The following is a 144,179-nucleotide window of genomic DNA, read 5'->3' on the forward strand; positions in this document are numbered from 1 at the left end:
GTCAAAAAAAAATGGAGATTTTTTTTTCTTACCTCAAGGAAAACAAAATTCAGAATTCTAGGTACCTTTACCAGAAATTTTGATCTGCAGAAAATGAATGCAGGTGTCAGGCCTGCAGCCGGTTCCTTTTGGGATCTTTGGCCTGCCACACTAATATTCTAATATATTATGCTGTTTCATTAGTGGGGAATTGGGAGGGGGAATAGTAAGGAGTAGAATGTGATGTTGTCAAAATAAAATTCCTTTTTAGAATCCAAGCTCATCCTTTGTCTCTGCACCTCGGCACCTGACCAGAACTGGATGGGTGGAACTGCCAGCATGGCAGTGGACGATTGGACCATGTGATGGACTTGTGGGTGTGGGGCAGGATTTTGAACTTTCAACTGGGTGGGGAAAACCAGGAAGCTCAGATTTGGGTTTTCCCAGATGTGCCAACATGACGCTCTTAATAAATTGGAACTTTGAGGAATACTTTGCCTTGGACTCTGATTTAATTTTGGATGTTATTTGGAACCGTGACGTCACTTACAAGCACAATTGAGCCCAAAATTTCTGTTGCTAAGTGATAGAGTTGCTAAATGAGTTTTGCCCACTTTACACCCTTTTTTTGCCACAATGGTTAAATGACTCACTGCAGTTGTTAAATTAGTAATATGGTTGTCTGACTTCTCCATTGACTTTGCTTCTTAGAAGACTGCAAAAGGTGATCATATGACTCCGGGACACTGCAACCATTAGGAACACATGCCAGTTGTCAAGCATCCAAATTTTGTTCACACGACTATGAGGAAGCTACAAGAGTTGTAAGTGTGAAGAAATACTTACCGTAATAGTCACTTTTTCAATGCTATTGTAATTTTGACTAAACAAATGTCTGCAAATTGAGGATTACCTGTATACCAAACTTCCTGGCATTGGGTTCAATATCAAATGGTAACCTTACCAAAGAGATTAACCCACTGTTGAAAGCATAACTTTGCGATTGACCTGTAACTTTTATTCCAATAGCAATAGCACTTAGACTTATATACCGCTTCACAGGGCTTTATAGCCCTCTCTAAGTGGTTTCTAGAGTCAGCATATTGCCCCCCAACAATTTGGGTCCTCATTTTACTCACCTCAGAAGGATGGAAGGCTGAGTCAACCTTGAACCTGGTGAGATTCAAACTGACAAATTACAGGCAGCCAGCAGTCAGCAGAAGTAGCCTGCAGTACTGCACTCTAACCACGCCACCACCGTGGCTCTTCTAATAATAATAAATAACTGAAAGTTTGGAAATTTCAATTTTCATGTTGTCTTTCAAATGCTATGAAAGCAAGTTTTCTAAGAATTCACATATAAAGCTGAGGGGTGGGTTCCTGTACCATTCGGTACCACTTCACTCATGCATGCACCGGCCGCACATTCCTCGTGCATGCGCAGTTGACTAAAAATTGTTCTGCTTATATGCAGAAACATGCCGGCAATGGCAGAAGAGACCGGGGAACCGATTCGGGAGTGTGGCCAGCCTGGGTCGCTACCAGTTCTGCAACCCAGGCAAAAATACCAATACCAGTTCGGCCGAACCAGGCAACCCACCTCTGATAAAGCTAAAGTAGCATATGAAAGCATGTGTACAACACTTGAATGGAAGTTTGTCATATGACTAGTATGACCTCCAGTAATACTTGTCCATAACTTTACAGGAAGTCCTTCATCAAGATTAGCTTGTTAGTATGAGCCTCCTACAGGATAGTTATTCAGTATTTGGAGTTTCATGCATGCTTTTGGAAATTACCAAATCCTGATGTATCAGCAGAAGGGAATATTTGTAGCTCAAGAGTTGAACTGTGGGGTTCTCATTGCTGAACAAAGCACAGAGAGCACCAAGGACTCCACAAATTCTGATCCGCATAAATGTCTGTATCTTTCATCAGGAAGACGTTCAGTATATGCTGTGACTTTGTACCTGGATAAATCAGAGTGGACCTGCTGGATCTCACAAGCATTAGAGGTTCAGAAGCAGCTTTTTCAGATTTGATGTTGACAACCTATACAATGCTTGGCACCCTCATTGCAGAAAAACATCCCTATGACATACAGATGTTTCCATCTGGCACAGGAATAAGGTGTCCTGTAAGAGTCTTTGGTCCCATCTCACCTTTGATGCCATGGTCCCTAGTTCTGGCTTTCTTTTCTTCTTTTCCTTCCCCCCTCCATTCTCCACAATGGTCCCCAAAAGAGGGAGCATTATCTTCACAGAGCCCATGTGGTTTACACAGCCCAGAAGCCTATAATTAGCCCTAATTACCAGAATCACAGCTTCATTCCGGCAGCTCTGTGCCATGGAGCACTCAACAGACGGTGTCAAAAAATACCAATTATCTCTGTGGCGGTTGTTTGTGTGCTAAAGACAAAAAGAAAGATGAGAGATCAGATAGACAGACAAATGGACAATAAAGAAAATAAGAAGTAAAGGGAGCCAAGAAAATAAAATCCTTTGACTGAACTGTCTCTTCTGCCATGCTCCCCACCCCCAACTTCAATTCTGCTTTCTGCCACTTTAAAGTTACCTCTGTGAGCAGGTAACAGCATGTCTGTCCTCTTTCTGAAATTCTTTATTGCTCTGGAACATATAGCTAAATATTTGACTTGACAGAGGACAGGACTTCATTTGAAGGCATAACACACATCTGAATGTAGATAAATATAGAAAAGAATCACAATGTTTTAAACAGGCAGATTACACTCACCAGTCATGGTGGAACAGCTAGAATTAAGGGGTCTATGCAACCGGTTAGCCTGTTGTCAAGAATGTCCCTCTGTAAGGCTTGCAGCTTTTCCCCCTCTTCTTTGCCCCTTCAGAGCGAACAAGAGTGCTATTTTTTCTAGGACAAGGGCCACTTTGGCCTTTGAAGGATGCACCAAAAAGTGAACGTAAAAGGTAAAAAGGCAGTATGGTGGCTCAGCAGTTAAGACGCTGGGCTTGTTGGCTGGAAAGCTGGCAGCACAGGTTCAAGACCTGAGTGTCATGTGACATGAGATGAGCTCCTATCCTCACCCCAGCTCCTGCCCACTTAGCAGTTCCAAAGCATGCAAATGCGAGCAGATAAATAGTTACCACTTTGGTGGGAAGGTAATAGCATTCTGTGACATCATGCTGGCGACATGACCATGGAAATGTCTTCAGGCACTGCCTGCTCAATGGCCTTGAAATGGAGGTGAGTATCGCCCCCTAGAGTCGGCGCCTTTCTATCTGAATTCAGTTAAAATTAAATGTGGACAATTTGATAACTTCTCAGTCATGAATTAATTATTTTTTCCTTCTCTGACATTAACAGTTGCAATTTAAAAACAAGTTTTGTAGATTTCAGGGGCCATAGGAAAAGCTTTTGGGTCACATCTCTTGTGGATCTCTAAAACACACACAGAACCCTTTACATGTAGACCCATCATCTGTAAAACATGATAAGCTACCTCCTACCTCCTAAATATAGCAAATATATAACCAATATAACAATTCATTCACATATCTGCTCTATTGTAGTCGTGCAAGGTGACGTGAATACTTTATACCAGTGATGGTGAGCCTTTTTTGGCTCGCATGCCAAAAAGAAGGGAGCGCAGGGGGGGGGTCGCGGGCAGGCGTGGCACACCCATAATGCAATGTGCGACCCCAGTGCGCAGATGCACACAACCAGAGCTCCCCCCCCCATTTTTGCATGCTTTTTTCACCCTCCCCAGGCTCCAGAGGCTTTATAGGAGCCTGGGGAGGGCAAAAACAGACCCCCCCAGAGGCCCTCCGGAGGCTTCAGGAGCTTCCCTGAAGCCTCTGGAGCACAAAAAACCAGCCCTATGGGCTAACCAGAAGGCCGTTTTTAGTCCTCCGGAACCTTTAGGGACATTCAGGATGCTTCCCTGAAGGCTCCGGAAGATGAAAAACAACCCTATGAGCAAACCCGAAGGCCCCTGAAGTATCTGGAGGGCTAAAATTGGCCGGTTTGTTTGTGCACCGGAGGCTTCAGGGAAGCCTATAAAGCCTCTGGAGCCTGGGGAGGGCAAAAATGGCCTCAAAAAAAGGCTGAAGTCAGGTGGCCAGCTCGTGCATGCGTGCTGGCCATCTGACAGGGCAACGCCTCGCATGCCATGACAAATGGCTCCGTGTGCCACCTGTGGCACACATACCATAGGTTCGCCATCCTGGCCATATACCATATGTTGTTGCTTATCTGGATTCTTTCCTTCTCTTTCCCAAAGCCTAGCTGGTAAATCTAGGTCAGGGGTGTCCAAACTTGGGAACTTTAAGACTTGTGGACTTCAACTCCCAGAATTCACCCAGCCAGCCATGCTGGCTGGGGAATTCTGAGAGTTGAAGTCCACAAGTCTTAAAGTCCCCAAGTTTGGACACCCCTGATCTAGGTCTAGCTAAGTTAAAATCAAGAGGCAGCGATGATGATGTCACTCAAAGCAAGCTAAAGGCCAGCAACCAGGTCTCTCCCTCCCCATTTGCAAACTCTACTGCTCCCTTTGCATCCTTAGACCCATACCTGTATGCCTGCGATGATTCAGCTACTGAACTGGCCTGGCCTTCTGGCCAATATCCCAATCTCTTCCCTCTTGCTTTGTCAGCCAGAATCCAGAGCCTGGGAGAGAGAAGCAGGACAGAGCACTGAGGTGGAAAATTAAGTACAGAAGCCGCAATGAATTCTTAATGCCATCATTTCTGGCTAGACACATTTTGTTGTGTAGTATGGTTTTCTTCATATACACATGCACACACACACACACACACACTGATGTTCCTGATTCATTTCCTGAGGCGGTGCTGACCAGGCTGCATCACATTTCCCATCCATGTCTGCCTCTGGTTTCTGCAGCAACAGCATTTTTTAAGCCATAATGAAGAATGTTGCGTGCCCTTTGGAGCTAAGAGTGTCTTTTCTCTGAAGGCAGAACATCATGGAAATATGCTCTTTTTTTCCTCTAAGGAGGGATTGGAGACAGATTTCCCCCCCCCTTCCTGACTCATGGGGGGAAACCATCTATTGAGTAACTGAATTAATTAAAGGCCCTTCCAAACACATGAGCTATGGCACTCTATGATAGTTGCTGGGCCCTGTAACCTTACAATGCTGTCAGTCTTGAGCAGATCTTCAGCAAACGAGCTGGTTAACATCCAGTTCAGCTGCAACACTATAGAAAATGCTGCAAAGACAGAACCACTCCTTTGGAATTGTGGGGTGCCTGGTTCCCATTTCTACAAATGGGAACATTTGTAGAAATTGTCACTGCTTTCTGGCTTCACAAATCTCCCTCTCCCTCAAGAATGCTAGGCATGGCTCTACCATGCTATTCTTCCTGCATTTTGCCCAGTGGGTTCAAAATATAGCTTTTCTATTCTATGCACACTGCAAAACAATACTGATACGGCAACAGTGGTGATAGAGGAAGAAGGGCACTGTCTGAATGCTGTTTTTGCACTCTTGCTGGCTAGCTGAAACAAGGTAGACCGAAGTACTAGATTTTGATTGATTGCTTAGCTGCCATCAAGTTGTTTTGAAGCAACTGCATGGACACATTTCCTCCACTTGGGGGATGAAAAGAATGGCTCTGTATGAATAGATCATACCCTAGTAATGATTTGCACCATAAAATTAGTACTTTCCTAAAATATTGTTAGGCTTAGCAAAACAGTTTTGCTCCCTACAATCCATGAGGTCTCCAATTCATTCCTAATAGCTATTGTACTTTTTCCTTGCATTATCCTTACTGGCCCCAAATTTCAATGCCATCAATGTGGCAATATGATCTATTTCCAGTAAAGCTGTACCTAAACTAGAGGTACCAGGAAATACCAAGACTCCATTTTAAGGCTGGCTAGTTTGCTTACTCTATTCTGTGACAGGAAATTCCAGGGGTCAAGAAAATGACTTGACATGCCAACATGCTGCTTAAGATGTGCCTGAAGAATGAAGCTTCCAGGGGCATCTATAGGATATGGTACAAAAAATGAACACTGATTTATGTATATCACACATATTAAAAACAGCAGAGCTTGATACTGTTGTGGCTGCCATATTAACTTCTCCTATTCTATTCTATTCTATTCTATTCTATTCTTTGTCCATACATTGAAGACCTCCCTTGGCAGCCCTATAAGGTACACCATTCTAAGAAACCTATGATAATTAAATCAGAACTACTTTTATTGTAACAACTATTGTGACAGAAACTTGCAGGTCTGGATGTACTTCCCCCTTCCTTTCCTTTATCAGAGTGTGAAGCAGAGATGGACTTGCCTGAAATATTTACTCAAAATAGTATTTTGGAAAGGACTCCAGCTTTACTTCCCGATCATTGCATTGATAGTGACCCTTTCTCTCTTCTTCAAGACCATTCCCTCTTCCCTCTTCCTGTGTTTTCTTTTAAGGTATTTTGATCTGCATTGAGTGCTACTGTGACTGAGAAGTTGGGAAAGGATTTTTACATGTGTGGTAAAGCTCTGTATTTGAATGATGCTGTCTAGAAAATTACTTAAATTGGGAACTATTATGTCATGGAAAGAATATTATATAATCAGTGCCAGATTTCTTTCCCTACCAGACATTATTTAATTTGATTATGAAACAGAATTTGCTTAGTGAACTAAAAAAAAAGAGGCAAGAGAAAACAAGCTATTTTGGCTGAGATAGAAAAAAAAGGAGAATTAAAAAAAACTTCCAGGGAAAATAAAGATTTCTCAACAAATTAAACTTTTACAATGACAGTTATTTCTGTTAAAGAGAAATGGAAATAAAATGAAGTATTTAAAGCAAAAAAAAAAAATCCTACCCCTGAGTTTGCAAACAAACTAGGAAAGTAGTTGGCATATAAATTATGAAAAGAAAAGGGAAATAAAATGGTATTAAAAGCATAAGAGGGAGTCATTGTGTTACTGGATAGTGAACCATGCAAAAAAGATTTCAATATTATTATCAATATTATTCTAACTTATAGAAAGCAAGTGACATCTCTCTGGAGAAAATAGATGAATATTTAAAGAAACAAAATTTACCGAGCATTACAGAGGACAAACAGATTAATATGAATGGACCTATAACAATAAGGAAAGTTTCTGAAGCTACAAAATATTGAAGTAGGAAAAGTACCTGGATCAGATGGATTATTAGATTCTTATTATAAATGTTTTGATGATGAGCTTTTACAACCTTTACAAAACATAATGAACTCAATCTTACAGGAAGGAAAGTTGACAGAGAGCTGGAAAGAGGCCAATATAGCATTAATACCCAGAAAGGGACAAGATTTGATTTTAACAAGAAAGTATAGATAGATATCATTATTGGTAACTACGTTTATAACAATTCTGATTGACAAGATTGAAAATAATTTTGTGAGAATTTATTCATGAGGATTAATATCATTAATACGAGTCTTATAAGACACAAAGAAGTAGCAAGACAGAGATAGCCACTATCTCCTCTCTTCTTTATTTTGGTTCTTGAAATATTGAAGAGAAGAGAGTTGTGGGAATAAAGCTCAAAAAAGAAATTTAAAAGTTAAGGGCTTTTGCAGATGACTTGGTGTGAGTTCTGGAAGATCCCTTTAGAGGGAATTGAAACATTAATGGGAAAAGGAAAAGTAATTTAGTGCTTCTGCAGGTTTTAAAACCAACAAGTGGAAGATGAAGATGTTAACAAAAACACGGAAATAGAAGATCAAACAGAATTGATAAATAAAATGGGTCAAGACTGAGAAGAAAGTAAAATATCTGGGAATCATTAGGACAAATTGCACACAGACCAAACCAACAGTCATGTCGGCAGCAACCTGCCCCTGCATATTTTGTATGAAAAGATGATAGGGTGAACTGAAGCAAAGACTCAGAAACTCTTGATAACAACCTGCAGTCTTTGAGATAGGCATTCCATTGGCCATGATAGCTAAAGTTCAAGGAATGAAGTTCAACAATGTTTTCTTTAGTAATCCTGCACATACAATACAATACAATAGTAGAGTTGGAAGGGACCTTGGAGGTCTTCTAGTCCAACCCCCTGCCTAGGCAGGAAACCCTATACCGTTTCAGACAGATGGCTATCCAACATCTTCTTAAAGACTTCCAGTGTTGGGGCATTCACAACTTCTGGAGGCAAGCTGTTCCACTGATTAATTGTTCTAACTGTCAGGAAATTTCTCCTCAGTTCTAAGTTGCTTCTCTCCTTGATTAGTTTCCACCCATTGCTTCTTGTTCTACCCTCAGGTGCCTTGGAGAATAGCTTGACTCCCTCTTCTTTGTGGCAACCCCTGAGATATTGGAACACTGCTATCATGTCTCCCCTAGTCCTTCTTTCTCTTAAGCTAAACATGCCCAGTTCCTGCAACTGTTCTTCATATGTTTTAGTCTCCAGTCCCCTAATCATCTTTGTTGCTCTTCTCTGCACTCTTTCTAGAGTCTCCACATCTTTTCTACATCGTAGCGACCAGAACTGAATGCATAACTTTGGATGGAGCAGATGTTCTGACAGCAATACTGTATATCAGTTTCATGTGATAATTGACAGTTGGTTGATGCAACAACTGATTGTTTTCCTGACTCTGCCGCCTTTATGTCTCCAGCTTCAGGCTTCAGCTATGACTTCTCAGCCGTCTTTCTTATCCTTCTCTTATGCATGCATCTGTTTTCCCTCCTTCTTTGGGGAGCTGGTTTGGTCCAGAGCTGCTTTCTTTGACAGGCATTGCCTCATTTCCTCCTAAACAAGTGAGTCACTCTCACTTTACATTGGCATCAGCCCTCAACAGCTAATTTACTCACGACCTCAGGAAAAGTGGCAACAAAACATACAGAAACAGTTAGGAAGAAGGCAGATTAAGTAGGCTGTTATATCTAATACTTAGGCCAGAATTCTGCACAACATCCCCCATACACTAAGATAATAGGTTTTTTTTACTCAAACAATTTATTATCTGTCTTTCCAATATCGCAAGAGATGTGCAATCTGTATGGTACATATTTTATATTTGAATTGATTTAATTCTGTCCCATTCCAAATGACTCTGGGTAGCTCATGAAACACTAAATGGTATAAAAAATGTAATAGGAAGAAAAAAACTATAACACCAAACTAGAATATAAGAACAAGAAAGAGGAATAAGATGACAAATGTGGCTGACACCCCAAACATCTTTCTAATGTCCAACTTCCAATGGAAGGAGCTCAAGCCACCCTAATCAAAGACCAAGGAGAACAGGCAGCTCTTTATGATTCTCTGGAATGACAACAGTGTAGGATCCATTGGGACTTCATTCCAAAGAAATGGAATGGAATTGGCACTTTCTGGTCCCCAATAGATGACATAGTTTAATTAAAAGAAACTGGAGCATATCAAAGTGTCAGGTGGAGGCAGACACCACTCAAGATAGGAACTACCTCAAATAATCAGGTCTTATGCAATAATAGGCTATATGTTGCACATTATAATCATCATATAATAATCCCTAGAGGCAAACTGGTAACTAAAGCAGCTTGCAGAGCAGGGGTGTCACAGGCATATATAGATGCATGCCCATCACAGCCCACAGTCCTGGATAGTTATAGCTTTAATGTTCTTCAAGGGCTGCCCCATGTAGGAGTCTGTGCAATGCTTGAGCTGCGAGATAATGAGAGAATATATTTCATCTTATCTAAGAAAGGTTTCAACTAATACAACCAGAGGTGGGTTCCTACCAGTTCGGACTGGTTCAGCCTGGGTCCTGGAACCGGCAGCAACCCAGACCTGCCTTGCCCCTGAACTGGTTCTCCGGGTGCCGCCATAGGTGCTGCCATCTTGTTTTTTTCTTCTGTGCACTGCACATGAGCACAAAGCACGTGCGTGTGGCACGGCCACGAGCGAACCATCAGTAGTGACTGCCAGAAGCCACCCCTGGATACAACATACGAGAGGCCTTCTTGGCATGGCTGGCTGGGGAATTCTGGGAGTTGAAGTCCACAAGTCTTAAAGTTCCCAAGTTTGGACACCCCTGCAATAATACAAAGTAGGTGCCGTAGATATTGAGAGAAAGGCCTAAGGAGGAGATCATAATTGTGTTGGGAACATAAAAGAAGATGCATTTTCAGAGGCCTGTGAAACCTAGCTATGAAGACTTTACAAAGAAGCACCAGCAGTGTCAATTTCATCTGAAAACACTTTTCAGCCAGTGACCCGAGATATGATTGCAATACCTCACACAAGGTAGCATTTGGCTTTAACTGAGGCTTGAAGGCAAAAACTACGTACAACTGTTTTAATGGTTAAGTCTGTAAGGTTAGCTTTGCAAGCTCTGTTAAAAGGGGGGGGAGAAGGGGGATATCCTTTTCTGCAAGTAGATATACCAAAAAAAAGCCAACTTACTTATAAAAAAAGAAAGATAGATTTTGAAAAAGTAAAGACTTTGAATCACTTCTGATAGGAAGATTATAACTCTCATCACTCACTAGAATTCATTTTCTACAAGAAATGAGCTGACCTTACTAATATCCTCTAGGTATGAATTCATCTTCAGTTCGTGGAATTTTACTCTGAAACATTCCTTGGCATGATTCCATACTCTATTCTCAGAACCTTATAGATTATTTAGAGTAGTGAGGGTTTTTTTTAACCTATATCAAATCTGCACAATCCCCAGGTTTAGTTTGCTTGAGGGGGTACAGATTTCACACTGTTTTGGATCAGTTTAAGTGATGTTCTTTTCCTTTGGAACAACAGATTAAAATAGCAAGTCCTGCAATCCTTTTCTATTATTCTAAGCTGCAGTTATACGTGCAGAATTTGAGCCATTTATTTCTACATCTTGCATTGGCATCTCTGAACAACACGGCCAGGGTGAAAAATTAAATGTCAGCGGCTTTGGTTCAATGGTATTTAAAAGAGTGGGAAATTTGCTTGGCTTAAAAAAATTAACATGACAGCAAAATGCTTTGAAGAATCCTAGAATTAGTCACCATTTCTTAGGTCTGTTAACAAAAGTTTTTCCTACTGTATTTCCTTCATTTATCCTCATCTATACAAATTTAATGTGTGCAACTGTGAGCAGAAAGGCAAATAATTTAAATATTCGGCTTTAATTTTGCTTTTGGCATTCATATAGATGAGATGAATTTGTTAGGATACATACACACACACACACACACACACACACATATTTATCCCTTTTATTTGCTTCTGATTATCTTCCTTTAAAATAACATCAGTGTTCTTAGGATTTACACCATGTTTTGTTCATTAAGGAATCATTTAAATCAGTGTTTCTCAACATCAGAAATTTTAAGATGTGTAGATTTCATCTCCCAGAATTCGCCAGCCAGCCATGAAGACAGCATATGAAACCATCACCAACATCTTCAAAGGAAGAAGAAGGAGGAGGAGGAGGAGGAGGAGGAGGAGGAGGAGGAGGAGGAGGAGGAGGAAGAAGAAGAAGAAGAAGAAGAAGAAGAAGAAGAAGAAGAAGAAGAAGAAGAAGAAGAAGAAGAAGAAGAAGAAGAAAGCAACAACAGAGTACCCTTCCTGGGTATTATCTTAGCAGAGGCAAGGATAGAAACTTAGAAACACAAGACTATCATAAACCCCCCATATTAACCAAGTGCTACACTGCCAAAGTAACAACCCAACCACCCACAAGAGAAGCTGTATAACAACACTATTTAGAGGAGCACACACACATTGCAGCACCCCTGTATATCAGAAAAATGAAGCAGATCATCTAAAGTATCTTCCAATGAAAGGGATATCCACACAACATTATCAAAAAGTGCCTGAGCAATCAACTGTCTACAGCACAATCAACACAAGCTATGAAAATGATGTCAGTGCCATACATCAAAAACATCTCAGAAACAACCAACAAACTACTACAACCACATAGCATCATCAGAGCACGCAAATCAACTAAAGCTCTCCAAAACAACTTAAGTAAACCAAAAGATCCAATAGCTTCAGAAGAAGAAACAGTAGTCATTTACAACATAGAATATAAAAACTATGTAGGGCAAACATGCAGAAGACTAGTAGAGCACAGCCAGGAACACCAACTAGCAGTCAAAAGTTATGATATAAATTCCTTAATTTCCCAACAGATGGACAGACTGAACCATACTTTCAACTGGGAAACTGTGACCTTCCTGGACCAAGCCAAGTCCGAAAATGCTACAGAATTCCTAGACACTTGGCACTCAGACAAATCAGTCATTAACAGGCACAAAGACATAAATAACATCAACATACCATTCAAAAGAGACAATCAAAAATCTAAAAAGGAAAGAAAAACTTCAAAACACTTCGCCAGCAATCAACAGCCAGATAAGGAGGAAATAACACCAAGATTAAAGGTAGATTAACAGCCAAGTTGTAAAAAATTCCCCAATCAAGGAACTACCAGCTCCAACAACAGCCTAATCAAGGAACCACCCAGAACATTCCCACCAAACTGGCAGGGCAAACCACTTGTATGTAAACAGAGAGCAAACCACACTCCCTTCTAGCATTGATGAAGTTACCCGGTTGGGTAATGAAATGTTTGCAAACAAAAAACAAAAAACCAAAACACCCAAGTGCAGAGAGCACCAAGGACTCCACAATTCTGTGCTGCCTGTTTGCAAGTCTGATTTGCCATGCTGAAAGATACTTTGAAATATTGGAGAAGCAATGATTTATTCTTTAAAGAAGAGCTATGTAAGAATTCCACATCCTGTTAGCCCTAGCTAGAAAAGTATAACCAACCTATTCCAGCTTTAGGATAGAGTGGGAAGTAAAAAATAAACTTTTGATAGCAATGATATACCACTTCTATATTGCTGGTAAAAGCAACAACAATGGGGGCATGTCTATGGCATTCTAGCTCAGCTAGAGAGAATCCTTACAGTACCTTTTTATCATGCTAGAGTTGTTTGGTGGGAGCTAACCTGAATATTTGACTTTTTCTAAGAGAACTTTCGCTAATACCGGTTTTTCCCAGAAAGGGAGCACTCTGAATAATTCTGTTCTTCGCCAGAGACTAGGAGTTATATCCTTTATCGTAGACCTTGCTTTTAACAGAAGGTTGAACTAAATGACTTCCAAGAGTGATTCTAACCAAAATATCATATTCTTCTTTACTGTATTACCAGAATGAATTTGAAAGTTATAGTGTAATTCTGACACAGCAAGAAAAGTGTTGTATGTGTGTGAGGGGAGGGTCATATAATGATAGCTAATCTCACAGCATCTGAGATTGTGGGTTAAAGGAAACATAGTTAATATCACACTACCACTAAACCCAGAACCCATGGGTGCCTATGATGGGAGTCACTTCGGTCTAGTGCTTAAGGCATCAGGCTAAAAATTGAGATTCTATTTATTTATTTATTTTATTAGATTTATAAGCCGCTCCCTCTCCTCGAAGGGACTCGGGGCGGTGAGAATTCTAGTGAGTTCTAGTCCAACTTTAGCTACAAAGCCAACTGGATTACCTTGGACCAATCACTCTGTCTGTCAGCCCTAGAAAGGGGGTAAAGACAAACCACTTCAAACTCCACTCCTCCGCTCACAATAGAATCCCTTATGCCACCAGACTCAAAAATTTGGCCTTGGACAGTCTGGAACTACACCGCCTGTACACCTAAGCATAGTACACAAAATTGTCTGCTACAACATCCTACCTGTCAATGACTACTTCAGCTTCAACCGCAATAATACACAGGTGAACAATTGATACTCAAGGTAAACCGCTCCGAACTTGATGCAGAAAATATGACTTCAGCAACAGAGTGGTCAACGCCTGGAATGCTCTACCTGACTCCGTTATTACATCCTCTAACCCCCCCCCCCACAGCTTCAACCTTAAATTGTCTACTGTGGACCTCACCCCGTTTCTAAGAGGTCCATAAAGGGGGCATGCATAAGGGCACCAGTGTGCCTCCCATCCCTGTCCTACTGTCCCCATTTACTTGTATTCATTTCCTTTGTTCCTGTGCATGTTCATACTTATACCTGCTATCCTGTACATGTTTGACAAACTAATAATAAATAAATAAATAAATAAATAAATAAATAAATGAATGAATGAATGAATGAATGAATGAATGAATGAATGAATGAATAAATGAATGAATAAATAAAATTGTGGCTAGAGAAATGCAGGCAGTCACTGAGATCATCTAGATCAGTGATGGCTAACCTTTTTGCATCGCGTGCCAAAAGTGGGGGGAGCGCCGGGGGTGTCGTGTGCGCATGTGCCCACATACATAATTCTATGCGCCCTCCCCCATGCATGTGCACATGACACACACACACACACACATGCTCCCCCTGCTTTTGGCACATGATGGCACGTTGGACCTGTTTTTCGCCCTAACCAGGCTCCAGACTCTTTCTAGGAGCTGGGGAGAGTGAAACCCCCCCCCCAAGGCCCTCTGGAGGCTGAACACAACCCATTTTCCAACTTCCAGTCAGATCAGAAGATCCATTTTTTGCTCTCCCCAGGCTCCAGAGCCTTTCTAGGAGCCTGGGGAGGGTAAAAACACCTCCCCACCCCAGAGGCCCACCGGAGGCCAAAAACAACCTGTTTTCTGACTTCTGGTGAACCCAGAAGGCCAGAAAATCAGCTGGCCAGTGCGCACATGCGCATCAGAGCTGGGTTCTCATGCTCACTGATATGGCTCTGCGTGCCACCTCTGGCACATGTGCTATAGGTTCGCCATCTGAGGTCTTCTAGATATCTTGTACCATGTAAACGGAAGTCCCCAATACTTGTACTTGTCAACAATGATTTGTTACATTATATTAGCTGTAATAGTAGTACTGTGAAATGTTTTGAGAGTACGCTTTAATTTGATGAAGATTCATGCTTTATCTTCAAAACACCTAATTGAAGCACAACCTATTAAATGGTAAAAGGGCTCCTAGCATGTATTTTCAATGGAGAGAACTTCCCAATGGAACAAAATAGTTGGTCAAATAGTCTCATTTTAATTTATCGGGCTGATTTCATTTTTCTAGGCTGAGCTGCTATTTCACTATAACAATATGATTTAAAGCAACAATTCCAGTTGGAACAGAGTAATTTTGTATGAAACCTAAACTTAACAGGCCACCTCCTAATCATTATAGAGTTGTCAAATGCACTTAAAAATTAGAATTCCCCATGATCAAATTGCATGAAATGTAGCATCTGCCATTTTCGTCCTTTTTTTTTTTTTTTTTTGCAGTTGGTTGCAAAAAATGTAGAGGGGTAGATCAGCAGAGGAGAACGAAGAAGTTCAGGTTCCTCTGCCAATGTATCAAAACCCTAAACTGACAGCCTTGTTAGGGGCAACACTTAGCTGTAATTGGCCCTGGCTCATGAGAAAGTAGGGCAAAGGATAGGCTCCCAGTAGGCTATCAGCAAGCTCTCAGAGGTGCATTTGCTGAAGATGTTGAAGCAGAACTAAATTAACAGCTCTCAGATAGTAAATTCCCTAATGTAACAAAGGCAACTGAATGACAAATAATTTTACATTGACTTCACTCTGAGATCAGCAGGGCAGCGTCATCATATGCAAACAGCTCTCTAATTGTCAGCCTGGCATCTTATGGTGTGTTTGACTAGGCAGTATTTCAAATAGCCACTTAGGTGTTGCAAAGATTTGTTATGAAGATGCAATAACCTCCGCCCTCAACAAAATAGACATTTTGCTTAACTTCCCATATGCTATTACAGAATTGGCATATGTGGAAAGAAACATAATCCATGTCATAGTAATCAGGAAAAGTTTGACATGGTTTTCTGGGCATCTGCCTGGCTTGTGATTCAGATTAATAATGTAGAGGTGATGAGAGTTTATATCTTTAAATCTTCTTCCAGGTGAGGCATGACACCAGCGTATTCTAAGCCTCATCAGCAAGCAGTTTGGTCCAAGGGCATAAGATCAAATCTGAGACTTCATCACCAAGTTTTGGGCTGAGGCTTTCAAATCCAGCCTTGTTTTATTTAATTGGGCTTATAAAAGATCATAGCTTCAAATTCTGAAGTGGCAGTGCCTGTAAACACATACATTGCATGATATTTCCTGCACAAGACAGCCGCTCTTCTTTTCATAGTTGACATTTTGGAAACACATTGTAAGACTTGGCAGAAGTAGGGAAATATCAGGAGTCTGGACAGTTATTCTCAGTAAGAGAGGTAATTGATATAGCATTTGATGCAATAACTGAAGCTTCAAGAAAGCTGATATGTTTAGATTATTATTTTTAAAGTTCCATCCTAATTGCTCCTTACCGCATATGAACAAAATACTGGTAACCTAGCATATACTTTCTCTACATTATTAAGAAGCATTACATGAAACACTTAATTGACCAAAATAATGGTTGTTTGGTAGAGGCTGTTATTTATGGATCCACTTAGTGACAATAATATCTTATGGAGAATTACAAACTGTAATGTAAGAAGAATGCGTGTCAAAGAACATGAATTAACAAAAATGAAAGAAAATAAGTGTGTGGCTGTATGTATATAAAAGTAGGAATAGATTGGTATTAGTTGCTCATTATGCTCCAGTAAATGGTGATAATAAAAGAACCAGATACTAGTTTGAGAGAAAAATGTGCAATATTCTGAATGAATGTGATTTAGGAGGACAATAATTTTTCTACTAGATGATATGAAGAGATGGCTGGGAATAAGATGAGACACTACAGAAAACCCAATTGGGCCATTAGAATGAATGAAGGAATGAAAATGGTAGCTGGTGAATGTCTGCTTAGACAAAAGTCCATTTTTTCTCAGAAAAGTGGTTTAAATGTAAATATATTCACACATTCACATTGCAAAAGCATGAACATAAACCGTACAATATTAATGATTTAATTGTGATGAAAAACTGAGAGAATTAATGGACTTTGCAAAGAGAATGAGAGACTCTAATATGGAACAGATTGTTTTTCTGTAGAGTCAAGTGTGGATCTTGGGGGAAATGGATACGGAAGAAAAGAAAAGAAGTGAACGAATGAATGTAGAATTGTATATGAAATGAAATGTATACATCGTGTATGAAACATTTTTATAAGACAGATTATTCTCCCAACAGAATGGACAGAAAGTGGGTTCAAGAAACAGAATATTAAAGCTACTTGGAATAGAAAGAAAAAGAGTTATAGTACAGAGTGTTACTATGGTGTGTGTAATTATGCTAATATTAAGTATAAAAAGAAGCTTGGTGGGATGATGAAGTAAAAGTAGCTGTGGATGAGAAAAATGCATGAGAATACGTTATTACAAAATGGTGTTGTAATGATTATCATAATGTGTATAAAGACAAAATATAATCCTGAAAAGTATTAAGGCTGTAAATATAGATGTTACATTAAAAATGTTCAAATATAGATGTGTTTGCTTATGGTATGCTCATTCAACTTGCTTAACAAGTGTATGATGACTGTATTGCTACCTCATGATTGGAAGAATTGTTATTGTTTCCCTGTAAGAATGGAGAAATAGCAAGAATGAATGCAAAAACTGCAGTTAAATTGGTTGTTTAGCCTGGTAGGGGAGGTATTTGGCAAAACTGTGGCTGAAAAGATATGAGAAGCGACAGGCTTATATTGCAACCTTATGCCAAGCAGAGCCTATAGACCCAATTCTGTTCTTTAAAAAAAACCTGAAGAATGTGTGAAGGTAAACGAGAAAGTTGTTGTTATTAGGTTTGAATGAAATAGGCTTGAATTATGTAACAAGTTTGGTGGCAAGAGTGGCATAGAATGGAAGTCAAATATGCTTCAGACTAAACAGAATATTAAAGAGAAAACAGATGAAGCTTAAGCAGCAAGTAAGTTGGGAATGTGTGATGTCTCCTTGGTTTTCAATGTGCTTATAGATAAAAATATAATGAATGCTTGTAGTGACATTAGAAGTGCATTGCTCAAATATACCAATTACAGATGTGACTGTATTGGCATATTTGTATGCAGATTGTGCCATGTTGTTGCCTAAGAATCTGAATGATTTGCAGTGAATGTTAGATAAATTATGTGATGCAACAAGACATATGGATCTGAAAATTAGGGTATCAAAGTCCCAAGGTAGTTGTGCTTGACAGAAAAATGAATGGCTGCAAATTATACATAGCTGGAACAAGTAAATAACTTGTTGTGTCTCTCTCCAGAATGTTAACTAAACATGGAAAATTGATTGGGGAATTTTAAAATGTGCACACATTTGAGAGCTAGTGGCTTGCGTGTGGTCTGTTGCAAGGAATATTTTTTTTTAAAAAAAGAAGCAAAAATGGCTGTATATTAGGGTATTCTTCTCACTTGATCGTGAAGTGAGAATTGGGTATAAAAAGGAAATTGCAAGAAGGGATAGAATCAAGGGAAAGTGGGTGTTGAATGAACGTTGAATAAATACAAAAATAAGAGACCAGAATGAAAGAAGTGCTTTGAATGGCATGGCCATTACAGTGGGAATGAATGACGATCAAATTGCAAAACAAAAATATGAAGGAAGAGTAAGTGGATTGAGAAGATGAAGAGCAAAAAAACCATGGTGGAATAGAATTGGTGAGATTCTGATTCTGAAAAAAAAAGAAATGTAATTAATAAAAGTCAATGAATAACAGGATATATGGTTTTGGTGATATCCCAGGTTACAAAGATATGAAAAGGCACAGTAAATTATATTAGTCATTTCTTTTTCTTATTACACATGTTTAAATTCTTTGGCTTCTAATTTCTTACTTATTTCTGTGTTCTGCAATGTTTCCTGAAAGAAAAGAATATAATGTAGGTCTCTGGAGAGCCTTGTGTCTCTAAAAAAAACTACAGAGGCTCCAGAAAGTTCATTCTATAAGTTTAAAATATTTAATAATGGGAAAGGCAAATTTACTCAAACTGAGAAGGCACAAAGTCTCCTGTTGGAATATTGGTAACGCTGGGACCCCAAATAGGTATTTGTATGTCATAGATGGTAATAAGGTAAAGATAAAGGTTCCCCTCACACATATGTGCTGGTGGACGGTGCTCATTTCCATTTCAAAGCTGAAGAGCCAGCACTGTCCAAGGTCATGTGGCCAGCATGACTAAACATCAAAGGTGCACGGAACACTGTTACCTTCCCATCAAAGGTGGTCCCTATTTCTCTACTTGCATTTTTATGTGCTTTCGAACTGCTAGGTTGGCAGAAGCTGGGACAAGAAAAGGAAGCTCTCTCCGTTACGCGGTGCTAGGGATTCAAACCGCCAAACTGCTGACCTTTCTGATTGACAAGCTCAGTGTCTTAGCTACTAAGCCACCACATCCCTTTAGATGGTAATACCTCCACCTAATAACTCTTTAAGCCTATAGTCAGCAAACCTCTCTTGGCTTAGTACAATTGGTATTGGTGTCCCGCACAAATTGCAAATATGCATATGGTATATTATTATGGAACGGCTTACATAGAATGAGTATTTCATTTATTTACACATCTTATACAGATAGTCCTCAACTTATGACTGGTTGCTTAGTAACTTTACAAGCTCTGCCTACCTCGGAGGTACCTACAACCTGGATTTGAAATTCTGATGGTTCACTCCCCCCAGTCACATGACCATACTTTGATTTCTTGGCAATTGGGCTGCATTTACGACTGTTTGCAGTGTGTCAGAGTCATTTGACTGCATTTTACAACAGTTTTGTTGAAAACTGGAATTGACTTCTAGTTTTGGGAACATTACATAGTTTAGATTGTGAATTCGTCTAATGACTGTGGTGATTTGCTTAACAACCATCACAAGAAAGGTTGTTAAATTTGGTCAGTCATATGACCAACCCAGTTTGCAACTGTCGTGAGTTACTAGCATGATGGGCACGCTCCATTATGGTTGTAACTTGAGGACCAACTGCATAATGATCCCAGGCAGCCCACAGCAAGAGCGTGTTTGAGAAGATGTGAGGGTAGTTTTGTTACACTTTCTTGCCTGATATCACTAAACTATTATGATCTTTCTGGTGATTTTAGGATAAATGAATATCCTGTTGCTAGAAACATTATGGTTTCAATAACTGCTTTAAGATACCATCTGTCTCTTCTAATTATCCATAAATAAAGAGTAAAAGCAGCTTTTGAAAAGAAGGTAAATCTGGGGTTCAATGTATCTTTTTTCTTCTTCTAAAAAATACCTTCAGGGTGTATAGTAGACAAGGTTTAGCAATGTTCTTGAAAATACAAATAATGCTTAAGGTTAGTGCTTTGCTTTAGCACGCTAGATTTCCATTTAAAAAATAAAATAGGAAAAAAAATTAAAAATGAAACCATTTTGGGGATGGGTTATTAGAGTATTGGGGTGGGCCACAAGGGAAGTATGTTCAGGCACATAGGACTCCATGGGCATCAAGTTGGGATCCAGCCACTAAAGCAGGTTGGGTATTGTAGAAATGATTGACTCAGTTATTAGTGTTCACATTTCTCCCCAAATGGAAATGTGCTAATCACTAGACATTATAATCAAAGAATGGAAACAGATTGTCAAGTCACTCAGGCATCCTTCTTTCTTCCTGCTTCTTTCTGCAATATACAAAGCCAGTCATGTACTGTGGAACAAAAAGATACTTCAGACCTGATGAGATTATCTCCAAAACAGAGGCCTGTTTTACATTGAAATCTGAGAACTGAGCTACCTGAATCAATGCAACACTTACACTGAGGCGCTAAATGAAACTCACTCATATCATTTTTTGAAAGCTTGTGATCCCTCCCAACTATTCTCCAAAAGGGAGAAGGCAGGGAAGCTCAGGTTGGTATATTGCCTCTATATTACATAAAGCATAAAAAGTAGTTGTCCTGGCAGTAACATTCACTGTTGGGAAGGGCAGGGTATATTCTATGCGCTCATAGATATTTTATTGTTTTTTCATAAATGTGAGGAATGTTCCTTAGCAACACATTGTTGATACAAGATGGCATCCTTTTCAGCTGTGTTTCAAACAAAACTTGGTAATTCTGAATGTTGTTAGCATGGGAAGAAATCTTATAGGTCATTAATGAAAGGAATCAAGAGAGAACTGCCCAGCAGATGGCTGTCCAGTCTTCGTTTAAGAAATCTTCATTAAGAATAGCTTAAACAGTCCCCTCATTAATTGTCACACTGCTTCTAATTCAGGAAATATCCCCTAGTGTTTTAACTGCTATCCAACTTGTATAATTTATATTTATTTATGAGATTTAATCCTGTTCTGGAGTAGCAGAGAAGTAGGACAGTCTCTTTACAAAATGGGCAACAGAGAGGAAACAAATCAGCAAAAATGAGAATTAAAGAAATCACAGATTTGCATGTTCTTAGGAAGAATTACTATAATTTCCATGCATCACATCAATCCGTGGCAAAGATTGCGACTGGATAAGCAGTGTTGTACCTTCTATTTGCTGTCCAGGTCCTGAGAGATCAGGAGTAACTTAAAAGCTGGTGCTGCTTTCTCCCTTTATTTGCCTTTGAATCCAACTCTTCAAATAGATGACACAGAGACACAGATTAAAAATATTCTTTTTCTATGTGACACCTTCTCATATTTGAAAAAGAAATATTACAATGTGCTGCAGGGATGGGTGATTCTTCAGTTGTTCCCGAAGGCCTCACAATTCTTATATTTTTGACTGTGCGGGCTAAGGCTGATATTAGTTCAGGTCCCGGAATATTTGGGCAATGTTGGTTGAACAATGACATCTATTTTTGTCATAGCAGTCTTTCTTTGGACAGCAAGAATCTATGAATATAGATTCAGTTCAGTTGGTTCTTCTCCAGTCTCCACATACAAAGGTAACCTCAAGATCTTTTTATGCAAAACAGTGCAACGTAGGTGTGCTTTACATTCATTCTATGAGCTTAACTAATTATCTGTGTTTTAAGAATTAAAGCATAGCTAGTGTATAGTAAGCATTCTCCTCTCCCAAATTGGGAGCCACCCAGAGTTTGTTATAAGGTGTGCAGCTATGTAAATATTTTAAATCAAATAAATAAATATAGTTTAGTGTAAAGAAGCCAGGTGGTTGACTTGAGATTTTTCAACAGATGCTAAGTACCCACAATAATACAACCATGTGCCTCCCTTTTACCTCAAGTTAAACACTTAATCTTGATGTGAAGCCATTGCCAACTTTTTTCTCCATAAATCTAATCCTCTCTTTTAATGATGGCTATTTTTACATCTTACAATCGTAAATTTTATGCTTTAATTATACTTCCTTTTTGCCAGTCTTTAGTCTCTTACAAGTTATTCTACAAAAATTGTGGTCAGCTACAAATTCACTTTTTGACAAGTCATAAGAAGGAAAGCAACAAAAATCAAGCACCCACACTCTTAATCATTTATCTTTTTTTTTAAATAAGAAATTTATTGCAAATATAGAAATCGATTTTCTCCATACAGGAATCTCCGATTCAAGGGGGGGGGAAAGTCGTGCCATTCAGTTTAAAACATGGAGTGGCGAGAAACAAAAATATATATATCAAATCAAAATTCAACCCAAAATAAAGTCAAATTTCAAAAATAAATCCCCATACACAACCAAGGTTCACAGGATTGTAACAGGAGGAGGAAACCCAAGTGGCTGGTGAGGACCCAAACCGGCAGCTGCCTCGAATTGTGTATTACAATCAAGGGGAGCAGAAGAGGGACTCAAGAAATAAACTGGGGGAGGGGTTACCCCCCACTCTTGTACCCCAATTCTGTGCTTGTGGGTGGCAGGGCAAGGCTGAGATTCTACCCTTTTTATAATTGTCTCTTTTCTCACATATTGTGGCATAATAGACTGTCCCAAAGATGTTCAGGATGCCAACTCTCTGAATTCCCAACAACTGGGAATTGTAAGAATTGCAACCCAAGTTGGGACCAGGCTAGGGAAGGCTTTATTACATTAAGGGTCATGAATGGGAGAAATAGGGAATGGGAGAAATAAGGATCTATGACAGATGCTTCATCTTGGCAACTTTCAGATCTGTGAACCTCAACTCCCAGAATTCCATAGCCAACGTGCTGGCTGGTGAATTTTGAGAATTGAAATCCACACATCTTAAAAGTTGTCAGGGTTGAGAAACACTGATCTAGGGACGTTCATCCATCCAGATGTTGAAACAAGAATGTGTATTTGCATTTGAGAAGGACAAACATCCCACTTGTAGTCTCTTTTCAAGATAAGATTACTGCCCAGGAGCTTGTAAAGTTAAATCTTCATTGTGAATAAGATACGACAGGTAGATGCTGAATTTTCTCCCCATTTGCAATAGAAAGAGGACTATCCATGAAGATACTTCAAGATAGTTAAGATCCGTTTCATGGAATAAAACATCACAAAGTACCTAAAAGCAAAGGTTTTAAGAGCATAGTGGGGTGTGTGTGTGTGAATTTTTCCTCAAACGCTGGAAATATTCTCCCACAAAAGGAAGAAAAATAATAAAGTTCAGTACAAAATACTTCACAGTGAAATTCATTAAAGAACAACTTCCCAATGTGGTAGTTCATACACTGTGATTCTAGGGAGGCTGTTGTCCCTGACCCTGGAAGGATTGCACTTCTAGTTATGTGCAGCATCATGGCCTTTGATCAATGGATTGTGGCCTCCATATAAACATGGGACTTTCCACATGGAAAGATGAACTTACTGTACTATACACTACCTTTGCTACTCCTTTGCATGTTAGGCCAAGGAAACTGGAGCAGATGTATCAGGTCTTGATTTTCTTTCTTCTGTGGCTGATTCTTCTCAAGTAGCTTTGGCTGAATTAGTGGTGATTATCTCAGGGAAAGTTCCTCTTGCCATATTGTCTGAATAATGTACTGCATCATGTTATGCTTTTTCCTTCTAACGTATATAAACCTATATTTAAGGGGAGTGCCCACAATTGGCCAGTGTTTCAAGAACCCTCCAACTTGCTCTCACTCCTACTCATATCTGCTTCTTCATCCAGACTTCTCTTTCAGCAGTTTAATACATTATCTGTGCTAATCTTCTTATCAAAATATTTTTCACTGATAACTTGAAATCTAATCTGATCATTTTTTTTTTCAGATAAATTTTTCTCTCCCCCCCCCCAATATTTTTTCTTATCCCACCATAAACCATTCTTTCTTCTATTTTTTCATCTTGTCTTCTCTTTATTTATTATTATTCTGAATTCGATCTCAGGAATTAATCATTAGGACATATCAAAGAAGAGGTGAAAATCACAATTACTGCACTTTTGGTCTGTCCCAAGCTAAAACAAAGGCAGTGAAGATGGTTTTTTTATGCCTGTTTCACTCATCTCTGCAATCACCAAATGCTCACCCCATAATTCCCCATTATTCCACACGTCCCTGCATTTGCTTGGCCCTCCTTTCAATAGTACCAAGAGCAACAGCATTTTGTAAGGGGGGGGGGGTTACTGTTCCCTCTATTACCTTGATATGTGGATTAATAAGGTATTGGTATGAAAAGTCTCTTTTCTCTTGTTATCTACCACACTTGAAAGTAAGCAGGGGCAGAGGGGTGGGCAGGTGGCTGAGCCTTTGAGGACAGCATTTAAATTCCTAAAATTAGCTTGGGGAAATGATGCAAAAGGTACAGATGCTTTATATATAGGATGTGAGAATTTCTGAGTATCTAAGGCAGGGGTGTCAAACTTGTGGCCTGCGGGCCGGATGCATCATGCGGTGGCCACTGCTCACGCTCGGTTTATTGAAGGGGGGGGAAGTCACGATACGTCACGTGTGATGATGCAAGTTTGATCTAAGGGAATCATGAAAGAGCTTGAACTAGTAGTTAAGCTGCATCATTGAGGTTCTTTGCAACGACTGCTCTAGGGACATTAATTTTTTAAAAAAATTAATTTTATTATAACTCTTCAGGATCAAAATCTAATCACCGCCACTTCTGCTTTATCTTCCTAAGATGTTTTTTTCCTATATTTTCCAGTCAGAAATAAACAGGGATTAATACTGGCTTCTCAGGGACTGAAGTTTATTTACATGCAGCTTTCTCTATTGGTATAACAGCGTGTACTACTTTGTGCTCACGACTTCAGGCAAAACTGTTTAAATTCTGCTGTGTTTGTTATTTGGTCAGTGGCGGAGAAAGTAGAGTTAAAAAAGGTGAAATAGAGGGAAACAGAGAAGTGACTCCAGCAGACTCTAAGACATTTTCAATAGAAAGGTATATATGTAGCTCAGGGTTGAACCTCTACATAACTAGGAGATGAGACAACTGATATTTTTTCTTTGCAATAGTAGCGAATATCTGATATTTTTCTTTTTAGGGACACTTGAAAATCCTCAAACTGCACAGCCCTTGGTGTTCTCTTGGCTCCATTTCTTGCAGATATTTCATCACTCAACTAGGTAACATCACCACTAGGTTCTAAGAACTACCAAGGAGAAAACCACATTGCCACCAACACTGGAAAGGCAAGCTACTGTGAATACAAAGGGAACCAACTCCACCTTCTCTCACACTGATAACGTTACATGGTTGAGTTTTGAAATACTTCCCAGCAAATACCAAGTACAAAAAGCACCAAGGAGCCCACAGACATTTTCATAACGAAAGAATACTAGTCCACCAGTCAACTTGTATATTGGATGGTAAGTCTGCCTTAATTTTAGAAAAGCACACATCAATTTTGTTTTGTATCATTGTACCACTTTTTGTATCTGAAGCCAGTCTTGATAAATTATGGGTTCGTGACAGGAACCCAACATTATGTGGCTAAATAGCTGATGCCCACATCTTGATATATGAAAGTTTTATTCTAGTTCTGGAAAGCAGTGGGATTAACTCAGTGAGCAATATGAAGCAGCTTCACTTCTAGTTTTGCTCCTCTTATTGGTTAAAGACATATTTGATTTTACCTATACTTAGTAAACCCCTTTCCAAAACCCCTTTCTATGTTTCTTAGCCTTTGCTTCTTTTCTATTTCTGTTGTGTTCATTAGGCCAACCAATCTCCTTCTCTCCCACCATGTTCTCTCCCTTTTTGTGGAGCTTTCCCATGACCTCCTATCTGCTCCACGCTGCTGTCTTCGAGAACTCCCAGTAAAGATTTTGCAAGCACATCAGTGCTGCCTCAGCCAACATTCCTTTACATAAATTTTCAATTGCTAATAATGAATATTTCACACCCATCTCAAGAAGAATTATCTGGAAAATGAAGCTGGGAGAGCACTGCAATATTTACAAGAGTTAGGATCTAGTGTCTTCCAATTGGGTCAAAACTTCAGTAGCGTCCTTTTTGCAGGCCAAGATTCAGTATGGAAAGACCACTTCTTTGTTGTTCCCTTATTCTTCTCCAAATCGACCACAGGAAGACAGACTGCATCCAGAATCTGTTCCATGAAGCACACTTCCAAAATTCCATCTTTGACGTTTCTGTTCCAATGACGTAAGAGGTCCTAGCAAAGGGAGCAGAATCCAACTCTGGCTTCCCCTTTTTTTTCCATCAGAATAAACAAAATGTCTATTGCTCCATAACAGTTACATTATGGACAATGAAAGCAAGTTGGAAGCCCTCCAGAAGAAATATCAAGTTTCTTCTCCAGATTCCTCTAGGAGAAATGCTCTCCTCAGAGATGTTTTGGGACTTGTAAGGAAGAACTATACTAGTGGGAAACTAAATGGGAGGTGGGGTGTTCATTTAGTTCATATCTCCACTATAAAGGGCCTATCAAGAAGGTCATGTACACTACAGCATTGTTATTTCATAAACAAAACAAAAAGAATAGGAGGTGTAATCCACTGAGTCCAAGGGGACACAGTAGACATAATCTACTGTGTCCAAGGGGAGACTTTCCATGTAAACAAATTGCTTCAAATTCCCAAGGTGCCCTTAAAGAAGCCTTTTCATTTGCAAGACACCCTTAAAACTTGACTTTTTAATCTATTCCTGGACAGCAAATCCGCCTCTGCATCAGAAGAGCCAACTAATGTTTGGCCAAGGCCCAGGTGTGTTCTTCACCCAAAAGCCCTTGCTATACAAGCATTTCTAAAGGCTTATGAGAGTTAATTGTTACAGGATGAGCATGAATTAATGGATTGGGGCCACGCCTCTGAAAATTAACCAAGCTGAAACCAACTCAGAGAGTTTTGCAAAGGCAGGTGAATTACACTGGGAGGTGCTTTGTGTGTGTGTGTGTGGCACCAGGTTTGGGTTCTCTTTGGAGTCCATTCCCTCCCAAAGTTTTCAAATCACAATGGTGGTCAGGGGAATATGGGGAAGTTAGGGGTGAGGTAAAAGGAAAGAGCAAAGGAGCATGATTAGGTTTAGTCTTGACAAACCAGCACATACACAAAATATGTTTTTGCTCAGAAAAATACAATAAAATCATCATGCAGATATAATGCTTAAATCTCCTCTTCTCCAACTGTAGGTATACTTTGTAATTACTCCAAGTCTGAAAATAGTGGCAGAAAGGGGGTGGATATAAAAGCAAAGGGAAAATATATTGTTTCCCTGCTATCTCCCCTTTCTTCTCCTATCCCCTGCTGAAACGATCCCAACTTGTGCAAACTTTACCCCCAGACTAAGGCTTTCATTGTAGGGCATAAAAAGGGTATGGATCTTCTGGAAGATGCTGGGCTGTGGTCCCAATACCATTTTTTCTCCTGAATCTCAAATTCTATTCCTGGGCTTTCCCAGCCGCCACCCCAAGGGTCCCAAATCACCCCCACCCCTCTTGAATTATATTCCTTTTCAGAGGGGTATCAGCAAAACTGAAATCAGTTAAAAAAGAAAAAAGAAATCCTGATCTCTTACAAATATTGTTATGCCACAGTAGGGATTATAGGATGACAGACAGAGACTGGAGTGAAGCAGTATAAGTGGAAAAGAGGGTTTGTTTGCACCATTAATCCACCATCACCACTCTTTACCCTGATTCCGAGTCAAAAGGCAAATTATCTCACTGCCTAAGGATTGCAAAAATCTATCTGGGATGGCATTTATGTGTCTTTTAATAGAGGAAATGAAAGAATTTTTAATTGTTCCATTTCTAAGGTAAAAGCTTTCATTTGTGGGGGGAAAAAACTCAGGAATATTTTCTCAACCCACTCAAATACGAATAGCAACCTGGATTCTAAGATAGATTTGAACAATCCTATGGCACTGGGATGACCTAGGACTCATATTCTAACTCCACATAAGTCAGTATTCCTCAGCAACCCAGAAAATCCATCACACATCCTTTGCCACAGCTGAAATATTCTAAAAAAATGTCCTTCTGGACAACCTTACTTCCACTTCTCCATCTCCTATTCCCTCCAGTGCTTTTGGGGAGTCATAAACTGTGCTTGGTCCTGCTCTTATGTCTATCTAGGCTTAGGCAAGCATGGAAGAAATATGCAGCTGCAGGGAAGATATCCCACTTACTTTAGGATGGGACCATGTGATGTCCTACAGCCCTAGTGTGCTTCCCTACAACCAACCCATCCAACGTATTGAAAAGAATCCCCCTAGCCTGTGATCAATGTGTGACCAAACAGCACACAATACAGGAACATGCTGGCATGCAAAACGGCTGTGAAAAATGTCATCAATTTCTTAATAAATTCACTGAGACCAGGATGGATGTTAGTATCCTTCCAAATACTTGCCTCCTGAATTTCCAATGAATCCTAACATACTCTTTTTATTTAGGATTCAAAAGGTTTCTCTCACAGCTCATGTTTTTAGTATTTCCCCTCAAAGTATTCATGTGTGGGACCTCAAATAGACTTCAAAAAATATATTCCAGACATTGATCCTAGAATACTACAAAGGATTTACTTTTAGGATTCATCTTACTGACAGAAAGGACAGCTGGATCCCGTATAAGCCTCAGCTACTAGGATTTGTCTTTTTGGAGTCTATCGCTATGATCTACTTTCACTTCACAAAGCGTGTTTCTCAGGGTCCTTCTTTGGATTCCTCAAAATATCACAAGAATTCCTTTCTGGGATCACAATCCTCACTTGGTTTCATTACAAATGAATCCCTGAGATTTAATATAAACCAACAAAAGGCTGGCATTTCCATTTTTGAACTAAGTTTTCTGTCTTCACTGTTTGGGTAAAGAGAAGGGTCCTCTCCTATGGTTGCTGAAGCACAGTGTCTACAAGAAGTGAGGCTAGGATGAAGGAAAGGTATCTGCTCCCGACCACCCAGAAATAGAGGCTCTTCAACTTCTTGACTGTTTTCAGGAAGGAACTCTCCCAAGAAAGGATGTGAATCCCCTTTCCCATGTACACTACACTGTTAGCTTCTTGGTTTACTTCCCCAGATCACCCAGGATCACGTATTATTCCTACTATCTTTCTTCAGGGAACAGTTGGAGAGAGGAAATCTTGCAAGATAAAGACAGGCTAGTTCTGACTGCAAGGCACACATCCATGCTCAGTTTGAGTGTGCAATGTAGAGAAGCATAATATTTCTTTTCTTGCAATGAAAAAGAAGTGGATCAATTTGGAGTCTTGAATCTAGAATGCCTTCTTCTAAGAGGGCAATATTACCAACCGTAAATACTTTGAGAAGTGTTTTCTCCTATGAAAGTCCTTGCCCAGTGTGGTTAATCATTGAAAACCAATAGCTAATGGATTCCGTGGCTGTACAGTTTGTGCTTTGTTGGTGTGTTCTGAGATAGGCCAGCACCAGGGGAGAAAGATAATCTACTAGTGATGCATGTTGGTTGCACCTATGAATTCTTGTTGCAAGGCAGAGGTGTGAGCAGTGGAAAAAGGATATGCCATATCCGTTGTCATGGTAAAGTTTATCAAATCAGAGATAAAAGGCTATAGAAACATTTAGAAACATGACACCTCTTTTCTCTTCATACAAGAAAATATCATTTTGATACCATAGAAATCAATGGGATAAGTTAGCCATGATTTAAGTCCCCCGTGAATTCATTGGGAGCCAAGTGCAGCTTATCTAAACCGGATTTTACTCCAATCTATTCCTAGTAAAACACTTTATAATTTCAATTGTTATAATAAAGTAGAGCACCACAGAATGGCACTCTCTAGATAGGAACACAAATGCGTCAGAATGTATGCATACATCCACATCCACATTTACTTATCTGTGCCAACTCCTTAACTAATCAATCTTAACTATGGTGATGAAGTTCTCATGAGAACAACTGAATAACTCAACTCATCCCTTCACCACTGGTTTTGAACCATTTTTGCTGTATATTCTCCCAAGGATATAAGGAAATATAGTGGCCAGAACTTTAATACAGCAGCTGCAAAAAACAAACAACTAAGTCATGGAGAAGAAATGACATCAGCAAGATGGTAGGCAAATGGGCGAACCGGGTCTGACAACCAATGCAATCAATTGGTATCTATGCCTTCATTCCATCCATATGCTATTTGGATACTCTGTTGGCAAGTCTGCTAATCCACTATGCATTACCTTGTCTAGCTTAACCACTGCATGTTTTCTTGAAGAATTCCATTCTTTTTCTTTTTCCCAGGGCAACCCTTCATTTTTCTGTTGCAAGATCATCCCAAGCTGTCTCCTCCCAGCCCCTGCAGCATTCTATGGTTTCCCCCTCCTGTTACCAAATAGGTCCAATTCTAGCATTGAGGTGTAATGTTTTTCTCATGGAATGTCATGGATCACAGCCAGTTATTTTCAGGGAATGAGCCAAGATGGACCCAGTCCTGTAAGGGAGCACAGTATATCCTGGGAAGGAGTTGTGTGCTATTCCCCAGGTCCATAGACTGAAGCTTGTTTGGAGTTAGAACCCCTTGAGATTTTAAGAGGGGTTGCAGCTACTGCTCTCCTCTCAAGCTCTTATTTTGGCAACCACTCTTGGCCAGGGCCAGCACTGTATAATTCACTTTTCTTGGAAGACAACTGAAATTCTACTGAAATGTGGGGATACTCCTTGAGAACTAATATTCTCTCCCTTCCTGATAAACAATGAAGGGCGTAGAAAATACAGAGACTCTGTAATGTATCTGCTTCATCTCCTAATTCTTTCCCCAATGAAGGAAAAATTACATCCTGCATCAGCCTACAGTTAATTGACAATCCTGAGCATGTGAGGATAGGCAAAGAAAGCTTTAGATGTTGTTCTTGCTTTTGCATGCACAAATCTCAACAAAGACTGACGGAATAGGGAGCACAGAAGATCCTGAGTGAAACCTTAATGTGTGTTACATCTTTGACTTGACTTTGGGATCTTTTAAAGGTTGCCATAAGTGCACAAGCATCAGTGACTTGAATCCCAATATAGTCATGCTTCAAATATGTGCACTTGGTCTGCTCCATCATGACTAAGTCTGGATTCAACCTACTCCATGATCAGTGCTAATGCAGCTGAGGTAATATTTCAGTAGCCTATCCATGTTGAGAGTATGTAGACCTTTCCCCAGAGGTCAAGCATGCCTACTCACAGGAGAGGGCTGAATGCACATTTGCTACACAAATGCCCCCCAAACACAAAATTAGGTGACTGAAATGCTACTCCAGCTTTATGTGAACTCCCATGCACTAGGGCATTGTTTGAAAGAATCCTGGCAATCACAGGAAAGAAAGGGAAGTATATAGAACCAGAGTGATCACTCTCCCCTTCACTTTTATCAGGGAATGAGTAAAACCACTTCCTTTTTTTTGGAACAAAATAAAAGTAACCAAAAAATGATGGTTAGTGTCTTAGTCTACGCCTGGTAAGCATCCCTCCCCTCCTACCTCTGCTACCTACAAGTCCAATAGCTCCTCTAACAGTCTTCCCCTTCTCTTCACCACAGAATAAAAGGAAAAGTCTCCTCCCCACCATCTGAAGGAGTAACAGTGGTCTCTGTAACACAAGAGAGACCTTTCATTTCACTTGTTTTTTTTCCTGTTGGTTTTTTTTTTTTTGTAAACTTTAAGAAATGGTTTCAGTTTCTTTTGTCAGATTTTTTTTCCACAGTCAGGTGAGGGGAGGGTGTTAATTTGTTTGTATGGTCGATTTAATCTTCCTTTTAATGAGGGAGTCACAACTTTTGTTGAGCAGATACACCTTTCCAATAATCCAAGATATCATGCAGATCTTCATCCTTGGCAAACTGGACTTTCTTTCTCAGGGCATGACCAGCTGCCATATAGACCTCCTCCCGGGGGTGCTTCTTGTAAGGTCGGAAACGCTCCCAGATCTTATGGGTGCTCTCGGAAGAGTACTCTGGACTGGAGGAATAGCCCGAGAAGTAGTGTCTAGGTGAGAGCTGAGAATATGTAGAGTCCCGCTTGGAACGGGAGAGCGGCTTAAGAAAGGACACCCGTTGGCTTAAAGTGTCACCACTCTCTTCATAGTAGAGGGCTGGAAAGGAATGCCGGTGTTCACTGCAGTGGTAGGAAGGCTTCACTTCTAAATGGTGGATGGCACCTGGGGACACAAGGGGAAGACGATCCAAAGGACTGTTGAGTGGACTTCCTTTCTCGATGTACTTGGAATCTGCTTTGCTCAATGGAGGATGATCAGGTACATCAAGACTGAAAACCTTAGCACTTTTGATGGAGCCACTAGATGAGACACTGCAGGTTTTTCTTGTCACAGCAGCATCTGCACTAAGCTGGCGCTGCAGGGGATGGTGGGAACTCTCCTTATATGGTGGAGAGAGAAAACTTGATCGCTCCAACCCAGCAGAAGAACTGGCTGGTATGGATTGGCATTCAAAAGCCATGTCAGAATCAACACCACCCCCTCCTCCCAAGAAGGAAGCCGAGTCCAGCTTCAGGGCATCAATGCAATTGTTGATTATCTGATTCACTTTGTCTACTTCCTTGGCAATTGTTGAGATTTCAGCTGCTGAACCTTGGCCATTATCCAGTTCATGCAGATCATCATCCCGCTGTGACCTGTCCAGCCCATCCCCACCACCGGTCCTAACCTCAATGTAATTGCCTTTTGTGGTGACCTTGGGAGTTTCCATGCCTGTATCCATAGATTTGGATGAAGGCAACTTCTCTCCAATCATGGATGGAAGAGATGACATCCGCGAGACAGGAATGACTGGTGGTTCTCCCAATTTCTGTGATGGATGTACAATTGAACTGGTATCAATATCTGAACCATAGCGCATCTCCAAAATAGTTTTTTTGACATTGAGAGATTTTTGTTTTTCCTCTTGCATCCTACGCTTCCTCAAGCAATAATAGACAATGCCAAGAATAATAACCATCCCAAAAAGGCAGCCTAATATGGTCATGATATAGTGGGTAGTGGTGGAGGTACTGGGTATTGGCTCTTCCCTCCCTTTACTCCTTGTGGCAAATGAGAGGCAAGTGTGGTTATAACGTTTGGAGTTACGGATTGAAGCAACACAGAATGTATAATCTGTGTGAGCCTTCAAGTGGGTGAGAGTGACTGATTCCTTCTTTTTCTTTAGAGTCATTACATCAGATATATAGCTGTTATTGTACTGAACCAGAACATACATCTTGCTAAAAGGGAATGGAATGGTCACCACTAAAACAGCCGCGTTGATGGATACATGCTGGAGCTTTATGCTGGGGTTAGAGGAAGAATCAGTGGTGGAAGACGCTGGAGGTTCAACAGAGAGGAAATCCCCTGGGCTAATGCCTGAGTTTTCAGCATTGTCATCTGGATCCCTCTGAGGATCTGTTATGAACTGTGTAGGTCTGATCCTGGAGATGGGTGGAAAGGTTCCATCCCCACACATTGACTTGAAAATTGTGATGGCATTGCGGCTGTGGTGTGGCCGAGGCATCAGAAGCGGATAACCAGCAAACTCCCGGGGAGTCTCACACTGCAGGCGATCATAGTTTTTTGTGACATTGTTGAAGGCTACCAACCACATGAGGAAGCCATAGAGGTTGCAGTCACAGTTGAAGGGGTTCCCAGCTAGCTCACATACCATCAGGTTGTTCAGGCTGGTGAAGGTGCTTCCATCTAGCCGGCTGAGACGATTGGAAGATAGATCGATACTGATGAGGCTGGGGCATTCCATGAAAGCATTGGGGGTAACCACCTCAATCAGATTGTGCTGCACAAACAGGAACTGGAGACGGCCCATGCCACGCAGCATGCCCTCAGTCAGATTGGTGAGCTTATTGTAGCCCAGCTGCAGCACCTGCAAATTTGTCTGGCCCATGAAAGCTCCATCCTCAATGTAGGAAATCTCATTTTTTGTTAGATTCAGATCTGTCAAATTACCAAAGCGGTTCAGAGAGGAGTAGAGCACCACCTTAAGTTTGTTCTCATTCAGCCTCAGGTCATGCACAGTGCTGTTGATATGCTGGGGAATAGTTTCATAGGGTGGTTGATTCTGACTGCAGATAGCGAGCCACACATAACCTTTGTCTCCTTCGATCAGCCAGCAGTCACAGTGGACCATCCCAGGAGCAAAAATAAAGAGCAGGGTGGCCACCCCGAATCCCAGATGGAGCATGGTGGGCTTACAGTGCCCCCTGTAGGCAAAAAGGAGCAAACTCACAGCCAAAATTAAGACGGGGGGGAATCAAAACAAATGCCCTTGAAGTTCAACAATTGAAGGGCATGGACATCCCAGTTCTGTTTGATGCCACTGTCATCTTATATGTCTGGTTTCATAGACAGATGTCAATGAAACAGAATTGGCTCTTGAGGTCAATCAGGATAAATGCTGAACTCCAAGAGGGAAAATATATTTGTGGGCAAGTATATTCTCAAAGCCAAACAAAAGCCAAATGTTCAAGAACAAATCTTCTTTGTCTGATTCCTCTATACCCTCCTTTCAAAAACAGCATGATGTGATTAAATGTTCAAGGCAGAGCTGCCCTGGTGTCAGGAACGTTTCTGGCTGGATGCAGCTGCTTCCTCCACTTTCTCTCACAGTCCTCTTCAAAGGGCTTCAGAACTTCACATCAAATTTGTTAAAAAGAAAGTAAGGAAGAGAGGAGTAGAAAGTAGGGAGGGAAAGGGAGGGAGAGAGGGAGGGAGGGAGGGAGGGAGGTAGAGAGGGGAAGAAAAAGGGAGAAGGAAAGAGATAAATCCATCTGTCGCTGAAATCTGGAAAGGAAGCACACAAGAAATAAGGGTTATCAATTAAAGGGAAAGCTTTGAAACATCAAAAAAAAAAAAAAAGGCAACTAGATTTCTTAGCCCCAAGAGGCTAGGGAGAAATGGAGTGGAAAGCAATGCAGGCAGAAAAAGGGGGTAAATGGAATTAATATTGTCTACTGTGTTGATAAGCTTTAGCAAAAGGAATCCTGGTAACATAACTGTGCGTACCACCCGGTCCCAAGGTGTAATAGAGAGGCAATTCAGAGAGAACATGGACTGTGGAAACATGTGAGAAGACAAAAATGGGATCTAGAGTTATATTTTGAGTGCTTGGTTTGACAACTTCCTCTGACAAGGATTTTCAGCTGTCCCTGAAAAGAAACATCTCCGCTGCATCTCTCAGTTGTGTACTTGTGCACAGACACACACACACACACACACACACACACAATATATATAAATCAGGCTCCTATCTATTTTCCTCTTTGACGCACACTGATAAAACAATTCATTTGTTGTATAACTGCTCTTGTTCTAAAAATAATTATCTCACTTTAACAGACACCGGTGTGCATGTGTGTGTTGGGGTTGGGGGTGGGGAGATGTTGCTGGTTAGTGTAGACTAGAGAGAAGCAGGACCTTAATTGGTAGAGAGGAACGTATAGCTGTGATGGTCACAGCAGGACTGGATGCACACTGATGCTCAGAATAGATGTGTTAACATAGACAATTAGTTATCCTTCAGGCTAACCTTCCCCTTCAAAGGAAAGACTAACACTGTCATTAATGAGTGAATGCTTTATCCATGTGAAGTACAGAAGTGTTTCCGCACTCATTAGCTTCAGGCTGTGTGTACTTTCATCCTTTTATGTACGTTCATACTTTAGTGACAGTCAACGCACAGGCAGTGTAGAATGCTGGTGCTACATTTGACATATGGAAGGCCTGAAAATTTTGTTTTAATCAAACAGACAAACAACATTCTACAAGATGCAGAAACAAATTGGAATGTACACAGAAATGGTCATCCATGATGTTCGCAAGATATAGGTGGAGATGGGATGGATGGATAGAACCCTGATGTCCACCAACTGGAACATAGGGACTCACCATGGAAAATGGTGAATTGTAAAGGTATATAGGGATTTGTTTTTAATGGAGAAACTGAAGCTCCTAACACATTTTTTTTAACCAAAAAACTTTATTTTCTCTTTCTTGATTTCAATTGCCCTGTTTTATGAAGTTATGGTGAAACCTTTTAGCTATCGTAACACATTCCTGAGTCAGAGTTCCTTGCTGTGATATTACATATCCCCACAAACTAACCAGAAAACTCAATATATCTACTTCCATCTCTGGTTTAAGCACAGCATAGTAAGAGTTGGGAGAGAAATGCAGGATTTGAACATGATTCATTCATAGTTTTTGCTGCTTTGCTATTCCACATTTTTCATATCACAGAATTTAGGTTCATTTGCTTAAGAACTTTGATTTCTCTTTCCATCAGTATGGAGCACACACACCTGCCATGATATTTTTGTCTATAACTTCGTACCAGGCCTGTAACAAAAATGCTATCAATACAAAAACAATTGTAGACTAAACTTATTTTGGTGGGGCGGGGGCGGGAGAGGAGGTATCTTCTTCTTTTCAATTTGTAATATTTTTAAAGAAAATTCAGCTGTCATGTCTTTAAAATTCCATATTCCTTGAGTTTAATTTAAACATAGATGCAGGTAAATCCTTGACTTACAACCACAACTGGGCTCAACATTTATGTTTCCAAGTGAGACATTTGTTAAGGGAGCTTTCCCCCATTTTACAACCTTTCTTGCCACAGTTAAGTGATTCACTGTAGTTGTTAAGTAAGTAACATGGTTATTAAATGAATCTGGCTTCCCCATTGACTTTGCTTGTCAGAAGATCACAAAAGGGGATCATATAACTGTGGGGACACTGCAATGGTCATAAATATGAGTCAGATGACAAGCATATTAATTTTGATCACATGACTATGGGGATGTTGCAATGGTTGTAAGTGTAAAAAATGGTCATAAGTCACTTTTTTCAGGGCTGCTGTAACTTTGAATGGTCAGTAAATGAACTGTTGTGAGTCAAGGACTACCTGTACTTCTTCAAATATCTTTATGAGCTTTCAGAAAATTTCCTTTATCCCTCTTCCAGATCAAGATCCAATGCTGTTCTATTCTTTTCCAGCCTGGACTTTTAACTGGTTCCAGTCGAAACTTTCAGCAATTCTGCTCTTTCTTCACATTTTTTGTTATCTCCTCACCAAGTTTCTGTAGCAGTGCTTGAATTCTCATTCCATTCTTTTTTGACCTTCCCAAAGAGTGTGAATGTGTTCTGACCTAAGCTTCCTTAACAAACATGAAGCAGAGTCTTGGTCCCAACAAAACCTCTTTTATTTACGCGACTGGGAACTTCTTTCATTCACAGTCAGCAAGGCTTAGTGAACAGTCTTTCAGAAGAATATTTATCAACATGAACCTTATCTTACTTGGTGAGCTGCCGGATAACTAGTTTCCAAATGCAGGGCAAGGCAACACTTAGAGTCAGAAACAGAACTTTCCACTCTTGAAATGACTGAAGCAACAAATTGTTTCCTGCAAAAGCCCACTCCCTGTTTGCTCCTCTTTTGTTTCCTATGGGAGAGGCCAGTCACCTCCAAGGTGTGGCTTTACTCCCAAGTTGACCCTGCTTTCTTAGTTGTTCTTGTCTTCTGGCAGCTCTGCATATGCGCATACTGGGAACAGGCTCCAGCTATTCCTCTGCCTCACTGCTGTCTAGCTCCCTCTCTGCCTCTGACACAGAGCCCTTATCTGAACTTCCCTCAGCCCCCAGGACTCGTCCATGTTCCTCCCCAACCTCCTCACTGTCCGACTCTGCTGCCAGCTCTGCTGGCCACCGGTGGGCCACAATAGAAAGGTCATTAGACTTACTTCCCATTAAAAACACATATACACAAACACAGACATACAAAAGTTGGTTTTTAAAAATTGTAAACTTATTTTCAAATAGGATTAGACAACTAAGAAGCATATTCTTTCATTATAGACAGTGCACATGAGACACACTGCCTCAACAGAAGCATTCTGCCTGCATGAGAGGAAAGATAAATTCCCCTTTGAAGAAAGTGTAGTCTTCAACTGTTTTCTAAGTATTTGCATTTATGAAAATAACTTTTGGAAAATACTCTACTTTCTTAGTTAGAGACACCTTTTAGTTGATTACATTTAAAAAACAATTCATTGATCGAATATTTTTTTAATCATCATAAGATCTAGGACTATTGGATCAGATTTACAGAGTGCCTTAAAATGCATGAGGTTGTGATCATAACACAGGGGGAGGCCCAGCAGTCTTGAGGATAACTTGGTGAAAAGCAGTAAAATTCATCATCTGATGCGGGTCTGGTGAATATGAATAAATGAACAATGTTTACAAAGAAGAGAGATGAAAAGTGGGATTTCCCCAAGTTTCTTTATTGATATGGGAAGTCTTTAACTTGCTTATAAACATCAGGTGTTAAAGGTGATCAGCAAGGTGGCCAGGTTTGCTGAAGAAACTAAAACATTCAGTGCAATAAAGTAGATTTGTTCCATCAGTGGGGTGAACAGGCTAATTAAATATGACAAATATGGACTAATGTACAATGGATGTGTATAGGTCTGTCTGTCTGTGTATATGTACATGTGGACTCATGCCTTTGAGTCAACCTTGATTCCTGATGACTGCCTGAACAAGTTCCTGCAGTTTTGTGGACAAGATTTCAGATGTTTTCCATTGCCTGCTTCCTAGGATGCAGAGATTGACTGGCCCAAGTTCACCCAAGTTCGCCAAGATGGGACTAGAACTCATGATCACCCAGTTTCTAGCCTTCTGCCTTAGTCATTGCACTAAACTGATGCTGGCTCTCTTCCTCATTCTCTTTCTGGTCTCAATTGGTCATTACTAAAAATAAAAAAAGGAGAGAAATCCTGGAATTGTGGATAGTGTAATGCGCATGTCAACTCAATATGTAAGAGAAAAGAAACAAAGCAAATTTAGTGCTAGAAATACACCTTTACTACACAGTGCATTTTTAAACCATGGAATTCATTGCTACCAAAGATCTGATTAGCCAACTGTTTAAATTTAATAGTGAGTGTAGCTATCAAAGGCTTGATGAATATATAACACCTTCATGTTCATAGGCACCAAACTATTCGCTAAAAACAAGCGGAAGAGAGCCATTACCCTCTTGCCTTGTTTATGAGCTTTTTGGATGCTTTTGGTTGCCATTGTGTGAAACAGAATGTTGACCTTGATTTGTGTTGATCCAGCTGATTTTTTTCTGCTATTCTTCTTTAACTACCTATTCTAGGTCTTTGTTCTTAGAAAGTCATGAATCTAAACAAATATGGTGGCTTCCAGGTAAAGATAGATGGTGGGTTAAAGCATCCCTGTGAACAACTCTGCAAAGAGGTACAGCACTGGCCTGAACCAGCTTCCACAGTGATGAAAAGTCTGCAGAGATAAGAAGAGATGGCCTCTTGCACTCTGGAAGAGCTTCTTGCAAGGAGATCATGAGAAGTGAGATTCTTGTAGTCAATTGTCAGCTGAACAAATTGGGAACTGAGGGATTTATAACATGTCCTTAATTGCTGTGGACCTTAATGGACATTTGACCAGCTTTCTTAAACATCTTTGGACTTAATTACATTAGGAGAAATACAGTATTCTAAATGGTAGTGAAGATCAAAGATTGGATACCTTCTTTTTGAAATTAAGAAGAGGGGGGGAGATGCTATTTAAAGCCTTTTAATTTAAAAGCAAAAGGCTTAACAAGATTGTGATCCAAGAAAGTTTTAAATGGATTATGAAGACAGTGATTTTAAAAAAAACATTTTTTTCTGACAAAGTGCCTTTAAAAATAGCAAAATTAATTAGACTAACAGACCGGACCTTTGCAGGAATGCTGATTGTTTATTTTTAAGAACAGTAGTTAATTAGTGGATTTTACAAAACAAAAAGATAAGGATAATATGAGCTAAACTATGAGACCATAAGTATGCAGAGCTAATTGGGACTAAAGTGTTAAAGATAGAATGAAGCAAAATGGGGGGGGGGGGGAACAGAAGCCTACCTCTCACCAAAGTAATCAACATACTACCATTTTCTGACAATGCTCGCTACAAGAAAAGCTGCTAAATTAGGTGAAAGACGCAGGGTCTCACTAGAACAGTGGTTCTCAACCTTCCCAATGCCACGACCCTTTAATACAGTTCCTCATGTTGTGGTAACTCCCAACCATAAAATTGGTGTCTCGGTTCCTAAGACCATCGAAAATATGTGTCCCAACCCACAGGTTGAGAACCACTGCACTAGAACAATTACAAATGAGAGTATTTCACCAGATTTATTGCAGAAATGTTTGAAGATTTGCAAAAAGATGACCGAAGTGGCTAAAAGGATATAGAAGGAGAATTCGCAGGAATAAAAAACGAGCCAAAAAGTGTTAATCATCTATAGGACAACTGGTTGGAGATTTAAAGCAAATTAATGACAAAGTGGAAGTTTTGGAAAGTAAGACAGAAGTTATAAACAGAGGGATGGAGGGAAAAAATTAATATTATTGAAGCGGAGGAAAAAATAATTTTCTTAAGCTTTAAAGCAATTAGATACAACATGAAGAAGATATCAGAGAAAATATTGTAAAGTCTCTAATTTCATGGATTTGGAGGATGGATGACCCTGACACAGAGATTGATAACGTGTATAAGATTAATACACATTTTTCAAAATTAAAAATTGCCCAAGCACTTTGTCAGGAAGAAGACAAGACCTCAAGTAATTTATAATGATAGATAATATAGATGTAATTGTATTTAAAGAAATTTCAAATTGAATGCTATACAGAGTATTTTTTCTGACAGACAAAATTAAACAGAAAAAAATGACATTTAGATAAGTTGAAAGGGGGGACCTTTTACTCTTAAACCACAGAGATTTAGATTGAAAATTTAAAAAAAGAACTGACATGTTAAACAATATATTTAGTTATAATACACAGTTGGATGAATGGGAAAATATGTGATTAAAAGGGTTGAAATTTACATTGTATTATGTTCTTAAACAGAATTTTTAATAAAATAATGCATTGTTGGTATGTGACACCAGAAAAATTATCTAGAATGTGTAAAGATTCAGATGTATATTGGAAATGTAAACAATACAAAGGGACATTTTATCATGTTTGGTAGACATCTAAAAAGCTTAAAAATTGAATTAAAATAGTTTCATATAGAAGATTTTAGAAATTTCCTTTTAGACTAATGGATAAACAGTTAGAACAAAAGCCACGGAAAATTATTTCAATATATGATTACTGTAGCAACATTATTACATGAACAGAGATGGAAAGATTCAACACTGCCCATATTAGCAAAGGAGTAATGACTGATAAAATTGAGAGATCCTGCTGAGATGGATGATTTATCTTCTTTGATTAGATAAAAAACACTACCTGTATTAATTGGTGACTGGAAATCTCTTATGGACTTTTTGCCTAAAAGTTTTTTAAAAAACGAGTGTGTGATTTATGACTTTGATGACTAGATTGGATAGATTATAAAAGGAAGAGTATTATGATGAATTTTAGAGGGAAAAGTTAAAATATAATTGTACTTATACAATTGCTGTGAGAATATCAGAAGCCATTCCATTACAAAAATAATTGGTCGTGTTTTGGGATTACTTCTGGCATGGATGAGATGGGAGTATTCATACATCCTTGCCCTACTTCACCTCTTGGTGACTTTTGATACCATCATCCATGATATTCTTCTTGGATCAGCTCAGATGATAGGGGTGATGGTAGATTGGTTCTATGTTGGTTTCCTCTTTCCTTTGGGAATTATAGCAATAGCATATATACCACTTATATACCACTTCATAGTGCTTTACAGCCCTCTCTAAGCAGTTTAGAGAGTCAGCATACTCTCCCTTCCCATAATCTGTCCTCATTTTACCAAGCTCAGAAGGACGGAAGGCTGAGTCAACCTTGAAACAAACAGAATCAAACTGCTGGCAGTCGGCACTGAAGATGAACATGTAATTGGTAAAAAGTACATACTTTTGTTGAAATATGAAACAGAAGAAGCACAGATTAAAGAATGTATAATAAAGTGGGCTAAGAATTTTGGTTATAATATACAGATTGACAAATGGGAAACTGTGATTAAAAAGTTTGATATGTTATGATCGGAAATATAATTTTTATAAAATGATGCATTGTTGATATATGATGTCAGAGAAACTATCTAGAATAAATACAGGCACTTTGTATGTTGAAAATGTGAACAACATGAACATTTTATCATGCTTAAAAATATTACACACACATATATACATACATACATACATACATACATACATACACATACATACATATATACAGGTGAAACTTGAAAAATTAGAATATTGTGCAAAAGTTCATTTATTTCAGTAATGCAACTTAAAAGGTGAAACTAATATATGAGATAAGATTCATTACATGCAAAGCAAGATAGTTCAAGCTGTGATTTGTCATAATTGTGATGATTATGGCGTACAACTCATGAAAACCCCAAATCCACCATCTCAGAAAATTAGAATATTACATGCAATCAATAAAACAAGGATTGTACATAGAACAATATCGGACCTCTGAAAAGTGTAAGCATGCATATGTACTCAGTACTTGGTTTGGGCCCCTTTTGAGCAATTACTGCCTCAATGCAGTGTGGCATGGAAGCTATCAGCCTGTGGCACTGCTGAGGTGTTATGGAAGACCAGGATGCTTCAATAGCGGCCTTCAGCTCTTCTGCATTATTCAGTCTCATGTCTCTCATCTTTCTCTTGGCAATGCCCCATAGATTCTCTATGGGGTTCAGGTCAGTCGAGTTTGCTGGCGAATCAAGCACAGTAAACCCATGGTCACTTAACCAGGTTTTGGTGCTTTTGGCAGTGTGGGCAGCTGGAAAATGAAGACAGCATCCCCATAAAGCTCATCTGCGGAAGGAAGCATGAAGTGCTCCAAAATCTCCTGGTAGACAGCTGTGTTGACCCTGGTCTTAATGAAGCACAGTGGTCCAAAATCCTGTTGCTCAGTGGTCCAATGTCCTCTTTTCTGATGAGAGCAACTTTTGCATCTCATTTGGAAACCAAGGACCTAGAGTATGGAGGAAGAATGAAGAGGCCAATCAAGCACAGTAATCCCACGGTCATTGAACCAGGTTTTGGTGCTTTTGGCAAAGGTTGCTCTCATCAGAAAAGAGGACTTTGGACTCCCTTTTTTCATCCTTATTTTGTATTAGTTTTTAATCTCCTCTTTTAAAAGTTTCAATAAAAATAATATAAAAATGATATGAGGGCATTTACCACAATTTTGTTTCTGGAATAAGTCCATTCTTTATTGTTTCCCCTGGGTTTCCATGGACATCTCTATTGCTGCTAATTGTTAGATTTAAAAAATGTATTGCATCATCAACAATGTGTGAGCAGCAGAATCCACAAAGTAAGGATGCCCAAGGGCACAATCAAGTTACTCTCTAAAGTGTTTATAGTAGTCCTGTGTATTTGATTGAGAGTCACATGATCCAGGATAATGATACAGTGCTGGCATATTTTCTAAGGAACCGTTTGAATGATGCCTAGAGGGAATGTCATTTAAAATATTCCAGAGAGACTGCAAAACTGAATGAACATAAACAGAAAAGGGGAAATATTGTTTCAATCAAGTAAATGCATTACACAATGTGAATAATGCCGATTTTCCCTTGTTCATTCCACACTGTGAAATATTGCTGTAATTTGTAAAATGTATATGCAACATATTAATACAGAGATGTACATCCCATTTGTGAGCAGAACCATTGTGACCATTTGCCCTCAAAGAACCTTGCCTAACATATTTTATTTAAAATTGGTTAATGTTCTTAATTTAAAAAAGAAAAGGTAGGTTAAGAAACAAAGTTTAGGAACAGGAGAAGATGTAATGAACATTAGGCTGGAAAAGAATAAATTTAGAATACTGTTGTCTTGTCTTGTACAAATGCTGATTCTAGGAATATATCACTCATCTAAATTAGGAATATATCACTAATCTAAATTAGGGGAAATTTTAAGAATAAAATGAAGGTATTCATTAATAGCAATCGTATTACATTTGCAAAGGAATTCCTTTGCCTTCATTTATTCCATAGAAGCTTGTCCTAAACTTCTCATAAACAAAGAAACAAACAAACACCTCCTAGTATAATTGTTCAAAGGGTAAAAATAGGACAAAGAAAAAAGGGCTGAAAAAGAAGAATGCAAACCTTTCAGGAATTTGACTTAATCTGTGCACAGAGAGATCTGAGCCGATCTGGGTTGCTAAAATTTCTAGGGCATCTGGATTAAAGGATCACAGATCAAGCTGGAAAAAGAGGCAGTTGCATATTCAACAACCAGGAACAGAGATGTGGGGGAGGGGGGGGAGCAAAAGAAAACTGTAAAGGCAAACTGATAGCATTCTGTCACTTGCAATGGAAATGGAGAAGCAAATTTTTATAGACTCTGCATATGTTAATTTAGGGGCAGATATTCAAAATTGAAATAAGTACTTTAATTTCAACAGGCGTGTATTACAATTTAACCTCATGGAAAAGGTTATGACTAGATGTCTTCCATTCTTTATTATAATCTGCTGATCCAGCATTTGCTGTTGATGGGCAACTAGTGAACATTAAACTGCATCTGGATGGGACAATTTTTCAGACAGGGGGTTAGTGAGCTGATAGCGGTCTACAAAATGGTTTGAAGTCATGTGATTAATTGTCTGATTGATGATGAAGGATATGGAGGAGCTGGATCCAAACAGTACTTAATAGGCAGAGACAGAATAACTACAAGAAATGATAAATCTATTAAACAAATAATTCCGGAGTTCTAAGAATAATCACACTTAAAAACTTACTGGCTCTCTAAATTTGTTGATTTGTCCATGTAGTTCATCTCTCAAGTAATATTCTTTTTTGTTTTCATTTGGTTTTAGGTTTCTTTATTATATTTGCAGCTGTTTTCTATGAACCTTTTATTCATTATGTACTTTATCCAGTTTATAACCTTTCACGCTGATCTACGTTAAAAAAAGTAAAATACTTTATAACCTTTCACGCTGATCTACGTTAAAAAAAGTAAAATACTCTGGCAGGCTCCCTCTCATTAAAAATATTCATTTTATCTCCATGGATTTTGGGGTGGGTTTTTTTTTCATTAATAACTACCATTGTGTTGGAACTTTATGCAATTTTCCCCTTTATACTTTGCTTCTCAGTACATATTTCATAGTATACCTTGATAATGTCTAACCCTCGTTCCTTCGCATCGCAGTTAAGAGTTAGCCAAATTTCTCAGAGATATTCTATAGCTTACGAATGCAGTTGTCTGTGGTTTGAGATATACATGCTGCAAAGATTCCTGAATACTTTAAAGGTGGGTATGGTAGCTTGTTTTTTGTTCTTTTTTAAGATACATTTTTCCTGTAATCAGATAGGAGAAAATACAATTTTATTTCCACTAGAGCAGCAATGATTTCCATGCCTCAAATTGCATATTAAATTATATTCCATGTCTAGCATTCTTGCACAAAAGCAATTTGGGTGAAAATTGCACAGGAAAGGCTGCAAAAACAGTACCTGAGGTTCCTTATTATAAACCCACCTCTTTGCTATAGGAATTTTACTAATGAGTGAAATATGTAGGAGACAACTCCGATGTATTCATATAATTGTTCCCCTCAAAAGTTCCATTTAGAACTTTGGGTGTAGCCTTGTTTCTGTCATCCATCTCTTTGGCCGAATTTGTTCAGCATATTTATTTGGTTCTTGAACTGGCTGATTGTTTGAGGGGGTGATTGAATACAACTTTCAATCTACTCTGTCAGGCATATGATTAGTATTCCAGTTTCAAACAATAATGATACTCATGCAATCTCTATTTTTAACCACTGGAGCTCGGAGATTTTAGTCCTTGTGTTTAAATCTTCCAACTTTCTGCATCAGTTATAGCTCCCTGCACAGTCTGAAACACTACAGAACTTTGTTTTAAATAGAGCAATACATTTTGATTTATTCCCTGAAGTGCTGGATTCGTGGCTATAAAGAATGTTTAGACCAAATTCAAATTACTCAGTCTCTCCTTTCTGACTCCAGGATGGGAGTTTATCCCAAACCAAAGAGGTGTGTTCTCCAATTCTTCACTTCATTGGGAAATTTCTCATTCATTCAACCTTCGATTACAAAACCAGGAAGAAAAACTCATTACTTTTCAGTACCCATCTTGAACCTCCCCATCCTCTGTTCTATCCAGTAATTTTCATACATCTATCACCCAGCTCCAGAAATTATTCACCAAATGAGGCAGAGGAAAACAAGGTGAACAGTGGGTGTTTGGAAGGAAGGCGCTGCAATCCTTTCCTAACCAAAACAGCGGCACACTCATTGTAAAGCTTCCACGGTCTGGCAGAACAACAATAAAAACCAGCCCTATGCCCTTCGTACTGGCCAGGAAACATGCCAACCCCTGCTTTTGGCTCCATTCTTCTGCTGTCACTTCTTAGAAGCTAAAAATATAAAAAGAAAACACTTCAATGTCAGGAACCTGAAAACATGATGAGGCTTATTGTGGAGAAATAGGACCAAAGCTCTGCCCAGCTGGGAGGGTGGTCCTACCTCCCCAGACATCCCACCCCCCTCAATGCCCCATTGTCTTCATATAGATGCATTTCTAAAACAGAACTGTGGGAGAAGGCAGCCAAGGCCGAATATTAAATATGGCATAGTCTACTTTTCAACACAAGCAAACCAATTTTGTAGAAATTCTATCACTTTAAGTGATTGCTAAATGTAGACTCAGAGGGATGGAAGGTTTGACTCATGTATTTAAAGCTCAAGCCAGCAGGGGTTGTAGGCCATTTCTATTTGGCTTTGCCTCCATAGTTTATTGCAACCGCACATATAGTGGAGGGTGGCTTTCACTCCCAAAAAAACTTCTGGAGCAATTATTTTGTGAATATTCGGATGTTTCCCCTTTATTGTCTTATATAACAGTGAGATGGGTGATATACACATTTAACACATAAATAATAAATGAAATAATTATACCTTTCATAACGTCTTACAAAAATGATAGCCATGACGTTTGTAGCAGATTTGGGAGATCTTCCTAAACTATGTGGTATTATATGAAAGCAGGGGTGGCTTCAAAAAGTTCAGCAACAGGTTCTCTGCCTGGTGGACATGGGCAGGGTAGGCGTGGCCTAATCGGCCTCCTGCACCAAGGGGGGGATTTTTGTCTTCCCCAGGCTCCAGAGGCTTTCTTCGAGCCTCTGGGGAGGGCGAAAACTGCCTCCCCTGGGCTCTGCAGGCCTTTTTTTCTCCCTCCCCGAGCCTCCGTGTGAGCCCTTGCACTTACCCTGCATCCAAAACAGGCCACATGGAGACTCCTGGGAGGAGTGGGGTGGGAGGGGCGGGGTGGCTGAGGCCAGCCAGAGGTGGGATTTGGAGGTTCTCTGAACCAGCCATAACGTTAGCTACGGGTTCTCCCGAACCCGGGTGCACCCTGTGTGAAAGTATGACTAAATGTGTAGAGCCGAAAGATACACTGAAATTCATGTGGATAAGGATTTTTTTCTGTCTCTTTCTTAGTCTCTTCCTTTATATATTTGCATGCATATTCTAGAATACAAAAAAAAAAATCAAGAAAGTTTGCATAGCGCGAGGTTCTTTCTTTTCCAAGAATGGACACGCCACTAAGTGATTGATAGCTGCATAAAGTTGTGCCACTTACCTTCCCTAACAATAGGCTGCTGCCCTGGGTTCACTCTACCCTGCCAGGCCTTGCAAGTTAATGTAAGCTTCATAAATAAGTCTTTGATGGTATAACAAATAAATATTTTATAACAAATTAAGGTCTTAAAGTTTTTTAAGTGTCTTTGTCTCCCTCCAAAAGTTATTGGGCTTCTTTGGACTAGGTGCTGCCCCTCTGTGGCTGCTCCTCATCTGGTTGCCAGGCTCCAAACTCCAATCCAGGCCCCAGGCTGGAATCATACCACAATGGGATGCTTACGGTAGCTGGCGGTCCCAACAGATGACTGACAGCACCCTTGCTTGCTTGTAAGAGTTGTACATTTTCGTACATATTATTTCCCACTACCTACTTTCTCATCTTCCTGTTGTTTTGTCCTTTTCTCCTATACCCACCCCCCATTTTTGTAACCTAAGGCCCTGGATGAGGCAAGATTGCCTATGGATGATAGCACATTTCTAAGACTGCCAAGGTGTGGCTCAATTAGCCAGACACTTAGAATGCCAGCCTGGATATTTGTGAGTAAACTCAATGAATGAATGAATGAATGAATGAATGAATGAATGAATGAATGAATGAATGAGCCCATATTCCTTTAAGTTTCTGGGACTGTGAACTTTTACTGCCCTTTGGGGGGAAAGTATGTGGTTAGCCTTGGTGAACTGGGAGTGGAAATTGTTTCTGCCTGGCTGAAGCTACTTTTATTAAACACAGACACCAAGTCCAGTTTCATTCCCTCACACAGAGAGGTACCATTGTATATTGTCTGCACTGCCTGCCTAAGCCAATGTTCAAGTCTGATAAAGTTCCCTAAAAATGATCTGCTTCTCAGAGAAGCAAGAGGACTGTACATTTGCATGAAGTTTTCTTGCCCCGCAGAAAACATGTACATTAGAAAATAGGCATTTATTCTACCATTGCATAAATGGTGCTAAGAGCTTCTCCATTAGACTTTTATAGCTGATAAAAACTTCCCTAATCTCAACAGGGAGGTTGTAAGGCTCTGTCACATTCCCTACTGTTCCAAAGTCATCTCTGCTTCCATGTTAATGGGCAGGACAAATACCTACTTTGAGCAGGAATTGTCTGGAAATTCCAGGATTGTGACGAGAATTCCCATCCTTCAAAGATGGGAATGGACATTGTGAAAATTCTAGTTCAGTGCATCCGGAAGCCAGCAGGCCTTGATAGGCTGCAATGTGACAAGGATGAGTAGTGCCCATTTCTGTTTCTGGGAGAGTTTTACAACCATAGCAACTACGCTGATAGCCTTGCTTTGAAGAAATAGAATTCTGATCATCTAAAGCAGTGTTTTTCAACCTGGACGACTTTTAAGTCCTGTGGACTTCAACTTCCAGAATCCAGCTGTGCTGGCTGGGGGAATTCTGGGAGTTGAAGTCCACAGGACTTAAAAGTTGCCATGGTTGAGAAACACTGATCTAAAGAATGGTGCAAACTTATCTTTTTAAAAAAATACTTGAGTGCATAAAGCACCCTTTGCTGAGTCAGTGTTTGTGTCTTTCTGTTCATCACTGCACTTAACTCAAGTGCCAAAACCTATCCCCTATTGTCGTCTCTCAAAAAAGGACCTGGAGGAGAGACAAACACATTAGGCTAAACTAAAAAGGTCGACTCATCTATCAATCGCTCCCAGAGGATAACAATGGAAACCACTTGAATGTTGTGGCCAATGAGCCCCTGTAGCTCACAGAAGCCAAACTCAACTTGACGGAATCCTCTGTTTTATTCCTTCTGAAGAAGCAATTTGCCACTGAAGGACAGTGAAATGCATTTTTGAATTCCACTGATCTCAGTGCTGGAAGCTGCATCCTACTTACTGGTCTTTCTTTACTCAGTGGCCTCCAGATGTACTGAATGTCTACTCCCATTATCTCCTAGAGAGCCTCAGTGGCATAGTGGTTAGAGTGCAGTACTGCAGGCTACTTGTGCTGACTGCCAGCTGCTGCAATTTGGCAGTTCAAATCCCACAAGGCTCAAGGTTGACTCATCCTTCCATCCTTCCATCCTTCCAGGGTGGGTAAAATAAGGACCCAGATTGTTGGGGACAATATGCTGACTCTGTAAACAGCTTAGGGAGGGCTGTAAAGCACTATATAAATCTAGGTATTATTGCTAGATAGCATGGCTCAGATACAGTCATGGCTCGAAGTATCAAACTTCTCTGGATAGTCCAAATAGGGTTAAGTCACCAGGCTAGAAACAGGAAAACCATGAGTTCTAGTCCTGTCTTAGGCGTGTAAGCTGGGTGACCTTGGGGCAGTCACTCTCTTTCATCCCAACTCACCTCACAGGGTTGTTGTTGTGGGGGAAATAGGAGGAGAGAGTATTAAAATGTCACATTGGGTTGTTTATAAAATTAATAATGGTAGGATATAAATGCCATAAGTGGGGGAAGCGCCTGTAGTGCACGCATGGGCACTGGGGGGGTCGCGCATTGCCTTATGGGTGCGGCACACCCGCACACGACCCCCCTGCGCTCCCCCCCACTTATGGCACGCAAGCCAAAAAAGGTTCGCCATCGCTGGCCTACTACATCCATTTCTATCATGCAGTTTTCAGAGACATACATCATTAGCTAAAATGGCAGGTCAATGCTCTCTTTAATGGTGAGCCCCCCCCCCAAAAAAAAACCAGGAAAAGGCCTATAGTCGGCTCAGTTGGGAGTACTCAATCCTGCTAGATATAGTCTCTTATATTTTGGGATCAAACATGGCAGGAAATCCATGAAATGGTATGGCTGAGGTACATTATATGTTCACTCCTAGCATTAGAATTCATAGTGCATAAACCAGGTGCTGCAATGACTTTCACAACATTGTCACCTTGCTGCAAAGATAATCTTCGGAGCAGAAATGAATTTGAAGGGGGGAAAGAAACAAAAATAAAATGACATTCAAATCACTAACGTTTGCATGGTATAAGGTAAAAATATAAACCCAGCAAAATCCAGCTTCTGAATAAGCACTACATTACTTAGTACAAAACTCTAGTCCAGGGGTGTCCAAACTTTTTGCGAGGAGGGCCAGATTTGGTGAGGTGAAAATGTGTGGGGCCAATCATTCAGCCTGACATTGTTTGAACCCTTAACATTAAATGCGAATTAACTACCGTATTTTTCGGAGTATAAGACGCACCAAGATTTTGAAGAGGCAAATTAAAAAAAAAGTTTTTGCACTCTCCCACGAAAATGGGCCTATTTTTTAAAGGGCATGAATAGCCTTTAAGAGGCTTCTAGAGTGCTCCTGGGGGCTGGGGGGGGCAAAGTTGAGCAAAAAATGGCCCGTTTTTTGCTCATTTATGCCCTCCACAGCCCCCAGGAGCACTCTGAAAACCTCCTAAAGGCTATGCACAGCCATTTTGGTGAAGGGGGCAGAGTTTTGGGAGGCAAAAAATGCTGTATTCAGTGTATAAGATGCACCCAGATTTTTAGCCTCTTTTTTGAGGGGAAAAAGATGCATCTTTATACTTCGAAAAATACAGTATTTTATGAAAGACTAAACAAATAACTCCAGTGGGGAGAAGAGGCTGTGGGCCACTTGAAATTTGAAAAAGGGCCACATTTGGCCCCCGGGCCGCACTTTGGACATGCCTGCTCTAGTCCCTCTGGCATTGGGACAAAGAGTAGAAAATGGGATGGGAAGACCTTTTTCGTGGGGGTCACTTGAGGCAAAAAGCAGCTTTGCCCCTGGGGCTATACATCCCAGCAATATCACATGCCTCCTGAAACCTGCATTCAGTGAAAAAAGAATATTCTTAGAATTACCAAAACCTGGTTTCAGATTCTTCCTATCTGGGATTTCCTTTGGTCTTAAACTGCAGATTGCTAATTAAGAGTGTACTAGGATTCATTTTGAAATTTAAAAAAACCCACCTAATTAAAAATGTAGCAATGTAGACATACATACAAAGATCAGCTCTATCACTGCTATTCATTTAATTTCTCCTCTAAACTGTGCAAAATTTTTGTATACGTATTTGCCTTTACAACAATCTTTTTGTCCCATGTTAATAATTGGCATTAACCTGGAGTTTCCCCACCAAGGGACCCATATTCCGAATTAGGGTGAAGTTAGTTAAACTCCTTCTAGCCTACCTCAAAGGGTTATTCCAAGAGCAAACAAATTAGAGAGGCTAAAGCAAAGCAGACATTAAAAAGAAGCTCTAAATGAGCAACAGGAACAGGTGTGATAGATGTACTGATTGCTAAATTGGTACATTTTTAATTATTCTGAATTTTTACTCAGGATCTGATAACATTTTCCCTGTAATTAATGACTAGCAAAGTAAAGTTTTAAAAAATCACAGTTGAGGTGTACAGGTTTCACTCATCCCTACCCTCATTAGCAATAGCAATAGCACTTAGACTTATATACCACTTCACAGTGCTTTATAGCCCTCTCTAAGCAGAAATACTGCTTAGAGAGGGCTATAAATGCATAGCACCATGGGTCTTTATGCATTGCATTCCTAACCCATCTCATCTACAGTTCAAGGTGATGTGATTGTTTTCTTTCATCACATTCTTCTCTTCACAATCAACCTGTGGTTACGTAAAGAGGCACAGACTTGCCCCAAGTTATTCAGTGAGTTTCATGTTTAGTTAGTATTTGAACCTGGATCTTTCCGGTACCAATCCAGTGCTAGTATATACCATGTTGGTTCCCTATCATTTAGCAAGGGGCAAGGAATGGTCTCTGCTTGCAACCTGTTCTGACCTAGGCTTCCTTAAAAAGCATGAAGCAGAGACTTGGTCCCAGCAAAAACTCTTTTATATACATGACTGTGAATTCCTTTCATTTGCAGTCAGCAAGGCTTGGCAAACAGTCTTTCAGAGGAATATTTATCAACATGAACCTTATCTCGCTTGGAGAGCTGCCAGATTTCCAAATGCAGAGCAAGGCAACACTTGGCACAGAGTCTATTATAGTCACAAACAAAACTTTTCACTCTTGAAACGACTGAAGGAATGAATTGTTTCTTGCAAAAGCCCACTCCCCATTCACTACTCTTTTGTTTCCTATGGGAGGGGCCAATCACCTCCAAGCTGGGCCTTTACTCCCAAGTCGACCCTGCTTTCTTAATTCTTCTTGTGTTCTGGCAGCTCGGCACATGTGCATAATACTTCAGCTGTTCTTCTGTCTCACTGCTGTCTAGCTCCCTCTCTGCCTCCGATGCAGAACCCTCGTCTGAGTTTTCCTCAGCCCCCAGAACTGGCCCATGTTCCTCCCCAACCTCCTTACTGTCCGACTCCGTTGGTGGGGCACAACATAACCCAATGCGAGAGAGACAGAGACAGATAGGCAGACATACTCAGGTCCTATATCTATCTTTTAAACAGACTTCTCATCAAAAGAGTTGATGACTGAAGGATGACTTCTAATCTTTCTCGCATAATGTACATGCTCATGTGCATGCAGATTCAAGCACCTAGCTTTCCCTGAGGCATAACAAGAAATGCTCATTCCACCACTGAGCCCTAAGGAAATCTTTGTTAAGCCAGGACCTTTGAAGTGGAAAGTAACCGCACATAAAAATGACACAATCGTGTAAATAAGCTCCTTGCAGTGATTAGCTCCTGAATTCATTAGAAAACAAGCAAAAGAAGTGGGTACCCGTCTAAAGAAAGCAATGGAGGTAGAACAGGAGCTATGGAACAGAGGAGAAAGCTTTAGAAAGGCCAATCCTGTCCTGCTAGGCATGGGGAGGGGTCTTGATGGCAGGGTCAGAGGGAAAGCTCTTCTTTCATGTTCCGTCTCTTACATTCAGGAATAGGAAGGCCTCCTATTGTTTTAGAAAGCAATGGGGAAAATGCTTTAGTGTCATTATTAAAGATTAAAAGGGATTTATATTTGTCTTGATCCAGTCAGGGAGTCTGCAGAGACTACCAGCAGAGAATGGGATGACAGGGCAGGAGAACGGATGGAAAGGATCAGAAGGAATTACTAAATTCATCCAAAGAGTTATCAACAATAAATTGGCATCACTTCTTCCATGGAGGGAGCAATATATTCACAAGGAGCTACTGTCCTCATAGTAGCCCCCACCAAGACTGGTGAAAGGATTAGTAAACTGCGTGGACAAGAGACCCCTACCATGGATACCATGGACTCATGGATAAGTCTAAACTAATCCTCAAATTTTTAACCAAAATGCCATGAAAAATGTGCCACCCGCAGATAAGCTGAGCAGCAGTTTGTGTGATGTTTTGGTTAAAATACTGAGGATTAGCTTCTCCATGGATGGGCTTATCCACGAGTACCAATGAAGGAGAATATGTGTAGCTCAGGATTGAAATGAGGGGTCCCTGGTGCTCTCTAAACTTGCTTGTTTTCTTGCAGACATTTCTTTACCCTAACTAACTAGGTAACATCATCAGTGCTCTGAGCACTGTTGTTACCTAGTTAGAGTAATGAAACATCTGCAAGAAAACAAGCAAGCTCAGAGAGCACCAAGAACCCCTCATCTACAAGTATATGCAGGGAATAGGGGTACTTTCAAAAAGTATTACAGTATATACTTGCAGATGAGCCCATCCATGGATTAGCAGAACCTGACTCTGGGGATACTTTTTGGCACCTAAAATTCTCTGCCTATACATGTGTGTATATGGTAGAGATCAGAGTGCTGGTTTGGCGTAGCGATTAAGGCATCGGACTAGAAACTGGGAGACAGTATGCGTTGTAGTGTGTGTAAGCTTTCTAGACTCCTGATATCACATTTCAGTGCATCATTTGAAGTATAAAGGCAACATTTACCAAAGGAGTCATTCCCGTTGAACTTTTGAGAAATATGGTCCATTGTACCTATAGGGCTCCTCCATTTTCAAAGCTTCCAATGACAGTAGACATTTCAATCTATATGCATCAATGGATATACAATTGTGCTCCCCTTCCTAGTTAGAAGGGGAGACCTCAGTCATTCATAGGAGTGATGAAATTCAGGTAGGAAGGCAACAGAGAGCTTTAGACCCTAAATAAGTTTTATATTTTTTATTCGTTTATTTATTAAATTTATCTACTGCCATCTTTACCAACGTTTATCAGCAACAACAAATCAAACCTTTCTTGGTGGAAAACAACTTTAAGAAGCCTTGCAAGGAACAGGTATAAAAAGAAGTCAAAACAATGGCCATAGAAGGGCAGGATATTAACAAGCAAAATGGATTTATAACCCAAGACTAGATCAATCTCATCAAAGGAATCGCTAATTTCGAAGGTGTTTGGTTTTTATTTTGTTCAATAGTGTCTGATTCTCAGAAGTTTCCTGGAGAAGCTCCTTCAGTTTTCTTGGCAAGGTTTTTCACAAATAGTTTGTCATTGTTTTCTTTCTAAGACTGAGATAAAATGACTGGCTCAAGGTCACCAGCTGGCTTTGTGTCCAGGCAGTATTAGAACTCATGACCTCCCAGTTTCTAGCTTGATGCCTTAATTATTATAGGTGGTCCTCAGCTTGATGGAGTACCTTGATGACCTCTTGAGAAAGCTTACCTCTCCATTATGTACCGCGTTTCCCCAAAAATAAGACCCTGTCTTATATTTTCTTGCCACCAAAAAAGGCACCAGGCCTTATTTCTGGTGGGGGGAGAGATGTTGTCCACTGATGCACCTCACTTGCGCATGTTGCCCCCAGCTTCTTTTTGCTACCAGAGGCCTTCTTCATCTAGCAAGGCCAGCGAGACTTTCCTGAAGGCCTCTGCAGCTGATAACAGAGCTCCAGAAGAGGCTTCAGGAAAGTCTTGCTGACTGCAGCAAAATAAATGGGCCGAGGTATGCAAGGCCTGGCTGCAACTATCCAAAGATAAGTAGTAGGGCAGCTACACACACACACACACCCATCTCAACCCCAGCTTAATTTTTACCTGTGTACCCTTGAGTGGATAGGGTCTTAATTAGGGCTTATTTTGGAGATAGGACTTATATTGTGTGAACATGTGCACAAGCTAAGGCTTACGTTTTGAGTAGGTTGTATTTTCAGGGAAACACGGTAAGTAACTGAGTCATGGAGGAAGAAAGACCTGGTAAATACTGGAGTCACGAAAGTGCACCAGTAACATAGTAAAAATCATGCCCAGAGGCCGAGATAATGAAATGCAGCCCCCATGAAAATATACTTGAAATCTGCCTAGTGATGTTATTTAGAGACTTGCTTACTTGAATTAACCAAAATTAGCTCCAGTTGTATAAGTTCCTTGCCTGAAGCTATATAAATATGCTGTCAAATTGCAAATTGGAATGCCTGATTTGTGGCACCTGCCCCAAGCGGACCTCTTTCTTCTCTACAGAATGAAAAAGGATTTTGGTTTCCACTACTTGTGTGTGTTTGATTGGTTACTCTCTCACCAAATGAACAAACCCAGTGTTGGGCTGGTCCAACAGACTTACAACTGTTCATTTAACAATTGTTCCAAGTTACGACAGCCTTGGAAAGAGTGGTTTACGCTCCCTTACAACTGTTGCTCTGGGCCAGCAGTCACTTGATCACAATTCTGGCAACTGGCTTGCATTTACAACTGGTTGCAGCATCTCATGGTCATGTGATTGTGACTTGTGGAATGTCTGATAACACTCCTTGAGGAAGCTGGATTGCTTAATCCATGTGATTTGCTTAATGATCGCAATGATTTGCTTAACCACTGTCATAAAAATCTTCGTAAAATTGGGTCCCTACAACTTACAATGACTTACAACTTCAACGACTTATAACAGAAGTTCTGGCCCCAATTGTCATCGGTCGAAGTCTACCTGTTCACCAAACTGGTTCTCTCAAATGGTTTTATCCCCAGGTAAATAAGAATAAGATTGGTTCCTAAATCAATATACATATTTTGTCAGTTAAAGTTTCAAATGGGAAAGCTAAGTAAAATGTTGCGAAGCTTAGGTTGTCACCTACTATTTAATAAATGCACAGACTGCTTTCGTTTTTGGAATGATCATTCAGTATACTCAATAAAGGTAGTCCTCAACGTACGACCACAATTGAGCCCAAAAGGTAAGTTGCTAAGTGAGAAATTTGTTAAGTGAGTTTTGCCCCATTTTATGTTACATTTGTTAAATTAATAACACAGCTGTTAAGTGAATCTGGTTTCCCCATTTGACTTTGCTTGTCAGAAAAGAGGATCGCATGACTCTGGGACACTGCAGCTGCCATAAGTGTGGGTCAGTTGCCAAGCATCCGAATTTTGATCACGTGACCCTGGGAGATGCTGCAACAGTCGTAAGTGCTACGGTCATAAGTGTGAAAATGGTCCTAACTCACTTTTTTCAGTGCGTCGTAACTTCGAACAGTCGCTAAACGAACTGTTATAAATCAAGGACCCATAGCCACTCAATGCATCTTACAGTAAAAATAATAGCAACACAAAAATGAAATAAAAATAAGCACAATAAAATTGTAAAAGCCAAGCAGATGAAAACAAATGCTTGTGCAATATAAAGAATTGTAAATTAAATACAACGAACAGCATTTCTTAAAAAAAGGAAATCCAGGACTGATACTAAGATACCTGTGAGAGGTATGAAGAATGAGTCTAAAAGGCTTCATTCATGATTTTCTCCTGCCTCCTTCTTGTTCTCTTAGAGAGTCTTTTCAAATGACATGAATGTCTCCATGTCTCTTTTTTTCAAGGATTTTGTTCTCATTTTTGCATACAAGGGGAAAAAATCCAAGCAGAGAACTACATAAAGCATGACATTTAGAATCTTTTTTTCTCCATGGGAGGGGAAAAAAAGCAGTTGGGACTGGTTTCATTCTGAATGGATTAAAAAAAAAACTGGAAAGAACAATTCACTTCTGGCTCTCTGATCAAATTAAAGCCACCTACAGTTACTTGGCATTCTTTTAAAGCAGCCTGGGAGCCCTCCACCAGGACCAAAAAGTATAACCACTGCATGTGCATACAAGTGTACAGATTAACAGAGTTGGAAGAGACCTTGTAGGTCATCTAGTCCAACCCAAACAGGCCCTACACCATTTCTGACAGATGGCAGTCCAGTCTCTTCTTGAAAGCTTCCAGTGCTGAAGCTCCCATAACTCCTGAAGGCAAACTGTTCCACTGGTTGATTGCTCTCACTGTCAGAAAATCTCTCCTTATTTCCAGGTTGAATCTCTCCTTGTTCAGTTTACATCCATTGTTCCTTGTCCGGCCTTCAGGTGCTTTGGAAAAATAGCTTGACCCCTTCCTCTCTGTGGCAGCCCCTCAAATATTGGAACACTGTTATCATGTCTCCCCTGGTCTTTCTCTTCACTAGACTAGCTACTGAACCTTCTTTAAACTTAGGTAGAAAAGGGTTGGGTAAAGGAGAGGGACTGCGGAAGACATTGGAAGTCTTCTCTAATCATGTGTCTTTCCGGTCTCTTAGGCTTTGGCATCCAGCACAAATATCCACCGTGTGTCTACATGGTCTGGGAACAATGAAATTTTAGTCCACACTTCAGCTAGGTCCCTTGGATGGGGAAGTTTGTTTTTATGAACTGGTCCAGTTCTTTTGATCTGTAGTGAGGTCCTTTCAAAGTTGCCTTGCAGTCAACACCTTCTCCTTCTGGTTTGTAGGACAGAGCCTCATCCTCTTGTTTCCTGCTTATGGAACACACACCTTTTGGGTGAATTTTTTCAGCATTTGCAAAAAAGAAAAGAATATCTCTTTCAACAGACTTCAATTGATAAAAAGTTAAGATGTCAGTTTTAGTATGGATTTTAATTTATGTTTTTAACCTTTTTATACTCTTTGTTCTTCAAATTTTATTACCCTCCTGGAGTACTTACTAGAGTAGAAAGGTGGGGTGTAAAGTCATTGAGAGACATACCAGAAAGGATTAGAATCTGTGAGCCTGTTCTCAACTGCAGCATTCAGTCTGCCCTTGCAAGATATGAGTTGGCTTTTGCTCACCTGATTTATCTCAAATCACTTCTTCTGCACGAACTTTTCTGTGATATATTTGCAAACCAGTCAAAGTTTGGTCCAGGCAGGTAAAAAAAAAAAATCTGCTAGAATTACCTATTCTTTCAAATTTGATGTAAAAGGATTAAAACACTGGGCTAAACCCAAGAAGACAAATTGTTACACTAATATGCATTAAAGGATGACAGCGTAGATAATTCAAGGATGCACCAACGCTCTTTCTATTTAAGCAGATTCTTCAAATGCCTAATTTTTGGATCTCGCTTAAGAAATGGCAGAAAACCATACTTTTTAGCTTGAAATCCAGTTAGGGCAAACTTGGATGGAGGTCTAATTCTATCTTGCTTCCACAGATGAACCTCTTCTTGCCTCATTCACTTAAGGTTACTTACATTGATCTACACGTATTCATTGGTAAATATTAGATTCAATGGAGCTCGCTTCTAATACCTAAAAGATCATAACAGATGGTTATAAACTGGGAGAATCCTAAGGTCGTAATGCTCTTCATCTTCATTTAGCTGGCCCACATGTTACATCGATCCAAACTTCCATCTGTGCTCCACAATAATTCTGCTGATGTTTTTAGTCATAGCACATTTTCTTTCTGTTTTCCTTGCCATCTTCAACACCTGGATGACAAATACATATGAAACTTTCAAGGACTCCCCATCGTGCCCCCTCCCACCACCCACTGGCAAGTGAACACCTGACATATGCTTTGACATAGTCCTGCTTTCCCCCCACACACCTCAACTTGCTTTAAAGCCTGTTTTTTTTCCCCTTCTTTCCATTGCCAAAACACAATGACTGTTATAATTAACAGATTATCTCAGTGCGACAGCTGCAGTCCTTTGAAAATTAGGTTGAATAACAGGATCCTGGCATATGGTAATTTCTTTTCATCTCCTGAATATTTCACTCAACTAGCATGCTTTCTTTCTCCCTCTCTCTCTGTTTTTCCAGCCTCTTCCTAATTTCTCCATCTCTTCTTTCAGTTAGAGCTCTTTGCAGTTGCAAGGGCAATATGCGTCTTTCTATCTTTCCTGGCATCTTTAGTTCTGCTCTCTTCTTAAACAATTAAAATCTGACTGTTCCCGATGCAAAAGAGAGATAGTGAAGTAGTTTATTATAAGCAGAATGAAGCCAGCCAGGGTGATACGGCTAGAAGCATCTGAGGAAGCGCTTTTCCAGAGTGCACAACATCTATGGAAATCAATAAGGAGATCCCAGATTGAACTCCACAGATTACTTGGAGACATGATATTGTTTGTCCGGGAGAGAGACATCAATACCTGATCTGAACCTCACATTAGCAGAGACTCCTTCCATTAATCATTTCTGGGGTTTTTCCTCAGTTTACATGCCTCTGAATATATTCCGTATTTCTACTGATATAGTGCATCCTGCATACTGACAGGATATGCCACTTAATACCTTTCTTACTGAAGATCCATTTCTTACTCCTGCCTTCTCCAACTCTTTAAGGGATACACACACACACACACACACACACACACACCTTATGCAGGAGTGCCTATGGGAGGGGGGGTAGGAAGGCAAATGGCCTGCACAACCACGCAATGAAAGCTCTGCTCTTTTTTTACATGCAAAGGACACAGCTTTAATCACAAGATCGTGGCTGCCATGTTGATATTTTTTTATCCCCTCTCTGCAGACACACCTGTCTTAGGACAAACCTTTACAAGAGCACTTATGTTAAAGCAAGAATTAGCTGTTGACTTAACATATGCCAGCACATAGGTAGACCGTACAGCTCTATTGCCCACAAAACCAACCACAAGTAGCTACAACTTTCCAGGGCTGTTTTTTTTTTGCCACCACGTTGAAAAGCTGTGCATCCTCCTTCTTTTCTGCTAATTACATTCCAGCAAAACAGCTTCTTTCAGTCCATGCCTGCCTCGACCACCACGTAAGATTTGTTCTGCAAGTCATCAAAAGTCACTAAGCAAGCATCTTTTGTTGCAGAGACTTAAAGCTTTAAAAGAAAACCGTTCTGCATATTCCAGAACACATTTGCAGCAGCATTTGGACGCCCACCTACAGATCAGACAACATGACCTCTGCTTGTTAAAAAATGCAAAAGTGTTGTCATTGATACTTAATGACTACCCATAGCTTTTCCTAACTCTTCTTCTATCAAACAATTTGTCTCCCGGTTTTTCACTTCAGTGAAATATTTCAGATGCCTCATTATTCTATTTTAAGAAATTTCAATGGTTTTTTTTTCATAAGTTTTCTTCTTAGATTCATCACACACAGTTTGCGTCTATGTGTGTGTACACACATACACCCAGAGAGACACACATATTAAGCTTTGTCTCTCCTAGAATCAAATAATTCTAGGTTTTGATAATTTTAATGTAGGATTTGTTCACCTGTCTGAATGATAGAGCACATATGTAAACAACTATCTCACCTACCTGGGAGGAAAATATTAGTGAATTAAATATTGAACATCTACCAGGAAAAGCACTTGCACAAACACAAGAAGGTATTCTGGTAGGGAAAGCTAACAACCGGCTTGACAAAAGGCAGCCAACATTCTCTATTTTTCCTTGCCTGGCATCTAATGACACAAACAAGAAAAGACAATAAAATGTGGAGTGGTAAAGCCATAATGGTCATGGTCTGTTTTCTAGCTAATTTGACCTTTCAGGTGGTGACAGTAAGAAGACACTGTACACAAATTCCTGAGGTCAGGAATATAATGGCTATATTTCAGAAATTTTAATGATTACAATAGCAATAGCACTTAGACTTACAGTATATACCGCTTCATAGTGCTTTACAGATGGTCCTTTAAGCGGTTTACAGAGTCAGCATATTTCCCCCAACAATCTGGGTCCTCATTTTATCCACCTCGGAAGGATGGAAGGTTGAGTTAACCTTGAGCCTGATGAGATTCGATCTGCCAAATTGCAGGCAGCTGGTGATCAGCAGAAGTAGACTACAGTACTGCACTCTAACCACTGCACCACTGCGCCACCACAGCTCATCTATGATGCATGTGATCACATTATTTTAAAAGTAAAAGTGAAAAGGGCATTATCTAAATTTATTGGTTCCTAAATTTCTGCCAAAGATGAGATTAATTACCATGTTAAAAATATAGAAGAAGGAGCATAAAATAAAGTACTTGTGAGCCTGGTGCATGCTGTCCAAGAAGGAAAGCTCTGTTTCCTTCTTAACCATAGTTTGCGTCTTCCAGTTACATTTATTAATTCTTTGACATAGAAATATACCAATGATGTGACTGTATGAATTTGATGGCATCTTTTAACTATATGTCTTCAGTTACTCTTTTACTGTAGTCTGTATCTATTAAGAGAAACTGGACTGGAAGATGAGCATCAATTTAAAATTTAAAGAAGAAGCATCGATAGCCTGCATTATGCTGATGATATTACCTGGGTAGCTGAAAATGTAAAGCATCTGTATCTAGTAATAAATATCCAGGAGCATAGCGGAGGGAATAAAAGTAACATTAGATATAAAGAAAACCAAACCAATGACAACAGGTACTGCAACCTGCCTTAGAACTGAAGATATTGATATTGAAGTGATGGATGGTTTTGGCCTTTTAGGATCAATCATCAACAGAAGAGGAAAAGGCAGCCAAGAAAATATCACATTTTGAACACATTATGCAAAGATGTAGCTTTCTGGGCAAAGTTCTAATGTTAGGAAAAATGGAAGGAAGGAGGAGAGGCTGATCAGCAGCAAGGCTGATGGACTCATTTATAGTGGCAATAAGTCTTCAGATTAGAAGATCTGAAAGACCGAGTTAGGGATAAATCATCACGGAGAAAATCTATGTGGTCACTAAGAGTTGATAGTGACTTGATGGCACATAATCAATCAATCAGACCATTTAATTTGATGTATTCTATTTAGGCACTGCTCAACTCTGAACTAATTCTGAGAGATGCACAACAAAATAAAATGGAATGAAAATACTATACATTGAAGGAATTTAAAACAATGGAAAAAACATAAAACAACTGATGGAAGTTCTGGCTAACCCCCCCACACACACACACACAATCCGGCAAGGGCCCCAATCACCCTAATCCAAGACCTTGGAGAACAGCCGAGTCTTTAACTCTTTCCTGAATGCCAAAGAAGAACAGGGGGAATCTCGTTCCAGATCATAGTCATCACCTTGAATCACACTTAAAAGGATAGAAGTAACCCTTGCAGCTTGCTTTGCTTAGCTCCCATTTCTAGCCAGGTTTCTACAGAATCATCTTTTAATCTTTTCCATGATTCCAAGCACAGGTAAGTCCTCAACGTACGACCACAATTGAGCCCAGAATTTGCACTGCTAAGTGAGAAATGTGTTAATTGAGTTTTCCCCATTTTACGACTTTGTCACATTTGTTAAGTGAATCACTGCAGTTATCACGTGAATCTGGCTTCCCCATTGACTTTGCTTGTCAGGAAGTTGCAAAGGGGGATCATAAGACCCTGGGACACTGCGACCGTCATCATTGCGAACCAGTTGTTAAACATCCGAATGTAAATTATGTGCCCCCTGGGAATGCTGCAATGGTTGTAAGTGTGAAAAATGATAAGTCATTTTTTTCAGTGCTGCTGTAACTTTGAATGGTCACCAAGTAATCTGTTGTAAGTTGAGGACGACCTGTAAGGTAAAGGTAAAGGTTCCCCTTGCACATATGTGCTAGTCGTTTCTGACTCTAGGGGACAGTGCTCATCTCCGTTTCAAAGCCAAAGAGCCAGCGCTGTCCGAAAAGGTATCTGTGGTCATGTGGCCAGCATGACTAAACACCAAAGGCACATGGAATGCTGTTACCTTCCCACCAAAGGGGGTCCCTATTTTTCTGCTTGCATTTTTACATGCTCTTGAAGTGCTAGGTTGGCAGAAGCTGGGACACATAACAGGAGCTCACTCCATTATGCGGTGCTAAATATTCGAACCGCCAAACTGCCAACCTTTCTGATCGACAAGCTCAGCGTCTTAGCCACTGAGCCACCGCATCCCTTGGACTACCTGTATTTCTGGCTAATTAAATACAGTATATTACAGCAATGCCCTCAATTTCCCTTTTTCCTGCATTCAGCTGGGATACCAGTACAACATTGCTGCAAGAACAATGATCACACCCAATTTTGCAACAATAATTTTGCAGCAGCTTTTCTGTCAGATATCTCATCTCTTTGACCCATTTACATGCTGGATCCTCACTTGCCTGCTCCTTCAATTCTATGGTGTACTTGTAGCTGCAGGGAAAGCCTTGCTTGATTTGGCAAACTCAGTCCCACCAATCTGCTATGCCCAAAAGCCGGATACTTATCAGGGTATCTTGCTTTACCAGCTACAATGTTTCAAGCTTGTCCTTTTTTTCCTCTGTGTTATTTTGGACTCCTTCTCAACGAGAACTTAGTGTTGCTGTTGTTGTTTGTAGGTATTCACTCTGTCCCCGCTATTGCACAACTGCTTTAATTCAGAAATGTTCTCTATCCAGGGTTTTTTTGTTTTGCTATCCCTCGCATTCATCTTGTTAACGCTAATTTCCTCCAGAATGATTCATACAGTACACCCCTCTTCAGCCCTGGGAAGTTTCTTTTATTCACTGAAACATATGCTTATTCATTTCTTCCCCTTCCTTACAAGAAAGCTTCTCTAGCTGTTGGGCTGCAATACCTTCTGTAGGATTCTGACCTTATTCTTCTGATTCTCCAGGACAGAATGTTCTGTGAAGTAGAATACGCAAGACAACTGGGATACTGAGCATATGTTGAATATCTGAACACTCTTGGTCTATCTAACCCTTGCTCTGACTGATATAGCAGCACTTCAGGATTTCAAACAGAAGTTTCCAATTCCTACTCTGTTTCCCCGAAAATAAGATCTCCCCAGATAATAAGCCCAGTCGGGCTTTTGAGCACATACGCTAAAATAAGCCCTCCCCCAAAAATAAGACCTCCCTGAAAATATTGCAACACAGCAGCAGCCATGAGTTGACAATGCCCGCCACCTCCTGCACCTCAAAAATAATAAGACCTCCCCAAAAATAAAGCCAAGTGCTTATTTGGGGGATGAAAAGAAAATAAGACCTGTCTGTTTTATTTTTGGGGAAACACGGTAGTCTTGGGGTCTTTTAAACCAGGGATCCCAATGATTAAGCCCGAGATCTTTAATGCTCAAGAGATCTTCCATGACCAGCATTTGAAGTGATCAGTTCACTGGGAAAAGAAACCTGATCTTCTTTTCCTTGGCCATGAGAAAACAAAGCAAAAGATATTGGCGCAACAATGGAAAGAGGATGAGATGCCGTTTGATGGGAATATGATTAAGAAAATATTAGATTGCACAGAAATGGATAGATTAACACTTGCTATTAAGGATAAAGAAGAAACTGAATATTTTTTGATATGGGACATATTTTATCAATGCTTAAATAATAGAAGTTGGAAAGGAGGAGATACAAGTGGAGGAAATGGTAAAGAGGAGAGTTGTTAAAAAGATGATGTCAAATGTTAAATATTAATGTTATTATATTATTATGCTATTTTATTATTAATAGGATGGCAAGGAATTACCACAACAAAGATGTATAATATGATTATTTAAGCATAATTGTACCCAGAACACACACTGTTTGATGACAATTGGAAGTTATATAAATAAAACAAATAAAACATGAAAAAAAAGAAAACAAAACAAAAGAGAAGGGGGAAAAGTATGGATAATGATTTTTTAAATCAAACCCACCCACCGCCAACATTGACACAACAGCTGTCTATCAGAAGATGTAGATCTTAAATATAAACCACTGGCTGCTCTTGTTGTTAATAAAAAAAGAGCAACTGGTATCATCAGACTACCATTCTGAGAAGGGAAATCAACTTGTTTAGTTTATGTCACTCACTCTTCTCTAACCATATGCTTTGTTTTCCTGATAGATTTCCAAACTATGCAGTGATGCATATCTTAAGAGATTAGCTGTGAACACATCAAAAACCCAACCTTTTGGAGTGGAAATTGTGCATGTACCCAAACCAGTATAGGAAAGCTGCTTTTCTATAGAAAGATTGGCCTTATAATCATACTTTTATAATCCTAAAGCAGAACGCTGAGTAATTAATACCACATTGGAGAAGATCTTACAGCTTAGGCCATCTGAAATATTAGAAGTATGAAGGAGGATGGGTCCCAGATAGCTGCATTCCTAGATTTTTCCTTTGTAGTTGCTCTTTCACTATTGTTGTTATTGTGCTAGCTGGCTGTGCTCAGATTGATTCCTGAGGATATTTGTGCTGGGTTATTAATTTAGAGTAGGCTGCCATTTCTTACAGAATGCAAACACGACAATGTAATGGGAATGGCAGTTTCAACTTATTTGTAATGTAACAATAAATGAACAATGGGCAATAAATGAATAACAGTGCAACAATAAATGAAAAATAATGGAGACAGAATTAAATGTAACTGCAATAAAGCTGAAGCTTAACTTTCTTAAGTGTACTTCTATTCAGAAGACAAATATATGAAACATCAAACCCCATCAGATAGAGCTATTGATTGAACTTTTTGGTTTCTTTTAACTCATAATGCATATGTGCCTAATGTATGCTTTTACATAGAACACGACAATAAACCTCTCAACCCACAGCTTTTACTCCTCTTTTACTGACATGCTTTTCTTTAACCCCCAACCCCCACAAAAGCCATGCGGAAATTAATAGACATTGCTGTTAGATAAGGAAGAATAAACTTCTTCCTTCCATACAATATTTTCTATGATGTCCCCCATTAGTTACTTCTAACAAAGTGTCAGTAGGTATGTATATGTCTGAATGAGTGGATATGCTATATTTGAGAATGAAATTATGCCTTTTGTGCTTATATACATGAATTTGAGTGCTGAGTACACTCTTGTTCTGTGATCAATCTGTGGATGCAGCTATAGTGTTAGGCGTATGAACAAATATCTGAGGCTGCATACAAGCGATGCAAATTTTACTCCTCAGTTGTTTTTGCTAGGTATAATTACAGACTGTATACTTATAGAGACTAGGTTGATTTTGAACTTAATAATGGCAACAAGATTGCGGGAAGAAGGAAGAATTGCTTATCATTCAAGATTGGACGTTAAAGGTAGTAAATCTAGCAGAGATGGTGAAAATGTCAGTATATTGGAAAGACTGTCCAGAAGAGAAATACAAGTTGAAATGGAGAAGATGGACTGACTATATTTAAAATAAACATTGGACGAAGGAACTTTAATTAGTCTAGGAATGAATAAGGAATGTTAGTTTATCTAAATTTGGTTTAATAAAAGGGGAGTTAAAGTACAAGAGGGAGCAAAGATGTTATAGTTAGTTAGCCTATGTTAGTGTATGATTGTTAAAGGTTTATAGCCTGTATTTGCTTTGGGAAGTTGGGGGGAGGGAGGTTTGGAGGGGTGGTAGGGTTGGGGTGGACGGAGGGGAAGGGAAGGGGAAATATTTGTAAAAATGTATTAAAACTTCAATAACAAAAAGAGATGCAAATTTTACAGGAGTCAGACTGTTGTTCAAGGGTATGCTTGAGAGGTCAGAAATTCAAATGTATATTTGGGCTTGGCAAAATGATTCCATCTTATTTACTGTTAAATTAAGCTAACGTTTTAGAGGTTACAGAGGCAACTGTTGGAAGAGCTCCATAAGTCACATGCAAGGCTGATAGCCCTTCCAACAGGGAGTTGCTCAAGATCCCCACTTTAAGTCCTTGGTTGAAAATCACAGGCATTCATCTGAAGGTCCAATGGGAATACTGACAACCTCCATACAATGGGCTTGCAGATGAATTGTGGGTTTACATTTGCATCATTTGGAATTGGTTATAGTATAAATACAGTATTATATGCCATTCTGAAAGAGGGCCATACCTCAAACACAGACACTCGTGTACCCCTAAAGATTTAGGTAGAAATAGAATAGATGATTTCCGGTACTGGAAATTCCCCAGGAACATCTCTTGTGCTTTGGGATCTTTTATATTGTTTCATCCAAATCCAGATTCTCTTTCTGCACTGTTGCTCAGTCTAAACTGAGGAGGGAACTAGAGGCTTAACTATCCTGGACTTAATTCTTACCAATAGGGATGAACTGATAGAAAGAGTAGAAGTTATAAGAACCTTGGAGAAGAGTGATCATGTCATACTAGAATACAACACAATGCAGGCACATGTAATTGAACCAAGTCAAACTAGTGTTTTAGACATTAAGAGAACTGACTTCAACAAACTAAGGGAGAGACTAGGAAAGATTCCATGGATAGAAATCATAAAGGGAAAAACAATTCTAGATGCTTGGGAAACTCTGAAAGATCATAAAAGTCTGATCAAACACATCATGAGAAACAAATGACCCTTGATGAAACCAGCATGGCTGCATAAAGAACTATCTGACAAACTGAGAGAAAAAAGGACAAATATTTTAAAAAAAATGGAAAGAGGGATACATAACCAAAGCATAATACCAGCAAATAGTCTGGGAAAGCTAAGGTTCAGAATGGACTAAGACTTGTAGCAAATGCCAAAAATAACAACAAAAAGTTTCTTTCAATATATAAGGAACAAGGGAAAAAATATCAAAGAAACAATTGGTCCACTAATGGGAGAAGAGGGCAAGAATGGGCAGCAGGGAAAAAGTGGAACTGCTTAAGTCATTCTTGCCTGTGTCTTTACATGAAAGTGGAAAAAAATAGTCCAACCTACCAAAAGCAGCACTGTAGGAGACAGAACAGGAATGCAGGTCAAAATAGGTAAGATGTTGATAAGAAAACACCTATTCACTGCAGATAAGTTCAAATAGCCAAGACTAGATGTATTACATCCCAAGGTTCTTAAGGAACTGGCAAATGTGATCTCAGAACCATTGAGCAAAATCTTTCACAGCTCCTAGGGAACTATTACAGGACTGGAAAGGAGTTGATTTGTTTCCAATCTTCAAAAAATGAAAAAAAAGTGAAACTACAGACCAATCAGTATGTATTGACATCAATACCCAGGAAAATCCTGGAAAAGATAATCAAGTAGCAGATTTGTGAGCAACTAGAAATGAACAAAGTGGTTACCAGAAGCCAGCATGGGTTTGCTAAAAACAGATCTTGCCAGAAAACACCATTGCCTTCTTTGATAAAGTGAATAAATTAGTCGATCAGGGAAACAATATGGGTACAGTGTTTCCATGACCCCCTAATCTTAAGAATTCATTAAGGCATTTGACAAAGTAGACCACAGCCTACTTCTTGGTAAGATAGAGCAATGTGTAATAGACAATGCCACCATCATGTGGATTCACAGTTGGGTGACTAAATGCACAGGTATAGAATAGGCAGTATCTGGCTCATAGCTGTAACCTGAAAGGGATCTAGGTGTCCTAGTGGACTACCACTTAAGTATGAGCTAGCAGTGTGCTGCAGTTACCAAAAAGCCGATGCAGTCCTAGGCTGCATCAACAGTAATAGTTTTATACTTTATACTGCACTAGTGAGGCCACACTTGAATACTGCATCCAATTTTGGTCATCATAATAGAGAAAACATGCTAAGACCCTAGAAAGAGTGCAGAAAAGACCAAAATTAGGGGGAGGGGGGATTCTGTAGGATAAATAATCAGAGGAATTGTTAAGGGAACTAGTCATGTCTAGCCTAACAAAGAGAAGAATTAGGGGTGAAATGATAATTGTCTTCCAGTATATGAGGGGTTGCCACAGAGAGGTCAACTTATTCTCCAAAGCTCTGAGGGTAAGACATGAAGCAATGGATGAAAGCTTGTTAAAGAGTGATCGAACCTGGAACTAAGGAGAAACTTCCTGACCATGAGAACAATTAAGCAGTTTGCCTCCTGTATTTTGGGGTGCATCAACACTGGAGGTTTTCAAGAAAAGATTGAAAATCATTAGTTGTCCATGATGATGAAAGGTCTCCTGCTAAGGGCAGGGAGTTGGACTGGAAGACCTCCAAGTTCCCATCCAGTCCTATGATTCTATAAACATGGACATGAAGGGCAGACCACATTCTCTTCACAAGGAAGTTCCATGTGTGCATCCACACAATCTACAAAATTGTTCATGCATTTTTATCATTTTGACTGTAGTAGTATGAACTGAACAACTGTTACTAGGTGCAAAAAGCACCATCACAAAAACTCTGTGTTCTTAAGGCATTTTAACATATCTTCTTTTCTTCCTCTGAAGAAATCTGAAAAGTTGGTTTAGTTAAAATATTGTTCTCATATGGATTGTGGATGTTTTTATATAGCAATTGTGGCTACTTTTGAATGTAGAGGGGGGTACATGTGTGTGTGTCTGTGTTTTGCTACTTAATCCGTTCAGCAAGTTGTTAACGCTTCCCTATTTCTTTCTTTTGTTTAATAAAATTATTATTTTCAAACAAACATAAACACGCAAAACATATAATATAAAAAAACCTCTTCAACTACATACAGTGTGTTGATTGGTTATAAAATCTTTCTCCGTCCTTTCATAGTCATCACTTGAGCTCTATCAAAAATCACTTATGGTCAATCAAATATCTTTGTATACATTATTATGGTACTTCATTTGTTTAATTATCACTATTGTTTCACCATTTTAAACAAGATATTCTAAATATGTATCCATTTATATTATAATGATTCATTATATCATCTTCAATATATCTAATAATAAAGAATTTTTTGTATCCTATTCTAAATCATTCTATTATTTTAGCATTAATAACATTCTCTAATAATTTTCAATTCCATGTTTTTTCCATTAGTATCATCAATCTAATATACATTTATACAAATTATTATAGTTGTTAAACTTCCATTAAGCATAGCTATTATTACATCCTTTTTATATGAGGCATATTAAATTTGAAGTAAATTTATATTATGGCATTTCATTACATCATCCTGAAATCATCCAATGATATTACATCTTTATATTCTATTCTATATAGAATTATTTATCTTTTATAAAAAGGCTTTTCAACATCATCTCCATCATCCTCACTTACAGTTTATATAAAATTTCATATTATCAACCTAGTATATATAAATGCTTTATTATCATTATTGATCATTTATTTGACTATAGCTATTATTACTTTATCTTATACACAATACTCAAAGTTTAACTACATTTAACTAAATTTTATTGTGACATTTCATTTCATCATCCTGTATCCTTCCAGAAATAGTGCAGTCCAATATCTCTTGCTATTTGTAGAATCTGTATTCTAAGTGTTTTCTTGATAAGTCTTATGTGGACTTTTCTTGACAACTTGTTGTTCATTGGATATCTTAAAAGAATTTGAAACCCTCCATCTGTTCCTTTCATCTGCTTGACTTTTGTTATCACTGGTGCTTCTGCCGAAATTATTCTCCTTGTTTCTGCCAAATTTTCTCTCCTTTCTTCATCTATGTTTTGACATCTGAGATAGAGTTCCAGTTCATCAATCTCTCCTTTCGTATTCCGCGCTTATCATTTCCCTCCAGACTCAATTTGCTGTCAATGTCAACAATTTTCTTATCACTTTCATATGTCTCTGTAATTTTTTGAACTCTGTCCTCAAATTTCATCATTGTTTCATAAGTATTCTCAACTCTTCCCTCTGTACTTTCTGTATTTTGATATTTTGTATTTTGATCTATAAATTCAAGACTCTTTTCAATTCTTTCTGTAGTTATTAAGAGTTTTTGAATTTCTAACATATTTTTTGCAATGTTAGTTCCTTTTCTTCTTCATATAGTGCCATTTTCCCAAGTTATAAACACTGCCACTAAAACAGTCAAGGCTTTTGCTAGGTTTTAAACAAATTCAGTGAAGTTTTTTCCACTGACCCTTTCAGTTAACCAAGCTGATAGCTTTGTAATATCAGATGTTGCCAAGCCTCTAGCCACTAGATGGCAGTATTACATTTTTTCCCTCTGTTTTTGGCTCTCTTTTCTAAACTCCGAACTCCGGAAAGGGTTTTTCTCCGGAAAGAGAAAAAAAAATGTTTAAAGATTACAATTCGGCTGAGCTTTGCGAGGAAAGAAGCTTTTAATCCACAAACACAAAAAATGGGAAAAGTATAGAGGAAGAAAGGGGGGGAAGACCAGTCCAGTTTAAAAGTAAGAGGCATTTGTAAAAAGTCCGTCCATAAAAAACAAACTAAATTAAAGTGAAAAAGATAACATGATAGTTTTAAACCAGGGTAAATTCGCCGCTTATTTCCTTCTGTCTTTAATTTTATTTTAACTCTGAGTCTTTTGGGTTTTCTCTTCTCTAATAATAAAGATTTTTCTCACCATTTTGACACACTGTCTCTCCTGTGCTGCTTCCATTTCAGGGGCTTGTCCCAACCTTCTGCAGCCATATTGGCTGCTTCTCTTGTAGCCGGCAAAAAGAGCTTTCTCCTGGATCAATCAGGGGCTTTGCGATGCCCCTGAGATCAGCAGGACATGCCCTTCACTATCACCGTTCCTTCAGAATGGTTTAGATCCAAAAAGGATCGTCCAGCAACAGAGATATCGACAGCAATCCTGGAGCCCCAAGATTGCATGTTGTGTCGTAGCGACGTCAAGCCTCCTCATTTCTGTTGAAAAGATAGGCTAGGTTATATTTCTGTCTTTCCTGCTCTTAAGGACTGAGATCTATGAAATATTGATGTTTCCACTCCCTTGGTTATACGGAAAATACAGAATGTTCTTCCAAAATGGGCTGCTGTGTCAAGACAACATTGCCCATGATGCTGCAATATCGTAGTGCTATGTGAAGTCTACTAATGTTCAGGTCTCCAGGGGTATAAAAGTACACTCAGTAATAGCCAGAAACATGAATTACCACTAAGAATGACAACGTTCTCTCTTTGATGTTTATTCCCTTAGCAGCCTCATCCGGTATCAATGCTGTGCTACATGAGATTCTACTTTCTATCCCAGCTATCAGCATGGCTGCCTTGAAAACTGAAATTTACACATCACCAGAAACCACACAGATTGGTATGGTCCTGCTGCTTTTGCAAAAAGGCAAAACAGAGGGGTGCACATGTTCACTTTCACTTATGCAGGGCTGAAAAAAGAATGAGATTTATTTTAAAATGTATTGATCTTAAGTGTAACCCAAGCAGGTGGCGTTCAGGAAGCCAAGTATAGAAAAACAATAAATGGGATAAATATTCATGGCTTTGTTGGACAGCCTGACCTTAGCCAGAAGAGAAAATTTCTTCCATAACAGCTCAGCATGATTGGGAAACACAGCATGTATAAAAGTATGATGTGGGAAAGGAAGTTGTTTAAAACCCTTCACTGGGTGAATGCATTTATCCTCATCCCCCTAGATAGTTTTCTTAATGTTTTTCTTCTTCTGCTTCTCTCTCTCTCTCTCTTTCCTCAATTCCTTTGCTGTGTATCAAAGCAATCTAAGTGGTAGATAAACAAGTCCGGCTGTTCAATTGAAGATTTGTTTCTTGCCTCACTGGGCTACCTGTAGTATGGAAAATGCATAATTGAAAATTGGCAGGGTTGTACATACATCACTAAGCTAAATACCTGAAGACTACTGTAGAATCAGAAGAGAGAAACGGTGTGGAAAAGAAAAGAGAGGAGTTTTATTCATATAACTATAACTATCAGAATCAAGAGAAAAAATGGCAACTACTTTTAAACCTACTATATACATACCATGTTTCCCCGAAAATAAGACAGGGTCTTATTTTTTTTTGACCCCAAAATACAATAATAATACAATAATACAATAAAATAGTAGAGTTGGAAGGGACCTTGGAGGTCTTCTAGTCCAACCCCCTGCCTAGGCAGGAACCCTATACCGTTTCAGACAGTGGCTATCCAACATCATCTTAAAGACTTCCAATGTTGGGGCATTCACAACTTCTGGAGGCAGCTGTTCCACTGATTAATTGTTCTGTCAGGAGATTTCTCCTCAGTTGCTTCTCTCCTTGATTAGTTTCCACCCATTGCTTCTTGTTCTACCCTCAGGTGTCTTGGAGAATAGTTTGACTCCCTCTTCTTTGTGGCAACCCCTGAGATATTGGAACACTGCTATCATGTCTCCCCTAGTCCTTCTTTCTCTTAAACTAGACATACCCAGTTTCTGCAACCGTTCTTCATATGTTTTAGTCTCCAGTCCCCTAATCATCTTTGTTGCTCTTCTCTGCACTCTTTCTAGAGTCTCCACATCTTTTCTACATCGTGGTGACCAGAACTGAATGCAGTATTCCAAGTGTGGCCTTACCAAGGCAAGACATACAAAATAAGCACTTGACCTTATTTTCTGGGAGGTCTTATTGTTTTTGAGGTGCAGGAGGCGGCGAGCATGGTCACCCCATGGCTGCTGTTGTTTTGCAATATTTTCGGGGAGGGCTTATTTTCAGAGGAGGGCTTATTTTAGTGCATGTGTTCAAAAACCCGATTGGGCTTATTATTCGAGGAGGTCTTATTTTCAGGGAAACAGGGTAGCATATTTATCCAAATAAGAATTCCTAATCCTATTATCAGAAATCATTTTATGAGTATTTTGCCTTTCCTTTGGGGGGGGGGGGTGTTTGATGGTAAGAAATAATGGAGGAAGCAGTGCAAAAATGCAGAAATATTAAAAAGGTACCATAATCTGATCTAATATAAAGCTGTTGTCTAAGGCAAGAGGATTCCATGCACAAACAGACAAAGGATTGTCTGAACCCCCCAAACATAATTTGAGGTTTAGATAATAAACTACAATTAACCAAAACTGGGAGCTGCACTTTCCAAATTGTTTTCTTAACCATGCAGGAGGGGAATCACAACAAGGGAGCACATGAAACAATAGCCTGCCAAGTTCAATCATATCACACAAAGCCATAACTCAAGGTGACATCCAGTTGTAACTACTATTTATTAACATACTAAAATATCTAAAGAAGGTGTGTGCACAATGGTAGCTTCCGTGGTCCATGCAAACCCTGACAAGCTTAAGTAACTAGCTGTCTCCAAAGGTCTCCCGTACTTATTATTAAATGTTAATTGTGACAGTGTGATTCAGCCATGTTTTCCTATTTTAGTATTCCCCCAAATAGTTCATTATAATCAGTAGGTAAATTGAAAATGTTCCCATAGGAGAAGGAATGGCTAATGAGTTGGTATTGTATGTGTAATATTAATAAAGTCAAAGAAGATGTTGGAAAGATGAATTGGAAAGATGATGAGGGGGATGGCCTGGGGATGGAGGGGTCAAGCATGTCCTCAGTCTTGAGTCCCTTTGAGCCCACAAGAGGGATCTCAACCTACCTTGAATTCCACTGACTCTTACCTGCCACCTATTTGCTTTGACCATTAATAGTTCAGATTCTTGTAGAAAGTATACCCTTGCAATAAACCTTTATATTCATTTGAACTGCCTTGATTTCATGATTTCCCCCCTCTTAACAGAGGACTTTGATGGAGGATACATAAGCGTCACTACAAATTGAGATAGACCTAGACAGGGTTGCAGTTCATTTCAGTAAAGAAGTAATGTTGGTTGGTGGGCATAAATAGGACTTCTAAAAGCTTGTTTGTTTGAGGTCCATTCCAGAGAATATTGCTGAAGAGAAATGTTGGATGAGATCTGGTAGAAGATAATTAAAAATAAGGCAAAGCATGTGCTACATGATCTTCTTTACCCTTCACAGTGATCTCTCTAGGACCAAAGATGACAATGGATGAGACATTTTACCAGAAAAAAATGAGGAAGACAGCCTCTAGCAATCTGAGAGAGAAAATGAATGTCATCCAGTATATTTGGTGGTTCTTTGTCTGTAAAAGAAAGCTAGTAATCAGGAATAACCAGATAAAAATTTACTTTTTATTCTATTTGTTCAACTCATAAGACCCAACTAGAGATAAGATCTGTCTGTCTGTCTGTCTGTCTATCATCTATCTATCTATCTATCTATCTATCTATCTATCTATCTATCTATCTATCTATCTATCATCTATCTATATATATATATATATCTATCTATCTATCTATCTGTCATCTATCTATCTATCTATCTATCTATCTGTCATCTATCTATCTATCTATCTATCTATCATCTATCTATCTATCTATCTATCTATCAATCATCTATCATCTATCTATCTATCTATCTATCTATCTATCTATCTATCATCTATCTATCTATCTATCTATCTATCTATCTATCTATCTATCTTATATATATCATATGTGTATTTGTACACACACACACATACTAGAGTAATATTGTAGCTTAAAAATATTCAGTATGAAGTTAGAACACGTTTAGAGAAAAAAAGTTTATGTTGCAATATCTTTTTAATTTCAAGCCTTGGCACACAAGAAGAAAAAGAAGGATGAGAAGCAGAGAGTGTGGAGCTGGCCTCACTTTGTCTAGCAGTAAATCACTGATAACTTTTGCTAAGGAAAGTGGTGAAATCAAAAGTAGCTTGCTTACTTTGATATATTTCCTTACTAAATAGGAAAGAATTTAAACGAGACATTTTTGTACTGTTTTCTTTCTCAAATCCTATGAACCCACACATAGCCCCAACTACAGTATTGTTTAAAATGCCAGAAAAGAAAAATTATATTAAATGTTTAATTAAGTTGTGGACAAGCACACACATACAAAGGTGCACACATATACAGGATGGATGGATGGACTGAAAGACATAATAATATCAAGTATATTCTCATTAAATACACATATGAATGAGATGAAATCAAATGTTTTCATTAGGGCTCCATTCACTGTCTTTTTTTTGTAGGGGGATAGAGAGCCCATAGCATTCCGCTCATTTTTAAAGTGTAATCCTAGCCTGGAGATACAGCCTTGTATTTTAAAGAGTACAGCAAGTTACAGTTCTTTAGTCTGAGTCCCAAACAATATTGCTTGCTCTAAGAAATTATTCATTTACTCCTGAGCTCAGATGTCCCAGACCACGAGGTAGTTTATGAGAAGAAGTTGTAGAACCCAGGAGTGGAGTTAAAAGAGGGATCGGCCTAGAATCCCTAATAGACACAAGCAGACTAAGTCCATCCCCTTACATTCCACAGACCCTTATTTAATTCCAAGCAGGTGCAAATTGTTAAATTGATAAGATTCCTGGGCATAGGCTATTTAAGAACCAATCAGTTTAATTGGGTCTTGATGTATGGACTTGGTCTTGTATGCCTGAAAGAGAGAGATTTGTAACCCGACTCACCTTTTCTGCTATTGCTGCTCCCCATTGAGCCGCGGTGGCGCAGTGGTTATAGTGCAGTACTGCAAGCTACCTCTGCTGATCACCGGCTGCCAGCAGTTTGGCAGATCGAATCTCACCAGGCTCAAGTTTGACTCTGCCTTCCATCTTTCCAAAGTGCATAAAATGAGGACCCAGATTGTTGGCAATATGCTAACTCTGTAAACTGCTTAGAGAGAGCTGTAAAGCACCATGAAGTGGTATATAAATCTAAATGCTACTGCTATTCCCCAACCTGTTTCTTATATTATTATACATCTGTTTTAATCTTCTTTTGTGTATGTTGCCTATACTTACTTATTTAACTATACTTAATTGAAATATCCCACCTCCCATAGTGGGAAAATCCTGGGACATGCAGCTAACTTCAGCTTTGTTTGAGTAGAGCTCATTGGGGGCACCTTCTCCCAACCCTTGATTGTTTATAAATAGAGCATAATTACAGGGCACAGGCTATGTTTCCTTACATTAGAAGGAGACACCTTGTTTCCAGATTCCTGCTAAGCCATTGCGCTCTCTTTTGGCACTTGTGTATGGATTATAATTGCTCCTTTGTCCCATCACACCACACACATACACTCGCCTTTTGTTTATTCTTATCTCGGAGAATGCGGGAGAGGGGACTGTATCACCTTGCATGCTGAAATAAGTTCTCCATTCAAACACTCAGAGAGATTACCAATTATTTCTTAACCATATACTCCCACTGAGAAAATATCCACCATCCACTGTAGTCTATTAGCCAGTAATCAGAGTGTTACAAATAACTAGATTCAATAATTGTCATTCCATGAGATAATTTTAAGTGTTTCCTGCATTTCTTTGCTTCCACTTAATGGTTGTCCAGGTTTTTACAGTCCAAATATTGTATTCATAACTATAGTTAACAACTAGTTGGATACCCATGCTCTGCTAAGAAACTATGTGATCAGGCTCCTCTCCTCTCCCCTTCTCTTCCTCAGGCTTGCCCCACAGAGGCCTCTCCTATCTTATTCCCTTCTCTCCTTCAGTCTAACTCCTTACCATCAGAGCATTTTTCAGATGGGGAGGGTGAATAGAATGTTTAACTTAGTATCAAAATGTTTTAATAATGATATAAGAAATACTAATGATCTGATGGTCATTTCGAAAAATCCTTTCTTAGCAAGCACCTAGAAGCCAAGAGGAACATACGTGCCAAATTTCAAGTTTGTAGGCTTTACGGTTCTGGAGATTTTGTGATGCTGCGTGAGTGGTATTTCACTTATATATATATAGATTCATTGAGAAAGCATTCCTTCTTTTCTGTTTTCTGAATGTTTGCATCTCTCTACTATGAATATTTTCAGATGGGTCCTAGTGACCTATGGAGGGAGTCTGAGTGAAAACACCAGAGTTCGGTGGTTACATTAATTTCATAAACAAACTCATGCAACTTGCAATATGCCATTGTAAAACCTAACTGTTCTCTATGAGTCAGTTACTCATTATATAATACCTATAAAAGTAACACCTAGCTATAACCAAATGTTTCTGTAATTGGTCATCACTCTCTCACCTTACAATGCAGGCAGCTGAATCCACTTCAATTTAGTGAATTCCTTTAGTAAAGTAAAAATTGGAGACTTTCTAGCATGAATTGTCAGTTTCAGGTCTAGACACGTCTTCATGGGAAAGATGTCTAGGCTTTGATTAGGCCATTCCAAAAACATTGAATTCGTTCTGGCCATTCTCTTATAGATTTACTTTTATCTCAGAGATAATTGTCTTGCTGCATTACCCACTGCCCTTCAACTGACCAACAGATTGCTTGATATCCTCCTGAAAAACTTTCTGATACAAAGCAAAATTCATGCTTCCTACAATGATGGCAAGACAGTCAAATCCCGAGGTAGCAAAATATCCCTGATGCCCGTATCTCGGTGCTTGATAATTTATAGGTAGTTCTTATTGTAGCATGTAATGCCTAGTGTCCATCAGGCATAACAATGCACATATAGACCAATGAAGTTCTGATAGCATTCAGGGGCAATTTTAAATAATCAAATGGCTCCTATCCATGCCTGATTCCACATTGGAATATTTGTAACTACCATAGGCTGTTATCAACATGAGGTCTTACCATCAATTAAGCTTTAAACGTGCTTATGTGCGGATATTTACATCCAAGCTTGCATTGTCATCTTTTGGTATGGAGGAAATATTTGGCAATTAAGAGTTAAATAGCTGAAGATCATGTCAGACTGTCGTGCTGAGATATATTATGTATGTATGTGTTTTATAACACAAACACATACACACTGTAAGTGTTAATTAACAACAGGGAAGGAGGGAAACACACACACACATTTGCAAAACAAAATCCACAGAAACTATAAACCAGTGGCAGTGAAAAGAAATCTAATATATGCAAATTAATGGCATAAATTTAGGTTTTATCTTGCAAATGCTAACAAGCTCAGTAAAAGTGATTCTTTCTGCAGTTGCTGCATGATTCTTTTTGGCCAAAATAATTGCATTTTTAAATATTTTTGTTGCTATGTTATTCCCCCCCCCCTTCTTTCACGCACACTTTTTTCATCTTTATTTCTTCCCAGGGAAATTCAAGTCGTATAGTTTTATGTTTTGTGAATAGGTTTCATTTCAAGGGACAGTGAAGCTGCACGGAAAATTCTCATCAACCAATAGTTACATTTGGACAAATGTTTCTGAACGGACCTTCTTGGCTGCATATAGATCAGGAGTGACTCACTACTGCAGACCAAACTGGAATCTTTGCCATCGCTGCAAGAATAACGGATAGAAACGATTTGAAAGGGGAGACCTTGCATTCTTAAGGTTCTAAAATAAAATCAGGGTCATGGATGCATTGCAGTACTTTTTTATGTGTCTTGACTGGGCAGCTGAAACAGAGATGTCACTGAATAAATGTGTTGCTCAAAATTGTAGCCATATTGTTTGATGAATTGGTTATTGCCAGTTGGTAGACTAATGACACTTAGGGTGGACTTTTTCTAGGATGGTCTACTCCAAAGTGCTTTATATGGAGTTTCGTTTAGAGACCACATACTGCAGTTAATGCAAACTGTGATGGCCTATTGGCAAGTAAGAGCTGATTCAGCCATGTAACCTTTGTGTTAAAGGCACTGCATTGGCTTTCAATAGATTAGAGTACAGTTGAAAGTGCTGGTTTTGATTTATGAAGACATTTGGTGTTTGTCTCTCAGGTATCTGCAGATAATTGTAATGTAAGTAGAACCAACCCTTCTTATCTATTTATCCACGGTTAAGGTTGTAGGAACCTTTTAATTGTATGATTAAGGTAAGAGGGCTAAGTTAGTAGGAAACATGTTTTATATTGATGTCCCACTCCTTCAGAACAGTTTCCTCCTAGAAATCCAGATGGTGTTTTCCTTGTTTGCATTTAAGAAGGCTAATGGAATGGTATTGCACAGCATTTGCTGTCTAAAGGGATATCCCTAATTACAAACACTAGCTTGGTTTTCCTGATCAAATTGTTTTAAGTCATTATACTGTAAACCACCATGGATCACCATCATACAGGGTGGCTGTATATGAAAGTTTTGCTATATATAAATATATGCATTCACCCCTTTAAACATATTTTACCTTTATTTGCCACCAGAATTTTTTATCAATACAGAAATCTCAGATATGATCTGTGAGTATCAAAAATAATATCCCCCCACATCTTTCATTTAATCTGGTTAAACAAATAACTAGGATAATTGTATGAGTAGCTTATCAAACAATTAGATTGGACTTGGACGAGACTTTCCCTATTAAAAATCTAACATACTCTAAATTCAGTCATCATGATGAAATTCTCACCACACAAATTTCAATGGTATGTCATATGTCACTCAAAATAAATTTCTGAAGACATTTTTGAAAGAGTCCATTAACATCTCTCAGTCTTGCAAAGGTTACAAACCCATTTCTAAAGCTCTGGAGCTTCACAGATCGATATGGTAGTTGGAGACGTAGTCCTGAAATGGGGAAATTAGAGACAATTGCGAATCTTACCAGATTGGCTGTCATGTCCAAATTACACTAAGAACAGAGAATAAAATTGTTTCCCCCCCAAAAAAAATATATAAAGGGATCTGGAACAACATAGGGTGCCCAGAGCTGTCTTAATGGGGAGATGAGTGGCAAATAAATTTAGCAAATAAATAAATAGTCATTTGATTGATTTAAGAGAAGACATTTCCACGTGTGTGCATATGTGTTTAATACATATGCACATGCACACAGACCCATAGATTTTACTACATGAATCATTATGTAGTTTAAACCATTTAAATTTGAGCCAACAGTGTGCAGCAGCTGCCAAAAAAGCCAACACATTTCTAGGCTGCATCAACAGAGGGATAGAATCAAGATCACGTGAAGTGTTAATACCACCTTATAATGCCTTGGTAAGACCACACTTGGAATACTGCATTCAGTTTTGGCCACCACGATGTAGAAAAGATGTGGAGACTCTAGAAAGAGTGCAGAGAAGAGCAACGAAGATGATTAGAGGACTGGAGACTAAAACATATGAAGAACGATTGCAGGAATTGGGTATGTCTAGTTTAATAGAAAGAAGGACTAGGGGAGACATGATAGCAGTGTTCCAATATCTCAGGGGTTGCCACAAAGAAGAGGGAGTCAAACTATTTTCCAAGGCACCTGAGGGTAGAACAAGAAGCAATGGATGGAAACTAATCAAGGAGAGAAGCAACTTAGAACTGAGGAGAAACTTCCTGACAGTTAGAACAATTAATCAGTGGAACAGCTTGCCTCCAGAAGTTGTGAACACTTGCCCCAACACTGGAAGTCATTAAGAAGATGTTGGATAGCCATTTGTCTGAAATGGCATAGGGTTTCCTGCCTAGGCAGGGGGTTGGACTAGAAGACCTCCAAGGTTCCTTCCAACTCTGCTATTGTATTGTATTATTGTATTAATGACCCCTATCTATGCTTGTTTTCACATCTTTTGCAGACATCATAGCTAGGGAAATCTTGTTAAGACGAGAGCCTCCCATCAGTTAGGCTTCTGTGTGGATGTCTAGGTCCAATCTGGCATGCAAGAAGCACAGCAACACTTTCTCCTATCATTATATTTGGCAACGAAGAGCTTTAAGCAGCTGCATACCATTCAGACTGTCAGACTGCCATGCTGAGATACACTGTTTACACGTAAGCAGCCAGTGGAAAGCTGAGAATTGGATTCCTGGGAGAAAGCAGGAAAAGACTTTCTGAATTCCAATATTAAGGCTTGGAGGTGGAATTTGGATTGTATTAATTGTAAGTGGATTTTTTTAAAAAAAACAGGCTTAGAAATTCAAGGATAGCAGGAGGAATATAAACTTGGGCCTGGAGGGGATGGGGCTCTGACAGCTGTACTTGCCTCGATGCAATTACTGTATCTTGGCAACCTTATGCAAGTGGTTTGTTATGGTCTTTTTCAGTTTGTCATCCCCTCCCCCCTCAATTTTTCGGTATAGTATACACAGCCTTGAATTTCGACGGTGGTTTCTCATGGAAATTCTAACCAAGGCCAATCCTACTTTTAGTTAATACTCTACACCATCAGCATCCCTTTTGTGGCCCTTGGAGACAAGGAAAAAAAGAGGAGGAGGCAGCCCTCAGTTGCAACAAAATTGAAGTATGGGAACCCAAGGCCCTTTTAGGAAACACAGAGAGCTTCTGTGTACCTTCCCACTATCAATAATATACATGTTCAAATTCTTTGCCTCCAGCCACCTGCCAAGGAAGAAATGCACACCTCAGCCATTAAATTGCTGAACAGGGAGCCATTATAGGTTTTCTCCCAAATGCCAGCATCAGAATTAACAACACATTTTGCTGCCAAAGCAATGCATTTTAAAAGCAATGAAATGAGAAGCAGTTTCACAGGGCTAATTTTGCCACTCCTTCACACACCCACCCCTCAATTCAAGGAGCACTGCTGGCCACTGGGGGCAAGAGTTGTGACAGATGTATATCCTATTTTCTAGCAGCTTTTTCACAGACCTCTCACAATTATAAGTTGTTAATTCCCAGATGTTTTGAAACAGGTTTCACCAGTAAATTGGAGGATGCAGCATTAACAAAGAGTAGCCTATCCCAGTTCTACAAAGATGAGGGAAGCTGGGATATTGATTTCCTAAAAGCTCCAAAAAAGGGTTACCAATTTGTTGTTGTTTTAAAGTGAGTCACAGGAGTCAAACACTGTGGATTTTTTTTTTTAGGTGTTAACTTTGTAATGAGTAAATCATAGCCTGTAGATGCTTCATGGGAACACTTTGCTTATTATGTTAACATGTTTCAAGTCAGAGGAGTTCTGAAGCTACAAATGGGTTTAAGTTGACCATGGATCAGGTATTACATTTAACCCAGCCTGGATTCAGCACCAAAATCTCTAGGACAGCTCCTGATATTTCAATGTTTCTGCAGTCCAACTTGTTCTAGTCACTGGTGATAGACTTACACAGTATGACATGCTCACAGCAGCAGACAGTCATTTGTATTGTATTTTCCACAGGGCTCTCAGCAGGCCAATGTAGAGAAGAAATTAAGAAATTAAATTTTCCATAATGCCCAGAGGAACACCATAACAAAGGCAGAGTGTGAGGAATTTAAATAGAGTCCATAGTAACCATGTGCACTAAACTCACAGTCAAATTCTTATCAAGGTGAAAAGGTCTTAAGGTCATATTGACAAAGATTCTGCGAGCACATTGCCCTTTGAACAGTAGCTCTGGAAGGACAGACATGCATTCTGCCTTCTCCCCAACCATTCTTCTTTTACTCTTGCATTCTACATCTTCAGTAGGAAACACTCTCCCTTTATGAAAAGACCTTGAGAAGTTTTTGCATGTTATGAACAGCATACTGGACCAAGAGGTCAAGTCAAAGTGCTGAGTGCAAATGCAGCTTCCATTTGTAGCATACCTAATGCCAAACGTTAGGAATGTAAACAGGAAGCCATGGTAATGACATAGAAAAGATTGAAGGCATTTTTTCTGCCTGTTTTATTTAAAAGGGTTTCTAAGTGAAAATAATAGTGGGGGTGGAAACAAGTTTCCTCCTGTTCCCATTCTCACTCGTAATGTTACCAAAAGCAATAAAACAAATGCAATAGTGAAAACTGGGGGAATTGCTGAATGCCAACCTACTGTCCAAATGCTTGAGTGACCAACTACTTACTTACTTACCTGTTGGCAACGGAGTGAATGTTCTGGCTTTTACTGTATAATCATTTGTTGAATGACCTGGACCTTCCCTTGTTTCCCAATAGGACACTTCCTTATGGGTCTTTTCTGTTTAAGTAAAGTGGATAACCAGGAAGGTATGAAAGTCATTAAAAGAGGTATTATATAAAACAACATCTGTCTCCTAAACAATAAAATAAATGCAAAGGAATTGGCAAAGAAATGATTGAGAATAAGTCTCTTTCATAGGAGAAGAAAACTTCTGAAACATTGCAAGGTACAGTATATTTAAAGACAACATTAGTGCCCACATTATCCTGGGTTTAGTCCAAGTTGCAGACTCTATACTTGCTCTCAATGATCAATGATCCATTCCAAATAGCTGCAGCTTTCAAAACAAGCATTTAATTCAAATTTTAAAAAAATGTTTAGATTTTTTTTTACAATAAACTTCTTCCATCATCATTAGAATTTAAAAAAGAAAAACTGGCCTGACCTTGATCTTTAAAAATCATTATACATATAAAAACCATCCAGATGAAACCTTTTTAATCACAACATTAGAAAGGGATGAGAAACATTGTCCCAGCTAGTTTGGAAATACTAGTTAAACTGAGAACAAGATCTAATCAGTTGATTATTGAATAGTAAATCTGCATATTAAACATGTACATCATGATTCATCATATTAAAGAGACGGAGCACTCTACTTTTCTATGGGTTAGTCAAGTAAAGTAATGGCTGCCCTATTACTGAATTTGAACCAACATCTTATCCCTACAACTACAGTCCAACTCAATATTTCCTAGTAATCTTTAAATTAGTAAATCTACTAATAATGAATAAGTCAATTGGAACGTGTGGAGTATGTTAAGTTGTAATCATTCTTACTCCTCTCCTTGTTGCTTACACTCATCAAATGCTATAATTTTTTTATTGGTTACTGGCTTTTCCATTTCTTTTGCAATATGTGCAATGAATTCAGAAGAAGACTCATCTTTAAAGGTAAAGGTAAAGGTTCCCCTCCACATATGTGCTAGTAGTTCCCAATTCTAGGGGGCGGTGCTCATTTCTGTTTCAAAGCAGAAGAGCCAGTGTTGTCCAAAGACATCTCCATGTGGCCGGCATGACTAAATGCCAAAGGCGCACAGAACGCGTCCTATATTTGCATTTTTACATGCTTTCGAACTGCTAGGTTGGCAAAAGCTGGGGCAAGTAATGGGAGCTCACTCCATTATGCGGTGCTAGGGATTTTCACCACTGACCTGCTGACCTTTCTTGACAAGCTCAGTATCTTAGCCACTGAGCCACCGCGTCCCTCTTTGGAGTTATATAAATTGGAGGTTGGATTTTTTACATTTGTAGTTTGGTGACACAAGGAAAGCGAGCAGTATTCAGAGTCTAAACTATGGAATTTGCTACCACAAGATTAGATGTGGCTTCTAATTCAAGTGTCTTTAAAGGGATATATAACAGAGGTATTAAAAGGATACAATCAAGAATGAGAAGGCTTTAACAGCCACTAATCATAATGAGTATATACTATCTCAAGATTTAGAGCTCAGGTTTCTCTGTAAGTTACTGAGGTTTAACACGAAGAGAAAGAACGTTGGTCTTACCTGAATGTTTTTTTCGGTTGAGTGGAGGGAGGGGTCACAGAAGGGTTATCACAGCCTGATTGGTCCATTTGACTGAGAGAAAACTTCTTAACCTTCGGCTTCTCCCGTTGGTTCCCAGTTTCCGCGATGTCGTTGCATGCATCTGTAACAATAAACAAAGACAAGGGAAAGCCCCCCCGGGGCCACCCGATCCTACACCTCCCGGACCCTGTCTATCTAACTAGGGCGGGAATGTGACCCCTCCCTCCACTCAACCGAAAAAAATGTTCAGGTAAGACCAACGTTCATTTTCCAGTAGAGTGGAGGGAGGGGTCACAGAAGGGACATACCCAAGCTACGTCCCCGGGCGGGCAGACTGGGTCCCAGGTGAAGGATCGGCCACCACCCTCTGGAGGACTCGCCGCCCAAAAGATGCCTCAGCCGAGGCATAAACATCCAAACGGTAGTGCCTAATGAAAGGCGTAGGAGAGGCCCAAGTGGCCGCCCTGCAAATATCCTCGAAGGGCGCTCTGGTAGCCCAGGCCGCAGTGGTAGCGGCACTGCGGGTGGAGTGGGCAGTGATTCCTGACGGGGGAGTTTTCCCGGAAGCACTGTAGGCCTTAACTATGGCCAACCTAATCCATCTCCCGATAGTGGAAGAGGACACCTTACGTCCCAACGAGCCCGGCTGAAAAGAGACGAACAACGCCTCGGTCCTCCTAACGCCCTCCGTCCGTTTCAAGTATATGCGGACGGCGCGGCGGACGTCCAGCCTGTGCCACACGAATTCCTGCTCCCTTGCAGGATTAGGACAAAAATTTGGAAGCACAACCTCTTGGGCCCTGTGAAATTGAGAATTCACCTTCGGAATAAACGAAGGATCCAAACGCAGGACAACCCCGTCCTGGTGGATTATACACAGATCACTGTGAGAAGAAAGAGCCCCCAATTCTGAAATGCACCTGGCCGATGTAATGGCCACCAAAAACACCACCTTAAGGGTGAGAAGGCGCATGTGCACCGTCCTAAGCGGTTCGAACAGCCCCGGAACTACCTCCACCGCCCTGATGTCTAGGAGATGGGCGACAGCGAGGTCCATGAGATGACGGCGTCCCGGGTCTCGAGCCGGGGGGAAGACCTTGAAAAAACTCGGGGGTTTGGAGAGGAACTCTAACCTTAGGCCGTGGCGAACGGTCGCCCTGACCCAACCGTCTGATGTGATCTGATCCCACTTGTCCGCATACAGTGCCAGGCGGCCTCCGATGGGATGACTCGGGTTCAAGTCATTTCCCCCTGCGGAAAGGACGGCTGCCCCCCCTCGAAAGGGCCGCTTGGACTGCGGCTGATACCTAGAACGATCTTGAAAGTTCTGCCTATTGAACTGCCTGTCCTGCCTGTATGGTTGGTAACGCTGATCCTGATCCCTGTCATAGGATTTGAACTGGGTCCTGCGATAGGGGTGACTACGGGACTCCGCCTTTTTGGTGGAGGTAGGCATCACCTTCTTCTTATCTTTATTCTCTACTAAGATCGGCTCTAAGGAAGCCCCGAACAGATTTGCGCCTGCAAAGGGGGCAGCCACCAGGTCCCACTTGGCTTTATAGTCCATCTGCCAGTTCCTGAGCCAGAGGAGCCGACAGGAGGCCACAGAGGTGGCCAAGGCACTAGAACCAAACCTAACAGCGTCTAGTGTCGCATCAGCCGAATACTGACACGCTGCCATAATTTTAGCTAAATCCTGGTGTACCCGCTCATCTTGGATCGGAATACGATTCTGAAGCTGACGAAGCCACATGACCGTTGTACGGTTGAAGTACGAGGCGGCAGCCGCCGCCCGCACCGCCCATGCTGAGGCCTTGTAATTTTTACGCAAAGTGAGCTCCGCCCTCTTGTCCTCTGGCTTAAGCTTGTCTGCCGCGTCCCCCGAGACTACAGGGGAAGAGGAGACTAGAGCTGCTATGGGCTGATCTATAACCGGAAGCTGAATAGCCTGCACAAAAGACTTTTCCATGTTGTAGGCGCGACGGTCGTTGCTGCCTGGAGGAGAAAAATTAGAGGGACGGGCCCACTGGCTGGTAGCCACCTCTAAGAAAAGGGGGGGAGCAGGAATCTCTTCCTTATTGGTGGCCGTTGTTGAGAACATGACCATGTCTGGATCCGTGGGCGGTGGGACTGTGGGGTCCTCCGTGCCCACCTTGGTGGTCCTCCTAGCCTTCTTAAGCAATGGTTTGAACATGGCCTGGAGGAAAAGGTTGGAAGAACGAGGCGGCTCAGGAGCCGCATCCTCCTCCTCAGAAAACCCCCAATCATCCCTCCGTGTCTCCCCCCTAGAGGAGACCTCACTCATGAGAGAGGGGGAAGAAGCCCTAGATCTGGATCTACTAAAGGGAGTAACCCTAGTGTGATGGTAAGGCCTGTCTCTTTGGGCTATGCCCCTAGAAATGGCTGCAGAAATTAGTCTTTTGAGATTCTCAGGAAGGTGTTCTAGATCCTCCTGATCACCCTCCGAATCATAATCTGGTGCCACGTGGGCCCTACTGTATCTCCTGCCCCTAACAGGACCTGCAGAGGTACCTTCCAACGGGTCCCCCCTATCTGCCTCTCTAGTCCCCAGGGAAACAGAAGGAGAGCGAGGGCCCCCCCCCCCGCTGCTGACTCCTATCAGATCTGCATGAGGAAGCAGAGGAAGAAGAAGAAGGGCTGAACCCCCTGGCCACAGGTGGGGAAGGGCAGGAAGCCACAGGGTGTGGAGATCTGGATCTAGGCCCAGGATCCCGGGCCTGTCTTTTCTCAGCTCTTTCGATGACCTTCTCTATAGCCCTGGATCGCCTGAGCTCATCCCTTTGCAGAGCTCTGGAAGGTCTGTCCTCTGCCAAAGGCCTAGAAGCCCGAGGCCTAACAGGGGGAGTGGGATCAGCCTTATCATCGCCTGCCTGAGATGGCGCGGCCTGCTGGGTCTCTGCTCTATCAGCCATCGCCCCACTCACGTGCACCAAATGAATTTTGAAGTAGAAATAGCCCTTCAGCTGGTGGGAATCGCCTGCTCCGGGCCTCCGGTAAACTGCAAACTGCACGGCCACGTTGTATCCAGCCTCTCCGTGCTGCAATGCCCAGACACGTGATTCAAAATGGCTGCCGGCTTCTTTGGGCGGTCCCTGGCAAAAGCGCGCCTAAAAATGGCCGCCGACCTCGCCCTTAGCTACCTCTGCCTGCGGGCGGCCGCTTGCACGCTCGCCGCCCCCAACGGCACCCAAAATCGTCGCTGGAGCTCCTAAATCACCAGGAGATCTCCAAATTCTAGAAAAAAACGGCCCCGCGCCGCCGCCGCGGGCTGTAACCGGCCCTGGACTGCAAGCAATTCAAATCTGAAGCCGATTTGTCGCTTTCGCGCTGAAAAGCCCCGGCGCGCTGCGACTTTCGCTGAAAACATGTGCAGAGAACGCAGGGTCGCCCGGCATGCCCGAGACACCAGGCATCAGTCCGTAGCGACCCTCGAGACGGGGGAAGGAAGCCAGCGCCCCCCCCACTGAGTCTCCCAGCCTTTTGAGGGCAGCCGAACAACAGCCCTGCAAGGCAGACCCACTACAAAAAATTTATAAATTTATTAAATTAAAAATTCTAAATTTGCAAAGTTCAATTATCATGCTACTGACTAACTAGAAAACCATAAAACACTCTTACTAGGAACCAAACCTGAGTCTTGGACCGACTGAGAGGAAACTGGGAACCAACGGGAGAAGCCGAAGGTTAAGAAGTTTTCTCTCAGTCAAATGGACCAATCAGGCTGTGATAACCCTTCTGTGACCCCTCCCTCCACTCTACTGGAAAATCCATTGTCTTCAGCCTTGTGCTGGTGGACTTTCAAGGGCAACTGGTTGCATACAATGGAAAACAGAATATGAGCCTTTGGTGAGTTCTGCCTATAGCCTTATTAATATGAACAGGAAATTACACAAGAACTTAGAAAACTGTTGGTTTATGCTAAGACAGCCCATTAATCCACCAATCTCAGCACTGCCTAAACAAATCTGCAACTTGTTGCTTTCCAAATGTATTAGATTAAACTCTCATAGATGCTTGCTGGATATAGAAGTTGTAGTCTCAAAACATCTAAAGAGTTTCATGATGGAGGAAATTATTTTATAATTTGATTGGCAGCTGTATTCTCTGGAATACAAATCAGATCAATAATATTTTGATAATAATAGCCTCAGACAAGAATTTTTCCCAGTTCTACAGTAAACAGACAGAAATTAAATCTAAAATCTTTTGCATGCCTCACAGATGCTCCACCACTGAGCTATGGCTCTCCTCCTAAATTTATGTGTATTGTTTGATCAATATGCATAACCTCCAAATAGTGTTGGAGGAAGTGAGAACTTCACACATTAAATATGCAATAACAGATCTAACTCCTGCACATTCCACAACTTTGTTTGAAGACTATCCATATGGAGCAGAATCCCATTCATGTTGTTCATTTGTGCAGAATGTCCAATAGCCAGGCTATCACCCGTTCTTTATTCAGGTTATATTACAATGTATGCAATGTATCATCTACCCATCCCATTATACACATATTATCTACCATGCCAAATGTACAGTAGTTATCTACACGCTTCATAAGATCCACCTGCCATTCCTCAATATACACTTCTAATAGGAGAGCAACACCTTTCTTTAACACTCACATTCTCCAGTACTGGGATTCATAAAATGTTATATGCCAAGTTGCTCAAGTAGACAGCAGACAAATAACTATAATAAGTAAATAAAGCAGGCTATTGTACTGCAGTCCCAGATATCACAAGCATTGTGACTGAGGTCACATGGACATCAACCACTCTTGGACAGTCTTGGGACAAAGCACCACTCCTTTTTTAGGAAGAATTTAGGGGACCTTCAAAAAAATTGTATTTAGCAGCCCAGCATTTTCCCCCTTTGCAGAGTAAGCAGAGGACTGATCTCATTTTGTTTCTTCAAAAACAAAAAAGCACGTCAGCATCTTCACTTCTTCCTTTACTTAGTGCTATCATGTAATTGACCTTTCTGTTTTGCCTCATAATTTCATGAGAGGCTATAATTGTGTTATTGTTTTCCCTCTCCAGTACCAGAAATTATATAAACTCTGCTTTCAAAGAAAAAAAAATACAAACAAGAATGTTATTCTTACATTACCTACCACAAGGAAACTTCCTCAGCTTTCTATTTTAAGGAAGAATTGCAATATTAGCCTGATGATGTGAGCTGGGTATTAGCATGAGGGTTACCAGATGGTTGAATGAACAGTGATGAACTCTTGATTCAAATTCAAGCTTAGCAATGGACAAAATGAATTGCTTTGGACAAGCAATCCTTTTAATTTTAGCTCTCCATCTGCACAATGTAATAATCATGGCCAATCTCCCTAGGAAATTTCAAGGATGGCCATAAGAACTGGAAAACACTTAACAACTACATGCTGAGTCTTGCCATGATTTATATTCTTCCTTTCCGAATTAGTCTTCTGTTTGTGCACATATAGCATGCCAAGTTCCTGCAGTGTAGCTTATCCAGAGGGCATCCCCAATTGTTCTGCCAGAAAGATCTGTTATGCCCGGTGTGTGTGTGTGTGTGTGTGCCAAAAGAGCCAACAATACTTCACACACAAATCCCAGATCCTCTCAAAGGAGATAAGGAAACCTGCCGCTTAGTCCTCCTTCCTCCTGTTTTGGGCAGATGGTGCCGCAGCAGGTCTTTCAGGACCTGCAAATATTAAGTTAGCTTATTTGAGTGGCAGGTCTTCTTGCGGGATGCTCATCATGCATGAGTAAAGAGAAACCTTACAAGTTGCCCTAGAAGTGATTTCAGAGAAGCTACACAAAAATGTTAAATTTAATGACTTACCTTCCTGCTAGTTGCATTGCAAAGCAAGGTAGTTAAATAGCAATCCTTTACAAATGGAGAAAAAAGGATTTTCAGTAACTTTTCAAAAATTATTTAAAAAGTTGAGTGGTGATGGTTATGTAACATTATATTGAATAAGCCAAACAGTGTACTATATAAATTTATTCAAAAATATTTCTTGCTATATTTTATCACCCAGCCTCTGTATATTGAGTCTCAGGGTTACAATTTTTTCAGATTTCAATTTCCTCCAATTGTAGCGATTATTATACGTTAGTATGTCTGACCATCATTCTGAGGTAGAAAATGCATAACAAATAAAAGACACTGTCATTTTAAAAAAATGAAAATAAATGGAAAATATCTGGCATCTCTGCCACAGTCTCTATAGAACATATCTGGCCTCTGGAGTCCCACTCTCTTAAAGAAAACAATAAATCAAACTAAAACAAAGTACTTGATCAGCTAAACATTTCATACCCATGACCTGTGTTGCTAAATCTATTGCCGATATGTGCTAACGCTTGAATCTTAATTTGATTACTTGAATTAACTATTCTGAAACTGAAGGCACAGAGCAACAACAACAAAAAATCATAGGTGAATGCTGCCATGGGTGCACTTGGAAAAAGACTACACACACACACACACACACTTTGCCAATGTACTGTTTTAAAAGCATAATGAAGAAAACACAATGTTTTATCTTGAGAAATTAATTCCCTGACCAGCTGGATTAATTTATCTAAAGTACTACTTTTAGGAACCAAACATTGAAATGATATCTTACTTGATCCAAAACCTCAGGGAATAAAACAGAATTGGAAACAATTGCATAGTGCTAAAGAAAAATAATAATACTCATATTGATTAGTTTTAAGGCAATAACATCATTACAGTTAAAAGAACTGAACGTTTTGCTTTACTCAAAATGCAAACATTTATGGGAAAGCGACTGAGCTCACTGGTGGAATACTTGTTATTATGTAGAAAATGCTAAGTTCTCTGTTTCAAAAATCAAGCAGAAACAGGCAACCTCATCCCCACAAAACTTCTTGATTTCATTTCCCATCAATGTCTGAAAAAAAACCAAAGTCAAGGATTGTGGAATGTGACCCAATAATCCAGAGGGCATTTAGTGACTTAAATCTGTTTCTCTGAGTTCTGGGGAACTACTGTCAATCAACGTGGACATTTCCGAAATCAATGGAGAATTAACTAGTCTAACTTGGGATAAGGAAGCTTCTATGTTTTCTTTGGGGAGGTTCTATAAAGCATTGTCTCTGGCCACAGAAACTTACTATGTCAACCATTCCAAAAGCTGAAAGTCCTTTTGATAGTAACTAACCCAGTTAGCAATGTTACCTACCACCCCCTCCCCCCAAAAGGAGCCAAATACAATTTTGCAGCTCCTCTTCTGTGCTAACTATTGATTCAAAGATGGGATTCTCCACCTGCAGTCCAGAGCAGCCCTTTCCTGTGTATGGCTCATTCTGCCACATGGAAACGCATCCTAAGTATCTGAGCAGAGTCCTCCGCTACCCCCGAGCCTGCAAGGGATTGTTGCAACTGGAATCGTGTATTTTTCCCAGGAATGTGTTGTCTGTAAACACTGGAGAACTCCAGTTTGCAGCTCTCTGTCTGCTGCCTGCCTTGCACCAAAAGTCTGAAAGGATTTTCCATTCCCAATTAGGTTTTTGGCTGCCTGTCATCCCAAGACTCCAGAGTCTCCATCTGCTCAATTATGAATACCAGAAGAAGAGAAAACAAACATTTAATGTCTAATCAGCCCTCCTTCATTAATTAATACCCTCTGAGTGTGCACGCAGGCTTTCAGAGGTATTGGTGGGGATGGTAATGACCCCCCACCTCTGAGCACATATGCTGCAAGATCAGGGTGGGAGAAAACCTGTCTCCCCAAATATTCTACACGGCAACGAGAGCAAAAGGAGGGAAGAAACATCGTCATTTCCAAAGCACTGATCATCTTTTTGGATTTGTCTTTTTACAATTATGTTCTTTCGTTCTTTGCATGAAAACGGAGAAACTGTCGGTTTCTTTGTGGCAGGGTCCCCATCCCTGCCATGAAAGGGAGAAGGCCTACCACCAATCCTACCCTGCAACACAGGCTACATCTTCCTCTACTGAGCATCCCTGCATCATAATAAAGGACTCTATTCAGGACACGTGAGATGTTAATTAGGGGCCTTCAAAGCCAGCATTTTGCAATCTGCCTTCTTAGAGGGAGGTCTGGGGAGAAGAAGTCAAGGGGGGGGGGGTGTTTTCTTCCACCGAGAGTTGGGGCTTCTATCATCACCAGGGCTGCAAAGGTTGATCTCCCTCCCCTCCTAGATCTTCCATGGCAACTCAAATAAAGCTTCAAATGAGTCCCAGGCATTTGGCAGCTTTGCAGGTCCTTCTCCAGAGTATAAGGCAAGGAGTGGGGTGCTTTGATCTCAGGGCGTGAACAGATCCAGTTGTTGTTATAGGGACAGGAAGATGGACAATAGGGGTCAGGAAGGCTGCTGAAGGAGACCACTGAAAATGTCTGAAGAGCTAGGGGTGGAATGTTGGATCAAAACTCTTGATCCCTTAATGTGCAGTTCTGCTTGCTTCTTCTGCACTCTGGATTTAGAGGGGGCAGAAAAAGTGGTTAGTATTAATTTTTTCTTTTCTTTTTTTAACATGAGTTGGGGGAAGAGAAATTGGGAAGATGTTTTTATCAATTTCTCCAAGGAAAGTGGGAGGAGGAGAAATTCACATACTGTATTTTTCGGAGTATAAGATGCACCTCTTTCCCTCAAAAAAAGAGACTGAAAATCTGGGTGCGTCTTATACACTGAATACAGCATTTGTTTGCCTCCAGAAACTCTGCCCCTTTCACCAAAATGGCCGTGCATAGCCTTATGGAGGCTTTCAGAGTGCTCCCGGGGGCTAGGGAGGGCAGAAATGAACAAAAAACAGGCCATTTTTTGCTCAATTTTGCCCCCCCCCCAGCCCCCAGGAGCGCTCTATAAGCCTCCTCAAGGTTATGTATTCCATTTTGGGGGGGCGGGTAATGAGCCCATTTTCGTGAAAAATGGGCTGTTTTTTGGAAGGTCTGCAGAGTGCAAAAACTTTTTTTTTAATTTGCCTCTTCAAAATATTGGTGCGTCTCATACTCCAAAAAATACGGTAATTCAAGAAGGGCAGTTGCTCCACCATAATAATGTATTTCTGAAAAGGCCTAAAGAAAGGAGATATTTTAAAAAGTTTTTTAAAACAGTCGGAGCGATTGCAGGTTCCGGGGGGGGGGCAGGGGGGATGAACATGCACATGCAAATACAAGTACAAACACTAGAAAGTTTACTATTAAGTAAATGCAGCGCACCATAGAATGTCAACAAACCTCTTTGGAAACTTTGGTAAAGGAAAATGTATTCCCAGGTCAAAATATGTAAGGATGCATAACAGAGGTTCAGGGGAGAGATATTTGGCAACATAAATGGAATATTTTTCTGCATGGGATTGCACAGAAAGCTCTTTGGCTACCAGCAAGTTACCATGGGGTAAAGTGACTCACTTTGATTTTAGTCGTTTCTTAACAGAAAGTAGCATATATGTTAGTGGCTAACATTTGAGTCAAGCCTCAAGTGTCCCATTGGAATTGCCCCATAGGTTACTGGCTTATCAACATAACCTCCTGAATATGACCAAGGTGTGTGTGTGTGTGTGTGTGTGTGTGTGTGTGTGTGTGTGTGTGTAGAGCACTAAGAGAAGGCTCTTACCAACAAGTCTCTTGGGACTAATCATCATTTTGATGTGTCTTCACAACACAGATCTTGCTGCTGGAGCATTCATTTGGAAGAACACTGTGTACAAGGTGTGCTGGGATATGACTAAGCCTCCTCATCCCTAATCGTGAAGCCCAATGAACATAAGCATAGCGTTCCTTGGGAGGAGATCAAATAAATGAGACACAGATCCTCTAAGCAAAAGCCATGTGAAGCCTAAGGATGAGAGCTATTGAGCGAAGAGAAAGTATATCCTGGTCTTGACCTCTAGTGACCAGGGAACAATAGGAACTCCTGGGAGACAGACAGAGAAAGTTTAATTTTGTTGGGTTGGTTGATTTAAATTTTATCTCTTCAGTTTGGTATTCTCCAGCTTATTTCACCATTCTACTTCCTTCATACGCCTGGCATGTCCGTCAGCTTGAGGGATAAGAATATTTTTTGTATCATGCTTACTTACCAACCATAAAAGTGGGTGCACCTACTTAAACTTTGGCTAGTCTCAAAAAAAAACACCCCTAAACAGTATTAAGTCTAGCTAAGTACTTTAAAAAAAATCTACCTCAGGACTGAACTTGAACTAAGGAAGATGACCTTAATGGAAATATGCAGGGAGGGACTGCTACAGAGGCAAAGGGGGCTGAAATATTGTTAACTCCAAGAAACTAGTTACTATTTAGAAGCAGCAAACCCCTCCCAGATTCACTGAGATATAAGAAAGTTGATGAGGGAAAGAGATACAGCATAATCAGATTTGCAAGATTCTGCTACTATAGCCAATCTCAATAAAAGTAGTTCTAGTCTTCCAGGGGTGTTGATAGCCTAATCTACTCTACTTTGTGGGGCTAACAGGTGGAGAATGAAAAAAAAAACAGAATTAGGCAACAGTAAATCATTACAAGGTAACGGGTTTGAACTGAATCTATGCAGTTGAGCAGCATCTATGATATTGGGTTGGGGTCAAAAACACAAGAAGGCAGTAGTCATAATAGCAATAACATTTAGACTTATATAGCAATAGCACTTAGACTTATATACCGCTTCACAGTGCTTTACAGCCCTCTCTAAATGGTTTACAGAATCAACATATTGCCCCCAGCAATCTGAGTCCTCATTTTACCAACCTTGGAAGAATGGAAAGCTGTGTCAACCTTGAGCCTGGTGAGATTCGATCTGCCAAACTGCTGCAGGCGGTGATCAGCAGAAGTAGCCTGCAGTACTGCACTCTAACCACTGTGCCACCATGGCTCTTATACACCACTTCATAGTGTTGACAGCACTCTTTAAGTGGTTTTACAGAGTCATCATTTTGCCCCCTACAATCTGGGTCCTCATTTTACTGACCTAGGAAGGATGGAAGGGGTGAGTGAACCTTGAGCCAGTCAGGATCGAATGCCTGGCAGTGGAATGCAGAGTTAGCCTACAATACAGCATTTGAATCACTGTGTCACCACAGTGGTTAAAGTCACTCCCTCCCCCCGCCTGCCCCCCACACACTCACTTTTCTATTTATGTCAACTTCACATGCATGGACAAAAGAGCACAAAAGTCATGCTTTTCTGACTTTCATCTTGACACCTTTGACTATCTCTATCCTGTTTTAAGATATGAGAGGTGGTCTTTTTGTGCAGCTTAACCACTGCTATTGATGTTCTTCAGTAACCCATGGGTGTGCATACTTTTAAGTCATGGAAACGAAGGTGGTCATGGTTAGAATTATGCAAAGGCTGGTGTATTTCTAGACGTTCATCCTCTGAAGGGCTGTCATGAATTAAATGGAACCTGCTTGTTTTCTACTGTTCCAGATGGCAAGGTTAGAGCCAAATGGATGGAAGTGTCAACCAGCCAGATTTCAACTAAACATTAAGCTAAACTCCTGAGTGATAATTGATATTCAAAATTAGAATGGGCTGCCTCAGGAAATGGTGGCCTCTCTTTTGCTGAAGGTATTTAAGCAGAGGATGGACAGCCATCTGGCAAGCATGCTGTAAGTGCAAGACTAGTGAACCGAGCAGGTGGTCTAGATGACCTCCAAATACTGGTTCAATGTTAAAACAGCACAATTCAAGTGACATATTGGCATTTGTGGAACATATGGATTTCTAGAACGTGTGTTTTTGAATTGTTAGATTTCAAAAGTTAATTCAGAGCATCCTTCTGTTACACAGAGATGACTCTGCAACTGTTATTTCCTCAAAAGATTTCCTATATAAACCTGAGTTTCTCTGAAGTTAGGGTATTTTTTTACAAATGTGCCACCGATAATGTTTGAAAAGCACAGCAACATATTGCTGTTAAATTTCTTTGTTGGATGATACTGAAATGTTTTGATTCTCACAAAATAGATATACTTTAGAATAATTTTGTGTATGTGTGTGTCCTAGAGGAGGCAGTTTGTGAATCTTCTAGTATTTAGCATTTTTTTAAAAAAATCTGATACTATTAGGGCATAATATGAAATAGTATAATGAAGATTACAAGGAGATCAGCCAAATAACTGGCATTCAAGTTTTCTGCGCACATGGAAGCTGTGGCTGGATACTCCTTTTTTAATGTACACTGAAGATGGCATTTAATTTCATTGTATGATGTGCAATGACAATAAACTAAAACTAAACTAAACTAAACTAAATTAAACTAAACTAAATAATGGAAAACAAGTACAGGTATCCAAGTATCCCAGTAAAAAGTTGATACTTAAGTAGTTTTTTTTTTAAACTTAATGGACAAAAGCTACCAAATTGTAAAGTGGTACAGTAATTGGGAAGTACTTGTGTGGAATACATCTTCATGAAGGAGATGAGGTTATCTAAAAAACCAGTAAACTATTGACTCTAAAAGTTGGATACCAGACCACAGATGATAAAAAAAATCAAATTTCAAACACCATCCGTACGATATAAGTTCCTGAGCAATTCTAAGTTTCAATAGATTGAGCGGAATGACTAAGCAAATTCTCAGCATAGTGTATAGCAGCAATTAAAAAAACCAACCCAATGAATTAGACGAAAGGAATTAAAAGAGATGAAAGATATGTTTTATTTCAAAAAGAAGCAAAGCAAAAACTAAAGAGCAGTGAGTTGGTGAACCAGCCGACAGAGAAAATAAGAAACAATAAAAGGCAGAAACAAAAAGGTAATTGATTTACACAATATACAGTCATTTGGGTCATCAATGCTTTGAACAAAACAGATGTTTGATTTTACCAAATATATATATGGCTTGAATCCCAAGCTTCTCCCCATCCTTCTACAACTGTCAGATTGCATTGCACAGCCTTCTCAAATCTGACACAATCCAATCATTTTGAATTCAAACATCATCGTTCGTATTCAATATGGTGATGCTAGCTGCTATATGATGACCATATAAAGACTTTAATGTTCTTTGGGCTTGCTTACAGTCAAGCCAAGTCAAGTGCTTCTACCTTCAAATTTCCCTACAATGGTGAGGTAATAAGACATAAGGAAAGTAGAATGGAAAGTATCTACATTGTATGTACAAAGAATCATTGCTGTCACTATCCTTACCATCAGCAGAAAATGCTACATCTGGCATGAGTACTGCATTGTACAAGATTGCGAAGTGTCATGGAAGAAGAGTACATGTCTGAATTAACAAATTAAATGAATGAATATATATATATATATATATATATATATATATATATATATATATATATATATATATATATATATATATATATATATATATATATATATATATATATATATATATATATACACATACATACATACATACATACATACACACATACATGCACACACACACATACATACATACATATATATGTGTGTGTGTCTGTCTGTCTGTGTGTGTTCTGAGTGGATCTAGTTATGAATGAAAGAGCTAGGTTATATATATATATTTGTTTGTGTGTGTGTGTGTCTGTCTGTCTGTCTGTGTGTGTGTGTTCTGAGTGGATCTAGTTATGAATGAAAGAGTTAGGTTATATGTCAGAAAGTATGAACTGGTACTAAGCTTCGATATGTAATCTAGGAGTAAGTCTGTTTATATATAAAAGTAGAAAAGGAATTAACCAAAAAATATTGTGGTTGTTTATTATGAAAAATCAAAATAATTATGAAGGATAAGAGTAAAGAGAAAATATGAATGTGGAATAACATTTCTTGGTAATGTCAAGTGTAAATTTTAGAGAAAAATGGACATGGAAAAAATGAGTATGTGAAGTGAAAGTTAAAGAGAAACTACTAGTCCTACATCTAAAGATATTAATAGGATTCGGTTCATATTCCAACAGAATGAATGGATGTAAGAAAGGATGTAAAAAAGAAAACTGTTTGGAAAAGATTGAAAAATATTATATTATAGAACACAACACCCAGTGTGTGAAATCATATAAATGCAAGAGGGTTCCAGGTGGAATGATGAAGTGAAAAAAGCTATGGATGAGAAAGAAATGCATAAAAGAATAATTGTTGCAAAACTTATTTGGATAAGAAAAAGCTATTATTGAACAGCATACAAACAGATAAGATAACGGCAAAGAATGCAATGAAACAGGAAAACAAAGAAATGAAACTAAAAGAGGCAGAGAAAATGGGGACCAATTTTGGGGGGGAAATTTAATTCTCTCTGGGAAGTAAGTGAAAAGGGCTATACTAAGGAATCTCCATCAAAATGAACATGATTTGAAATCAAAGTGATAAACGATTTCAGATGAAATTAAAGTGATATGTTGGAAGAAGTATATTAGATACTTTTATGGCAATCTATATATATAAAAAAGGTTGTGTGTGTGGGTGTCTCTCTGTGTGTGCATGGTCTGTTCCAGCATAACTCTGGAATGCCTCAAGCAATTTCAACCAAACTTGGTACACAGATGACTTACTCTCGGGAAACAAATATTGTGGGGGTAAGACACACCTAACACAACTTGGGATGTGTGTGCTGTTACAATACTTCCTGCTGTGCCTTTAAATGGCTTCTATTGTACTGCCGTAAAATGGCTTCTACTGTACAGCGCAGTGGAGTTGCCATGGTAACGGCTTCACAGTACTTCACAAGGGGGCTCCCTCTGGTAGGGGGAAAATCCAACATTAGAAATTATGTTTGGTCTGGACATTTTCCCCCCTATAAATAAATACCTGGACAACGCCAGGTTATCAGCTGGTTATGTATTAAAAAAAGAGATTTATTGGTTGAGCATACTAAGGAAGGTGGGAAGCAGAGTTCCTATTTGGTGTAGTTAAGGCAGACTAACTCATGAAGCCATCTGAGTGACTTTGGGCCAGTCACTCTCTCTCTGTCTCAAGCCTAGGAAGGAGGCAATGGCAAACTGATGAACTACTCCAGGCAGAAACAGAGTTAAAAACTGACTTGAAGGCAAGTGAATACCCACACATGTGAATACGCACACACACATATGCACACAAACCTAGAGAAGTGCTCTGATTGGAAGGGTATGAGAAGGAATAATAAGTAAAACCGGGACGTTCAATACAATAATGCAGGACGAGGGGTGGCAATCAGATTTTTAATTTTTAGCTGGTCATAGAAAAATATATTGGTGTGATAAGGAAAGTTTACTGTAAATTGAATAGTCTTAAATTATCAAATATTTTGAAATATTTTTATAGAAATATAGATTGCTATCCATCTTGAATACATAACTCAGATCAATGATTGATATGAAGACTATTTAAAACCTATAATCCATTAAAACAAAACAACCCCAGGAAAACAAAAAGAACTGTGGCATATCATATCAAAGGCATACCGGGAGATCATGGGCTTCCATAGCATCTTGGTCCTAGTGCTTGAGAAAAATCCAAGTGTCATAGCCTTCCAGGAGGCCAAGAAAATCAGGGGCTGCAACAGAGAAGGCATGGTGCCTTGGTCCTGCAAAATAGCAAGTCAATCCCAAATATGGAATTGAAGAAAGGTTGTTGAATGGGATAAGAGAGGTACAAGATGGAAGTCAAACACTATATTGGAATGTGTGAATGACCTTGGAAGATGGTGGGAGGCAGGGGAAGAGATGAGGCCTTGAAAATGATCAGATATAGGAGTAGGAGCCCATAATTTAGTAGCAGGCAAAGAAAGAAACTAATCAGGTAGCAACAGTGAGATATATGTACCTTAAAACTTCCAAGATTCTGTTCATGTAGCCTTATTATAAAGTACAATTAGCTCATTTTCTCCTATTTCCTATCTGGTCATTTGGTTGCCTGACAAGCATGTATCAGAATAGAATACTTAGTGAACAACTGAACATTGAGCAGGAAAAAAATGCAAGGATAAGTGAGGTTGCTTTGAATATTTAATGTATTTATGTATAAATGTATAAGAAATAGTATGGTGAAATTAAATGCCATACTTGAAATACCACTGTCTCCCTTAATATCTGTCTGACTGATCCTACAGGTTTGATATGTTTTGGATTCCTTTGACTAAATAATGTAATCTCTCAGGATCCTGGAAGTGCAGTTCCTCAGTGGCCCCTGAGATGCAGATGCCCCCCCCCCTCATTCTGCTGTTATTTAAAGGATTCATAAAGACCTAAAGAGTAAGACCTCCCATTTCTTCACACATGCCTTCTTATTTCTTTGCTGGTTATGTTTTATTGTAATTTCTTTGGTTGATTGTTGTGAGCCACCCAGAGTAGTTAACAGTTGGGTACCATACAGGTTTCATGCATTATTATGGTAGCTCACACAGTCAGCCAGATGTTATGGATTTGGAATTTTTATCCAACGATTGAGTCCTTCCCAAGAACCTGGAATAGACAGATGTTGTTTGATGATATTAAAGATATCATTGGAAGATGTAGCTGTTCCAAGTAAAACTGTCTTTTGCAATTAATTGATGGTGAATTTGTCACTGCTGATGTATTTAAGTGCTGATCCAGATGCTTTGGGATTGACCTAAGACATTTATTACTATTGGTACCATTTTTGTTTTCTTTTGCCACAGTTGTTCTACACCTAATTGCTACTCTTTGTATTCTCTGATTTTCTCCAGTGAGCCCAATGATGGGTACTTAAGAATTGTTCTTGGAGTTCCAGCCATTGCAGTTTGTCTATGATCACATGATCATGATTTCTTCTTACAAGTAAAGTTTCTCAAAAGTAAAGGCAATGGGGAAATCTGACAGAAAGTCACATGTGGTCATAGCCGCTTAATGGCCCCTTCACTCCTCACTTAACAAGGCCAACCAGGATTGCCAGAACTGCCATTGCTAAGTGGCGCAGTCATATGATGTCACATTTTACCATCCCATTGCTTACCAACAGCATTTTCAGTCCCAATTCCTGATGTAAATTGAGGGACCACCTTTAAAGTTCTTTGTGAATGTTGTTTTGGGCGATGTCCAAAGTCTCTATGTTGATTTTTATACTTTTATTGTTTATAAACTGTCAGGGTTATGTTGCATAAGATGGGCAGCTGCATAAATCTTTTTAAATGCATGCATACATACATACATTACAGTAACAAGTCAAAGCAAGTAGACGAATGTGTATACATTGACTGAATGTTTATTAAAGAGGAAAATGTGAGGCAATATTAAGCAAATGTTGGTGAAAAATCAAACAAGGTGTGGTATGTAGTTTGTTATGAGGAATGGATGTCTATAAAAAGAAGCAAAAATGGTGACTATTGAGAGAATATTTCTCCTCATATTGTTACGTATATGAAGTTAGGTGTATCACGAGAAATATAAAAGTTAAGTTGAATGTATTGGGAATATCTTGCACTGTATTTCTCAACCTTGGAAACCTGAAGATATGTGGACTTTGACTCCCAGAATTCTCTAGCCAACATGAATTGAAGTCCACACATCTTCATGTTGTCAAGGTTGAGAAAGAGGTCTACTATAAGAGAAAGAAATAGGGTCAAGAATGAATGTAGACTGAATATAAACATGACTGAACAGTTACAATAGAGGAAGTTGTTAAATCATATAGTGAGAAAGAATGAGGATTACACTATAAAAGAAATATAAGAATGAAGGAATAAGTCCAAGAAAGTCATGGTTGGGTGGCGTTGATGAAATCCTGAATAAGAGTGATATGAGAAATTTAAAGAAGAAAAGCAAAGCTTGGTGTACAAAGTTAAAAAAAGATGAGAAAATGTACATGGAATGGGTTTAACATAAACTCTTTCTCCTTTTTCTTATCTTATACATTTAGTTACCATATTTTTTGGACTATAAGACACACCAGAGTCAAGATGCACCATGATTTTGAAGAAGTAATTTAAAAAAAAAGTTTTTGCACTCTGCTTACCTCCCAAACCCTCTGCACACCTCATTTTTTTGCAAAAAAAGGGGGGCATGCAGAGATTTGGGAGGCTTGTAAAGTGCTCCTGAGGCTTGGGGGGGGGGGGATAAAAACAAGCAAAAAATGGCCCGTTTTTCACAAAAATGGGCCATTTTTTTAAAACAAAAAAAAGAGGGCATGCAGATCTTTGGGGGACTGTAGAGTGCTCCTGCGGGCTAGGAGTGGCCAAAAACGAGCAAAAATGGCCCCTTTTTTGTTCATTTTTGCCCTCCCCAGCCTCCAGGAGCACTTTGCAAGCCTCCCAAACCCTCTGCACATCCATTTTCGCAAAGGGGCGGGGTTTCGGTAGCCAAAAATGCTGTATTCAGTGTATAAGGCACACCCAGATTTCCACCCTCTTTTTTGAGGGAAAAGGGTGTGTCTTATACTCAGAAATGTACTTTTTCTGTGCTTTTCATAAAATTATTCACCCCAAAAGAGAACTGCATTGTATATTTATATATTGATGGCATTAAAAGTGTGAATGTGTGCACGTGTGCGCACACATACAAAATGAATAAGAAACCAAAGGAAGCAAATTGAATGTGCCATTCATTTCCTATCTGGAATTAGCAGGACTCAGTTATGTTAAATTATGTTTTGCTAGCCAGAGCAATCCTAAAACCAAGTCAAGTCCAAGTAACCTTTAATGGACCTGCAGTTCTGGACCTGCAACAAGATACAGTACAGTATGTAAATTCTCTCAAACTTCCATGGACATCTTACTGAAACAAAGGGCATTAAAGTTTCACATTATGGCATGACCTAAAATAGATTTTTTTCAGGATTCCAAACTCTTTCATTAATTTACAAGCACCAGCACTATATCATGGAGTTGATGTAGTTATTATCCCTCCCTATGGTGTGAATGGGAGGGAAAACAGAAAATGAAAAGTTAACAAGAAGGGAACTAAAAATGATTGTGCCATCCCTACTGTTTTACAACCAACTTCTGACTCCTTTTAGAAGAGCTAACATCACTGCATATGAGACAGGTACTAAATATAAATAAGTTGGCTTTAAAATAGTCTAATTATGACTTATTAAAATGATCAATAGGTACGAAATGCCAGATATACAAGTGCAGGTAAATAGTGGGAAATTTTAGGAAACCAATTATTTTCCCCTTTTCAATCCCTGTTCACAAAGCAAACTGCTTCTAAAATCAACAACGCTCACCAGAAAACTATACTGAATGAAAACAGCTCTCTGCTCTTTCTTTTTAAATTGACTCTTTCCACATAAAGAAGGGATAAAACAATTGAAAGGGGATTTGAACTAGTTATCCCCTTGAGGTCACTCCACTTAAAGCAAAGCCTGAGTTTATTACGCTGCAGCACCTCTGCACAGTACAGAACAATGCGATAGAACACGTGGAGAAATGAGAGCTGAAAGTATCAATACCTATGCTCTTTCAACAGGTAACAGCTCTTTCAACCTGAAGAAAGTCACTGTAGAAATCTCCATTTGGTCTTTCACTTAACAGCCAGTAACACAATACTGATACCTTCACTATACACCGTACAGTAATAATGCTTTAACCTCTCAGCATAGCAAAGACAACCTGAGCCACAATTTCAAAGCCTCCTTTAAAAATCCTTCTTGAAAATAGACCAGTTCTTTCCTTCTGGGTGGCAGAGCTTTTAAAAAAAAGGATGTTAAATTAAGCAGATATGCAAACCACATTCCAAACGCATGCTCATGATTTATTGACCCAAACAAGTTTAATTTCAAAACTTCTGGAGAAAACCATTGGATCCCTCTTATGCAAGACTAACATTCACAGCACTGCATCTGAGTGGCTGTTATCTGTGGAGGTCAAAAAGAATAACTTTGAATATGTGAATAACAACTAATACATGTACTAAAGCATACAATTATTTTAGACTCAGCCATCCACACTGATCCTGCTAGCCTCCAATCTTTTAAGTTTTTTGGTAAAATATAGATTCTGTGTAGAGGTATGGGGCATTGTCCACAAAACTCTATATCCAGAAACAGCCCTCGATCAGCACTAGAACATACATAAAGAAAGAATCCATACAAGTATTGCCTATGATCTGCTGGGAACAAAAAAACCCTGGAATTTTAAGCCGTTTCAGAAAATCAAGTAGAAACCGGAAGGGGAGTGAGAAAGACACTAAATTTGGAATCTCTGCCTCCATATATGCACTGCACAGCTCTCTAACCCAACTCCCTCCATGTAAATTGACTAGAACTCTCAGAATTCCCAGCTAAACCTGTTGGGAAGTTTAGGACTTTTCATCCAACAAGCTAGAAGACTGATAGCATATAGATTTATACGTATGTCTATATGTGTGTGTAGGTGATAGATAGATTAATGATAAATTTGCATATCTTGCCACATTTCATGACTCTTAGCAATTCACAACAGCATTAAACAAGAATAAACCTTTGTGATAAATACAATTTAAAAATAGATTAAATTAAAAGTCAAATCAAAGCATGCCATCCTGAGTGTGTCAAATTCTCCCCAGTGCCCTCCAGAATAGCTCAGTCTCATTAAGCTTCTGGAAGGCTATTGTCAACAGTCAAAATATCTTTGCTGGGGGAAGTTATTTCTGAAGATCTAGGGCAGCACTGAGAAAGAAAACCTCCAGGGCCAGACCTCCTCATTTCCCCAAAATTGGACACTACCACTAGTTTCTTGCAAGACAAATGCCTTGGTCAGGTCAAATCTGATTGAAGGTGGTGGTAACAAAGATACCTAGGAATCAAGTCATAAAGGATTGTCTGAGGTTAAACAGTATATAGGTTTAAGGTTTAAGGTTTATTGAATTTATAGACCGCCCCCTCTCCCCGTAGGGACTCGGGGCGGTGTACAGACCGTTCATGTTCAAGACAACAAAATATAACATAAGACATCAAACAAAACAATGCACACATACCGTCTGTGTATAAAACCCAAAACCAATTTAAATAATTAAAACAATTTTAAAACCCGTTTAAAACCCCAATTTAAAATTTAAAAAGCCATCCAGGAAGGTTAGTAATAGATGTTCCCTGTAAATACAATTACAATTACAATTAGGCCAGGCCGGCTAATCGAAACAGGTGGGTCTTGAGTTTCTTGCAGAAGGAGCGGAGATCCGAGGTGGTTCTAATATCGGGGGGCGGGGAGGTCGTTCCAGAGGGTTGGGCCCATCACAGAGAAGGCCCTATTCCTAGGCACCGCCCGCCCGCACTGTTTAGCGGAAGGTACCCGGAGGAGACCCTCTCTGTGAGAGCGGATTGGTCGCAGGGATGTATGGGGTAGAATGCGATCCCGAATATGGATATGTGTGTCTTTAATATGAGGCAAGGTAAATGGAGAGATAGCTACACAGGCAGGTACTATGTGTGTTTCTACATGGATTACCTATCTACAAACGTATAGTCTATCCAAAATCAATGCAATATAAAAACAGCATAAAATCAAATGGAATGTAAAAGAAAAAATCCTAACGTAAACAAAACAAACAACACTTTAAAATAAATAGTTCCAAAGCAGTAGATTAGAGAGTAAAAATAATGAAAGCTTTGAACCATTAAGTTTCCTTAACTAGAATCTTGTCTTATTCATAATATTAATCCTGCATCTGATGCTGCTTCTATAGTTAAGAGGCTACTGTAACTATAGTTAAACATGGGGCAAAGGGTTGGCTACATAAATTCTGCCCTCTCTCTGTAATCATATAAACATCATTAAGATACCAACATTCCTACTCTATTAGTATTCGAAATTATATAAATTTTCTCTGTATATGTATTGGTTAACCAAAAATGCTGCTGTTAAAGAGATTTCAATTGCCTGCACAGGGAAATCAGCAAAGATTTGCATTCACATGCAAATGTGTCTGAAATTGTGACTATGGATCACATGGGCACAGCACTGAACTAAAATATTATGAGATATTCCAAGAAAGCTTCTGAGCAGCTGATTGCTTGAGTCTCCGGGACACCATTTTTTTCTTCCCGTTTCTAATCTCTGCGATGTAAATCCATTTTCAGAGAGTGCCTAGGGACTTTTAATTCCGTGGGCATTAAGTGCATTAAACCTCTATTATCAAAACCTTTTAGGATTTTCTCTGGAATCTACAATCAGTTTGTAACATGACAAACTCCAATTCGTTGGTGCTTACTAAGATCCATCTGTATTTCTTATATTACAGAAAGAATGATGCTGGATATGACATCCCCACTTTCGACAAGAAATTCCCTCCATTACCTGAAATGGTCTTAGTAGGCATGCCTCACACCACAATTGTGTTCTCATCCTCTGTGCTAGCAGTTTGCTGAAGCTGTAGCACAGGACACCAGGCCTGATGCCATCAAATATGGGAGCTGAAGATTCCCATAATGTAGCGGAAATGATACACCGCACAGTTCTGCTCCAAAGATTTCTATTAGACTTGTTTCTAGCCTAAGCAGATAGGATGACATTGTTGCATCACAACATTTCAGTATTGCAGACATAAGTTTATGGGAAGGGTGATGCAGCCTTGTCCAGCCACTGCAGATTTTCAGCTATGGTTAACAGTGGAGAGACTCTACGGGCAGAGCTCTTTGTTAAGGAATATTCCTAGACAGTGTCAGATACAAAGAAGAGAGAAGTAAAAACAGATTACCAATTAATGTATTAATTCAGAAAGTATGCAGATGTACCTTCACCCTGGAGGAGATGAGTGTTGCAACCTACAAGAAGCAATGCAGTTGCATTTCTGCTCCAGCTGCTTCTAAGTGCTGCAATATAAATTACTGAAGGCTGCAATCTACAAATTACAGAGGCAGTCCTGTAGCTTTCGATGTAGGCATTTATCAAGAAGTGATTTGTGGTTCACAATTAGGAAGGAAAGAAGGGGGAGGAGGGGGGAGGGAGGGAGGGAGGGAGGGAGGGAGGGAGGAAGGAAGGAAGGAAGGAAGGAAGGAAGGAAGGAAGGAAGGAAGGAAAAAATCATATTAGAACATATACCCTATTAAATCAACAAAATATTCAAGAAAGCTGTAGAAGAAAAGTACTATTTTTAAGGACTCATCCAGGAACCAGGAAAGGCTGAAAAAAAAGATGGAGCTACCAGCTTCTAACAGCAAGGACCTCATATTTAATGCTTAGCAGAAGATAAATCTCCATTTTCACTGCTGGAGTGGCAAGAGAATCTACAACAGACAAAATTGTCTCTTTTATCCAACCACTGAAAGAGGAGAATCTTCCTGCATGGCATCAGTAGACAGAAGATAAATACCACCTGATGTAATAACCTGGAAATGTTTTCAGATGTTTTCAGATTGTGTTGATACTAGATAGGGGTACTACTCCCTGATCCTGCAGATATTGACTATTTTTTATGACTTGAATAGATATTTAAAACCTGGCCTATTTCAGAAAGTGTAAAGTATCCATGAAAAAATAACCTGTTGCTGCTTTGTTTTAAAAAATAAGATACTATCCTGTTTCCCCCAAAATAAGACCTCCACGGATAATAAGCCCAATCGGGCTTTTGAGCGCATGCACTAAAATAAGTCCTCCTAAAATATTGCAACATAGCAGCAGCCATGAGGTGACCATGCTCACCTCAAAAATAATAAGACCTCCCCAAAAATAAGGCCAACTGCTTATTTTGGGGTCAAAAGAAAATAGGACCCTGTCTTATTTTCGCGGAAACACGGTAATTGGTGCCTCCAACAGAGAATATGAAATGGAATATAGAATTTTACGAAAGGAATTCAAAAAGGGAAAAAATCCGGGGTGCAACAAGGACTGAAGAAAACCCCTCAATATCACAACAGGGTACAAATAAAAATAAAAAAATTGAATACTCCAGAATAGCATTTAGCATTTAAACTTATACATCACTTCACAGTGCTTTACAGCCCTCTCTGAGCAATTTACAGAGTCAGCTTATTGCCCCAAACAATCTGGGTGCTCATAGAATAGAAGACAGGATATACTGTAGGACAGAGAGATAGTAAGAATTAGAAACTAAATTTCTTTGGCCTATTTTAACAAATAACCATGCCAGAACTTTTTGCATTCAGAAATGATGACAAGAGGTGAAGCCCTGGGGATGTATTGACAAGCAGGAACTCAAAGCAATGATCTCTTGTATCAGGCCTATGGGCCTTCAGGCAGTTTTGCTTGTAGTTCTCATGTGCACTAAATATTAGAGGACCATGATGACCCCATCACAGTCCTCTATGAGGGCTTCATGAGGGCTTCAAAGCTCTCATGAAAGAAAAGAAATTGCTAGCAATGAGGAAGAAGCAAGGAAGCCAAAATCTCTCTATCTACACAACATAAGAAAATGCATTTTCATCATCACAGTCATGTCAGTGGTTAAAGTGCTTCCAGGATTGTTTTCAATTACAGAATATAAAATATCAGGTCTCTTCATTCACCAGAAGTGGGGGGTATGGAAGGAAACATCTTAAGACTCTTAGCTATTTTATTAAAAAGAAGTTGCTAAGAAGGGTTTGTACTTAACATCTGTAGAGCAGCTGACTCTACTCTTAAGCCTTGGAGAAAGCCCAGCAAAAATTAAATGTGACTAAGTTTCATTTACAATAACAGAATGAAACTCTGTCTCAACTCATTAAGTTCTATTGATTTCCAATAGTTTAGCCAGGATTAATCTTTGCTAGTTTATATCCACTGTGCTGTAACACACAGTTTGAATACACTGTTTTTAATATCTGATTGTTGCTAGCTTACTGGTGCTGTTAATGAGTATGTAACAACTTTTGCAACTGTCGTATTTATTTTGAAGCACAAATTGAAAGATGAATCTAAATATTATTACCATCCTCCTCCTTGATGCAACAATGGTGTGTGTGTGTGTGTGTGTGTGTATGAGTGAGTGAGGGAAATTATCATCAGAATAGCATTGTGACAATGTAATGACAAACTCCCTCCATTGCTATAGAAGTTGCTTTTTCTAGGATGCAATTTCAAGGCTGGAGCCCTTCCAATACACTCAAAACTGTCACTTCCTAAGTCAAAGCAGCCAGTCCAAGATCCTCTAATTTTGTGCGAAGGCAAACAGATGTAATAATTACAGTTACAAGTACAATGGTTTAAAATATAGGTCCAATACTTAAGACCATACTACTTGCTTTCCTCTTCATCCAGGCTGGTATCTTTTCCCCAGGACAATTTCATGATGTTCCTTTCTTGATACTATTTTTGGTTTCTATATTAGATTTGTGCTCAACAGTCCTCCAAACAGCTTTTCAAATATAGAAGTGCCTTCTATAAAGTTAGACATATGATCTACTTTAGATGTTGCTTTAATGCATCTCTAATATTTGCAGTATCTGTTCCCAATTTCAATTCTAGAGCAATTACGCTGGTTGGGAATTATACCCAAACCTCCAGATATTGAGAAAATCTCATAAAGCTTCTGCATATGGAATGGAAAAAAATTGTTCTAAAATGGCATCATCCATCCATCCTTGCCATTCTGTGAACAAGAATTCCCTTCTCAGAACATCTACATACGATATTTATCTCTGTTCCTGAAATATTTCCTGAAAATCCTTTCCCCCATCCCCACCCCCAAGGCTTGTGTCTTACAACTTCTGAGACTCTTAATTATTCTGTGACCTTAAAATATCTTCATGCAAATTTGAAGGATGAAAATTATATCAACTGGGACTTCACCGGTTTTTTAAAAATGGGATCAGGTCTACAAAAGTGCATATCTCTTATCAGCACACTGTGGCCATCAAAGAAACAATATTCAGTCGCAATACAGAACCTGCTACATCCCAGCTAATGAACAGTCAACTAGAAGAAGATCATGGACAATTATTTTTATACATGGTAACTGCAATAAGGCTATCATATGAACAAGGATAGAAGAATACAAAAGCACTCATAATGGAAGAATGGATTGTGACAATGGCTGAGTTTGCAGAAATAGCTAAATTGACTTGCTTGGTTAAGATGGGAATTACAATTACTTTTAGAAAAGACAGGACACACTTTATGGACACTTTGCTGAAAATGGATAAAAATAAACTGATGATTTCAGGAAGTATTGATGAAAAAGGTCTGTTTATGGGAAGAAGGCAACCATGATGTATAATTTCAGTGGGTGAAAATAGAAATTATTGGATTTATAACTGCTGTAAAAAAGACCAGAAGTCATTTCTTTGGATATATTTTTTCTTTTGCTATCGTTTGCGTTTTTATTTTCTTTTTCCTACTTTTTCTTTATATTTCTGCAGGTTTTTTTTAAACCTATGTAAAATCTTCTTATAATAAAAATTACTTTAAAAACAAAATCTGCTTCTGTTCCTTCCTGCATAATTCAATCCTCATGGGATATTCCTGTCAGGAAGTAAAATCTGCTTTGAGGAAAGGATAATTAAAGAGCGAGTGAAGAATCTTTTGCGCATTTATTTCCAATCTGTCATTTCTCCTTTATGTATCTCCACTCCTTTCTTTTCAGTTTCTACCCACTCTCATCAGGATGCCAGGTACAGAGTTCTTCTTGGAAAGGAAGGTGTGATGATACGCATTAGACTGTAAACTCCTGAGGCAGAGACCTGAAGGCAAGAGCTTTCATTGAATATCAAATGCACAGATAATGTCTGTGCATCAGATCCTAAATCACATGGTTTAGAATTAATATATCATCAAACTGGTTGGGAATTGTGGAGCTTCAACCCAACACATTTGACAATTGCAGGCAAGGGTAAAAATAAATAAATCAAGATGGCAGAAACTCTACTAAATTTTACCTGCTTGGTGACACAGATTAAAAAAAAAACAAGCAGAGCTTCAATCGCATCATTGCGGCCTCCATTTTCTCTTTTTCGGACCACACACTGTAGACCAGGGGTGTCCAAACTTGGGAACTTTAAGACTTGTGGACTTCAACTCTCAGAATTCCCCAGCCAGCCATGCTGGCTGGGGAATTCTGGGAGTTGAAGTCCACAAGTCTTAAAGTTCCCAAGTTTGGACACCCCTGCTGTAGACACACCCCTCATTACATGTTAGGGATGCCAAAAAGACAGAGAGCCAACCGGAGGAATCTAAAGTGGAAAAAAAACGGGAAGCTCTCATCTGTTATTTTAATTTTCAGGAGGATGTCAGCAAATTTTTCTGTAGATTCTACTTCTATGAGCTCTTTGAGGCTTGCAACCTCAGATATATTGTGGGGGGGGGACAAGGGAAACAAGAGTCATAGTGACTTGAGGACAGTGATTCCACCCTCCCCGCCCCCACCCCCATGTTTTGTATGAATGTACGCATGTGTTCCTCTACATGTATATATAATGGAATGGTTATGTGGAAAAGAACTAAGGAGCTTAGGCAATCGGTTGTTGTCTAAGTAATGTCAAACTTGGTTTCACTAGTTACCCAAAATAATGGAAGAAATAGTGAAGATTGTAAACCTTTCTCAAAGGATAAAATAGTATGTTCAAAACAGTCAATTGATTCAAGGGCAGGAACAGAAATCCAAGTTCCTGTTATCTTGGTTCAGCCATCATTGTCCATCCACACACTAGTCATGAAGAGGCCTTAGTAGGACTGCATAGTTCAGCGATGGCGAACCTTTTTTGGCTTGTGTGCCACAAGTGGGGGGAGCACAGGGGTGTCGTGAGCAGGCGTGCTGCACCCATAATGCAACGTGAGATCCCCCAGTGCGCATGCGCACGCCACACGCAACCCCCCCATTTTTACATGCTTTTTTCGCCCTCCCCAGACTCCAGAGGCTTTATAGGTGCCTGGGGAGGGCGAAAAGAGCCTCCCCTGCCCCCCCCGGAGGCCCTCTGGAGGCTTCAGGGACCGTCCGGAGGCCTTGTGTGCCCTGACAAATGGCCTCACATGCCACCTGTGGCACGCGTGCCATAGGTTCGCCATCACTGGCATAGTTTATCATAGTATTTCCTAATACTATGGGAGATGTGAAAGGAGCCTCTCCAAAGATTATATTACTTTTGGCAATCAGGCATCCACTCTTGGCAATGGTTTTGTCACCAGAAAATCCTTTCACTCCAGAACCATCTTTTGGTTAGCTTTGTACATGCTTCTGACACAAATACAGACAAATCCACAATATTATCATGGAACAAGTCTAACCTATATGTGACATTTTCAGCAACTTCTTCTCCAGTTTTGTTTTCACATCCTTTTAAGATTTTCTTTCCTTCCTTTTATATATTGCTTTCCTGGCACAATGAGTAGTAATTCTAGGACACATTTCACAAGCTGTGGCTCTTCTACTATGCAGAATGCAAATCCGTCTCTCCGAAAGAAATGTTAGAAGCCGTACAAAAAGTTAACAAGTAACCTTTGGACTCTGATGTCCAGCTCAGGTGCGAGTTCCTACAGAGTAAAAAATTTACATGCAAATCCAATTTATTTTCAATAATCGTATAATTGAATTTGCAGGCCTTTAAACCTCAGCAGGTATAAAATTAGCACTAGCTTCCCCCAACAGAAAATGTGCTCCTCAACATTTTTTGCTGTTCCATGACTAATATTGAAAGAGGAAGAAAGACGTCTGCACTAACGTTCTCCCATATTCTGCAGCCAAAAATCAAAAGTTATTCATGCTCACATTTTTGGGTTTCTTTTCCCCACCCTAATTTATTCTACTTGAAAATCAACTGGAACAGAAGGAGATGCAGTTTGAGTATTGGGGGAGATGGCGGAAGAAATATGCATTCATGCCTAAGAGAAATAATGAAATGAACATACAGGAGGAGAAAGAGCAGTGTAGGTGGTTTGTCATTGTGATTATAGGTAACCTTGTAAAGCTTTCCCATTTCTAAGCTTTGTCAAGCAGTAGCCTCAAGCTCTCTAGATTTTCTCACTTGGAAATATAAACTTGGAGCACAGTAATGATTAGAGAGAATCAAGCTGAACACCAGGAAGTCATTTTTGGTCTTGCCAAAAATAAAGATGGATTTAATTATTTATTATACCTACTTCAGGAGAGTATACTAGATGGCAAATCAGATATGAATATCATAAGCTACAGGTTCAAGCTGTTCTATTGCTGTATATTTTCAGTGGCAGTGTCTTTTTTTAAAAAAAAACTGAAATGAGGGGTTGAATTTTCACTTCTCAAATATATCTACCCCTTCGGGGAGAGGGGGCGGGCTAGAAATCAAATAAAATAAATAAATAAATATAGCCCAAGGCAAGTCACCAAAACCTTTCAGCCTTGGGTTCCTCTATCATATAATAACAATAACGTGATTCAAGCTGAAAGCAATAATGCACTTTCACACTCCTAATGATGTTTGCATAACACAGAGGATATGGCCCTATGCTATAGCTTAAACGTGTTAATTGAGGATAAATCTAGCCCTGTTTATTAGCAATAACAATAGCACTTAGACTTATATACTGCTTCACAGTGCTTTACAGCTTCTCTAAGTGGTTGACAAAGTCAGCATACTACCCCCAACAATCTGGGTCCTCATTTTACCTACCTGAGAAGGATGGAAGGCTGAGTCAAACTTCAGACAGTGAGAATCAAACTGCTGGTAGTGGACAAAGTCAGCCTGCAATACTGTGTTCTAATCACTGTGTCACTGTGGCTAACTAAGTACATGAGTTCAGCATTAGTTGCTGGGGTACATTACTGGATCCTCTCTCTCTCTCTCCCTTCCTCACTCTCCCCTCCCCGCTCTCTCTCAGCTTTACAGAAGTATGATTGGCAACTACCAGGCTAAATGAACTTTTAGCCTGACATAGAATAGAAATGTATATTATTGTTTTCTCATACTGCTTCCGTGATTTTGATTTCAATTTTTCATGATTTTTGTGTTTTTACACTGAGAGAACAAAGACTCTGATAAACAGCTCACTGCATAATGCACCATCTCTCAGCTTCAGTAGGGAGCAACTGAAGCCAAAGTAGATGTTATGAAAACAGCCAGTTTGTTTGCTCAGTCTAAAAATGGAATGAAAACCCTAGTTTTATAGCAAAAACATTGCATAGGTGAGAAGAGGCGATTCTCCTTCGCACCTTCCCTTCCCATGCTGCTTCATTTCTGACAATTTCTCTCCATCTTGCCTCAGAGTAAAACAGACAGAGAAAATGGAGACCTACACATTGGATACAGTGTAGATTTGAGTGGAGCAGACTGGGGGCTACTGTATACATTCATGAAAGCAAAAATAAAATATTTTGCCCTGACTCTTAATATTTATCAGTATTTTACCTCAGATTAGTGCTGAATATGGAGGTTGTTGGCTGACAAAACTAGCTAGCTATGCACCTACGGCACAATGAACCCAAGGCAAATGCAGAGAAAAACTATCCTATGGATAACGAATTATAAATTCTTCGTCTATGGACCTGAGGCCACCCCACCCTTCAATCAGCACACTAAAGCTGACTAAAGGAGATCAGAAAATCAAGCCAAATAATCCTGGAACGCAACTTGTCCAACTTCAACTTTATTGCAAAAAGATCTCCAATACATTATATCAAGTGTCTTCTGCTTCACTGTCAAAAGCATGGCCTTCCTTTAGACTGCTTTTCAATATCTTTGGGTGAAGATGCTCCCTGGAGAACAGTTACTTGACCTCTATTCTGTGCCTGGAATATTTAGAGGAAATTGGCAGAAGAGAGGGTTGATGTTTATATATACATCACTGACCTGAATTTTACAGGCAGTGGGGAACAGTAGAAATGAAAAGGAGTAAATCAGAGCTTTGAGTTGAACAATGTGGCACCATTACCACCACTGATTGTCTTTCACGCTGAATCAGTGACAGATTCAGTGCTGAAGTGGGAAGAAAACTCTCAGGAATTTCAGCATATGGTCCCTTCCACAAGCACTCCTCAATAAGCAATGGATCTCTCTCCCTTTACGACCCTGTCAGAATCACCGGCAAAGGCAGGCAAAATCATTCATATACGGGTAGTCCTTGACTTACAACCTCAATTGAGCCCAACATTTCTGTTGCTAAGTGAGATATTTGTTAAATGGAGCTTTGCCCCATTTTATGACCTTTTTTGCCACAGCTAAGTGAATCACTGAAATTGTTAAATTAGTAACATGGTTGTTAACTGAACCTGGCTTCCCCATTGACTTTAATTGTCAGAAGGCCTTAAAAGATGTTACCATGTTACCCTACGACACTGCAACTGTCATAAACATGGATCGGTTGCCAAGTGATTGAATTTTGATCTCCTGACCATGGTTGTAAGTGTGAAAAATGGTCATAAGTCACTTTTTTTCAGTGCCACTGTAACTTCAAATGGTCACTAAATGAACTGCTGTAAGTCAAGGACTACCTGTATTAAGCAAGCCAAACAGAAAAATGAATTTTTTAAAAATAGGGTTAAATCAAGATTAAAGTCAAGAAACAAAATACAATTTATGTACTAAACTGGGAGGTCAAATGTACAGATCATTCATTGCTTGCTTGATTTAAATCTTGCCTTTCCCCTAAGGAGTTTCAGAAGTGTACATGGAGATCTCTTCTTCATTTTTTACAGAGCGAGGGACAGGAGGCTCCAGTGGATGGTATTGACACGCCCATTTGGCCACGAGACTGGGATGAAGCTAAAGACACACCTCTGTGCTCCACCCTTTCTTCTCCAGTTCATTTCAGTCCGGCCAAATAACGAGTCATATTTTAAACTTCTCCTGCAATTTCTATCTCTACTGGAACCTCCTTACCTCTGCAGCCTCTGAATCTAGCTCTCTGCTGCAGCCTGTAAGTAGCTCTACATGGTTTTTCTTCCTAACCGCCAGGGAGTGTTACTTTGTATCCTAGGGATCGGAGAGCGCGCTGAGGTCGCAGCGGCCATTTCCGGCTTAGCCAAACACGGTGGTGCCGATCCCTGGGGTTTCTTGCGATCGGGAGGCTAGAAGCTAGGGATTCCCAGCCCAGAGGTCCCCTCATCGCCCCAATCAACTTTTAAATGGCTTCAGCGGCTGGATTCAAGCTGCGGCGATACGGAGTGCTGACAAGAGCTGTAATGCTTGGGAGAAATCTGGCTCAATGCTATAAAAACGTCTGTCATTACTGCCAGGGATTGGGAAGGTAGTGGGCTTTTCCCATTGTTTCTTCACGACTTCCAGGAAGAGGTGAGAAGCAGGAATCTCCTCCTTCACCACCTTGGGTTCAGAAAAAACTGGGCCCTGAGGCTTTTTTGCTGCAGGCCCATCTGAAGAGGCCTCTTTAGCCCCCTCCCTTGCTCCATCTATTCCCCCCTCCTCTTCTACCTGTGCAGTAGTACGCACTTTGTGTAGAAGAGACCAGAATAAATTTTTGGGGGGAATAGTCCAGTAAATGCCAGAGGTTCCGCCTTGTCATCCTCCTCATTCTCAGACAGGTCGGAATCTCTCTGGGGTCTGTCCCCTGCTACTGAACCTTCACTAATCAGGGAAGGAGAGGCAGGGTGGCTCACAGGATTGGATGGAGGCCGAGCCTGGGATGAGCTGGCCCTAGGATTCCCAACACAAGCAGCTCACCAGCCAAGGTCGAGGCCACCTCTCAGGTACTGATTTCCCTCAAGTGGTGGCTGTCCCCAATCTTGCTCAAGGGGTACAAGTTCAGGGACAAGGAGCACCTCGTTCTCACCACGGACTCCAGCCTGTTTGGCTGTGGGGGGTGACCCTGGGGTCCCAGTTGGTGCAGGGCCGGTGGTCCTGGCAGGAGCTCCAACACAACATCAACTGGCTGGAGCTCCGGGCGATCCATCTGGCGCTTCGACATTTCCGGACCGCTGTCGAGGGTCATCACATCCTGGTCCTCACTGACAATGTGGCGCCCAAGGCACACATCAATTGGCAGGGTGGCACACGTTCCAGGATACTGCACACCGAAGCGATGTCACTGGGCAGCTGGGCAGAGAGACACCTGCAGTCGATCCGGGCAGAACACATCATGGGGATCGACAACCATCAGGCTGACTGGCTCAGTCGAGAGATGGTGGACAACGGAGAGTGGAGCTTGTCCCAGGAGCTGTTCCAGAACATCTGCCAGAGGTTCAGATGGCCAGTAGTGGACCTCTTCACCACTCCGGCCAACACTCAGCTTCCGCTGTTCTTCTCTCAGTTTCCAGCTCAGGGAAAGGAAGGGGTCAACACCCTCCGCACAAGGTGGCCAAGAGGGCTTCTGTACGCTTTTCCTCCCTTCCCCCTCCTTCCCAGGGTAATTCAGAAGCTAGTCAGGAAGCAGGCAGAGCTGATCCTGGTGGCTCCCCACTGGCCGAGGAGACCCTGGTTCGCGTGCAGTGCCCAAGATCCTGTCAGTCCAGCCTCCATGGCGGATTCTGGAGGGGGAAATAGAGCTGCACCAAGGGAAGCTGATGCAGCCGGAACCACACTTGCTGCAACTAGCCATGTGGAGATTGAGCGGGAGTGCCTAAAGGGAGCTCAATTTTCTCTGCGGGTGATTAGAACTATAGAGGCCTCTCGCAAAAATTCCATCTCGAGGATCTATGATTCTACATGGGTGGCCTTCGTTTCCTGGTGCCAGGCAAAACGGGTTGAGCCCACTAGGGCCTCAGTCCCACAAGTCCTGGAATTCATCCAGGATGGCGTAGACAAGGGTCTCACCCTGGGTACTGTGCGCAGGCAACTAGCTGCCCTTGTCACGATCCTACTCATTGTGAAGAGGTTCACTCAAGGGGTCTCCAACCTGCACCCCCCCCAGAGGTGCATAGATTCCCCACATGGAATCTTCCCACCATGCTACGGGCTCTCATGGAGGAGCCCTTTGAGCCACTGAGAACAGTTAGCTTGAAGCACCTAACCCTTAAGGTGGTATTCCTAGTCGCTATCACGTCGGCTAGAAGGTGTCAGAGCTAGGAACACTTTCCTCCAGGGAGGATTTGTGCATGTTCCACAACAACAGGGTCGTGTTAAGGTTACACCCAGCCTTCCTTCCTAAGGTGAATTTCACATTCCACCGTTCCCAGGAACTTGTTTTCCCCGATTTCTGCCCTAATCTGGCTAGGGAATGGGAACAGCAGTGGCACAGGTCGGATGTCAGATGGGCCCTGCGTATTTACTTGAAGCGGACGGCCATCTCCTTAGCATACGAATCCCAGAGGTTGCCGGTGCTGGCCGGCATCACGGCACACTCGACGAGGAGCGCTGCCACCTCGGTGGCTTGGGCCTCCCAGGCCCCCATAGACAACATTTTCAGAGCGGCTACATGGGCATCCCCATCGCTGTTTATCCGACATTACAGGTTGGATGCATTCGCATCGGCTGATGCGGTGTTTGGGCACAGGGTGCTACAGCAGGTTATTGCAGAGCATGAGTTCCCCACTCATGGGACTTAGCTTTGGTAGGTCCCATCCACTGGAGCCTCCTGTCCCTCGCTCCGGAAAATGGCAGTTGGTCTTACCTGAACTGCTATTTTTTGGGCTCAGACAGGAGGCTCCAGTTCCCGCCCTAGGTAGTAGGATAGCTGGGGTGGTGGGAGTTCTCCTTTGTGCCTTGTTTTCAGGTCTGGGGGGAGCTCACTTCAATGAACTGGAGAAGAAAGGGTGGAGCACAGAGGCGTGTCTTCAGCTTCATCCCAGTCTCGTGGCCAAATGGGTGTGTCAATACCATCCACTGGAGCCTCCTGTCCGAGCCCCGAAAATAGCAGTTCAGGTAAGACCAACTGCCATTCTCCTCCAAAGAGCCTGACTGTTGAAATAGATTAGAGTGAGGGGGAAAATAGTTACTCTGAGTCTCCATGGTTGAGGATGAACTTGGGTTGCCCTGATACTAGTTCTGCCTAGCAAAAATAGATTATTTTGCTGATTTTTTTAAATGGATGTGAACGTTAAATGTACTTACTATTTCATCAGCTACTATCCTACTTGGTTATTATGCAACTTCCATTTCTTTCTGAAATTGGCTATTTTTCTTGTCTTTCAGCATAATGTCTTTCAGATTCTAAGTTATTCTGGCAACGTTACATTATAGTATTGTATAACAGTGTTAGCTGAATTTTAATCAGGATGTAGCTTTTTTCTAATCTTAGAGCATTTTTACTCTCTCTCCTTACTTGCCCTCATGCTTTCTACTCCAGTCTCCTGGCACCCAGAACATTTTTCTTCTCTGTCATCCATTACACTGCTATCTTTAAAAGCATAATTAAAGCTTTTACTTCCCATAAAGTATTTCCTACATTTGTTAATACTGGATTTCCATATCAAGGATAGAGAGATAGACAAACGGACACAGACACACATGTACCCAATGGATTTTTCTGAAGTTATTAGCATAGTTTTTATTTTCGAGAAACAGAATCTTCAAGAGCTGTGCGACAGCTGCTGCGTATGACAGTTGATGTTAAATCTGAGACTCCAAATTGGTAGTTACATTCCTTGTTAGCTCTCAACTAATGAAGTTGCTTTAAGATTCTGTTTCTCGAAAATAAAAACTATGATACTAATAACTTCAGAAAAATCAACAAAGCCTCATCGTACTGTTCATCCTGCTGCTAGCAAATCTTCCATTCCATATCTTAACTTGCTTTATTATTACTTTTTTTGCCCTGGTGAGAACCGGCCCATGACATTTTCCCACCTGAGGCACAGAAGCATATGGCATCTTCTACCCAAAAATCAAACTATGTAATACCCAAAGCAGCACTGGGACCTAAGGCAAAAAAAAAAAAAAAAAAAAAAAACCTTCACAAGCACCCTTCTCCTTCCTTGACAGTAGAAATACAGTAACAATATGTTAAATAACTCAAAAAATGCTTCCTGATCCATAATACCCCAAAAAGCTGCCTGAGGCTCTTGTCTCATTCTGCCTATTGCTAAGACTGAAACTTTATCCTGCCATTATACATTACAATTACATGTAGTTCATATGTATGGACTAAGCTAGTACTTTCATAATAAAACTTGCTTTATGATTCGTAGATTTATTTATCATATCTGAATCCCTTCTTTTTTCAAGGAGTAAATTTTGGTCTCAAACAAAATTGAAGGAAAAGGGGACAGGAAAAAGAAATTTCCTATCTGAGGAGAGACCACAACCTTAAAATTCCCATATCTTATCCCTATTCTCCTCTGTTTTACTCAATGGATCTCTTCCTGGCTAGCTTGGGATTTGATTCCCCCCCCCACTCCTCCCCATATGTGAATCTAGATAATTGATATTCGATAAATATAACTGGTTCCAACTAGCCTGTCATTTCAGGATGGCTGCACAAATGAAACACAATAAAAGGACCTAAATATATATTTCTTCTTTTCCCCTTAACAATCAGTGGGCATTTGTGGGTGGGAATAGCATTCTACTGATTGTCTGATAAATGCCAGAAAAATATAGACATTTTCAATACTGCTAACATTTTCCTTTTTTTCATGGATACAGCTTGGGTACACTAAACAGTCACATTTGAAGGGGGGGGGAGTCTTGTTGTTAGTATATGGGCTCTGCCACTGTGATGTACTACCTTGTTTTAGGGGTAATCCGAATTTAGGTGTCTTGTCTGTCTATTAGTTTTAGATTGATGTTTTACTAGAATCTTAAGCACTTCTACTTGGAATTGGATACCAAATACATTTACTCAGAACTAGGGAATTCTGAACCAAGAAATCTAGTTTCACTATCAGACATGAATAGAACTCACTACACTTTTATGCACACCTAGTTGCCTCAAATCAATAACAGTATGTGACACAATGGGCAATAATATGACCTCAGAAACCTCCCTTAGTGTTCATCACAATTTCAGTGTGCTGGACATTTATTTGTAAGTATTTTTATACCACCCAGCTCAATAAGCTGGGCACTGTTGGGATGTTCAAAACACATGAGTACTCAACTTCCTTCTGACTCATGATTGCCATTCTGAAGGATGCAATGAAACTAGAACCGCAGAGGCTTTTGCTTAAATATCATAATTATTATCAACTTCATTAATAACATTTGTTCCCTTACACTATTGTGATACAGCCCTTTACACTGGTGAAGTTAGTGAAACAAGGAGGTTGGAAACGTCTATATAGATTGTTGAGGAAAAAACAGGCCATCCTAGACTATACGGTTACCATCAGGTAGCAGAAAGTGGCAAGTCAGAATTTCACAGTCATTTGGGTGTGAATTGGGATTCTGATGCAAGATGTATGACATTGCCAGTTTTGAGATAAGATGTCATTTTTGGACACTCTCGATAGGTGAAAGATTTTCTTCTCTGAACTAGAACCTAACTTTTTCAGAAGTTAGAAGATAGTATTATTCTTTTGTTTCATGGCTATTTTTAAAGAAACACATTTTTCTAGGTTTTTTTTCCCATTGGTTTATTTGAAGGGCTGCACTGCGTTTTTTATTTCAGGGGTGCAATAGAGATAAACAGTTGGGTGGGATATAGAGTGGCAAAGATCCTTGATTCCCAGTTACATTAACAATGGTAATAGCATCATTACTGCCCCTTGAGAATTATACTGAAGAAATAAGTAATATGCAGATGGGGATTATATAGAGGGATTATAGAATCAACGTTGGTACTTGAATCAAGTCCACATGTTCCAATTTCTTGATTCTGAATATATAGCATTTCATGGATCCCATGATTCCAATAAAACACAAAATAAATTTAAGCTCCCTCCCTCTGAGGTCCTGTGGAGAGAGAAAAGGGGGGGCAGTTTTGCTGCATGGCATAACGAATTCTTGTAAAGTTAAAGGAAATTGGAAATGCTAATGCCAATTTCTGGTCAAAGGGGGAGTGGAGGAAAGAATGGAAAAAGAAATAAAAAGGGAGCGAGTATGAGGGGGAGAGAGAGATAAGGGAGGAAAAAAAACAGAGGAAATGACTAAGGAATGGGGGGATGGAATGATATATCATTTTTTCTTCCCTCCCCTCTCCCGCTTGCTTATCCTGCCTTTTCCATGAGGAAGGCATGTACCCACTGTCCTCCCATTATTAAATGGCCGTGCAGCTAATTCTGGCTTGCTACTTTTCTCGGCTAGGTTCACCGAAAGGCCTGGGACTGGGATTGGTACTGGGCTTCCCTTTGCACTTCTGGCATGCATATTCCATGGCTCCTCTGTTGAGAAACATCTAAGAATCCCTCCCAGTCCTTCCTACTGAATCCTCACTCTGTTTTTAGAATGGGAAACCACAAGCTCCCTTTCTCTTTGCAAACAAACGGGGTCTTGAGGCAGAACAGTTGCCTCAGTCCTGGCACGCAGAAGCCTCGCTGAGCCTTTGCCCTCGTGCTATTCATATTATTTACAAGGCTTGCTATCACTAGCTCACCCAGGCAGCCACACAACAAGGCAAGTCAATCCTGAGCAACCTCGTCTCCTGCTAAAATAAGTGGCCCATTTGAGACAGAGACACTTCTGTAGATTTACATTTATTCTAGTCATGGCCTACGTAGCATTAAGGCAGCTTTACGTTTTATCCAGGAATGTAAAAGAAATACCCCAAGAGTCTCTCTTTTTCTCCTTTACATTAAGAATGTTTCTAGTGCTTATTAGGTTAAAAAGGTTAGGGAGAAAGTATTTTAACTGTCAAGTGATGATGTTTCTGTCCCATAGAGCTACCTTCTCCAATCTCAGCCTGTTCAAAAGTGATGTATGGTAATTTTCATCATACTGACTTGCTGGATGGTGGGACTTCTATCAAAAATTCACACCAAATTCACATTGCTTAACATATAAGTCAGCAATGATTTCCTCTTATCTTCTCTACCGGTTCGGAACTTTGCTCATGCGCGGCACTTCTGTACATGTGCAGAGCATCCGTGATGACATCTGGATGAGTGGGCAGAGCCTCCGCCGCTACGAGTTCGCCCGAACAGGGGCAAACCGGCAAAATACTACCTCTGATATAAATCCTTTCTTTTTCTCAGCTCTTGCCTAAATAAAGGTAGGACTCCACTATTATGTCATCAACTTAATTTCTTCTTCTTCTTCTCTGTAAGTCAATTATAAACCCAGCCTGTAAAGGAAGGTCAGATAGAAATAACCTGGACCAGAGCATTCTTAGTAGTACCAACAACTTTGGGGGATTCCCTTCCCCTGTGAATATGGGCATTCACTTCACTGAGTGAAGTGCTCTTGAATCAGGAAGCATTCCCTTCCTAATTTTGCACATGGATAACTTTGTATGGTGGCTGATTTGTCATAGTTTATTCTTTGTTATTATATTAATGCTGTTTTAACTGATGTGACCTGTTGTGATTTAACAATATTTATTGCTGTATGGTAACGCACTACAGGCTAGCTTGCCAGCAGTGAGTATAAATGTAATGATAAATAAATAAATGCTACCTTGGAAGAAAAGTAGAGAACCAGTGTGAGAATATATTGACAAAATCACAGTTCAGAATTGTGTGAGAGCATGGGCATTTATTTTTAATAGAGAACCTACAGCAATCCACCTGAATATATTTTATATATTTCCTCCCTCCCCCCTTTCTCTCTTACCCTCTCCCTCCCTCTTTCCTTCTTTCTCTTTCCTTCTCTCTCTCTCTCTCTCCATTCATATGCCACCTATTCTCATGACTCTAAGTGTTGTAAGACATTTTGACAGTTTAGTTTAATATTGTGATTAGAGGGGAGCTGAGAAGCAGGTAGTAAGGGAAGAGCATAGAGGACAGGGAAAGGAAAGCTACCATTCTAATAGGACTATGCAGGGATTTATATATGGAGAGAAGTGGATTAGAAGGGAAGTAGAGAAAGACGGAGAAAGGATGGGGGTGGTGGTGAGGGGTCGATATAGGGAGATACAGGAAGGGAAAGAGAGGCAAAAAGAGAAAAAGGAAGAGCAAATGAGCTTTTGAGTGAGAGGGTTGGGGGAGTGAGAACGCAGAAGCAAAACAAGCTGCAAGAAATTCTAAGGAAGTGAGAAAATAATTGCTACCCATTGTTATCTGTTAAGTTATTTCACTGTTTTTATTCATCACTAGGAGGTAGGGGGGAGAGAACTTTCTGTGCCATTGGCAGAATTTCAAAAAAAAAAAAAAAAACAACCTCAACCCAAACTCTTTAACAGGCCTGTATACTTTTCCTGGCCTTTAAAAGACATAATTACTATGAATGGTCTTCCTGTTACTCAATTCTCAACCTTGATCGGGAAAGCATCACTTCCCGATTTATTTCTTTCAGCAATTTGGGATAGCTAGATGCTTGAAACTATGAAACAGAGTGACTGCCTCTTCTCCCCCCCTCCCCTTTAGAAAAATTATCAAAAATATTTCAGCAGCTGTTAGGGAGATTTGTCTTAGTCTTCCATTTGAACCCTTATTTGGTTCATACATGTTTGATTTCATTTCTGCCATTGCACTAAATGTTCCCCAGTTGATTCCTGGAGTTGGGAGTGTACGGCGAGTGTTGGTGGAGCAATTAAGAGAAAGCCGCAGCATCTATACGGCAAAGGGAGTTAACACAGAAGAACCTCCAAAGGTGAGAAAGATTTCAAAGATTATTTTAGATCAGTGAGACACTACACAGCAAAGTGAAATGGAATAAAAAGTGAGAACAGTGTTAGTGCAGCCACAGCAGCTTAAAAAGTCACGAGTATAAATACTTCTAACCTTTCTTAACACAAACAGCTTACTTCAGGGATGGATAAATCTGTCCTGTTCAATTGTACCTACTTATTAAAATAGGCATGAAGGATCTTCCTCTTACTCAACACTATAATATTCATAATATTTGCATGAAGATTTGCATGCAATGTAGGCATTTTGGTAAGCCGTTTTCGAAGCAATTTCCCCCAATAGATTGAATTATGTTCTGCATTTTCCCCAAATATATACGTGCTATTGCACACTATTATCTAACATTCCTATTTTTCTGTGCTTCTTTTTAGTTTTAAACTGTAAGGTGTTGATTTAAGTGAGTGAGAGCAATGTAGTTGGAGTCAGGCTCAAATTGAGTACCTTCACATAAATATTTGGAGGAAATTATATATATATTTTAGATCAGTGATATATATATAATTTCCTGCTTTACTTCAAAAGCTCTAGTAAGATGCCCTTTAGCACCAGTGTAGTTCTAAGACTTCAGCTCTTGAGAATAGCTTCCTTTAAGCTTTGAAGCACTGCATTTCCCATGGTTTTCCTGCATTTCTGGCTAATAGTTGCTTGCAAAATTTCCACACATAAATCTCTCTCCTAAATATGTACATTAGGATTCCTATATGTATTTGAGTTGGCAATGATTTTTTTTTCTTTTACCATTCTCCTATATTTCACCTTCAGTTTTTTTTTTTATTCTCCTTATCCCAATGGAATGAAAGAAAGGAAATGTGGAATATATGGACTCGGGATGCTTTGTTTATCTGTCAATCCATACGCCAGCAATAGAACTCTAAAAATAGGACAGAAATGTGGCTTTGTGGGAGAATCTGAAAACAACAACAACAAAGATTGGGTGTGAAAATGGGCCAGACCCAGGCTGGGTTGAGAGGTGGGGGAAAACAGTATGGGGAAAAAAATCCCAATGTGTTGAGTAGTGACTTAGGATGCTGCTGGTTCCATTCTTAAACTATCCTCCCTCCACCCCTTCGATATAACCCAGGCTGGAGCTGCTATTAAGAAAAAAAATCCAGAAATTAGTTTCTGCAGGTTTTCCCACCTCAATATTCTTTCCAACTAAGTCAGGGGGTCTAGAGAATATACTGGTAGTCCCCGACATAGGACCACAATTGAGCCCAACATTTCTGTTGCAAAGTGAAACATTTGTTAAGTGAATTTGCCTCATTTTACGACCTTTTTTTCCACCATTGTTAAGTGAATCACTACAGTCCTTAAGTGAGTAAACATGGTTGTTACGTGAATCTGAATCCCCCGTTGGCTTTGCTTGTCAAGAGGCTGCAAAAGGGGGTTACATGACCACCCCCACCCCCGCAGGACATTGCAGCTGTCATAAATATGAGTCAGTTGCCAAGTGTCTGAATTCCGATCATGTAATATGGGGGTGGCTGCAATGGTCTTAAGTGTGAAAAGGTGTCGTCAGTCAGTTTTTTCAGTGCTGTTGTAACTTTGAAAAGTCACTAAACAAACGTCCGTAAGTCGAGTAACTCTCCAAAAACTGGAAAGAATGGGTCCAAATTTAGCAGAGTGAGTGTCAGGATCAGAGGTGGGTTGCTCCCGGAGGCTCCGCCCACCCGCCCGGTCACTTCTGCGCATGCACAGAAGTCACACGTGAACCAGTAGTAAAAATAATGGAAACCTACCACTGGCAAAGGAAAGAAAGAGTTCAAAAACAGGCCTGAGCTGGCTGAGAGTTGAGAGAAACATATTTTCCCTCAGTTGACCCTATGGATCCCTCAGAAAAGAAGCAAGGTACTTTCATTTGCTGTAATCTAAGCCTTTCTCCTTTTTCCCCAATCCCTTGACTCGAAGCATAAGCAGCCTATGCTTTCCAACTGAATGTTTCCCAATGCACACATACATACAAAAGTAAAGGCAAAGACGTGTCCATGGACGCACACAGATGCAACACATCCCTTCGTTGCACAGATGCCTCTATGACTCCTGCCGGAAAAGGAATCGGAAAGGATGGCAGAAGCTAAGCTCTGTGTGCTTTCTCTACCTTGTTTTCATAATTTTTTGGCAAACACATGCATTCTCTGTAGCAAGTGCACCTGCTTCTTTTGTACGCTGTTTTATTCCCCATCATAAAGACAATAGGAGCTGTAATTTGAACAGTTGAACAACCTATAATCAAGAAGAAAAACAACCCAAACCACCACAATCTCATCTTTAGAAGAAGGAAGAATGGACATGGTGGGTCTGGCTTATCAGATCTGGGTCATAGTCCTGGGCACATATTTTTCAGAAGTCAGATTGCGTTAACAGAGGCTCACTTCAGAATGTATACAGCATTGAATCCTTTGGAATTTTTGTTCTCACAATTTCCTTTCTTCCTGAATGGCATACGTAACCAAACAAAAAACTCTTTCGTTTTTGCATATAATCAAATAATATGTTTTTAAAACAATAGAAATTTTTAAAAACCTTATAACTATTTTAAAAGCACCATAAAGGAAGTGGTTTGTGTTTTAGGTTTTTTTCCCCTGAAATCAAGACTTCTGCTGAAGCACATGGAAGTCGTGGCTAAAGGGACCTTTGCCCAGCTTCAGCTGGTGCACCAATTATGATCCAACTTGGACCAGTGTGCCTTAATATCTGTAAATCGTACTCTAATTACAACCAGATTGGATTATTGTCATATGTTCCATGTAGAACTGCCTGTGGGGATGACCAAAGTGTGGTGGTAAGGACTTCTGGGTGTAGCAGTGGTGAACTGCGTCTAAGATGTGTCTAAGGAGCAAAGCTGACACTATGGTGAAGACCAATGGCAGGCAACAAGCCCAAGCCAAGGAACCTCTCCAGAGAAGACATGTCAAGAGATTGCCCACTCGTATTCCAGTCAGCTGCTCTTCATGAAGAGACTGCATGACTGTGATGAACCTATGAGTATGAATGCTGGGACACTTGGAAAAGACAACATGCTCAGCTGCTGTGGTGGTTGTAAGGACACTGATTTCACTAAGCCCCATTTTCTAAAGCCTTTTTAGAATTACAACTATTGTAATGCTAAAAGAGATCTTCTGAGCAACAGGTTAAATAAAATCAACTGGTGAGTGATCCTCTATTCTAGAACAAAGTATTAATTAACAATTTAAAGAATTTAAGATTAATAGCAAAATGCTTGCTACAATTCAGTCTAAGAAAGTTTTAAATGGAGTAAGGAAAAGAAAGGAAAAGAGTCCTTGCAGATTTTACTCTGCTAGTTGTTGTTGACTATCTGGGTGGTGCTCATCTCCATTTCGAGGGCATGAGCCAGCGCTGTCAAAAGATTTTTCTACAGTCATGTGGCTAGCACGATGTCATGGAGCACTGCTTTATCCCCACCAAAGTGGTACCTATTTATCTACTCACATTTGCATGCTTTCAAACTACTAGGTGGGCTGTAGCTAGGTGAAGATGGGTAAGGGACCACTGGAATAATAAGTTGGAAATGTTAGAGTTTTTGCTAAAGTGCTTTTGAAATTATATAAATAAAATAATACCTTTACAGGAATGCAAAACATTTAGATTTTCAGTGGAGAGAGAGGGGGGGGAGGGGGGAGGGAGGGAGGGAGAGAGAGAGAGAAATTTGAAACACACTGAAGAGTACTAGAGGGGATCAAAGACTTACAGACTAGAGAATGACAACAAAAAAGAAAGAACAACTGTTCTTTTTACTTTTGTATTTGATGAAATGGCTGTTACTAGGAAAGCAGTGAATCTTACAGAAATGACAAAGGTATTATATTTGAGATATTTTAAGGGAATTTGAGGAACTGGGGAAAAAATTCACAACATCCATATCTTCTTATGTGAATGTATGAAAAAATGTGAAAAAGATCTCAAAGAAAGACAAAACAAGAAATAGAAAATAATATGAGTACTATAAAATACATAAGGAAAGGAGGGACATTATGGATAATATATAAAACTATGCACTGTGCAGAGAAATATTTTTCATTGTCTCTTGACATTAAATTTTGGGTCACCTAATGAATTTGGATGGTGGGAGGATCAGGACAGGTCAAGGGAAATATTTCTTCACCTTGCACAAAATTAAGCTATGGAATTTGTGACAAGAACCCATGAGGGTCTCTAACTTGGATAGCTTTGATAAAAGATCAAATTAATTCACAGAAGTGAGGACTCTCTTTGAAATAATGGAATGGGACACAGGATTAAAAAAGTGAAGAAAATTGAATGACACAAACATTTCTTCTGATCCAGCAATTTTTTTCCTCGTTTTTTTTCAGTCTTTTTAAGAAGAGACTGGACAGCTACTTGTCTGAAATGATATAGAGTTTCCTGCTTGAGCAGGGGGTTGGCCTAGAAGACCTCCAAGGTCCCTTCCAGCTCTAACCTGATGGATGGATGGAGATATCCAACTCCTATATTTTCCTGGATGGCAGAAAAAAGTAGTCCTATTGGTTGATGCTTTCATCATTTGGAACAATTACATGTCTGGTTTTCTTGGAAGTTTCCAAGGAGTGAGTCTTCCAGTATGAAGATTTTCAAAGATTTTCAATTTATATGGTTATCAAACATAGTTTTATTTGCATCTCTTAGACTGACATTAGCCCTTATAACTGAGTTACCATGCGCAGAACAATGCTGTTAGTCATAAATGATTTAGCAGCATGACCCATAACTGAAGATGATTTAAAAGCATCAACTTGAAATCTTTCATTTAAATCATCTGTTCTCTTATAGTTACTATACAGTTATAGATTTTTTTTCAAATTAATTACATTTGTGGTTGCTAATACATTTTACAACTAATTAGGCACATTTGATAACAGTGTTGTTACATGCATCTAGCCTAATATTTTTATGCTACTATTATTTTGCCATTTTAATGTAGTTATTAAAAGATTAAAAGCTGTTGCTTGAAACATCAGAACTATTCTGAGCAGAGATTAAATGGGCAGGCCATTGGTTTTATGAGTCACAAAAATGTTATATTTATAATAATAAATGGTAAATCATAAAATGCTTACAATGATTCAAAAAGTAGTGGGCAACTTTGCCAATCCTTTCCAATAGCTGAACAGATATTTGCTACCCCGCAATATCATTATTAGTAAAAATGTATCATCAGTTTTAAGCTTTGAATTTATCTGCCCATATGTATAGAAAATAAGCCTTTCATTCTGTGATACCATTATTTCAGAACCTAGAAATTGATGGTCATATCCAAAGAGTTAAGAATGATACTATAATGTCACTGTTGCCTGATGTGGATTCATTCAGCCCATAATTATTTTTTGCCGAATGGTATCAGCTCTGTTAAAAAACATTGTTTCTCCAGTTTTGATGCACATCAAGTGGAGAAGAGCCAAAGTCATCCATCACTGAAAGCCCTCTGTGGTTCACTTCTCTCACACCCCAGCTCTTTCCCTCTATGTCACAAGGTTCCTATGAAGATAACATAAGAATAGAATAGAATAGAATAGAATAGAATGGAATGGAATGGAATGGAAGGGAATGGAATGGAATGGGAATGGGAATGGGAATAGGATAGAATTGAATTGAATTTGAAGAGACCTTGGACGTCTTCTAGTCCAACCCACTGCTTAGGCAGGAAACCCTACACCACTTCAGACAAATAGTTATCCAACATCTTCGTAAAAACTTCCAGTGTTGGAGCATTTACAACTTCTATAGGCAAGTTGTTCCACTGATTCATTGTTCTAACTGTCAGGAAATTTCTCCTTAGTTTTAAGTTGCTTGTCTCCTTGATTAGTTTCCACCCATTGCTTCTTGTCCTACCCTCAGGTGCTGAGATGAGATGCGGAGAAGCTCCGTATCAAAATATAAGTGGTGAAGAAGCTGTTAATCAGACCCTTACTTATCAACTATTGAGCTTATTTTTGCTGAGTTAATGGAACCTTGTACCACCTTATTTGAACTTCTGCAGCAGCAATCAGAGAATGACGACAAACAAATGGTAGGACCGTGGCCAGGAAGAGTGAAAGAAGGACTGAAAGCAAAAGACTTCAATTGAACTGAGAGTAAAAGACTTCAACTGAGTTTCAGCCTTATTGGAGCAAGCATTTAATTCTCTTGAAAGTCTTGCAATTGTTGACTGTACTTTCACCACCCCAGGACGCCAGATGGGCCCTGCTCAAGGCCTCAACAAAGCCAGATGTGGAAGGCAAGATTCAGAGAAACCTGCCAAACACTGACGCAAATAGAGCAGGTCATAATGCATCAGAAGCAGAGGGTGACAAATACACTACTGAAAGGTGCTTGTAATCTGTCCGGATGATCTCCTTGGTCAGGAGAGCAAAATGAGGAAACTTTTTATGACAAAAGGATATTTTAATACCAGTGGAGAGGAATTATCTAGAATTTCTTCTGCATCCCATAAACTTAATAAGTAAAATACAAGCAAGAACTGAGTAAGAGGAAGATAGTTATAAACATAGGAAGCAGAGGGAAGGATGATTCAAGCATATTGATTAGGTGCAAGAAGGCAAAATATATGTGTGAATATGAAGTTGGCCGAAGCTGCAACTCCTAATTATAGAAAAAGATGTGTCACTGATGAGCAGTTCCTAGACATTAAGGAAGGACAAAATACTAAAATTTGTTTTGCATCATTTCCCAATTTTAAAGCATTATATTAGTTTTGCACATTATTTGTGACTATGCTTAATATGCAATTGTTCATCATATTAATGCTATTAATTAATTGTTAATTAATGTTGATGTTAATGAAATCATAAGTTCTTGGGAAGACTCCAGTGTATATGAAAGCCAATGCCAGTTAAAGAATTAGCAGCAGTGACTTCATATTAACAATATTAACACAATTGTCAATAATATTATTATGGCTGAGGCATTCATGGTTGCCAAATTACAACCTAGAGTATTTTACTCTATCTCCTGTCCTAACAGCCATTAACTCCCAAAGTTTCATCCATCCTCTTGCTTTGCCTGTTTAAATAAACCAAATTCCCAGTCTGGAAGAATCAAATGAGCTGTGAAATTAACTGCTTCATTTGGTATCTGAAGACTCTAGGCATGAGCTTGGGCTCAATGATCTCCAAGATCCCTTCCATGCTTTACATTACATTCTTTTAAAATAATTTCATCCAATATTCTAGCAAGTAATCTGAACAACCTGTATCATCTTCTTTCCATTCTCAGTCAATAGGATATACGCCTGTAGATGTGTCTTCTTGGGGACACCATTGCCTCTATGTTTTATGGCATGAGTAATCCAAAGCCAATGTGATCACTGACAGCAGCTTTTCAAATGTATGTCAAAATCCATCCAGGTTGACTTCAGTACAAAAGCTCTGAATGGATGCGAAAACTAATATTTCACAGACTCCCTGAAAGCTGAAGTTGCCACAGGCTAAATTGGCTTTGAGAGCAAGCTTTTACCTGGCATCTAAAGGGATCTGCTGATGGCGTCATTGGCCACAGCATTTAACCTGAGTTATTCAAAATAGATGACAATTGGAAAGGTCAACAGCAGGCAAGTGGAGTTTACCGCTGAGAAGCAAGCCCAGCATGAACGGTCTGCAGGAGAACTCAGTTGTGTTCTGCCATTATCTGCCAAATTGTTATTATTTATACCATCAGTGTGCTTGGTGATTTGTCAAAAAAGCAAGAGAAAAAGCAGATAACTTGCTTGAAGCAGCTGATATTCAAGCTTCGGGATTTGGGAGACAGGAGATAGAAGAAGAAGAAGACAGGAGACAAGCATGGCAGCCAAGAATATGTATGAGATCCTTTTTGTACCATGAAGGGGAAAAGTTCAAAGAATGCAAAATAGTAATCCCAGACTGAACAAGGTCCCTGATCATCATCATCATCATCATCGTCATTGTCGTCGTCGTCGTCATCGTAGTAGTAGTAGTAGTAGTTCCTAGGTCCTTGGTTAGGACTCGAGCTGTTGAGCTACCAACCAGCCCCAAAGGCTGTGAATCTCACCAAAGATTAACCACGCAATAATAATAATAACAACAACAACAACAACAACAACAACAACGGTAATAATAATAATAAAGCAGCCACACTTCATTCTGCCAGCGCCATATTTATAGTTTTGCTTCAAAATAAGCAATTCCTGCTACTTTCCTAGTAAGAGAACACAATCTAGAAAGTAGAATAAGTGTCCTTCTCTGTGGACAACCTAACTCCATTCATGCATTAAAGGTAAAGGTTCCCTTCGCACATATGTGCTAGTCTATCCCAACCGGGGGAGGGGGGGAGGGCGGTACTTATCTCTGTTTCAAAGCCAAAGAGCCAGTGCTGTCTGAAGATGTCTCCATGGTCATGTGACCAAAATGACTAAACGCCGAAGGCACACAAAGCGCTGCTACCTTCCCATCAAAGGTAGTTTCTATTTTTCTACTTGCATTTTTATGTGCTTTCGAATTGCTAGGTTGGCAGAAGCTAGGGCAAGTAACGGGAGCTCCCTCCGTTATGCGGTGCTAGGGATTCAAACTGCCGACCTTTCTGATTGACAAGCTCAGCGTCTTAGCCACTGCGCCACCGCATCCCTAGTCGTGCATTATATCTTATTAAAATATAGGGTCACACAGAAGGAAAATGGGGTTGTATCTTAACCTTCCCAAGTTGACAAGAGTGATCTGCAGGAGACTTATTTTTTTTTAACTTATGTATATCTGGCATGTGAACTCAATCCAAGCATTCTGTATGCTTGGGAACCCTGATCAGGCAGGCTTCTCAGGCATGTGATTTCTACTTTTTTCAGAGAAAACATAAATAGAAGTCTACTGAAGATGTTTTTCAATGTGTCTTGGCCAGAGACTTCAGAAACAGGGCCATGCATGAAGGATACTGGTCCTGGGTACATGAAATTCTTACAGCTATTCCTGAATTTTTCCCCCTGACAAATGCCTGAATGGAGGTAAGAACAGAACAATCTACTCTACTGCTAACATCCAATCAAGCCTTGAAATATTCAGTATGCCTTTGTTTATTGCTTTTAAAGTTCTACAGCCACACTCTAAGCATTAGTCACAGTGTGTGCACAAGACAAAAACTTGGGAGTAATTATTATTTTGCAAACACTGAATGGAGGGCCCTTATGGATAGCAGCAAATTTTCATTCTCCAACAGTTTAAAAGTGTGGGTAGGAGTTTTGAAGGGGATGGATTCAAAGGTCGCAAGTTCTATTTTATATTTTTACCTGAATGCCTTTCCCTGTCTTGATTTTTTTTAAAAAAAAGTTATTGGGTGGGTGAAATGTAGAACATCAATCTGCTAGGTAAGAGGCCGATGAACCTGCTGCTCAGCAACCATCCTCTGCCAATTCTGGCAATGTATTTATTAATTGATAATACGGTAGTAATTTTATAAGCTTGTTTATAAACGTTCCTGAACCAACTGCCTATTTTACTCCATGAGCCTCAAATCCTGGGAATTCAGCATAAATGCAGAGACATGCAGATGAATTACAAGACAAAGTTTTACAAACTTGTGAGAGGTGGGAGAATGTTCCATTATTGCTCTTGATTAATACAGCTTTTCTCATCTGGTGGTCCATCAGAATGGAACTGAAGCCAGTAGTGAATACACTCTTGTTTTCTTTCTCCATCAATCTCTTTCTCCTCATCCAGATCAGAGACAAATTGCTTCTGTGCCTACTGCTGAGAATGGCATAGATGGAACTGATTCAGCTGGAGAAGGTTCTTCCTATAAATATCCTACAATTCCATCAGAATCACACAAATGTTGAATACGTGACTTGAGCCAAAGTGGACCACGGGATCATTAAGTCACACAATTGGGTCTTAAGATCCTGCACAAGACTGCAGAGCAAAAAATGAGATAAAAACTTAGAAAGCTACTAAAGTAGGTAGACCTATGGAGTAATTCATTATAAGGCAGCAGCATCTGACTTTCACGGCATATATAAGTCACATTTTTTAAAAAGATCTTAAGGTTTTACTACACTAGCTAACCACAAAAATTTGAAGCATTGTGTAAGATGTAGATCTGCATTGAAAAATCAGGAATTGATTCAAACATATCATTTACCTCTAGGAAAACTTGAGGATATTAAATTTACAAAACAGATTAATTCAAAACACATTTTACATTTATGTCACTGAGCTGTGATTCCTCTGGTGGATCCACTCCCCAGAGATCCAAATGGATCCAACCCTGCTATTCCATTAAATGAGCCTTGAAAATCTGGTTCTGTATTAGGTCAGGCTATGGACCTACCTGGAATAGGTTATATTTCATATGTTTCTGGTAGGTTTGTTCATTCTGGCAACAGCTATCTGTTATTTAATTATTTTATTAAACTAATGCAACAGGCTTGATTTATTTATTTATTTATTTTTAATCTACCTGCCAATTGGAGTAAATATGAGTTGGGCAACCTTATAAATTTAAAGTAGAAATCATTATAAACTTTGCTTCCAGTGCCAACAAATAGTGTGACAAATCAATGTGTCAACAAGATCAACAACAAAGCACTGCTACGGCAACGACCTCAGTTTATATCGCTAAGTATCACCTAACAAGTCTGAATCTGCCATTACCTTGGATGGTAAAGCATATCTAGATAACTGGGTCTTGAGAACTCCAGCTTTGTCTTTCAAAGGTGATTCTCTAGCACATATTCAACTTATTATCATTTATACCAGTGGTTCTCAACCTGTAGGTCGGGACCCCTTTGGGGGTCGAATGACCCTTTCACAGGGGTCGCCTAAGACCATCAGAAAACACATATTTTCGATGATCTTAGGAACCAAGACACCAATTTTATGGTTGGGGGTCACCACAACTTGAGGAACTGTATTAAAGGGTCGCGGCATTGGGAAGGTTGACATCCACTGGTTTATACCTCCAGATACACGAATAGGACATCACTCATGAACTGCCAAGGCCTGCACCTAATAAAGGGTATTTTAAGTAGCCTGCTGTCCTTCTCCAAATGCACTGCAGACTTACACAGCATAATGAATACGTGTCCCCCCCTTTCCTTATCAAACACAAAACAAAATGCTGCTTGATTGAGAAAGTCAGAAGGGGTGTGTGCTCCGCAGGGGTGAGGAGTAGGGCATAGAAGGCCAGATGTAGACAAGAAGGAAGGGAGAGAAAAGATAGATCTCTGGATTGCATGTAGATTGTATAGTCCTCTCCCCTGTACATCACAGTTCCATGCAAAAGCTGCTAAGGAAGACTGGAAAGCAACCCCTGGATGAAGCACCCTTTCAGCAGGCAATATGTAAAGAGTAAGATCCCCCTCCAATGTGCCTTTGCATGGAAAGCAAACAGGAAAAGGAAAAGGAGAGGGAAAATCCCAAAAGAGAAGATTCTCTTACCTCAAATGCCGGGCTTTGAACATCAAATTGTGAAAAGGCTATGCCAGGTAAATCCGTGTTCCTTCTGAGCTTTGGAAGAGAAGGATATTTAATCACATTTAGGTACGATCTGTGACTCGTTGATCTGGCTCTTTGATGGACTGGTGCTCCAATGGATTCATTGCGGAGTTCTTCGTCTCCTGCAAGGGGAAGAGAGGAAAGGGGGAAGAAAAAGCCTGAGAGTTGGAGGATATATTCACTTCTTTCTTAGGTTTCCAATGGCAACAGGATATGCCACAAATGAATAGTGAGTGCATTTGAATGCATGTATGTGTGTGAGAGAGAAGCGGAGAGGAGGCGAGAGAATGAGAGAGGGGCACACAGCTGCTGAATCCACAGGCAGTGTAACCTAGCAGGGTATCATGGAAAGAGACAAGGAAGGCAAGAAACAGAAAGACCTATAGAAGCCAAAGAGATGAAGCTTACAAAGAGTTCACAGTACAGCACATTTTGAATAATTATTACTCCCTACCTTGCATTGCTTCTAAGTAGGAGGACATCTAGTTAATCTCTATTCTTTATTATTATATTCAGCCACAATGAATTATTCCCAGTCACTTCCACAGCTGTGGAAGCAGAGCTTAAAATTGTCTAGTTAGCTTCATATCAGATAGCAGGCCAATCTGCAAAGTGAAGCCAAAATATCTATTTGGCAGATTTTATTTTGTTAAAATCAAGAACTACAGCATTGCATGGTTCTATTCCTCGTTATTCCTGGTGCTTAACTGATCCCTGAATGAGTCTTCCCTTTTGGTCAGTGTCAAATCGAGGATAGTAGATCTTTCTGTCTTCCTTCATCCTCTGAAGGAAAAAAGCAAAACAAATCAAGAATTTCCTAGAAAGATCGTATTGTGAGAGTTTGTCTCCTAACATATGGTAGGTTAATTAAACCCTTCAACACCGTTACTACATGATTCTTTGAAAGAGAAAAGGGTTGCTTTTGGAAAGATCATCTGGATCTTCTCCTTAGCTGTGGAAGCAATCATAGGTAAAGGTTCCCCTCGCACATATGTGCTAGTTGTTCCTGACTCTAGGGGGCGGTGTTCATCTCTGTTTCAAAGCCAAAGAGCCAGCACTGTAAGACGTCTCCGTGGTCATGTGGCCGGCATGACTAATTGCCAAAGGCACACAGAACACAATTACCTGGTTGGCAGAAGTGGAAGCAATCATAGACAGCAACAATAGTACTGTTTTGTTGGTTTTTCAACTTATTTTAACATAGATGGCTTCTATATAAATGTTGCCAAGCTCTTTCACTTGCAGCTATAATTACTAACAGAAGGAAATATATGTAGCTTCTTGTAACATATACGCACTGGTGATGTTACCTGGTTGGGTAATGAAACATCTGCAAGCAAACAACCACACTCAGAGAAAACCAAAGAATCCAGAGGTATGTTTACTGTTACTGCAAACTAAAATCCCACATCACTTTCTATTGCATCTATTTCTTTTGAACAAATTACATTTTTCAATTGCTTTATCTGACTGACAGGGTTCATCCCGTACTATTATATTAAATTTCCATTATTGTAGGAAGATTTGTTTTATTTCCCACATTGTAAGTGTTATATAATAGATCACAAAAACTGTGAACTTTCTGAACTAGTGTTTTTCCTTTTTTATTATTTATTAGATTTATTATCTATGTCATTCATGAGCGCAAGATGGCATACTCCCGTCTCCTATTTTCCACTCCAAGGCAAACATATAAGGCTAAGAGAGTCCAAAGTTTCTCCAAAGTTACCTCATAAACTTCTTTGATTTAGAATGGGCCATTGTGTCAGGGTCTCCCAGAGTGTCATTTTTATAGAGATAAACATATCCTATTACATCAACATTCCTTTCTTTCTTTCTTTCTTTCTTTCTTTCTTTCTTTCTTTCTTTCTTTCTTTCTTTCTTTCTTTCTTTCTTTCCTTCTTTATTTATTTATTTCCTCTCTCTCTCTCTCTCTCTTTCTCATTTGTTCATTCATCCATCCATCCATTATTAGCAACTGTAACCAAACAACTCTTGACAGATTAATCATTCAATACATTAAAGTGTCCACAATATATAATATTAATAATACAAAAATAAAAGTGTAAAACTAGACAACAAAATCCAGTAAAAATAATTGTTGCAGGGTCTTTATGTTCCAGTTAAGGCTACAACAGCTGCACTAGTTAAAGCTGGAGGAAACCTGTCCCCCAGCTGTGAGTCCAGGAGAACCCCAAGTTGTGACCTTACTGTTTCAGGAACAATGTCTCACCTCATTTCCTCCCATTAAAAAACCTACTGGAGATAAAAGCCATGATGGACACACAATAACTCCTTTCTGTTTGGATTCAGCTTTAGCCTGTTTACAATGCTTCAGCCAGATATACTGCATGTTTGCCAATTCTGTTGAACTGAAATACATTATATGCCCAGCATTTATTCTGAAATTTTACACAGCTCTCCATCTTAAATTCATAACTCCAGATAGTAAACAGTCCAAACAAAAATAATGTAAATACTCATAGCCAATTAAAATTATCTAATGCAAACAAATAGCCAAGATACTACCTACCAATTCCATAAAAATAAACAAAATAAATGTATATTGAGCCACCCTAACATTCTGATTCTCCCCTTAAGAACAGAACCAAGTTTTAACAGTCTTTCAGAAGGCCAAGAAAATGGGCGCCATCCGACCCTCAGGGGAGAGGAGCTGTTCTGAAGTCCAAACATTGTAACAGAGGAGACACATCAGGATTCTGCAAGGTGGCACTGTTTGAAAAAAAAAGGAATCCCAAGGTACCTATCAAATTCAATGCAGTGGAACCCACAGAAACAATTCTATAGGTACCTGGGTCCCATTTGCTACAGGCTTCCAAAGCAGCTCATATGGCAAGGGTGTTGCATAGGTAAACATTACAACTAGGTAACTCTTTGATTTAAAATTAGCTTTTATTTTAAGAAGATTTTACATAATTTTAAAAACTTTTAAAAACATAAAAGAAAAAGTATGAAATGGAAATATAAGAGGGCAAAAAATGTGAAAGATAACAAAAAAGAAAGAAAGGGGTACCACAAGAAGTGACTTCCACCCTTCTTTGCAGCAGTTACAAGCATAGTAATTACTATCTCCACCCTGCCAAATTAATATCATGGTTCCCTTCTTCCTGTGAACAAACCTGGTAAAGCAATAAATCCCCAAATCTCCAGTTGATTTTTAATATTTTTCAATAAAAAATCCATACAGGGTCTCCGTCTTTTATAAAAGCAATTATAGTTCCCTCCTTAACCAAACAAGTTAATTTAGCCATTTCTGCCAACTCAGACATATTTTCTTTTTCTTTTTTTTTTATAACAAGTTTTATTGGTTTTTACACATTTTTTCAGGGAAAAAAGGGTTAAAAAGGGTATAGAAAATTTTGACAGCTACATCGTGCGGGGGAAAGCAGTCCCCCCAAATCTCGCAACTTTTACAATAAGGAAGAAAATAGAAAAACATTTGAATAGATATTAGCAGTTTTAAATTTAACACTAAGTCATCAATATATTTCAATCATTTTTTTGTATCACTTCCATAAAGGTACATTATAACAACAATTGCAATAATGTTTCAAATCACTTTTGTGACCTCAGTCTTCTGGTTGTTGCATTCCCCCCCCCCGCCGTCTACTGGCAGAGCCTCAGCCCCTCCCTCCTTCATCTCTTGGGTAACATCCCCCATTTCATCTAGGAGAGCATTATGTTTTTTAGTGAAAGCCTCCGCCTCCACAACTGTGTTGATTCTAACCAACTCAGACATATTTTCTTGATCCATTTCTCCATTATGGATCTTTCTGTATTCTTCCATCTTGGCAACTCTGATCATCTAGGAAATGCAAACCATGGCCCCCAAACTCAAATCAGCACTATCCGCACAATTAATAACAAACTTGCAGCATTCTTTCCCTTTCCAATCCTCTTAGATGGACTGGAAGGATGCAGGAGAACATTAATGTCCTCACTAGTTGTTTTTTTCAAATCTTCCAAGTGACATGGTCATATCTAGTCTTTTCAGTATCTCTGTCCCCAAATAGCATAGCAGAAGGAACAATTGATCATAAGAATTGCTATGTCATATCCCTGATCTGTGCCCCTGACGTACAGCATGTTTTATGAGTGATAGGTCCAGAAAGGAAATCTTTGTTTCAATGTCTCATAAGAGTGTATCACAGATCCCACCATTTTTATCTTTGCCTTCTTGCAAGGCCCTATGCCTTTTATATAGCAACCCTCTATCTCCTGTTCCATTTATCTTTTTTGTCCTCCTGAAGGGCTGTTTCATTAGCAAAGGTCAAAAAACTGTTTCAAAGTTCCAGCAGCCAGAATATCTTTCATAGTACTTGCTTCTGATTGTGGCTCTCATTTTCTCAGCTTGCTCCCTTGTTTAATTCCCTTCCTTAAGATAACTGCTTCTTCTGTCATTTCCTTTTATAGTGCCTCCTTCTCTTGTGATAAATCTTTAACTTCTTTCACCTGAAGTGTGGTCACTTACTACTCCAATCTTCTGAATTTTCTTTCAAAACCCACTACAAGTTTACACTTGCTGAAAATATATGTCAAATTGTTCTCCACCAGGAAAATAAATAAACATACAACAAGCATTACAATTCACAGGTCTAGATGCTGTCTGTTCATCTTCATTTGTGTTTCTCAAAGTATCAACAAATTCTCAGGATAGGCAACTACATACCTATCCATTTAGAGTAAAAATGTGCTAGGGCATCTCTCTTAAACCCCCATACCAATTTTCTGGAAAAACAACTCTCTCTGGAGGACCATCCAACTTTATCTATGTTTTGATAAAGGTTTATGAGAAGCACTCCTTCAAAGCTACTTTATACATAGACCTAATTCTGAAATGAAGCAACCATATTGTTTCAATCTGCATCACTTTAGAAGCTTGAATGAATGGAAGAGGCTTTCAGTTAAGTACTCAAAATGCTAGTGGAAACTTCTGAGTGTAAGAAATTTGTGCAGAAAAGCTTCTTCTTCTTCTCATCTTCAGGACAGATGAAATACCATGTCAAGTCAACTTGTATTGCTTTTTTTCCTGGACAAAAACACCTTACCTCTGCCCCCAAAATGCCCTAGATTGCTTTGGAGTAATACTAGCTCTTTAATTAATTCCCTTCTAAAAGCTGCTCAGAGCTTTACAATGTTTTGTAATCCTGAAAAGAAAAGGCTGAACAAATAAAACAGAACAACACATTGTACAAAGGAAATTGAGCAAAGCGCAGGGAACAATGCATAGAACCTACACATTAAAAATCAAAAGATCTAATATCACCCAAGTATGATAACTATAAAATCAGAGCAAATCAGATCCTGGTGCTATCTGGTTTGTCCTTGCAACTGGGATTGCATTCCCAATTTGGCTCAAGATTTGCACGGTCTCAATAGTCTGATAAAAACTACAAGGCCAAAAATGCTGTTGGAAGGTAAGTAAAACTGGTGCCCTTCCTTTGTTCCCTAAAAGGAGACTGGCAGGCAGGCCTGGGAAGGCTTGTAATATAAGAGCTCTTCCTTCAATTACAGTGCCTTGGCTAAGCAAAGTGCTGAAAACTTTTTAAAACATTTCATTAAAAGAGAAACAAAGATGACCATCCCAAATAGGCATCACCCAAGGATGAGCTTACATCTTCTCAACCTCCTCATTTACATGGCTGATTTGGGGATTTTAGCAAGGCAATGGCAGATCTAGCAGAAATTTATTTGCATCACGATGACTAACAAGAGTGTTTGAGAGTTGTAAAGCAAATATGAACATTTATTGGCAATATCCTTTGCTTATGCCTGGAGGGTAAGTCATTAACCAAACTAGAAAATGAACTCCTATTACATAATAGTATTTTTAATGTACAGTATGTTTTGTATTTCATTAATAATTGCCATTTTAATTTCCTATTGGTTTACAGTCTTGTCATGCAGTCTTTACAGCAAGAGCTACTTAACAACAATTAGAAATTGAGATAATACAGGAAATTGATCGAGGTGATCGAATATTAGATTCTTATGAATTTTTAGTCAGAGTAGAAAGATCTAGGGATGTGTTTGATGGAAAATATTTCTTGATTGCCAATCTTTCTCTATAGCAGTGTTTCTCAAACTTGACAACTTGAAGATGTCCGGACTTCAACTCCCAGAATTCCCCAGCCAGCATTCGCTGGCTGGGGAATTCTGGGAGTTGAAGTCCAGACATCTTCAAGTTGCCAAGTTTGAGAAACACTGCTCTATAGCATCTTATCTTATTGTGATAATATCAACCATGCTAGTAATTACTGGAGGAATGGGACAACTTCATTGGTTATGTTCCCCACTGAAATAACAGAGTAAATAGCAACTTTGCACATATTTTGTTGAGTATAATCTGCAGCTGAAAAAATATGTGTTCCTACAAGCTTTCTACCCATCATTATTGGTGGATTATGTTGGTGTTTTCCATCTTCTGTTGTCACTTTAAAAATGAATTTTTGTAAAGAAAAGAACCAAAGAAGTATCGTAATCACAAAACATGGTATATGTTTATTTGTATCTTCCTATTTAAGCCAAAGGGAAGAATAAGCTATTCTTAATTTCCC

At 39.8% G+C, this 144,179-nt stretch overlaps 1 protein-coding gene across 1 annotated transcript; it reads right to left on the bottom strand.

Moving 5' to 3' along the window:
* Positions 1 to 29,698: 29,698 nt before the first annotated feature.
* Positions 29,699 to 108,467, bottom strand: ELFN2 (extracellular leucine rich repeat and fibronectin type III domain containing 2). Its single transcript, XM_081956942.1, has 2 exons — positions 108,389 to 108,467; positions 29,699 to 34,946 (listed from the first exon to the last, which is right to left on the bottom strand). Exon 2 carries the CDS (start codon positions 34,345 to 34,347, stop codon positions 31,933 to 31,935), a length of 2,415 nt encoding a protein of 804 aa, XP_081813068.1. The 5' UTR covers positions 34,348 to 34,946; positions 108,389 to 108,467; the 3' UTR covers positions 29,699 to 31,932.
* Between the last annotated feature and the right edge of the window lie 35,712 nt (positions 108,468 to 144,179).

The sequence above is a fragment of the Natrix helvetica genome (assembly GCF_964273705.1).
Source record: "Natrix helvetica genome assembly, chromosome: 6".
In the NCBI taxonomy this organism is placed as follows: Eukaryota; Metazoa; Chordata; class Lepidosauria; order Squamata; family Natricidae; genus Natrix; species Natrix helvetica.

What these genes read in the sequence shown, in the direction of transcription:
- ELFN2 (XM_081956942.1), bottom strand. Translation starts at nt 34,347, where the DNA reads ATGCTCCATCTGGGATTCGGGGTGGCCACCCTGCTCTTTATTTTTGCT.